The sequence below is a fragment of the Prunus mume genome, linkage group LG5 (genome assembly GCF_029339155.1).
Source record: "Prunus mume cultivar Tortuosa linkage group LG5, ASM2933915v1, whole genome shotgun sequence".
Lineage (NCBI taxonomy): Eukaryota > Viridiplantae > Streptophyta > Magnoliopsida > Rosales > Rosaceae > Prunus > Prunus mume.
In genome coordinates, this window is record NC_142702.1 from 12816727 (window position 1) to 12955130 (window position 138404).

The 138404-nt window shown below is 41.1% G+C and overlaps 5 protein-coding genes, 1 long non-coding RNA gene and 6 pseudogenes across 9 annotated transcripts; 4 read left to right on the plus strand and 8 right to left on the minus strand.

Moving 5' to 3' along the window:
* Window positions 1-9732: 9732 nt before the first annotated feature.
* Window positions 9733-14156, minus strand: LOC103331254 (LEAF RUST 10 DISEASE-RESISTANCE LOCUS RECEPTOR-LIKE PROTEIN KINASE-like 2.2). Of its 2 annotated transcripts, XM_008233873.3 has the most exons (6): window positions 13370-14156; window positions 11918-11950; window positions 11403-11432; window positions 11193-11225; window positions 11052-11081; window positions 9733-10889 (listed from the first exon to the last, which is right to left on the minus strand). In XM_008233873.3, the coding sequence occupies exons 1-6, from the start codon at window positions 14154-14156 to the stop codon at window positions 9772-9774; spliced, it is 2031 nt and encodes a 676-aa protein (XP_008232095.2). In that variant the 3' UTR covers window positions 9733-9771. The 2 variants fall into 2 exon arrangements, with proteins under 2 accessions (XP_008232095.2, XP_088908117.1); XM_089051991.1 differs by having other exon boundaries at window positions 11052-11225.
* Window positions 14157-14198: 42 nt separating this feature from the next.
* Window positions 14199-16671, plus strand: LOC103331255 (rust resistance kinase Lr10-like). The gene is made up of 3 exons (XM_008233874.2): window positions 14199-15119; window positions 15261-15287; window positions 15385-16671. The coding sequence occupies exons 1-3, from the start codon at window positions 14396-14398 to the stop codon at window positions 16488-16490; spliced, it is 1857 nt and encodes a 618-aa protein (XP_008232096.2). The 5' UTR covers window positions 14199-14395; the 3' UTR covers window positions 16491-16671.
* Window positions 16672-18695: 2024 nt separating this feature from the next.
* On the minus strand, window positions 18696-21834 carry LOC103331241 (rust resistance kinase Lr10-like). Of its 3 annotated transcripts, XM_089051995.1 has the most exons (6): window positions 21371-21511; window positions 21060-21299; window positions 20663-20698; window positions 20533-20559; window positions 20356-20400; window positions 18696-20082 (listed from the first exon to the last, which is right to left on the minus strand). In XM_089051995.1, the coding sequence occupies exons 2-6, from the start codon at window positions 21229-21231 to the stop codon at window positions 18965-18967; spliced, it is 1398 nt and encodes a 465-aa protein (XP_088908121.1). In that variant the 5' UTR covers window positions 21232-21299; window positions 21371-21511; the 3' UTR covers window positions 18696-18964. The 3 variants fall into 3 exon arrangements, with proteins under 3 accessions (XP_088908121.1, XP_088908119.1, XP_088908122.1); XM_089051993.1 differs by having other exon boundaries at window positions 18696-19890; window positions 21060-21834; XM_089051996.1 differs by lacking the exon at window positions 21371-21511 and having other exon boundaries at window positions 21060-21131.
* Window positions 21835-23537: 1703 nt separating this feature from the next.
* On the plus strand, window positions 23538-26106 carry LOC103331242 (rust resistance kinase Lr10-like). Its single transcript, XM_089051992.1, has 3 exons — window positions 23538-24281; window positions 24790-24816; window positions 24898-26106. Exons 1-3 carry the CDS (start codon window positions 23609-23611, stop codon window positions 26007-26009), a joined length of 1812 nt encoding a protein of 603 aa, XP_088908118.1. The 5' UTR covers window positions 23538-23608; the 3' UTR covers window positions 26010-26106.
* A 971-nt stretch (window positions 26107-27077) lies between these two features.
* LOC103331256 (rust resistance kinase Lr10-like) lies at window positions 27078-46931 on the minus strand (annotated as a pseudogene).
* A 1477-nt stretch (window positions 46932-48408) lies between these two features.
* Window positions 48409-51051, plus strand: LOC103331259 (rust resistance kinase Lr10-like; annotated as a pseudogene).
* Window positions 49429-54607, minus strand: LOC103331239 (uncharacterized; annotated as a pseudogene).
* Window positions 54608-69378: 14771 nt separating this feature from the next.
* On the minus strand, window positions 69379-79698 carry LOC148916969 (disease resistance protein RPV1-like). The gene is made up of 5 exons (XM_089052340.1): window positions 79510-79698; window positions 71737-72832; window positions 71277-71555; window positions 70266-71164; window positions 69379-70138 (listed from the first exon to the last, which is right to left on the minus strand). The coding sequence occupies exons 1-5, from the start codon at window positions 79683-79685 to the stop codon at window positions 69379-69381; spliced, it is 3210 nt and encodes a 1069-aa protein (XP_088908466.1). The 5' UTR covers window positions 79686-79698.
* A 36944-nt stretch (window positions 79699-116642) lies between these two features.
* On the plus strand, window positions 116643-119417 carry LOC148916970 (uncharacterized). The gene is made up of 2 exons (XR_016126616.1): window positions 116643-117252; window positions 119170-119417. It is a non-coding gene; the product is annotated as an uncharacterized LOC148916970 (long non-coding RNA).
* A 4691-nt stretch (window positions 119418-124108) lies between these two features.
* On the minus strand, window positions 124109-124763 carry LOC148916971 (rust resistance kinase Lr10 pseudogene; annotated as a pseudogene).
* Window positions 124764-126972: 2209 nt separating this feature from the next.
* Window positions 126973-127980, minus strand: LOC148916972 (uncharacterized; annotated as a pseudogene).
* A 427-nt stretch (window positions 127981-128407) lies between these two features.
* Window positions 128408-130958, minus strand: LOC148916973 (uncharacterized; annotated as a pseudogene).
* Window positions 130959-138404: the final 7446 nt, after the last annotated feature.

Sequence of the window (138404 nt, forward strand, 5' to 3'; positions counted from 1 at the left end):
CTTGAGGAAATAATTAATTTCCATTCATAAACATGCCAAGCTTGTGAGTGAGGAGAGAAACTAGCAACAGACCCATCACTGTCTTAAACGCATGTGAAGCAAGGCGTGGCAGGGACAAAAGCAAGACACCACACGAGATGCACAAACTCACTGATAAAAGAGGAGGCATACCATAGTCATGGTGAAAGATAAAAGGCACAAAATGAGTCTACCATCAAGAAGCAAAGGTGTGAAGTGAACTCTTTTCAATTAAGCACAAAGAATATGTCCACCGAAGACTGATCCCACCTAAGATAGCACATCCACTGAGTGCATAGTACGTATATGATGATCAATTTATTTGTGATTTGAATGTATTTTATTTTTATTTTGTGTACTTATTTGGTGGCTCACTTTACTGAGCTTTTGACATGATCCATGTGGCGGATGGTCAATCAGTGTGCTCAAGTCAAATGATTGTAAGGAACTAGGTGATGAGGCACCCTTGAGGAAATACTAATCCGAATCATGAAGGCTCTAAAGACAAGCAAGGACAGCAAACGATCACAGCCTGTTGACTCGAACCTCGATGTTGGTTAGACAAGAGGCCCGGTTACTAAGCAATGAGAAGTCACTACCTTTTTTTTTTATAAACAAATTAAGAGCTTATGTACAATAGTGTGATGGCAATCCAAAGAGAGACAAGTGCAAGAGAGGAGACATTCAAGGTACTTCAAAGAAACCAGTGTGTGTGTGCAATTGTAAAAAAACTAGATGCATAGATCATTTAATGAAGTCTATCATGCACCAAGACAATGGAAACCTGTGTGTGAAGCTGAGAGTGTGTGTTCTCAAGATAATGCAGTGCTAGAGCCAAATCTAAGATCATCAAATACGTTCAAAAGATTACAGGATTGATACGACTTAACATTCCTTGCACGAGCTGGACAGATTTATAGAAACAGAAAGTAATTTAAATATCATAAAACATGGAAGAGGCTTTGACATGCAGTAGACACCGAATTAATCTAGAGCACAGATACCGAAAAACTGTTTAAGGGTTTCAAACCGAAGATTGTCTAGAGGTTTGGTAAAAATATCAGCTAATTGTTTTTCAATAGAGATAAATTCAAGTGAGAGCACATTATCTTCCACTAATTCACGAATAAAATGGTGACGAATATCAATGTGTTTTGTGCGAGAGTGTTGAACTGGATTTTTAGAGATATTAATTGCACTCATGTTATCACAAAACGTTACCATTTTACCTTGCCAAATGCCATAGTCATTGAGCATTTGTTTCATCCATAACAACTATATACAACAACTTCCAGCAACTATGTACTCGGCTTCAGCAGTGGAAAGAGAGACGCAATTTTGCTTCTTGCTAGACCAGGAGACAAGGTTGTTGCCTATGTAAAAGCATCCTCCAATTGTGCTTTTCCTATCATCAATGTTTCCTACCTAATCTGCATCAGAATAACCTGTAAGTTCAACATGTGAGTTAAATGAGTAGCATACAGCAAAATTTGTAGTACCACTTACATAGCAAAGAATTCTCTTCACAACAAGTAGATGTGATTCTTTGGGATCGGATTGAAAGAGATGTCTGGTTTGTTAGCAGTCAAATATAACAAACTGCCAATCATGCTTCTGTATAATTTTTGGTATACACTTTTGCCATGGGAATCCTTAGAAAGTTTCGTGCTTGTGCTCATAGGATTTTGAATGGGCTTGGCAAATTCCAGACCAAATTTAGACACAAGGTTTTTGGCATACTTTGTTTGAGATATGAACATTCCTCCATTGAATTGTTGAACCTGCAAACCAAGGAAAAAATTTAGTTCACCAAACATACTCATCTCAAATTCGGTTTGTATTACCTCATGGAATTCTTTGACAAGAGTGTCGAAAGAAGATCCAAAAACAATGTTGTCCACATAAACTTGTGCAACCATTAAATCCCATTTGTTTATTTTGTCAATGCTACCAAGAGTGTACCATTTTTGAAGAAGATAGTGGACAGTCGATCATACCATGCTCTCGGGGCTTGATTGAGTCCATAGAGAGCCTTTTTCAGACAATATACATGATTGTGATGGATAGGATCTTGAAATCTTGTAGGTTGTTCCACATAGACTTCCTCTTGTAAAACACCATTTAGGAACGCACTCTTGACATCCATTTGATGTAGCTTAAACCGAAGATGGCATTCAATGGACAGCAACAACCGAACAGATTCTAAACGCACAACCGGAGCAAAAGTCTCATCAAAATCCAAACCTTCAATTTGAGTATAACCTTGGGCAACAAGTCTAGCCTTGTTGTGCATAATTTGCCCTTTCTCATCTGTCTTATTTTGAAAAATCCACTTAGTACCAATTACATTTGAGTCTTTAGGACATGGAACAAGATACCACACATAATTTCTTTTGAATTGATTTAACTCCTCTTGCATGGCCAATATCCAATCATTATCTGCAAGAGCATCTGTCACACTTTTAGGTTTGACTAAGGATACATAACATAAATTGGTTATACCTCAGCACAGACTTGTTTTTGAGTTCTCAATTTTTCATCAACATTTCTAATAATGTCAGAGAATGAGTGATCTTTTTGAACTTGTTTAGCACTAGGTCTGCGTATCACAGGATTGAAAGGCTGATTACAATCCTTGAAATCAATATCAATAACATCAACAAATTCATGAGTTTCTAGATCTGTATCTTCATGGCTTGTTTCAACCTGCAATATAGAGGAGTCATTTATTACCACATTAGCTGATTCCATTATTTTTTTAGTACGACTATTAAACACCCTATATGCTTTACTATTCATAGAATAACCAAGAAATATTCCAACATCACCTCTTACATCAAATTTTCCATGAGACTCCATGTCTTTGTGGATGTAGCATTTACTACCAAAAGTCCATAAGTGCTTGATATTTGGTTTCTTCCCTTTCCAAATTTCATAGGGAGTGCTCTTGGTATGTGGCCTGAAAAATACACAGTTAGATGTATAGCATGCAGTACTAATGGCTTCAGCCCAAAAATGATCTGTCAATTTGGCACTTTTCAACAAGACACGAGCCATGTCAAGAAGGACTCTATTTTTCCTTTTAACTAACCCATTTTGTTGAGGAGTGATTGGAGCAGAAAATTCATGTTTTATTCCTTTTCATAACAAAAATCAGAGAAAGCTTGATTTTCAAATTCCATTCCATGGTATGTCCTAAGTCTTGTGATGCAAGAATTAGTTTCATGTTTTTCATTCATGATCAGCTTGTATGAGACATAAAAGGAATTAAGGGCTTCTGTCTTATCATGCAAAAATATGACCCAAGTAAAACGTGAGAAATCATCCACTAAGACAAGAATATATTTCTTTCCTCCTAAACTAGTAACTTGAATTGGACCAACTAAATCCATGTGCATCAGTTCCAAAGTTTTAGAAGTAGAGATTGAGTTTGTAGCTTTGTGAGGGTTTTTGGTTTGCTTCCCTAGTTAGCACCCTTCACAAACACCCTCACGTTTACTTGAAAGATTAGGCACTCCTCTTACAGATTCACATTTTGACAATTTAATTAAGTCTTGATAGTTCATGTGTCCCAAACGTCGATGCCATAAATCAAGGTGATCTTACTTGTCACTAAAACAAACTTGAGAAACTTCTTTAGTGAAAAAACAATAGCAATTGTCAGGTGATATTTTTCCAATCATCACCTTTGATCTGTCTTTTATTTTTATTTTTGGTAAATACCACGAGGTGTTCCCACACCCGAAGGGTGGGATTAATCCCCGCTCAGGATTCGGCTTGCTCCTGGCTGCAAAGTGCTTCCAACGGGTTTCGAACCCCCGCCATTGAGGCACTAGATAGCTCGCCAGCTGAAGGTGGCAATTTGCCAACCGCACCACACCTTGTGGTTATGTTTATTATTGAAAATGCTTTGGGTTTTAGTAAAACTTACCTCACCTATTTCATCACAAAGTTGACTTACACTTATGTTTATTCCACTCACACATTCTGTAGTGATTTTTGAAAAAAAAAAAAAAAAAAAAAAAGAAAAACATGATTTGTAACCAGTCATGTGTCTCGAACACCCACTGTCAAAATATCAAGATTTAGATTCAGAGACAGAAAGAGCAGTAAGAGCAACAAAACATTTTTCACATCTAAGATTTTAGGAGCATTAGTTTGATGTGCATCACTTGAAAGCGATAGCAAGCAATTTTGATTGTCATTTCTCCTCCACACTAGATTTGAACTTGGTAAAGATAAGGAATGAGAGAGTTTTGACAACCTGCCTACCTCTTTCACAAGATATACAATCTTGTGTTGAATTCTTACCTGTCCCTCATTGGTGGATTTTTGACTTACTGAAATCTGTTGGAGCAGTTTGCATTTTGGTCGGATGTGTCCAAGAGCTCCACAATAGTGACACGTGGGGTATGAATCTTCAAGTTGTTTCTGAAGTTGGAGCACCAACAGGAAGTGATGGTTTGACAAACTTTGTGACGGATACAGTGAAAGACTTGTTGATTGAATCAAAACCTAGGCCACGTTTGTCTCCATCTCTTCGACCCATGCTACTAATTATGTCAACCTTTTATGCACCAATTGTCAAAGCAATAATCCTCTCCTTTGAACTTTTAAGCTCAATTTCAAGGGCTTGGTTGTCAGAGGTCAAAGAAACAATTAATTAATTTTGATCAACGCACTTTTTCTGTAATGTTTCCAATTTCTCGTACATACCTTCACCTATTATTTTTGGTATGGCAGCAGAGGATTGCAACGTCCTAGCAGTCCTACTGTTTTCAAGTTCCAGCAAGCAACTCTTTTTGTAAGCTCTCTATTATGTTTGTTGAGCTTCTGAGAGGCAGCCAATAGATCATCATACTTTTCCAGCACATGGTCAATATTTGGTTCTCCATCATTCATATTGTTTTGTTGTGCCTCATCCACGCTGACAGTGGTGATTAATGCAATGGTATTTTCTTCACTTTCCTATTCTGAATCCCTATCACTCTAGGTTACATTCAGCGATTTGGCTTTTCCATTTTGCTTCTTTTGTGTGTTGGCACATTCAGAGGCAATATGTCCATATCCTTCGCATCCATAGCACTTGACTCTCGCTTTAGTGTTTTTGTTCTCAGTGAACCTGTGAGATTTTAAATTACCATCAATATAGTCACCATGGTTAATTTTTGAATTTATACCTGATTGATTTCTTGAGTCGTGACTTCTGGAATTTTGATTTTTGAAAAACTTCTTGAATTGTCATGAAAGATAAGCAAATTCCTCTCCATTGAATTCTTCTGATTGGTGTTCAACATCTTCTTTGTCAACCACTTTGAGAGCAACGCTTTTATTCTTTTTAGGAGCTAGATACTTCATCTTGTAGGTTTGAAGAGACCCTATGAGTTCACGAACTTTCAAGGTGTTCAAGTCATGAATCTCTTCAATCGCTGTGATTTTTGGTAGAAAACGTTAAGGCAAGGACCTTAGAATATTTTTCACCACCCTATCTTCTGGAATTTTTTCACCTACATTTGAACATGCATTTACAATAATGCAGAGTTTAGCATAAAATTCAGAAAATGTTTCATTCGCATCCATCATGATTGTCTCAAACTGTAAAGTGTTCATTTGAAGCTTGGCACCCTTGACAATATCTGTTCCTTCATGAGTGACCTGCAAAATATCCCAAGCTTTCTTAGAAGTATCACAACTACATATATATTCAAATTGATCGGAAGAGACAGCTGTAAATATAACATTTATCCCCTTTTGATTATTAGTGTTGTGTGTGGCTTTTGTAGTGGTCTACTCCTCTCTAGTTTTGAGGACTGTGGTTTCTTCATCTCCTTTTATGATCTTCTTTGTGGGTTTAGGAAATCCATGAATCATTGCATTCCATACACGTTCATCTAGGGACTAAAGAAACGACTTCATTTTAGCCTTCCAAGCGCCATAGTTGTTGCCATCGAAGTACGGTGGATGTGCAACAGAACCCACTATACGATCTATCCTAAGGTATGTCAGATCTTGTTGAGTAAGTTCAGCAACCTGCTCTGAAGCCAATTGAAATTACCTGTAGGATGACCAAAAATTCCTAGAGGGGGTTTGAATAGGCTAATTCGAGATTTTCGAAGCAGGATTGATATGGCTTATCAATCCTGAAATGTGCAGAGCTTAAAGTAAAAGAACATGCACTTATTTATTTTACGTGGTAAAACCCCACTTTTGAGAAAAATCGACGGGACTCCTTATTCCAGAACAAATCCACTATAGAATCAGGATTACAAGAAATACTCACACACATATCCTAGACGCAATCTACATAAAGTTTACTGACTTCTTAGTAGCTCAACTTCTGTCACGAGATGATCTTCGACACTCCTTATGTTGAACGTAATATTGGTCGCGATTGTTTCAAGCTCGCCGGAGGATAAACTCCACAACAGTCTCGGTGCCCTCAACCGTATGAGTCACCAACATGCATATGAATGCAATATGAAAGATAAAAGGATTTGATAAATCACCAAGCAAACAAGGAACACTTGATGACTTATCTAAAAAATATGCACAGTAGCTTTCTTTTCAAAATTCAATATGCTAAAAAACCAATCGTTGAAAGCTCAAAAAGTTTGAAAGGGAAAACCTAACGTTTTATTCAAGGCAGGTTTTCTCTCAAAAGAGAGAAAACCAAGTGAACGCTAATTGTATCCAACTTTAACTTTCAAACCTGATCCAATGTGGTCTCTTCATTTAGACGCCAAACAGAAGGCACAATACTATCTAATTATGAATATGAATTGTGATTCAATATGGACTCTTTAGTGATGACACCAAATGGCCGCTTTTATGAAGATATAATCATCTCCTAAAACAAGTTAATTAGTAGATGAGCATGGTGCACGTCACTATAGGAAACGCTGACATTTTAACTTAAATCACAATGGCATTGAAAATAACTTCAATTATAAATCCTATTGTAAATGCATGATTATGTCATGATTTACCTGAAGTCAAGTTTCTCATATCAGTCAAGTCATGCCTCGGAAGTATGGGATTGATTGTGTTGTGCTAAAACGTCTAGTAAACAATTCTTCACACACTAGTTTCCAACCTATGCTAGAGTTTAGGAAATGCCAATACAATTTTTGTACTAACATATTCCCAGCCCAAGGCTGTTTCAGACCCAACTGAAAGAAGAGTTGACTCAAAATGATGGCCCATCGAATGATGACCGCAGTCAAGGTTTTCAAGCTCGAGGTCGAGCAGTCAACGGAGAGCAGATAATGACCACGGTCACAGTATTCTGAGAGTTCCGATTCTCCCAAGCTTTGCCTTAAAATCCTGATATACACGGGTCGCAGAGGCAGCACATTGGCGTAAACTATGGGAGGTTGTTGGCCCGAGTTTCAGTGCCCTTGGATCTAGCAGCGGCAACACCTAGGATGTCATGAGGCTATTGGGTTAGGTTTCGATGTCGTTGGATGTGGCAGGAATAGAGGCCAAGCCAGTGTGTGCACATCGGGTGGGTCTTCGTTGGGAAAAGGTCTTCAAGGGCGTGTTCTCTACCTAGACCCAAGTGGTTGGAGGGGGTCGGGATGGCAAAGCTTGTTAGAGGAAGGGATAGGAAGAGATGAGTCATAGATGCCTGCCCTAAACGGCTGGTAGGGGAGGGGGCGGCGGAGTTAGTTAGAGGAGCGCATGGGAGGAGGTGGGGCGTGATGCCTGCGAAGTGGTTTGTATGCGGGAGGGAGAGGGTAGTGAGTACAGAGAAAGAAAGAGGGAGAGAAAGAAGTAATTTTTTTTTTTTTTAAGAAACTATTTTATTGATTTTTTCCACACAGGGCACTTATGTATTCAACAAGGGGTAACGTGGGACGCAAAACACCGGTCAAAGGGGTAATTTTGGGTCACCTTAACTTTCAAGGGGTAAAGTGAGATTTGAGCATCAATAAAGTGGGTTACATGGAGCTTTGCAGAAAGTAGCTTCATAATTTTAGGTAAAACAAATTGTGATAGTATTGTGACAATTAATTACATGAGTATGCTTATTTAGCGTACATGAATAAAATGTTCCAAATATATTGAAGCATTCTTTCGTTGTCAATTGGACTGATTGAGTGTTTCTGATCTACAATGTGCAACCCAGTAAGATGACGATGAAGAAATGATGATAATGTGAACAAAAGGACGACCATAAACGCCTATCCCATACCAAAAAAATTAAAAATAATAAACATTAATAAACTTACTTTGCGAAAAAAAAGGTTCAATAATAATTTGAACCTCACAAAGAACGGAATGGAGTCATTGTTGGTTGCTGTGGAAAATAGTACTATTTTGTTTTTCAATTGTTGAAGAACCGTAATTAACCAACAAAATTGAACTCGTAATGAAACAACATGGTGAAGTCACCTTTTTTTTTTTTTTTTGGAATAAACATATATGAAATAAAAATGTTACTTTAACATAGCAAATATCTCATGCATAATTTCTGATTATTTAGTTCTCCAGTTCTAAAATAGAAGATGTAGGTGAAATTGTCATTTCACCACATCAATTTCAAACTTGTGTACTCTTTGCTAAAGCTCTAGGATTGTTCACATCGAGTTTGAACAAAAGAGTAGCATTGAAGAATATATCACAGTATGTTTTTTTCTTCAAACAAAAGATCATCGCAACAATCACCTATTACCATTCCACCTTCAAAAATACTTCCGCCAACTTCCCAACCGCAATTAATGGAGATATGTTTGCATTCAACCAAGGTCTCTGAATTTAATGACTTTGGTTTGGGAATTGCAACAGTAGGTGTGGGGGAAATTGTAATTTCAACACATTGGTCCCAAACTTGTGTACTCTCTGCTAAAGCTCTAGATTTGTCGACATTGGGTTTGGAGGCAAGAGTAGAGTTAAAGAATAGATCATGGCAAGTTTTTCTTGCAGACACAAGCTTATAGCAACAACCATGTGTTACACTCCCACTTTGGAAAATACTTCCACAAACCTCTCAAGCGCACTTAGTGGAAATATGATTTTTACATTCATCAATAGTGGAGATATGATTTTTACATTCATTAACTGTTTTCGATTTTGAAGCCCTTGAGTTTGGAATTGTGACAGAAGATGCAGGGGAGACTGCAATTCCAACACATCGATTCCAAACTTGTGTACTCTTTGCCAAAGCTCCAGATTTATCGACGTTGGGTTTAGACCCAAGAGCAAAGTTGAAGAATAAAGCAAGACAAATTTTTGCCTACAGACACAAGCTTATGGCAACAACCATCTTTATAGTCCCACCTTCGAAAATACTTCCACCAACTTCTTGAGCGCAGATAATGGCGATACATTTTTTACATTCCCCAAGATTTTCGAATTAGATGTCTTGAAAGTTGAAATTGAGAAAGTTGTGAAAATCATTCTTGATGGGCTAGCCAAAAGCAAAATGACCAACATTGGGTACATATTTAGTGCGGTCATAGTGCTTTTTGGTACAATTTTTTTTATTATAGGGAAATGCAAAGAATTCTTTGATGGAGCTGAATTTTAAGAGTTTCTTTATTTATGAGGGTTTGCAATGATCCAAGTTATTTGGAATCTAAAAACGCCTTAGTACCTCATAAATACATAAAAAATTTAATTCCTCTTGATTTTGAAGATGATAGTTTTTTCAACTTAGTATATTATTGCCCCTCTAGGAAAGGTCCTACACAAAAAAAAATAAAAAATAAAAATAAAAACAATAAATGATTGCATTTTCTAACAATTTGATGATCACCTAGCTGACAAAGTCCATGTTAACTCCCCGTTGGAACCTATTGACTTCAAATTTTCTTGAACATCAATTGCATGCATCTCCTGTGGATACAGAAAAGGTCTGATAGGTATCTTTAGGGATTCAACATCTCCTCCGAGCATTTCTATGACTTTGTTCATGGAAGGCCGATCACTTGGCTTCATTTGAATACACCACAATGCAGTTATAACCATCTTTTTTATGATTTTCTTTTCCTCCTCATTAAAATCTCCCATCTCCAAGTCATTTCCTTTGTTATATTGATCGTACGCCCACAACGGGAAGTAAGTTTGGCTTGAACGCTCTACCATTGAATTGAAATTCTTCCTTCTACTTGCCATTTCCATGAGCAACATTCCAAAACTATAGACATCAGCTTTGTAGGAAACACCTCCAATATTTTTGTAGAACAACTCAGGAGCAATATAGCCCATTGTTCCCCTTGCTGCTGTCAAAGAGACAATGCTATCATCTACGGAATATAATTTTGCAAGCCCGAAGTCAGAAATCTTTGCATTAAAGTTCTCATCAAGAAGAATATTATGAGGCTTGATATCAAAATGTAGAATTTGCATTTCACAACCTTGATGCAGATATTCAATCCCTCGAGCCACTCCGAGAGAAATCTCGTACTTGCAACTTAAGGGCATGCTTTTTTCTTTGGAATAAATATATTTATCGAGAGAGCTATTTGGCATGAAGTCATATACTAGAGCACGATTTGATCCCTCAACACAATAACCAATAAGTTGCACCACATTAACATGATGAATCCTTCCAATGGTAGCTACCTCACTTGTGAAGTCTTGCCCATTACCTTTGGGCTTGCCCAGAACTTTAATTGCTACAAAACGGCCGCTGCGTAACTTTCCTTTAAATACAGAGCCATAGCCGCCTTCACCCAGTTTATCCTTAAATTTATTAGTCATCTTCTTAATTTCTGAGTAAGAGTACCTTATTGGCAAGAAGTTGCTATCACTTTGTAGAAAATCTTCTATGACGCTATACATTGACAAATGTCGTCTTCCCCATTTATAGATTAGGAATGCAATCATACATGGAACCCCAAAAATGAGTCTTGCTGCAAAAAATGAACCTGCACAAGAGATGTATCACCAAAAGAACAATGAGAAAAGAACATTTAGATCAACTAATGCTTTTTCCTTCTTGTTTGCGAGACATTGTCTTCCTTTTGTTTGGAATCTATATATGTATTCTTTGATTTTGATGTCATTCAAGGGATTACACAAACCCTTACCCAAGCAAATGAGTGGCCCCCATCTACGCCCTGCAAGAAACATAGAAAAAGTGCGAACAAAATCAAAGACTTGACTACAATTTTTTTGAAAGGGAACAAAATCGAAGAACTGATTATATTGCATGAATGTCAAGATCTTACGGATGGATTGGAAGGCAAAGCATGGATGTCTAGCTGCAAGAAATACAACAACTAATGTAAGCAAAAACGAAGACTTGGACTAAGTTTGAATTGACATATTTTCTGTCACAAGTTCATTTCTCTCCACTTACTACAATTGTCGTGTAATTGACATAAAAAAAAAGAGGGGGGTGGGGGTTGGGGAAAGAAAAATGAAGAGAAAGTCCTTACCAACATACACGTCTCCACGAGAAAAGAAAACTACAGTGACAAAAGTAAGGGGAAAAAAAAAACAACATTAGCATATGGAGTCATTACAATTTGAAACCAAGTTTTGATACATACCTCTATTCCAGGCACAAACTAGCCCCTTGGCGCATTGATTTAAATCTAACTAGCCCCTTGGCAAATTGGTTTTCTTTTTATTTTAATTTTAATTTATGTTAGAATTAAAAAAGATAAAATGGACAGTTATCTTCCATAAATATGGATTTACTAAATATGTTTATTTCTTAATATTTTCTTTAACTAAGTACATTTTTTAGTATTTTAAATGTTTTACCATTCTATACTTTTCACTTTACATATATATATAGAAGATGAAGAAGAATTTATAACACATGTTTGGTGGAATCGTGATGTTTGGTGGAATCGTGATCTCTTGTCGTGTACTCAAAAGTTGTTATATGAGAGAGAGAGAGAGAGAGAGAGAGAGAGAGAGAGAGAGAGAGCACTTGCTAGCTTACCTTTAGTAACCTCCCATCGAAATCGAATTAAACCTGCAGTGAAAAGAAGAAGATAACATTAGCACACAAAGTAATTAAAGTTTAAAGTCAATTACATTTTTCACTCTCGTGGTTTGAGATTTGTAACAGTTTGACCCATGTCGTTTAAAAACTAACAAAAATAACCTTTAAGTTCTCAATTGGTACACCATTTGCCCATTCGTCTGTCTTTTTTTTTTTCTTTTTTTTTTTTTGTTGAAATTGCAATTCATTGCAAACCCTCAAAGGGGTAGAGAACAGTACAATCAAAGCCAAGCAAAAGTACCGGTCAGAAAACTAGAAAACAAACAGGAACAAATCTAACTAAAACCAGATACAGCATAGCATAAAGATCATGTTCCTTAGCCGAACTTAAAACGTCAAAAGCCAACAACAAGGCATTTAGCCCACATAAAGGCATATAGCCCACAAAGAGGTATTACACCCACATTTAGCAAAAAGCCCACATTAAACATAGAATACATAAAATGAAACACATAAAACCTAGCCGCCACAATCAAAGAGAAACTCCAAGCCGCCACCACCAGCAAAGAGAAACTCCCCGATTGTAGATGGACACACCGCCAGTCATCACCATGAAGACCCAAACACCCATAGCTCAGCAAACCAAGCCAAAAATCACCCAAAACATAAGCCACCCGAGATTCACAAACAGATCCAGCCCATTCGACTGTCTAACCATGAAGCTAGCTACGTTTTTCTTGACATGGCATCTAAGGACATCGTTTGGAAACAACTTTACTAAGGACATCGTTTCTATTTGATAGATTGATTGTGTTGAGGACCAGTCTTAATCAGGTGGTCAACTAAGGACTTTGACCGGGCCAAAGTCTGACAGGGGTCGGGGTAGACCCAAGCGTATGGGGCTCTTCTTCTGCTCTAAATGATTTGCACAACTTGGGGAACAAACAAGTCACCAAAAGGGTGCCTAAGTCTAATCCAAAATTTCTAGTCAATAAAATTATGAATTCCTAGTTTTATAGGAATAAGGGAACAAGATGAATTTTAAGACAATTAGAGAAACAAAAGGAAGAAGTTAAGTAAATACTTGGAGTTTTGCTTGTCTATTTCATTCATTAATTGGGGTTTATATACAAGTTCATCATCCTAAACTAGCAAACTAAAAATAGCAAGTACATTTTTGGACTGGAGTTTAAAGGGTAACATTCTCTCTTGCCAGATAGTCCCACACTATTAGATATATTGTCAATGTGTGAATCTGAATCATCTATCATATGTATTCTTTGCTTGAATGTTTAGTCGAGATCCAAAGATTAAAAACACATGTATTTTTCTGACAATTACAAGTCTGACAAGAGAACGTTACCGGAGTTTGAGTGCCCCTAACTTCCTTCTATGTATTCACAAAGTAAAAGTGCAACATTTACAAGCCATGGCCAAGAATTCACGTACCTAGGATGGTGCGTGGAAAACATTTAGAATTAGAAGTCCATTGGCCTGGGCACTTTTCGTAAGGCCAATATACTCTAAGCTCGAAGCCATACATGAGTGCACTGTGTATGGATTTATAAGAGGGCATGTAGTCCTTAGAGTAGTTCAAGAGCGCCGAAGCGTACTCTACACTGCAACCCCTGTTCAAATCCCCCACTACCATAGCCCCAGCCTTCACATAACTATACGTCTTTTGTTGGACCAAAGAAGTAGCACTTGTGTTCAAGCATGGAGCAGTTTCCACGTACAGAGAAGAATTCACTGGATTTGAACACATGATGTAAAATATAGGCGTTGAAAGCGGTGAACCCTTTGTATTGTCTATAGAATATGGATATCTTAACCCGGGAAGAAAATTTCGAGGCATGGAGGAGCAATTGTTGTTCTGAAGGCCAGGGTCTACGAGTCGGATTGTTTGGTTATGGTAGTTGATTGCCTGGACATAGTATCTTCCAGAAGAAGGTACGTCTACAAGTGTATTGTCGTTCTCACAAAACAGAGTATACTTTACATTGCCGCAGTGCTTTGGATCATGTTTTAGTCGGAAAGGATAGCTTATGTTGTGGATATTGCCACAGGAAGAGGTACACTTGGTGCTTTCATCCTTGGCGTTACAAGTTTCACCGGCTAAGCCAACAACAAGAAAGGCTACAATTAAAACCCACCTAGACAAGGCCAAGGACCTGCTTCCCATGGTGAGAGAGAGAGAGAGAGGGAGAGAGAGAGAGAGAGAGAGGTTGTTTGACATTCAAACTAGTTTAATATTTGGACAGTTCTTTATATGAGATGGTAATTGCGTGTAAGCTGTACGAGCACATCCAGAAGAATTGAATGGGTCGTTATAGGGCAATTGATGATTTAATAGTGCCATTTCAGCCTTATTTTTTTGACTTTAGTTGCTGATTAGGAGTTTCTTTCAGTCAATGGTTTGTATATTCATTTTATTTACTGAAAACCTTTATCATTCTTGACTTATTTTTCCAAATTATGTGCTTAGGGAAAAAATCCACATGCATTATTAGCTCAGAAATGCAGCAATTGTTCATGTCTTCCTTTTGCATATTGTTATGTGTTTTCTTCACGGCGGTTGGAGCAAGCCAAAATTGGTGTACAGAATCAACGTGCAGTAATGATCATGGCCTGGCTATCCATTTCCCATACCTCCTCGGAAATCATTGTGGCGATTCTGGGCTTGGATGCAATAATGGTAGACAGGAGGCTGTTCTTGAGCAGCAAGTAGCGCTAGTAAAATTCTTTGTCAAAAGCATAGATTACAAGCGTGGGCTAATATATAGCCAAGAAGGCTGCCTGCTGTTAAATCCCTTAGAAACCCCTAACATTCCAATCTCCCCCTTCTACTTATTAGACACCAAAATACGCAATGTTACCTTATTCCATTGTCCTACTCCTTTTGGAAGAGACATATATACATTTCAAGTCCCCTGCCTTGGCAGCGGCCCTGGCTACGAAGTTTATGGCGTTTCTTCTGTCGCTGATTTGTTTGACTACTTACCAAACCTACAGTCATGTACACGGATGTATGATGTTTTGTCAGTTCCATCTGGGACTTGGATGGGAGATGACACCTCTCTTCCTAGTTTCAAATGGTCTGAACCAAATTGTACAGAATGTGAAGCAGAGGGAAAGAGGTGCAGATTGAACAACAATGGCATCAAAAGTGAAGTTGAATGTGTTCACGTCAGCAAAGCAAGTAAGGATGATATAAATCTTTGTTTCACATAAATTCCGCTCAAGTTTTTACAGTTTTCAAAGTAAATCATATATGCATACATGATGATGAGTATAATCTGCTACCAACGTGACAATCTGATTTTGCAATTTTGTTTTACAGGCCAAACAACGAAATTTGTGGCAACAGGTGAGTTAATTAAAACTGGTATTTTTCGTTTGCTTTGTTTCATGTCTAGAGGACGATGGAAGATATGCGTTTGCTCAAGGATTGTATTTATTTTCAGGTGCAACCCTGGGTTCATCCCTTCTTTTAGTACTGGTCATTGCACTATATCGTGTCTATAGCGCTGATCGAAAGGAAAAAGAGAATCGATTAAAAATAGAAAGGTTTTTAGAGGATTACAAATCTCTCAAGCCAAGCAGATATTCCTACGCAGATATTAAGAGGATCACGAATGAATTCAAGGATAAGTTGGGCCAAGGAGCATATGGAACTGTTTATAAAGGAAAGCTTTCTTCTGAATTCTTTGTTGCTGTGAAAGTACTTAACAATTCTACGGGAAATGGGGAAGAGTTTGTAAATGAAGTAGGAACGATGGGCCACATTCACCACGTCAACGTAGTTCGTTTGGTTGGCTTTTGTGCTGATGGATTTAGACGGGCTCTTGTTTATGAGTTCTTCCCCAATGGTTCGCTGCAGGATTTCATTTCATCAGCGGACAGTAAGAACAATTTCCTTGGTTGGGAAAAGTTGCATGATATTGCTGTAGGCATAGCCAAAGGAATTGAATATCTTCACCAGGGATGTGATCAAAGAATCCTCCATTTTGATATCAAACCCCATAATGTTTTGCTAGACCACAACTTCACTCCAAAAATTTCTGATTTTGGTTTGGCCAAATTATGTTCCAAGGATCAAAGTATAGTGTCAATGACTACAGCTAGAGGCACCATGGGCTATATTGCACCTGAAGTGTTCTCTAGGAATTTCGGAAATGTATCTTACAAGTCGGATGTCTATAGTTTTGGAATGTTGCTGTTAGAGATGGTAGGAGGAAGGAAGAGTATTGGTACAACCACAAATAACACAAATGAAATTTACTACCCAGAATGGATCTATAATCTTCTAGAAGGAGGAGATGACCTACGAATCCATATTGGGGACGACGGAGATGGTAAAATTCCAAAGAAACTTGCAATTGTAGGGCTCCGGTGCATCCAGTGGCACCCAGTGGATCGTCCGTCTATGAAAACAGCTGTTCATATGTTAGAAGGAGTAGATAACTTGACCATGCCTCCTAATCCTTTTGCCTCTGGAGGTCCTACAACAACACATGCAAGCATCCCAGCAAGACGCCTAGAGTTAGAAGCAATTGCTGAATTAGAGTAAAATGTACAAGTATATGTATATGCACCAATGTAAGTAATATGAACTACACATGTGCTTGAACTTCATGAACATGTAATAATTCTAGCCTAAATTGAGGGAGTTTGGTATTAGAGACTTCATTCAAGGGACCTAAGTTATATTTTTTTATTGTTGAAAATTTGGGAATCCTATCCTTTGTAAATCAATTGGTATACAAATTGGTGTCCGTTGTCAATGAAAAAGAAAAACTTGGAATTTTGGAGTTTTCCTCTATGTCTTAGTTGAATGGGAATTGGGGACGCATGCGTTGAAATTTCAACAATGGGAAAAAAAAAATAATAAATGGAAATCTCAGCTCATAGATGCTAAGACTTTCGTTAGGGGAAAAACATGGAGTTTACTTTTCAAGTCTTCAGTGGGAAAGTTCAACTGGACTATTTGTCCATTTTCCATTTGCATCTAACAAGTTCATTATCCACCATTGGTTTGGTCCCATCTGTTAAATTCAATCCATCTGCATCTAGCTTGATGATATGTGGGGGTTGGTCTTGCATAACCGACTTAAGTCATCTCAATATCATTATTAAGGACGAGAGTTTTACCCAGAACATCTTCATCCCAACGCCATTTCCAATTTTAGAAATGGAAATACGACTTGGATGGATAGGGTCAGGTGAAATATTAATCCAGTCCATATATTAGGTGGAATAGCAGTCTACCTTTTGCATTGACTGAAAATTGGTGGAGCCCAATCACACAAGCCACTTGCTCTTATGTGCAAAGTCAGATTTGTTGACCCATTGGGTTAGCCAAACCTAAGGGCATGTGGATGTCATTAATATTGTCGTTGGAATTAGATGGCTACAATTCAATTTTGTTTTTGTTTTTGTTTTTGTTTTTTTTTCAAATTGTTCTGGCCAGGATTAATCCTTAACAAGTTAAATGGAAATAAAATAGATCCAATGGTCAAAAATCAAATCCAAAGGTTAAAAAAAAAAAAAAAATTATTATAAATCAGATGATACCCCAAAACTCATCCCAAACAGTATAAATACTCATCCATTTGTTAAATAACCCATGAAAATCATTTTTTTCCTTTCTCACTTTGATACTTATGTTCATTCTCCTTTCAATCCTTTTCAATATGACCCCAATACCTGTCGATCCTCTAACCTGCCTGTTTGGTTGGTTGATCAACCAGCCTAGTAGATTTTTTCACGGCAATTCGATCGTCATCTCAGAGCGTGTAGAGTTCCGCAGTCGCAAAGACCTCTGTCAGAATCTAACTGGAAGTTGGACGAAGGAGCCTAGGAATTATTTTTAAAGGAATGCTCCAAATCCCATAATGCTTGGGACCTCTGCTGAATCTTCCATTTTGATATCCAACCCCATAATGTTTTGCTAGAACACAACTTCACTCCAAAATTTTCTGATTTTGGTTTGGCCAAATTATGTTCCAAGGATCGAAGTATAGTGGCAATGACTACAGCTAGAGGCACCATGGGATACATTGCACCCGAAGTGTTCTCTAGGAATTTTGGAAATGTGTCTTACAAGTCAGATGTCTATAGTTATAGAATACTGTTGCTAGAGATGGGTAGGAGGAAGGAAGAATATTGGTTCAAGCACAAAGAACACAAATGAAATTTACTATCCATAATCTGCTAGGAGGAGATGACCTACTGTTGAAAAATAATGCATATTTGGTGGATATTTCTACAAGCTAGCAGAATTTTCTAGGATAATTTAGAATGCGAAGTCGGTAGATGTATTCCCTAAACACTAGTCACTTACTTAATTGAAGCTAGTAGAAAGTTCTAGTTGAAGCTACAATATGCGGCTGGAATTACAACACTACAAGAAAACTTAGCTATGGCGACAAAACTTAAGGCGACAAAGTAGCTACTGTCGGCGAAATGATACCAGGCGACGAGACAGTTTCTCTCCCCAGTATCATGAACGAACAGCGGGCTACTGTCCCACCGCTTTCAGGCGACGACGTGCTGCCAGGAAGTTTCACGCGACAAAACATTTCATCGGGTTAAGGACATAGATGGGGCGACGAATAGATATTTCATCGGGCGACCAGCGTATTGCGACAACCGTTCCCGACGCAACTGTTCATCGCCGGAATTCTGTGCCGACAAACAAAGACTCCTGATTCTCGTGAGTACGGGGTAACTGTTCCACCGCCCCTTATATTTCGTGGTTTTTTTTATTGACACATTAACACAGCAAGAGTTTTTTTATTTATCCATAAATGAGAAACTCCATGAAAAAGAAGCTCCGTACAAATAAGAACACGCTAAAATGCAGAAACTGAAACCAGACAGAGTACCCAAACTAATTTAGGCATCCAAGAAGACTAATCTAGTCGCCCAACCCTACTCTAGACACCCACATGAAAAGCCAACATCAGAACCCGGAAAACAAGCAGAGAGACGCTACACAAGTACTGGAGTGTTTGTAAAATTGCAAAAGTTGCTACCTCATCGTCACCTAGGTGACAGAGTACACGTCAACTCCATGTTAGAACACGTATGGTTCAAATTATCATGAATATCTACAGGCATCTCTTGAGGGCACAGAAAAGGCTTAGGAGGCATTTGTAGGCTTTCAACATCTCCTTCGAGCATCTTTATAACTTCGTTCATTGCCGGACGATCACTTGGCTTCATTTGAATACACCACAGGGCAGTTATAACCATCTTTTTTATGATTTTCTTTTCTTCCTCTGTTATATCCTCCATCTCCAACTCCTTTCCCTCCTTATACTGATCGTACACCCATGAGGGGAAGTAAATTTGGCTTGAATGCTCTGCACGTGCATTTAAATTCTTTCGTTTGCTTCCCATTTCCATCAACAGCATTCCAAAGCTATAGACATCAGCTTTGTATGAGACGCCACCAATATTTTTGTAGAACAACTCAGGAGCCATGTAACCCATTGTTCCCCTTGCTGCCGTTAACGAGACAATACTGTTAACCGTAGGATATAATTTCGCAAGCCCAAAGTCAGAAATCTTTGGAACAAAATTTTCATCAAGAAGGATGTTATGAGGCTTGATATCAAAATGTAAAATTTGCATGTCACAACCTTGATGTAGATATTCAATCCCTCGAGCTACTCCAAGTGAAATATCATACATTTTCTTGTAACTTAGCAAGTTATTCCCTTGTTTGGAATAAATGTATTTATCAAGAGATCCATTTTGCATGAACTCATATACTAAAGCGCGCTTTGAACCCTCAACACAATAACCAACAAGTTGCACCACATTAACATGGTGAATCCTTCCAATGGTAGCTACCTCACTAATGAAATCTTCCCCATTAGCTTTGGACTTGCTCAACATCTTAATTGCTCCAAAATGGCTGCTGCGTAATTTTCCTTTAAATACCATGCCAAAGCCTCCTTCACCTAACTTATTCTTGAATTCGTTAGACATCTTTTTAATGTCCAAGTAAGAGTACCTTATCGGCGGAAAATTGTTATCATCATGCAGAAAATTTTCGATCGTGCTATACATTGACGAATGTCTTTTCCGCCATGTATAGATAAAAAACGCAATCACAAATGGAGCCAGTATAAATTTTACCATGAGATGTAGTACTGCACAAGAGCATTACCAAAAAAAAATCATGAGAAAACTACAGAAACTGAATAGCTTTTTAATGCATTCTTTTTACACTTTATCAGATCCCTTATGTCTATTAAATAGCTATGTAAATTATTGTGCAGTTCATCATATTCATTTTTCCTAATCAATTCAGGGTGATGATTTTGGCATTCTATAATTGCTCGTAAATTACGTCATGGGCTCTTCATGTGTGAGTGGTAAAGGAGTGTAAAAAGTGAAATTGAATTGCTAAAACACGCTCTTACCGAAGATAATGGTTATTAGTAGCGTAATTCCTCGCCATGGATCACCTGCAAGCAATAAGACAAAAGCCAGACAAAATCAATCAAAGACTTCCGACTATATGTTTGGAAAAAGAATAAAGTAAAAATAAAATAAAATAAAATATAGTGTTGAATAATTAAAGAAATAGAAGCTGTTACCTGAGCCAAAGAATTGCGCCTCATAATCTGCAAAATACAACAAAAGTTAACAAAGACAAAAACAAAAGACTTTGCACCCTTTTTTTTAATACAAAAACAAAAACAAAACACTTTAAGAAACATTATTTACCGTAAATCAGCTTCCACAGATCCAAAACAAAGCTACCTACAATAACAAAGAAAAACAAATAACTTCGCCACATAACAACCGTAATATATACATATAGTACTAGAAAAATCACATTTATGTACCATGATAAAAATCGCATTTACGTGCTTCAAGAAAAATGATAATCATTAATTGAGTGGTTTAATGGTTTCAGATTCAAAAGATTCAAGTGATTTTTTGCTGAAAAAATCTTTGAAGGCATATATGAAAGATAGACCGTTTCAATTTTTGAAATATAATACAGAGTGTGAGCCCATAAAATGTATTTATGGGTAAGGGTATTCCTTATTTAAGAATCCCTTAATTGAAGCTTTCTATATATATATATATATATATATGACTAAAAATAAAGACGTACCTGGCTTACACTTGGAACCAAGTGGGATCCATTGGTGTGGGCCACATTCAACAAAGGCAACACCTGAGCTACGATAATAAAGCAAAAAGCCATCCGTCAAAGCGTTGTGTATGTTTATGTATCTGCGAGAAACGTTTTGGTAATTTTGGTCGTCCAAGGATTCACTCGCCATAGTCGTCCACTCTATACTGCACCCATCCTCCAGATCCGACGTCGTTGTATCGTGAATGTTGACATAACCTGTCCTACTCAGATTATTAGTGCATTGAGCAATCACTACGTTGAGAGATGAATTCACTGGATTTGCACACTTGAAAAAAGTTACAGACTGACTTGACGGATAATACAGATCCCCCAGACTGAAGTTAGAGTTGGCTAAAGGATAACGAGGAATGGAGGAGCAATTATTCTTTTCAAGGCCAGGATCTACGACTCGGATATATGTGTAATAGTAGTTGATGGCCAGCACCAAGTATTTTCCAGAATGTAGATGCAATACCGTAACGTTGTTGTCGCAGTGCAACGTATACCTCGAGTCCCCACAGTATTCTGGGTCACTGTTTAGTCGGAAAGGGTAGCTTATGTTGTGGATGTTGCCGCAGGAAGAAGGAGCACACCTGTAGATATCTTTAGCGCTACAAATTTCACGGGATAATAAGTTAATACCTAAGAAGGCTGCAACTAAGACCCATGAAGACAAGGTAAAGGGCCTTGTTCCACTTCCCATAGAGAGAGAGAGAGAGAGAGAGAGAGGGGTTTACAAGTTCTGGAGATATCTATCAGTTTTGTACCGTCCACGGGCAGGTAATGCCATTGTAAACCTTGGTCAGAAAGTCAGTCAACGGGCAGGTAATGCTAAGCCCACACGCATATTCTGGAGATATCTATCAAGGTCTGTACCGTCCGCTCAAATTGGTATTATTGATGTCAGAAAGTCAGTCAACGGACAGGTGTTTGGCTATTTTCATTCCGCGTCTTACAGTTTTCAATATCCTCCATTCCATTGGATCCATCTATTAAATTCTATTGGACCCATCTATTAAATTCACACTTAAACGTTGTTAGAGCATCTATAATGGACTTCCCAAACTATTTTTTTAGACGAATTTTGGAAATGAATCGTAAAAATGCAACTCCAACCATACTCCCTATCCACCTCCTACAATAGGAAGTCTTCAGGATCTCCTAAATCTGAGGAGAGAAAGGACTTCTAATGGCTCCTTATAATTTAATGTTACTTTATTTAATGAGTATTTCAAACCCTTATTTAATACTAACTATTTTTTATTTTATTTTTTAATAAAGATGGACCAATCAAAAAAGAGTTATAACATTTATGACTCTCCAAATTAAGGAGTATAGTTGGAGTTGAAATTTTTTAGAGAGCTCCTAAAATGGCTTTCTTATATTTTTAGCTAAATTTTAGCTAAGAAATAGATAGCATCATTGTGGATGCTCTTATAGCCATCTCATCTACTATGCACCTGTCCTCCAAGTACCAGCCAACCACAATAGAATAATGCAGGTCATCCCCTTGTAAGGTTGGTGCTGTGTGAAAACAAATGGTGAAGCGAGATCTTGTGAGTCGTGACTATGTTATCTTTAGTTTTGTGCTTACTGACTCATTTCAAACAGCAGCCTTGGAAGTTTCGCTGCATTCTTCGTTCCATGATAAAATAATTATAATAATGGTCAACGTAGACAAAGTAAACAAACGATTAAAGAAAGAGGAATACTAGCAACCTTCTCTCTAACCTTCTCTTTTGGACATTCTCTCTTATTTTCATGACAAGTGTCACTTTCCTTACATTTAAAACAATATCATTAATGCATCACACAAGATAGTTTTTGTTTTCTAAGTTTACCCTTATTAAATGTATTAGCTTTTATATTTCCTTCAACTTGCCCAAGTTTTGTTACAATTTCCTTAGCATATTGTTAAAAATTAAATAAGAAAAAAAAAGAAGAAAAAAAGTTTGTTTCATGACATTGTTATTATGAAAGTGATATTATCATTATTTTGTGTTTAACAAAACGTACGTCCTCTTTGAAAAAAATACAAAATAAAAACTTCAGTATTTATTTTCTTATTTAATTTTTTAACAAGGTGGTAAGAAAGTTGTAAAAAAATTAGCTTGTTATTAAAAAGAGTTAATACATTCAATAAGGGTAAATTTGGAAAACGAAAACTAGTTTGTCTGATGCATTAATGACGTTGTTTTAAGTGTAAGGAAAGTGACACTTGTCATGAAAAAAAGGAAGAAAATTAGAGAGAAGATTACTAGCATTCCTTTTAAAGAAATGCAACATTTGATTCAATCAAAAATGTCACATGTCGTGAGATCTCTAAGTCAACTGTTGACTTTTATAGTCTTTTCATCGCAAACAACGTATTTTTTTGTTCTTCTTTTCCTGGTAAGATCCCAAACATGATTGGGTTAATTAAATAATGAGAGGACATCTTATTGGAAATATGAGTCACAGAAAGATTTAGATACCATTTTCTTTTTCTGCAGCACAGAAGAAAGAAACGATTGGGTTAGTTAGATATGGTAAAAATTATCACCTCTTGCTTGTGCTTAATCTTTGTGGCTTTCTCCACGGTGCTTGGAGAACACCAAGATACCTGCAAAAAATTGAAGTGTGGAGATAAAGGCCCAGCTGTCCATTTCCCTTTTAGCCTCAAAGGCAGGCACCCAGATCACTGTGTCTTTCCTGGGTTTGTCCTGTCATGCAATGAGAAGCATGAAACAATTCTTGAGCTTCCAATTCCATTCAAATTCCCAGTCAAAAGCATAGATTATAAGGCTCAGGCAATCCAATTATATGACCCAGAAAGCTGTCTTCTGGTGAAGCTTTTGAAAGTCTTCAACAAGTCAATCTCTCCCTTCCACTTCTCAAAAAATTACATGACTGATCTTACCTTATTCAATTGCTCTTTAGCTGAGAGGCAATTAGATGAACCAGTCCCCTGCTTCAGTGGCCCTGGCTACCAAGTTTATTCTGTTGTTTCTTCCAAAAGCATTCGGGACTTGCCCCTACTGTCTTGTACAAAAATGTATAATTTGTCATCAGTTCCATATTTTTCATACGAGCCTGCCAATCTTTATTTGGAGTGGTCTGAACCAAATTGTGGACAGTGTGAGGCAAGGGGCAAGATGTGTAGATTGAAGAACAATGGAACCAAAAGTGAAATTGAATGTGTGGACTTCAGTAAAGCAGGTATGGCTAACATAAATTTTAGTTTGGTTCACATATATTTAACTTATTACAGATTCTTAATATTCTGCTATACTAGTCACTTTTTGCTTACTCACTTACTTGGAGGTTGAGAGCAGAGTAGCAGCATTATTTATTGGTTTTTTATCACAAAACGTTCCTGAGGTTGATGAATCTATCAAGTTGTATCCTTGTGGTATTTTTTATTTTATTTATTTATTTTTCTTTGTGTTCGTGGTCCTCGAGGTTAACTTGGCTAACATATATTTAATTGGGTCACATATATTTGAATTGTTACAGATTCTTAATATTCTGCTATTCTGGTCACTTGTCTGCAGATGCAAATAATACAATGCTTTCATGTAATGAGATATTATCATCTGCAATCCATGTTTTGCTTACTTATTTTTAAGTTTAGAGCAAAGTAGCAGCACTGTTTATTTAAAGGATATTTTCCAAGCAATAGCTCATTCTAATTACTTATTTGACAGTGTATTTTTTTTTTTTTCAGGTACGAAAAGAAAATGGGTGGCTACAGGTGAGTTGTTTAATTGGAGTTGCAGTTTGTTTCACTTGTATATACGAGATCGTGGTAATATTTACAAAGGTTAACTTGCAGGTGCATCTCTGGGTTCATTTGTTGTGTTACTCCTAGTTGTTGCAGCCTATCGTGTCTATAGTTCTGATAGAAAAGAAAAGGAGAATCAGTTAAAGATTGAAAGATTTTTAGACGATTACAGAGCTCTCAAACCTAGCAGATATGCATATGCAGATATTAAGAGGATTACAAATGACTTCAAGGACAAGTTAGGGGAAGGAGCCTATGGAACTGTATATAAAGGAATGCTTTCTTCTGAACTCTTTGTCGCTGTGAAAGTCCTCAATAGTTCTAAGGGAGATGGGGAAGAGTTCATCAAAGAAGTGGGAACACTGGGTCATATCCACCATGTCAATGTCATTCGCTTGGTTGGCTTTTGCGCTGATGGATTTAGACGAGCTCTTGTTTATGAGTTCTTTCCAAATGGTTCACTGCAGGATTTCATTTCATCACCAGACAATAAGAACAGTTTCCTTGGTTGGGATAAGATGCAAGATATTGCTCTAGCCATAGCCAAAGGAATTGAATATCTTCACCAAGGATGCGATCAGCGAATCCTCCATTTTGACATCAAACCTCATAACATTTTGCTAGACCACAACTTCACTCCAAAGATTTCTGATTTTGGTTTAGCCAAGTTATGTTCCAAGGATCAATGCATAGTGTCAATGACTGCAGCTAGGGGCACCATGGGCTACATTGCACCTGAAGTGTTCTCCAGTAACTTTGGAAATGTGTCCTATAAGTCACATGTGTATAGTTTTGGAATGTTACTGCTTGAGATGGTAGCAGGAAGGAAGAATGTCGGTTCAGCCACGGAGAACACAAATGAAATCTACTATCCCGAATGGATTTATAATCTTCTAGAAGAAGGAGATGACCTATGCATCTATATCGGTGAAGAAGGAGAAGGAAAAATTCCAAAGAAACTTGCAATTGTAGGGCTCTGGTGCATCCAATGGCATCCAGTGGATCGCCCTTCAATGAGAGCCGTGGTTCAGATGTTGGAAGGAGGAGAAAGCTTAACCGTGCCTCCCAATCCCTTTGCCTCTACAGGTGTTGCAGGAACCAATGGAAGTACGGCTGCAAGAAATCTAAACATTCAGTTAGAAGCAATTCCTGAGTTGGAGTAACATGTGTACTTACTTATACATTACATCATTACATGTAAACACACTTATGTATGCAATCAAGAATGATCATATAGTTCTTGATGTTTGTACTTGACCAGCACATGCCTCATGGTCCAGCACTACATAGAATTTAGAAATAGGGGCGTTTCAATGACCCTAACAGTGGACCTATTCCTGCCACACAAATTACTGGCTGCCAAATCCAATATTATGCATCACTTGTGCGCATAAACTATTGCGTAAGTATCTTGCTTCAAGTTTTAACATGACAGTCCTTCACCAGCTTCCATAAAATTGCCGTTGTCCTGCTTGCTTCATCATGTGATCTTTGAAGTTTCGAAGTTCCCCAAATAATGTGTCATGCAGAAATATTGTTCTTCTAGTATTTTAGAGAGTATCTTGCGTCGGAGATGGAAAGCTAACATACAAGAGTTTAAAAAATTTGGGCCCTCCCCCGCAACCCCAGTTGAGTGAGAGCTTAATTTCGAGAGGTTGGTGGGGTTGGGATGTTGAATCATCCGCGACTACTTTCTAAAATGCCTAGAAAGACAACCATTGAACCTTGTATTTGTTTATTATAATGAAATAGGGGGAAAGATTGAACTTTGTTTTTTGATTCCTCGTTTTGCAGTTCTCTAGCTTCCATGACCTTTGGCCTCTTCCTTAGAAAGATTTCATCAGGAAGGTCAATTAATAGGCACAATTTCAATTGAGTTGACCGTCGGAGAGTCTTTGATGAAAAACAGAAGCAACTGGTGAAGGTAAATTTTAAAATGGCTCACATCATTCTGGTTTGGGCGTGCACACACTGATTCATGTCTCTTCAAACTTGGAAAACAAAAAGTTATACCTCATTACTCTGACACTCTGAACACCATTTTGGGCTTTGTATGAAACAAGTCTATTAAAACTGTGGTCTACATATGTGAAACGCTCTGTTTCTTTTTTGTTCAAAACGGCAGATTCCATAGTAGTTGATCATCACCAAGCTAGTTAACAGAGTCTAGGGTTTCAAAAAGGTTACAAAAAAAATAAATAAAAATAAAAAAAAACAGAGTCCATGCTTGATCATGACCTAACTGAAAAGGTCCATGTTAGCTCCAAGTTAGAACATGCCAGATTTGGAATATTTTGATGATCGCTTATCGGCGTCTGTTGCGGACACATAAAAGGCTTGGGATTGGGAGGCATTATAGGTATTCAACAAGCCCTTCAAGCATCTCCATGACTTTTTTCATTGATGGACGATCACTTGGTTTCAATTGTATATACCATATGGCTCTTATGACCATTGTTTACACCATAATTAACCAAGCGTGATTGAACACCAAGGTAGACATGTCTTCCTCCCTGCCAAAGGGAGATGCTCTTCCGAGGGGACAACCACCTGCCGAAGCTCCGAACTGCCAAACCTAAAACACAGGAGACACGTGTCATCATCACAGCAACTTGCACAAAGTCCCACATCGGAACTTTGTGCAAACCTCCTACTTTTACTTCCCTATAAATGGGAACAGTAACCAAGAAAAAGGGGAACTTCTCTTCCACTATTACTTTACTTTGCAAAAGTCACTACACCTAGCTGACTCAGGCATCGGAGAGCCTTCGGCCGGCACCACACCGGTGTCCGAAGCTTAACGATTGCTTTTCCTGTCGTTGTCTTCTGCAGGCTAGCCCTCTACCGAAGGCCCATGCCCTTCTCTTGCTAAGGACAACCCCCTATCTCTAAGTCGACCCTCTCCGAAAAAGAGCATCAACAGTTTGGCGCCGTCTGTGGGAATCCAATACTTGAAACCCATTTTTCTCTACCAGCCCAGCTGGCTCCTTCACCTATCCGGCCCCGTCGCCTCTTCTTCACTCCACACTCACCATGCCTACGAGGATAGCCGCGATGCCCAGCGCAGGTATCCCTCGGAAGGTACCTCTCGAAGGGACCATCGCAGAGGTCAACCTCGGCCGAGGTGGAACTCCTCCGCGCCGGTGTCGTCAAGATGTCCGAGAGGTGTGACCATCTTCACTCCAGGAATGTTGAGTGGAACACGACTACTGCGTCTGAGCGAAACTAGGAACGGAACCAAGCCCGGGCTCCCAACGCAGCCTTACCGAACTGAGCGCACCCAGCCAAACCAGCCGGAGCATTCCCACCATGGCCCTCCAATCCAGCCTAGGCCCAGGCAAGGGTAAGGACCCCCTCCATCCGGAGACGACCAAGTCGCGCCTTCTCCGTATCTCCCCGCAGAGGAACCGGCCTCATGAACCAACGAAGGTCTACAGAGATTGCGAGGACCGTATCACGGACCGTCGACGGACCCTTCGATCCCGTTAATCTCCAAGACCCAAAGGTGACACACCTAGGCCCCCCACCAAAACCAACCCATGTGCCTACAGGAGAGGGTATGGGGACTCGGATGATTGGGATCATGATTACTCGAAGAGCACGAGCCTTATCACACCGAGGAGTTCGATGGACTGACCCTTATCGGCTCCGGCCACACACACACGGACCTCCGACAGCAGAGACTCTCCCTCATGCCGACCCGGCAATGAGACTTCTCTTTGAGAAGGTCCGCGTCTGGAGAATGAGCAGCAGCGCAACCACCAACCCCTGCGGGCAAAGCCACGACTGGGCCCTTTACTGAGCGCATCCTTAATTTCCACCGAGAAGGAAATCCAGCCCTCCGCGCCTTCTACACTGCACGGAGGATCCCTCACCCACATACATTCTTTCCGATCGCCATGGGATGCAAGGGCTTAACAAGCGAGGGCATGTGCCTCCTCTTCCCATCTACCTCGGCGGTGCGGCCACGAATTGGTTCTACAGGTGAGCCCCGCACCATCAATACGTTTGATGCAGGCGGGCTTTCTGGACCATTTCATGATCGATCGCCTCTACTCTGCGGACGACCTGTACATGCTTAGGCGGTGAGGATGAGGCCCTTTGGGAGTATGCAGCGAGTTCAGCCACGAGTACGCCGCTGCCCGAGAGACCGATGATCGTGCCGCCTTGGTGCTTTCAAGAGTGGCCTCAGAGTCTAACTTTCGGTACCTTGTCCACAAAGAACCCTTGGAACACGTATGCTGAATTAATGAAGCAGCCGCGGTGCATGCCAAGGCCGAGTATTTCAACTCCAAGCGTGGCCCGGCCACCCGGCACATCATCTTTTCGCTGATCCCCACCCTTGGCACCCACCTCAGCCCGCCTCAACATTCTACTCGCCAAGTACCTGTGGTACCCGGCACCCTAAGCGGAAGGATAACTACGGCATGGCTTCACAATAACAAGCAGGCGGACATAACAACCACCACCAGGGTCAACCCGACGGCAGCGATCGGCTCCACTTCCCTTCTCACCCAAGCCCAGGTTCGAGGTTTTCACCACCCCAACACCACCTACGAAAATGTCCTGGTGCACGAGGCACCTATAATACCCAAGCCTCCACCACGAGACCAGCAAGGCAAGCCCATGCCCAACACGGTGTCTTCGCCGCTTTCATCGCCTCGGTGGACACGATATCCGAATCTTGTGTTGCCTTGCGCAATATCATCGAAGGACTTATTCGCGATGGGAAATTGGATAAGTATGTGAACAATCTCCCACCCCCACCTAACCCTCACCAACGTCAGATCAACATGATCTCAACTATCAGTGGTGGTCCCACCCTGGCTGGAACCTCCAACAACTCCATCAAACATTATGTCCGCTCCACCTATGCGCACTGTGTCTTGCGAGGGACACTTGCCAAGACCCACAAATCAGGGGCTCCCATTACCTTCGCGAGGAGGAGGAGCGCGGTGTTATCCTCCCCACGATGACCCAATCATTATCCGCGCCGACATTTCTAACTTTGATGTGGGACGATCCTCGTGGACACCGGCACGGTCGGTGTGATGTTTGCCGAGGCCTTCAACGAGCTCCGTGTCCCATCTCACTGCTCGACAAGCATCACACCCCTAGTGAGCTTCTCTGGTGAAGTGGTCCAGCCCATTGGAAGCATTCATCTCCCCATTTCTATTGGATCGGCACCCCAGCGGAGGACAATCACCACTCCCTTCCTCATTATCGACGCCCCACAGACCTACAATGTCATCCTCGGCCGCCCCGCCATGGCCCAAATGAAGGTCTTCATCTCCACCCATATGCTGCTGCTCAAGTTTCCTACACCTCATGGCACAGGCGGTGCGTGGAGACCAACTTGGCGCCCGGCTGCTACGCCGGCAGAAGGTCCACCAACCGAAACATCGGGCGAGGCCTCGCAGATAACCCAGCTCCAACACCGGTTCAAGCCGCACCGAGCGCCGAGGACCCTAGGGAGGAATCTACCCCACAGCCGAACTGTGGAAGATCTTGAGCTGGTTACTCGATGAAAACATCCCGGACCGGCTGTCGATCGCACCTCTCTCTCACAGAGCTTCGCTCGATCTTGTCGCCTTCCTTCGCCTTAACTCGAGGTCTTCGCCGGTCGTACAATGACATGCCCGGCATATCACCGAGATCATATCCCACCGGCCAAAGGCATTAATCCCGCCGCTCGACCCGCTCGCGAAGCGTCGTGCTTATGACCCAGAGCGATACGAGGCCATGAGGGCAGAGGTGGACAAGCTAACTAGCATTGGATTTATCAAAGAGGTGGACTATCCCACCTGGCTGGCCAATGTGGTGATGGTCCGAAAGGGTACGAAGGGTTGGCGCATGTGTGTAGACTACACCAACCTCAATCGGGCCTCGCCAAGGATAGCTTCCCCTACCCCGCATCGACCCGGGCTTAGTTGATGCCACACCGCCACGCCTTCTCAGCTTCATGGATGCTTACTCGGGGTACAACCAGATTTTCATGCATCCTGAGGACCAGGCACATACCTCCTTCATCACGGATCGTGGCCTTTACTGCTATAAGGTCATGCCCTTCGGCCTCAAGAATGCCGGGGCCACATATCGCGTCTGGTGAACGGCATCTTCGCTCCCCTGATTGGCAACACCATGGAGGTTTATGTCGATGACATGCTCGTCAAGAGTCGCACTACTGACCAGCACATCCCCAACCTCTCAGCCATGTTCACCATTCTGAAGCAGTATAGGATGAGGCTCAACCCCACCAAGTGTGCATTTGGGGTGGCTTCAGGCAAATTCCTTGGCTTCATGATCAGCCAGAGGGGTATTGAGGCCAATCCAGAGAAGATCAAGGCCATCTGGACATGGCAATACCGGACGATCAAGGACATCCAGAGCCTTACGGGCGAGTCGCAGCCACTGATTCATCTCAAAGGCCACCGATCGCTGCGCCCCTTCTTTAAGGCACTTAAGGGTAGCAAGCGGAGTATTACCCGACGCTGAGTGCGACGGCTTTCAACGAGTGAAGATGTATATGGGCCGAGCCACTTTATTGTCAACACCGAGCCGAGACACCTCATGATCTATCTCTCCGCCTCTGCCATTCTGTGCTCATCGGACTAAGAACGGTCCGAGCACCCGATGCATTACGTCGCAAAGCGTTACAGACGCCGAGGTTCGATACCCGGACATCGAGAATTGGCATTCGCCACGGTGGTTTCGGCTCGGCGCCTCGGCCGACTTTCGTGCTCATACCGTTCATGTCTTAACCAATCAACCACTTTGGCAAGTATTGCGGCGGAGACTTCGGGAGGCTAGTCAAGTGGGCCATTGAGCTTGGCGAATTTGATATCCACTACAAACCCCGCCCGACCACGAAGGGCCGGCCATGGCTGACTTTATATCCGACCATCAACCCCATGCCGTGGCTACCCAGATCACGATGGAACCCACTCCCACCCCGAGCCAGTCCACGTCGCGGCAACGGCACCTAGACAGAGCACGCCCTTATGGACTTTGTATGTGGATGGCTCTTCCAACGCCTGTGGATGCGGAGTGGCCTTGTTCTCATCTCTCCGGACAAAGGTTGTCTGAGTACGCCTTCGCTTCCAATTCCACGCCCAACAATGAGGCCGAATCACGGCACTCTTAGCCGCCTCCGGTGCTAGCCAAGGAGATGGGCGCTAGGCAAATTCAGATTTTCAGCGACTCACGGCTCGTCGTGCACCAAGTCAACCAGGACTTCTGCCAAGGACGTGTCCATGACAGCCTACCTCCAACATACACGTCATCTGCTTGCAACCTTCAATGCTTATCTCATAAGCCAGGTACCACGCTCGGAGAATAGCCATGCGGATGCCCTAGCTAGACTAGCCTCAGCCATAGAGCAGGGTCTTGGCCGCAATATCCACATGGAAATCTTGGATCAGCCAAGCACACGGACACCACTCATCTGCGCCATCGATCACAGCCCAACATGGATGGACCCCATCCTCCAATTTTTGCAGAACTGACGCTACCGCGACCCTGAGGCGCGGCGTGTTCGCTTATCGCCCGCCGATACGATCATTAATGGCGATCTGTATAAGCGCGGATTCGCCTTACCCTACCTTCGATGCCCGACCCCAAAGGAAGGCCACTATGTCCTCCGGAAATTCACGGAGGCATCTGTAGTCATTCAGCGCCCGCCTTGCGCATAAGGCCATTAGGCAAGGATACTGCCTTCACTTCACACCGACGCCCAAGCCTTCACCTGGTGCGACAAGTGTCGCTAGCTTGCCAATATCCCGCAACTCCCAAATGAACCTTTAACAGCCATGGTCGGTCCTTGGCCATTCGCCATGGGGACTTGACCTCATTGGACCTATGCCCGAGGGCAAAGGCGTGTCACGCAGTGGTGGCCGCGACTACTTCACTAAGTGGGCTGAAGCCGAGGCCCTGCCACCATCATCGCGCTCGCATTGAGACGTTCGTTTGGCAAAATATCGTGTGCCGCTTCGGCATCCCTAACGCCATCGTCACGGACAACGGACGGCAATTTGACAACGCAAAATTTAGGCGTTTTGTTCCAACCTCAAGATAAAACTTTGCTTCGCTTCTCCAGCCCATCCTCGCCCAATGGCGGTCGGCCGTGGAACAAAATTATCAAGAAGATCCGAAGACCAAGCTTGACAAAGCCAAGGGTTGCCGGCCGAGCTACTCCCAGAGGTTCTTTGGGCTTACCGCACCACCTCAGTACCTCAACGGGAGAAACACCGTTTTCCCTTTCCTTTGGTACCGAAGCGGTGGCACCAGTGGAGATTGGCCAGCTAACATACCGAACCTCCACTTACGAGGCCGAGGCTAATAACGAGCAGCTGGCCCTCAACCTCGACTTCATCGATGAGCTTCGTGACCAGTCCAACATGCGCAACGTCGCATACAAGCAGCGTGTTGCCAAGTACTACAACTCCAGAGTTAAACCCCGAGCTTTCACAACTGGGGACTGGGTCATACGCAAAGTCTCCTTGGCCACTAAGAATCCTAATGAGGGTACCCTGGGCCATACGTGGGAAGGTCCATATGAGATCACCAAGGTTTGCCGCCCCGGGACTTATCGCTTCGGGATCCCAAGGGCAAAACGTTGCCTCACCCTTGGAACGCCGACCATCTCAAGTACTACTACAAGTAAACATACCTAGACCCTAGGACATTATGTTTTCTTATAACTCGGTCTCGAGCCTTGACTCAGGCCCACCATTGTACTTTCTGCCCTTCGGCACCTATCTAATAGAAACACCCAACTGGGCCCCATTTCTACTTCAGAACTTGGCAGAATGCTTAAAGTAAAAAGGTACCAAGCTATCATAAAATCAAAGTAACCCTGCCTTAGGGCAGGGAAATATCCATACATATCAAAAGACTGCGTCTGAAATAACTAGGTACCACATAGCAAAAATACAAGCAAGCCCTCAGGCATCAAGATGGTCGTCCGCCTCCTCCTCGGCACTGTGTCGGGATCCACGGTAGACTCCCCCGCTAGCCTCGGCAGATGGCGTGGCTGCAAACAATGACTCGACCGGAAGGAATGGGAGGAGGTACACCACTAGTGTCGAAGTTTATATCCAACTCGATTAAACCTCGCAACCGCCCCACCCATACCGCTCCTCGACCATCGTGATCGACAAGGCTCTTGAACCTGCTCTGAGCCACGATACTCCTCCACAGCCTCGCACGAGCCATGCTCACTCCTCGGTCCTCCTCCTCTCGACTCAAGCCTAGCCTCCTCCACCGCCTCCAGCCGCTGGTCGCTCCTTCAGCTCCCGCCCAACCTCCCCACCTTCACCAGAGCACATTCCTCTCGGATGATGCTGGGCCTCGGCGGTGGCAGCCTTGGCTGTCTCGGAATGGCGTCTAGCCAAGTCCACCTCTCTCTCTGCCCTGGCTAGGGTAAGGTACATATCCCCAAAAGCCTGCAAGAAAGGTATGTTCATAAGCACATCATAATTGCACTGATTAGAGAGTCAAAGGCACAAGAACACTTACATTGGCGGTAGAGAGCACCGTCTTCTGGATTCGATCGGAGAAGTCCGTGGCCTTGGTCCGAGCGAGCTCCCCGCATCAATCTTTACCCCAGGGAAGGCGTTGACAAGAGGCACTTCTGGCGATGCATGGCTGTGGTTACCTCATTCGCCTCCCGTCGAACCGAGGCAAAGTCTATATCCTCGGTACTGCAGGAATAGCTCCTCCATCTCGAGCGGCACTGGGTGGGGATCTAGGTCAAACGGCGGCAGACTGTCCCACCCATGACGTCATGGATCGAGGACTCAAGTCCTCCGCTTTCTCCGCCCGCCAACCGCCTCCTCCTCCGCTCGAGGTCGCTTTCCAGCAGCCCCGGCTGTCCCCTGCACCACGGGCGCCCTTTGCTGCTTCTTGGCCCTATTGGCCCTATCCTTCTCTCTTCTCTCTCGCAACTTTCGTTGCCTCTCCTCCTGATCCACCACTACCTTCGGTGACGTCTCAACCACGGTCACCACCTTCTTCGGTACCTCAACCACTGCAAAACAACACCGAAGCAAAGGTGAGAAGCTATACAACAACATACACATAACAAGGAGGGAGTGGGCCAATACTTACTTCCTTGAAGCAACCCCGACTGTAGAAGAAGAGTTAGTGTCACAATATTCTTCAGCTCACGCGCCTCCTGGGGCACCTGTCTCCTCACCAGCTCTATCTCTTCCTCTTCCTCCCGGACACCGGCCTACACTTCATGTAACCTGCACATGGACAAAGGCGTTAGTTCTCACAAGCCTCAGACAACAATACATATTCATACCAACACATTCAAACACAAAGACATGAGTGATGACCAAAGACCTATAGATTGAAAGTGGGTAGGCACATGTTTGCTGACAGTCGTCCCAGCCAGACTCCCAATCACCAAAGGCAAAGAACCAACGATTTCGCCACGTCTTCTGCGACGATGGTGGTTGCCCTATAAAGTATCCTCTCTCCTTCGCTTTCGGCAGCTTGACTGCACTCACCAAAATTGCCTGCTGTTCGGACACCGAGTACGGATGCATGAATCTGCCAAGGTGGGCTCCTCGCTTCGCCAACCACCATGCTATGTACACCCGCAAGATACACGTGGTTGGGATTATATCGCCGGGGCATAGCCCAATCTGGAAAGCATCATCTGCACCCAAGGATGCAATGGTAACCTCAACCCATATTTGTACATAGCTAAGAACACCATAACGCAACCCTCGGGAGGGTACCTAGCCGCTTCAGTAGGTATGGGCAACCTCAGCCCCACACAATCAGGTATCGCATAGTCTGCCTTCACGACTCTAGATCATACAAACTCATCATATTTTTCTTCGGTAGTGGCACCCCTATTGGGACACCCACATCAGCAGATGCTACTACCACCGTACCACACCTCGACGGCCCAGCCCGCCCACTTCCACTAGCCTCTGGTGCCTGGGTTATCCCCAACACCCGGTTTGCACAAGCTTCTAGGGCCACATAGTTCCTTTGCATCTCCCTATAAGCTTCCCCCCCAGAACTCCTTGACTGCTCTTCTCCCCCAACCTTATTTCCCTCCACTATCAGCCCTTCCACCACATGTTCAGACTCAAGTACTTTCCCCATCAGCACCCAAGTCTTCATTAAGGCTACCACTCTCAAACTCTTCCCCACTGAAGGCATGGGGACTTCGGGAGCTTTGACTTTCTCTTTCAGAATGATCAGACATCTACAAACACAAAAAGGGAAACTAAGGGGCATGCGAGGATTGAAAACAAGAGCCTAGGCATGTTCTTAATATGTTCATGGACGTTCATCTACGTTCATATCACATTCATGCAAAACTCAAACAAAAGAGGCATTTCAATCCAGAAGGGGAGAATGGGCACAAGGCATACCTTGTTATCTCCACCGTCCACGGTTGCCGGAAATCGCCTGGCTCACGAAGGTACCTTCTTAAGCCACGCTGAAATCGCTCCGCCTTCGCCGAAATCTCTCGGAAATCGCCCTTGCTCGTCTACTAAAATCTTCGAAAAATCAAAGTGCTCACTCCTTCAGCCCTCCACAATCTTTTAAAGGCATACGAGGGACCCTTCGATTCTTGCTCCAAGCACTAACTCATCATACCGTTGGGACGCCTCGATTTCCACGCTCGACGCTTTCTATACCACCGCCACATGGCATTCGTGGACGTCACACCTTTCCTTCGAAGGCTCCTTCCGAAGCTTGGAAGGACTCGCGACACGCGGTGACGCGTCACACCTTCCTTCGAAGGCATGATGACGCCACACCTTCCTTCGAAGGCTCCTTCCGGCTTGGAAGGACCCCTCGCGACACGCGGTGACGCGTCACACCTTCCTTCGGAAGGCATGATGACGCCACACCTTCCCTTCGGAAGGCTCCTTCCGGCTTGGAAGCGACCTCGCGATGACGCCACACCTTCCTTCGAAGGCATGATGACGCCACACCTTCCCTTCGGAAGGCTCCTTCCGGCTTGGAAGGATTCTCGCGATGACGCCACACCTTCCTTCGGAAGGCATGATGACGCCACACCTTCCTTCGAAGGCTCCTTCCGGCTTGGAAGGATTCTCGCGATGACGCGTCACACCTTCCTTCGGAAGGCATGATGACGCCACACCTTCCCTTCGGAAGACTCCTTCGAAGCTTGGAAAGACCTCGCGACACGCGGTGACGCGTCACACCTTCCTTCGGAAGGCATGGTGACGCCACACCTTCCTTCGGAAGGCTCCTTCCGGCTTGGAAGGACCTCGCGACACGCCGTGACGCGTCACACCTTCCTTCGGAAGGCATGATGACGCCACACCTTCCTTCGGAAGGCCCTTCCGGCTTGGAAGGATCACTTGCGATGACGTCACACCTTCCTTCGGAAGGCATGATGACGCGTCACACCTTCCTTCGGAAGGCTCCTTCCAAGCTTGGAAGGAGACCTCGCGATGACGCCACACCTTCCTTCGGAAGGTACCGTGACGCCATACCTACCTTCGAAGGCTATCTTGGCAGGCCACCTTCGCACCCTATGACCGAAAAAAAAAAAAAAAAAAAAAGGGTGTCTTCTAGTTTTCAAACTTGGGGACTAGGGAATACCTTCGCACCCGCCACTCTGACACGCTTGGTTGAATCACACAACCTCTTCACAAGTTCCCAAACCAGAAGCCACTTCTTGATTGACAACTTGGGGGACTACTGTTTACACCATAATTAACCAAGCGTGATTGAACACCAAGGTAGACATGTCTTCCTCCCTGCCAAAGGGAGATGCTCTTCCGAGGGGACAACCACCTGCCGAAGCTCCGAACTGCCAAACCTAAAACACAGAGAGACACGTGTCATCATCACAGCAACTTGCACAAAGTCCCACATCGGAACTTTGTGCAAACCTCCTACTTTTACTTCCCTATAAATGGGAACAGTAACCAAGAAAAAGGGGAACTTTTCTTCCACTATTATGTTACTTTGCAAAAGTCACTACACCTAGTGACTCGCATCGGAGAGCCTTCGGCCGCACCACACCGTGTCCGAAGCTTAACGATTGCTTTTCCTGTCGTTGTCTTCTGCAGGCTAGCCTCTACCAAGGCCCAGGCCCTTCTCTTGCTAAGGACAACCCCCTATCTCTAAGTTGACCCTCTCCGAAAAAGAGCATCAACAACCATCTTTCTAATTATTTTCATTTCATCTTCATTGACATCACCCATCTCCAAGTAAAGCCCTTGGTATATTGATCGAACAGCCAAGAAGGGAAGTAAATTTGGCTTGAATGCTCTGCCAAGGCATTCAAGTTCTTCCTTCTGCTTGCCATCTCCATCAACAACATTCCAAAACTGTAGAAATCGGCTTTGTACGAAACGCCTCCAAGATTTTTGTAGAACAACTCAGGAGCCATATATCCCATTGTTCCCCTAGCTGCCGTCATAGAGACAACGCTGTTATCTGTTGGATATAGTTTTTCTAGCCCCAAAAGTCAGAAATCTTTGGGTTGAAATTCTCGTCAAGAAGAATGTTGTGAGGCTTGATATCGAAATGCAGAATTAGCATATCACAACCTTCATGCAGATACTCAATCCCTTGAGCCACTCCAATAGAAATCGCATACATTTTATCGCAACTTAAAGGCATACTTCCTTCTTTTGAATAAATATATTTGTCAAGCGAACCATTGAGCATGAAATCGTTGACTAGAGAGCGCTTTGATCCCTCCACACAATAACCAACAAGTTGCACCACATTAACATGGTGAATCCTCCCAATTGTAGCTACCTCTCGCTTATGAAATCTTGCCCATTAGCTTTAGACTTGCCCAAAATCTTAAGGGAGTTTCACTAAAACACCCAAAATGGGGGTTGAAATTATAAAAAAACCCAAGCACTATTTAAACATATAAACACACCCAAAACCCATCATTACACACACTCAAAACCCATTTATAAACACACCCAAAAAGTTGACTTTGGGGTTGATTTTGGGTGTGTTTCTATGTTTAAATAGTGCTTGGGTTTTTTTATAAATACATGTCTAGGATTGAGTTTATTTATAAATTTGTAAAATCTTAATTGCTCCAAAACAACCACTGCGTAATTTTCCTTTAAATACAGTGCCAAAGCCACCTTCACCCAGTTTGTTCTTGAATCTACCACTCATCTTCTTAATGTCTGAGTAAGAGTACCTTATTGGGATGAAGTTGTTATCAGCCTGCAGAAAATCTTCTATGGTGCTATGCATTGACAATTTCCTTCTCCGCCATTTATAGATCAGGTGCCAAATCACAAATGGAGCCCCAAACTTAAATTTCAAAATAATAAGTCCTGCGCAGTAACATTACTAATTAATCATGAGTAAATAAACGTTTTTTTGGTGCTTTATATCCACAGATTTCAAAAGGCACACCGGATATATGCCTATATGCCCTTACTTATGTCAATAAAAGTGCAAAGTATCAATCTACCTCCTGCAAAAAATACAATAAAAGTGGACAGTATCAAGAGACCTGAGGACGTTTGAGAAGTGCAAAGCCCAAAGATAGTAAGATGATCAACTTCACACAGACTACCCGTTGGCCTTGCTTTTACTTTGTTAATTAGTTTGTCAGCTTGCTCTGAAATGAACAATGCTTGACCATTTGAGGTGGTTTATATCAGAATAGCAAAATCATACTTGCAGTACTAATTACTTGGCTGCCACACTGAACGAACCCCAGTCCGAAATTAGAAATTTAATCCGCAATTTTGCTTTCCTCATTCTTTCTCAGTTCTTTTGCGGTGAGCGATGTGTCTTTTTTATTTCAACTCATGATAATAGGTCAATTACATTTTGCATTGAGTTATTACATTGGCACCCCTTAAGGTTTGGGAAATTACATTGGCACTCCCTGATGTTTCAAATTATTTTCACAAAACTCCTTATGAAGGAAGTTGAGGTTCTACCTCAAAACCAATTGACAATGGGGAGAGTAGCCCAACTCCATATAGGCCCTTACTAGGTTTCTCAACTTTCCAATGTGGAACATTTTACCTTCACATTCTCACACATTCCATTAATTTTTCATGCAAAATTATTGATATAATTAAAAAGATTCTTCAAATTAAAAATTAATTAACCTCAAGGAGTTAATTACCCTGAAATGAAAAAATTATGTGCATCAAATTTTTGTATGAATTTTTATATATAGAGATTTTGTATGAAAAATTAAAACAAGGGGTTTTGTCAAAACATTTTGAAACCTTGGGGTTTGTGCAAAAACTCAAACCCTAAGAGGGTGTTAATGTGAATCTATATATAAAGGCAAAGGCCCCAAATGGTAAAATATTGAAAAAGCAAAAAATATCCTTAATAATTTAATATTATAATGGTAAAATGGTAAAATGCTTATCATTTAAGTCAAACTAAAAATATAAAACACAAAACCCACTCAGGATGTGACATTTACCTCCATATCTCAGCCTTTGTTGTTTTTTCGTTTGTTTAAATAATTAAAACTACAAATATAATACACATAAAGATTAAAAGAAAGAGTGTGTACCAAGCATAGCCTGAAATATCGATAATATCGACGAAATATTGAGAATATTTCGGTTTTTTCGAATCACGGATATTTCGGAACATATTCATATACATATCATATAAATATCGACAATATTGACGATAATATCGGAAAATATCGATGTTGATAATTTCGCTCACACTTCAGCAATATTTTGTCAAAATATTGGTGTAATATCACAAAAATATCAAAAATATCAAAAATATCGATGTAAAGGGGAAAAAAAAAGGAAAACAAAGGAAAAAAAAGGGAAAAAAAGGGAGAAAAAAAAACACAAAGGGGACTTAAACCCCTCCCATTTTACTCATCCGACACCTTAATCACCATATCACTTATGTTTTTGTGATAATATGCTAAAATATTTATATTTATATGGGTGACATGTTAACAATTACATACAAAACTAGTTTGGGGATTTATCATTTAATGACTACTCTTCACAATACACTTACTCTACACATAGAGATGATGAAGATAGTGAAAAATTTGAACCTCATAAGAACTGTATGTGGTACTAAGTCACTCATGTATCTTACCATGCAATGTATGAAGTATAAAATATTGTAGTAAATCATTATATATAAATGATTGTGGTGTGTTTAATCTTTTTTCATTAATTGCTACATATTTTCTGCACTCACAGTGTTTGCCAGCTTGCTATATAATCAACTTAAATCAGTTAAATCCATCATGCAATGCATTTTCTTCTAATTTTTTGTGATAAACTAATAGATAATTGACTAAATAAACGTTTTCCAAAGTTTCAATAAAAATTTCCAAGTTTTTCTTACAATTTCTGTGGGTTTTATTCAATTTTTATCGATATCGATAATATCCTAATATTTCCATTGAAATTTCTATGTTTTTGGACTACCGATATTTCCGATATCATCGATATTTTAGACCTTGGTACCAAGACACTAGTAATTCATTAAAACATTATAGAAAGAAGAAACTTTAGAAGAGAGATCACTTACGTGCAAACCTTGCATACGAATACGCATGAATACCTACAATGATAAAGGAAAAAATATATATATAGCACAGTTGGTCACTAAAATTCAAAATTTTCATTTTTTTTAAACTTCAATTCTTTTTCTTTTTCTTTTTCTTTTTTAACAAAAATTCAGAACTTCATTGGATAACTTCAATGATACAATTAAAGCATCAACAAGACATGTAAATCACCAAGCGAGAGAATGCAACAAAATTAACATGCTAAAGAAGCCGAATTAAAGCAAACATAACAATAACTACTATCCCGTATCACTACAATTAAGCATAATCTCAAATAAAGTTCACTAACCCAAAATAACAGAAACCCTAAAGCAACACATAAACCCTACTGCCACCACTTGAAGAAGAGAAAAATGTGCAATACCATGACCCACTCTGTTTGCAGTCGAGCAGATATGGGTAAAAACTTCTCAAGTGATTTGTGATAGCAAGCTCTTGGGTCCTTCATCACAAGACCAACAAAGGACATATCAATGAAGCGACTCTTAAGAGTTGAGACGATTTGAAGATGATCACTCTAAAAACTGCGTAACTTAAGCCTTTTTCCACCACCAAAGCTGCATCAGGCCTGGATGCCATTGCCTTCACCTAAAGGCCCGGAAAAACATGATCATAGTGTATTGTTCAACCTGCCACAAAATGCCCATCTGAATTGTGAACCACTATCTCCACTCCCCTTTATGTGCCACCTGACTTTCGAACCCCATCCATATTGATTTTGAGACTACCAAATGCAGTTTTGTTCCACAATTATGTCTTCAAATGGTGGAGAGCAGCACCTCTATCTATTGAGTTCGTTCGCCTAAACTTTTTTAATTGCACAACTCCATGACAAACAATAGCAGGGGTAATGTCCTTTTGCTAACTTATTTTACTATTCTGAGCATCCCAAGTGGCCAATCCAAGCGTAAGAAAGAGATCAAAATCTGATTGCTTGAGAGTTGTAGCTCGAGAAAGAACCCACTTGTTTGAGAATGCCACTTGATTTAATGCATCAAAATTGATTCCCAAATCATCAGTATAATCCTCAAAATTTAGGAATGAGAATGTGCATTACTGATGCGTGAATTTCGCATAAGCAATTAGGATGAAGTCACCCCCCGTCAATTCTCCCTTAAGAGTGTTCTTCAGCTGACTTGGGTGTTTGAAGATGTATTTTTAGTGTTACTTGGAGTGGCCAAGTAAGGGTGAGATTCCAGCTACCAAAAAGTGCAAGAAGACAAAGAATGGTCACTACAAAATGGTGGCGAGAGAGCCATTAACCACCCTCCAATGTCTAACTTGGCGCTTTCTTAAAAGAAGCTATGAAAAGTACTGCACTCAAAATGGAGGAAATTTATAGTACCTTTAAGGTTGAAAAGTACGCCTATTTTATACTTCAGAAGATGGCTTCTTTTCTTGTGTTGTTTCGATGTTGGAGTGAAGGTTCGTTAGTGACATGGCACCTTCTCGGTGATTGGTCAGTTGTAGGCAGACATGTGTCTCCTTTTTCAGAGGAATCAAACTTCAATGGAATATTCATGGGATAATTGGTCCTTTCAAGTAAGCAGCACGTGGACGTCTAGGTGAAGCACCAAAGTGCTCAGAGCACTAAGGACGATGTGGTCCATGAGTCGTTTTCCTTCGAGACCGACTGCATGAGTGAAATGGGCATGGTCAACCTTTTTACCATGTGCGCCTCCTTAAGCATGGATAAGGGCCTCTTTGTGCCTTGTTCTAGCCTTTTAGGCCTTGTCACTTTCATAAATGATGGGGGCTAGTTATTCGACTCTTTTGCGTAGGCCTTCTTTGTATTTGGTATATACACAAGACCCCCAAGTCCTTAAGTAGTCCCATTGATCGAGGACTTTTGCCACGTATAGAGAGGGGAGAAACAATATGTTGTTTGGCTGTGCAAGAGCAACTACTTTCATCATGATGGGATCATTTGAGGCTTCAATGTCCGAAGCATTCAACAATCACCTCAGTCTCCTTGTGTCCACTTGTCCAACTTTCATCAATGGGCACACCGTTTCACTTTTTTTGTATAAATAGAAACACTTAGGTAGAGAAACTTCATTTCCGCCTTTTGAATTTCTAAGCTAGAACCTCTTCTAAATTTCTCTACCGATTCTTACTTGTTGTCATTCGTGTCATTTCTCTGTTGTCAGTATTTTAAGTGAGTTATTTGATGTGACTTTCCATACGTGTTATTACTTGTGTCTTGTGTTTCTAGTTCTTTCTAGGTCTTCCACTAATGTTCCACTATTGTTTCTAGTCCGTTGGTGAGAGAATTGAGTATTGTGGTCAAGGAAATGGTGGCAGAGTAGAAGGCAAGTACATATTTTTAGTGTATCTGATGAAGCACTTAGGCGTTGGGCTCTCCGAGGGTGGTGAGGTCCACGCATGATCCTTTCGGATCTGACATCAGAAGTGAAATGGGTATGGTCGACCTTTTAAATCCTAAGGGGCTCTTTAGGCACGGAAAGTTGGATGTCTAAAGCATTCAACAATCACCTCAATCTCCTTGTGTCCACTTGTCCGACTTTCATCAATGGGTACACCATTCCACATTCTTGTGTATAAATAGAAACACTTAGGCAGAGAAACTTCATTTCTGCCTTCTGAATTTCTAAGCGAGAACCTCTTCTAAATTTCTCTACCGATTCTTACTTGTCGTCGTTCGTGTCATTTCTCCATCATTAGTATTTTAAGTGAGTTACTTGCCGTGACTTCCATGTGTGTTATTGCTTGTGTCTTGTGTTTTTGGTTATTTCTAGGTCTTCCATTGCAGTTCCACTATTGTTTCTAGTCCGTTGGTGAGAGAATTGAGTATTGTGGTCTAGAAAATGGTGGTAGAGTAGGCGAGTCCAAATTTTTAGTATATCGAACGAAGCACCTAGGCGCTGGGCGTTCCGAGGGCGGTGAGGTCTATGCATCATCCTTTTGGAATCGACATCATAAGTGAAATAGGCCTAGTCGGCCTTTTACATCCTAAGGGCCTCCTTAGGTGTGGAAAGTCGCAACTCTTTGGGCCTCCTTTGGTATTATCAAAAGCCCATTGGTCAAAGACTTCACTTGGTCGCGATAAAATCGGTTGTGCCAAAAATAGCTTATTCGGTTGAGCATGTCTTTCCTTCTTTCTTCTTCTTCCTTTTCTTGTTTTTTTGGCATGCACATCATGTAAGAGGCCCCACGTTCTTTGTTAGGGGAACTATCTTCCACTGAGGTCGCTTGCACAGGGGCAACCATGATTTGAAAAATGGCCGATCTTCAGCGAGGAGCACCTTTTAGTGGTTCAACAACATATAGAGGGGGAAAAACAATGCGTTGTTTGGATGCGCAAACACAACTGTTTCCATAATGATGGGGGCGTCTCATTTGAGGGTTGAATGTGTCAAGTGTCGTTTAATAATCAATAATTTGTTTTTCATCTTTTAATATGATTTGTATTTTTTATTTTAATATTTTAATATTATTTCTTAATTTTTAATTAATTTGAAAAACATTTATTCATATTTCATTAGACAAGCGAAAAAAAGTGGACCCACAAATGAAACGTCATCACCTAATTTCACTATGGAGATATCTTATTGTTAAAATTGAAAATGTAAAGACAAACATGTCCTAAACGTACAACTGCAGGGTACCAAATTGAAATTAATTCTAAAATAAGGTTTTGGCAGGTACCAATTTCTAGTAATAAGTTTTTTTATTTGAAGTTTGGTACATTATTTGCTGTCCATTTAGGTACAAGGTCACAGATCCTAAGTGTTTAAATTTAGGAGAATGTATTCAATCCATACTTATAAAGACTTTGGGTAATTAACTAAGTGACTTTCATAGAATTGACATATTCTTAAATACTTCCATAGAATTGATAAAAATCACTAGCAAATTAATAATTAGCCTTAAAAGTATACGAAAGTCATTCATTGACTAAGTTTTTTAAAAGTCATTAACTTTTTGGATACCACCAACTTTTAAACACTTTTTAACAGTCACAACTGGATATCACCAACTTTTAAATACTTTTAAAGTAATAATGTCAATATATTATTTGTTCAAAATATTTATCCTAACGAAATTGAAATTGAATCAATTACTCTTCCTAGACGATCCAATTTCTAGTTTTAAGGGTACAATACATGAATTTTAATATGGAGCCCACATATAATTATTTATTTCTTATCATTTGGTAAATGCAAGAAGTCAAGAATTTGAATAATTCTTATATTTGTTTCTAAACACTAGGAATTAAGGAATTAGGGTTAATCGTTGTATTAGTCCCTGAACTTAGACCCAATTTGCATTTGAGTCCCTCGAATTTCCAAAATCGTTCTCGTGGCCCTTCAACTTCAGTTTCGTTAGGACAAATGGTCATGCCGTCAATTTTGTTAATTTTTTTTGTTAAATGCAGTGGTAAAATGGTATTTTTGAATCAAATTGATTAAAATATGAATAAAAAATTTAAAATTTAAAATTAAACTTTCTCTCTCTTCCCCTCTATCCCGATATCTACACCCCCCAAACTTGATTTTTTTGGTTGGTTTTTTATTTGATTTTCTTTTATTGATATTTTAAAGATATGATTTTTTATTTTTTATTTTTTGTTTTAATACAAAACTACCATTTTGCCCCTGCATTTAACAGAAAAGTTAACAAAATTAACGGTAGGACCATTTGTCCTAACGAAACTAAAGTTAAAGGACCACATGAACGATTTTGAAAATTGAGGGACTCAAATGCAAATTGGGTTTAAGTTCAGGGACTAATAAAATGATTAACCCAAGGAATTTTAAAAATTCCAATACTCATTCCAAATAAGCTATACATGGCATGAGTGAGAATACTCATTTAGTAATCCATCTTGGGCCACCCACCACATTCATGTCCATGTGTCTCCTTCACTAAAGAGGGATGGGCCATCATCTTTACTATCAGGAATGGGTATTGGAATCACTTTAGTTTTTTTTTCCTGTCTATTTACTAGTACATGGGTATTAGAATCATTTCAATTACTAATTTTCACTGCATTTATTAACAATAAAAAAATTATGTAATTAAATTTATCATGTTAAAATCCATAATCAAATACCCTCAAGATTATAGAACCAAGTGGAGGTCATTCTATGCGAGAGTGAGTTGGATAAAGACTTGGTGTGTGTATTCACATACCTGTGCTGTACTGAAGCTCAAAGACGTACACTAGAGCATTGTGTATGCGACTATAAGAAGCGTTTCGGTGTTTTTCATTCAAGGAAGCCATAGCCGTCCTCCTTATACTGCACCCCTCCTCCAAATCCCATGCAACTGTTGGGCCCATGACGACGTAGCTATACGTTCTCGGTTGGGACAAAGAAGTAGCCCCCCCAGTAGTACTAGCCCTAGTAGTGCTATTCATGCATGGACCAGTGTCCACATAGATGAATTCACTGGATTCGCACACTTGTTGAAAGTTACAGCTCTTGAAATCCATATATGTGGACGAACAAGTCAAAACAGCGTTGAGAGAGCAAGCTATGAAGACCGGCATTAAAGTAGATGGTATTTTCTAATGAAGCTTTATTCAATTATTTGGATCTTAAATGGGGACTTAACCGTAATCAAAACGTTTTGAAGTTAAGTGCTTCACTACTTTTCAAGTCAAATTGTGGAATTAGTTGCGTCAATTATTTGGATCTTAAATACGTAATTCGCCATAAAGAAAATGTTTTCAAGTTAAGTGCTCCACTACTTTTCAAGTCAAAATGTGGAATTAGTTGCTTCAATAATGGGGACTTCCCCGTAAAGAAGACGTTTTGTAAGTTAAAGTGCTCCACTACTTTTCAAGTCAAAATGTGAAATTAGTTGCTTCAATTATTTATATCTTAAATGGGGACTTAGCCATAAAGAAATCGTTTTGAAGTTAAGTGCTCCACTACTTTTCAAGTCAAAATGTGGAATAGTTGCTTCAATTATTTAGATCTTAAATGGGGACTTAGCCGTAAAGATCTTAAATGGGGACTTAGCCATAAAGAAATCGTTTTGAAGTTAAGTTCCACTACTTTTCAAGTCAAAATGTGAAATTAGTTGCTTCAATTATTTAGATCTTAAATGGGAACTTCGCCGTTAAGAAAACGTTTTGAAGTTAAGTGATCCACTACTTTTCAAGTCAAAATGTGGAACTAGTTGCTTCAATTATTTAAATCTTAAATGTGGACTTCGCCGTAAAGAAAATGTTTGAAGTTAAGTTCCACTACTTTTCAAGTCAAAATGTGAAATTAGTTGCTTCAACTATTTAGATCTTAAATGGGGACTTCGCCGTAAAGAAAACGTTTTGAAGTTAAGTGCTCCACTACTTTTCAAGTCAAAATGTGGAATTAGTTGCTTCAATTATTTAGATCTTAAATGGGGACTTAGCCGTAAAGAAAACGTTTTGAAGTTAAGTGCTCCACTACTTTTTAAGTCAAAATATGGAATTAGTTACTTCAACTTGGTTTTGTTTCGGTCAAAGTGACTAATTGCTTCTTGATGGTTTAAATGCATTCATACTGTTTCTACATGTCGAAAGAATGAACAATCTTATAGAACCCAAGTGAATAGTGCAGTCCATCTATTAGGGTTATTAAATAATAAAATACGGATGCAGAACGACAAGTAATTATAGTATGGTATTAGAGTACAATCACATGATGTACCTCGTTTATGTGTTATGATATAAGTGGATATTTATTGATTAATATCAACCATATCAACCACCCACATTATAACACGTGAACGAATTATAGTATTATGTAACCGTATTCCAGTACCATACAATAATTTCTCATAACAAATAGGGAGGAGGTGTGAATAGCAGTAAATAGGGAATAATAATTAACAAAGCCATTCCAATAAGATTTAGAAGTGTCATATTATATAGCACCGTAACTTGATTGGTCAGTTGAAAAAAGGTCAGATTTATTGGCCAAACAATCCATCCAAACATATCAGATACAGTTACGACCCTTTTTTTTACACTTAACACCTCAGAAATGCAGCAAATGCTCATCGCTTCCTGTTGCATATTGTTAATGGCTTTCTCCAAAGTTCTTGGAGAAACATAAAATACCTGCAAAGAATTCAAGTGCGGGGATAAAGGCCCGCCTATCCATTTCCCATTCAGCCTCAAAGATAGGCAACCAGATCACTGTGGCTATCGTGGGTTTGCTGTGTCTTGCAATGAGAGACATCAGACGGTTCTTGAGCTGCCAATTCCAGTCAAACTCTCTGTCAAAAGCATAGATTATGAGCATCAGCAAATCTCTCTGTACGACCCAGATAATTGCCTGCTAGTAAAAGTTTCAGAAATCCTCAACATGTCAATCTTCCCTTTCCACTTTTCAAAAGAGTCCATGAACATTACCTTATTCAATTGTTCTTCTGTTCTTGAAAGACGGCCATATAATGATCAGGTTCTAAATGGCCCCTGCCACAGCAACCTTGGCAATCAAATCTATGCCGTTTATGATAACTACGAAATTGATAACCTCCAGTCTTGCACAAAGATGCATAATGTTTTATCAGTTCCAGTTTCAAATTCAGACAGATCTCTTAGTGTTTTGAGATGGTCTACACCAAATTGCACAGAATGTGAAGCAGGAGGCAAGAAGTGTATGCTGAAGAACAATGGCACCAGAGTTGAAATTGAATGTGTTGACTTGAAGAAAGCAAGTAAGGCAATAGTACATATTTTGCTTCACATATTTCCTGCTCAAATTTTTATACATCTTGTAAAGTGCCGACAATTATTCAGGGGATGTTGCCCAGGAGGCAATATGTATAAATGAATTTCACAAACATGACGATCTGAGTTGTGTCATTATCTTTTACAGGTGCAGCAACGAAATTAGCGGCTACCAGTGAGTCACCTAACTGATTATTTTGCTGTCATGTCTAGAAGACTGGGGATATATATTTACTTTTTAATGATTGTTTTGTAGGTGCAACCCTGGGTTCATTCGTCCTCTTACTACTGGTTGTTGCAGTCTATCAGGTCTATAGCTATGATATAAAGGAAAACGAGAATCGATTAAAAATTGAAAGATTTCTAGAGGATTACAAGGTCTTCAAACCAAGTATAGATATTCCATGGGGCAATGATTTCCCCACTCCTATTTTATCCATTTACACTCCTTTTTTAGTTATAAAAAAAGAGTGTAAATGGATAAAATAGGAGAAAAGGGAGTGGGGAAATCACCACTCTATTCCATGCAGATATTAAGAGGATTACAAATCAGTTCACGGACGAGTTAGGCGAAGGAGCCTACGGAACTGTTTATAAAGGAAAGCTTTCTTCTGAAATCTTCGTTGCTGTGAAGGTCCTCAATAGTTCTAACGGAAACGGGGAAGAGTTCATGAATGAAGTGGGAACAATGGGCCATATCCACCATGTCAACGTGGTTCGCTTGGTTGGCTTCTGTGCTGATGGATTTAGAAGAGCTCTTGTTTATGAGTTCTTCTCCAATGGTTCACTGCAAGATTACATTTCATCAGTGGGCAACAAGAATGGGTTCTGTGGTTGGGATAAGTTGCAAGATATTGCCATAGGCATAGCCAGAGGCATTGAATATCTTCACCAAGGATGTGATCGGCGAATTCTCCATTTTGATATCAAACCTTGTAATGTTTTGATAGACCACAACTTCACTCCAAAGATATCAGACTTTGGTTTGGCGAAGTTATGTTCCAAGGATCAAAGCAGTGTCAATGACTACAGCTAGGGGGACCATGGGCTACATTGCACCTGAAGTGTTCTCCAGGAACTTTGGAAATGTGTCCTATAAGTCAGATGTGTGTAGTTTTGGAATGCTACTGCTTGAGATAGTAGGAGGAAGGACGAATGTCAGTTCACCCACAGAGAACACAAATGAAATTTACTACCCTGAATGGATTTATAATCTTCTAGAAGAGGGAGATGACCTATCAATCCATATGGGTGAACAAGGAGATGGTAAAATTCCAAACAAACTTGCAATTGTAGGACTCTGGTGCATCCAATGGTATCCAGTCAATCGTCCTTCAATGAAAGCTGTGGTTCAGATGCTGGAAAAAGGAGAAAACCTAACCGTGCCTCCCAATCCTTTTGCCTCTACAGGTGCCACACAAACAAATGCGAGTAGGCCTGCAAGAAATCTTAACATTCAGTTAGAAGTGATTCCTGAGTTGGAGTAACATGTGTACTTATATATGTCTATGTACTTATGTATGTAAAATTCATAATTCCATTGGTTCTGTTTTCTACTCACGGGAAGTGTAACTATTCTTCCTCAACAATACGTGCCTGCAATGTCCTGGGATAATTAGAAACGAAAAACAAACAACAATCACAATAAGGCATGTGGTGCTATTTGATTGTATTCATGTTTGAGAACAGTTTTGTGAACGAGGTGTTCCTATGACCCTAGCACTACATTGAGTAATAGGAGTGCTCCTATGAACCCATGAACCTATGAACCTAACATAAACTTAGTGATAGGGATGCTCTTATGGTCCCGAGCATGTATGTAGTGCTCAGTGTGTTTCTGACTGAAGCATGTGCTTTGGCACTAGCCCAATACCCGGCATCCCATATGCCTCCAGCATATGCTCTCATTGAATATTGCTGCGGATCAGATAAAGAATGAATAGCTGTCCTAAAATCATGACAGAGAACGAACTGAGGCACGACATGATTTAAACTTACATACTGCCCAATCGAGGTATGAAGCTTTCTTCATCATGATCATGATCCTTGAAATTTTCAAGGTTCCAAGCTTCCCATTTTAAATTAGACCAGTTTTGTGAACTTTTTTCTTACAGTATTTGATTTTTAGTTGTTAGTTGTTACATGTTGACAGAAATAATGTCGGGAGGTAGTGGGGTTGGAAGGATGAAACATCAGCAACTTTCTAGAAAGCAAGAAATCGGTTTTAAGATGCTGGTTGCACTAATTGATATGAGCAAATAAATAACTAACTAGAAAGGTAACCAGTGAATTTTCGTCCAAGTCTTATATCACAGTTTTCTACCTTGCATGGGTTTGCCTCTTATCCTTTGCTTCAATATGTAAGTTGAATGGTTCAAGGGCTTCTGACCAAGTTATGATCTCCAACTGGGTTCAACTAGTGAACCTGCAAAGTGGTACCATCACTATCGATCCAAGTTTTCCCATTGAATGACAGAGAGTTCCCTGGTTACCCTTCCACGCTGGGAGACTGGAGAAAGCAAGACTAAAAATTACTGATCGAGAAAACACTGAAAGAAACTGCATTTATTATTTAAGGATTAAGGTGAGTATACAGCGAGACATAGACCTTGTGTCGCACATGGGAACAAGCTCTGAGAAACTACAACATCAAGGAACTGAAATGTCACTGTTAACAAAAGGAGGTCTTTATTTAACTGTTGCAGCAAATCAGAAAATTATAGAGGAAATGTCCAAACCACTTTATTTTAATACACTCGTGTAGCCAAGTATCTCCTGAATTTCCATTCTTTCTTCATCTAATTGGCTACCAACATTAGCTGAACTAAACCATCTCTAAGACTGTTGTAAGTTGGAACTTTACTAATTTTGGATATGCTATTAACAAAAAAATCTTAAGCCAATTATTGGAAAACTGAGTTGACTGGCCACCAAAATTTCTGAACTTAAATAGCCGCGAGCTATCAATCGAAGTCAGTCAACCTTTAAAATTTAGTTGGCCTTACTTTCTACATTGTAATGACATTGATGAAGTCACTTATCAATGCAGAGTACCAGACTTCCAGAATTCCCTTTTAAAAGAAAAAAAAAAAAAAAAAAGGCACAAATTCAATGTATGTATATCTAAACTTCTGATTATGTATGGAAATCTTTGAAATCACCAATAAACCTCTAAGTAGCAAGACCTCCTAAGACATAATACCCAAACTATTTTATGACCATCAGGCTTTGCACAGAAATGATGTTAAGATCATATGTGAACCATTCCTGTAGAAACGTGGAACTTGCAGTAAATCAATTGATTTAGATGAAAACTAAATTCAAAGAGTTCCCTCACCACTACAAGTGTCACTGGAGTAAAATATAACAAAGATAAAAGAGAGAAACAGTTCATTTCATTTACCTTGTAATCACTAGACAAGGAGAAAACAAGTCCAGTTGAGGTCATTTTCCTTAATCCAACTCTTTGCCAGGACGACATCCACATTCGATGCCACCAACTGTGGTGTTGCCCAAGTTTTCGTGGCAGCCTCACCACCACTAAACTCTTTGCCATTTCTGCAAAACCCCTCTCCAGCATGCTATCCCAATCTACCTCTTACCTGAAAAAGATTGAAAGATCAGATTTCCGCTAATATCTGAATCACTATTACGGTACATAATTATCATCACAATTACTCTTAAAGCAACAGCAAGCAGAAGATACTTCTACATTAACTAGATAAGTTAATTTCAATCTACAGTTTCAGAAGCCAGTCTTCCTTTTAAAGAATAAAATCCATGACTGAAATTACAAGTTTACTTGAATCATGTAAATATAGTTTTTTTTCCCCTTTCAGCCTAGTACCCATAAGAGGACCATAATTTCCAAACTACCTTTAAAGCTTACCTAAATTCTGGATACGAGGGCCCACAATTAAACTTCCCTGACCCATAGACCTTTACACTATGCTAAATGAGGGGAATGGAAAGTGGAAGGATGAACAGTACGCAGGTATGGTGGGGATTCTTCATCCCTTGAGTTGTTTGGTACAGTGGAAAGTTCAGATGCAAGCTATCCTAGAAAAGTTATTTTATTATTCTTATCATAATTCTAATTGGTTTGTGATAAAACAAATAGGTATAAAATTGAGAAGACAATGCTATCTTATGTTCGTATTCCCTCTCCCAATCCATCCAGAAGCGGGGTGATAAAAAACAGTTGGATCCCAAGGGGTTGATTATCCCACCTTCTCTTTGCACCCCATCTCAGATCTTCTTTATGGAATTCATGTATGCTCCTGATATAATCATTCTTAGTTTATTAAGGAAGCACTTCTCACAATCACTAGTAGAAGATGTAACAGGGGACACAAGAGCAATAAGAATAAATTTTTCCCCATTTCCAACATTGATTTCATATAACTCGTGGAAAACTTCTCTGAACTCCTGTATCAATGTTGTGTAAAATGATCTATTTGGAGGATAACATTTATACGAGGATCCCATTATCACAAAGAACTGATCTGGCAGCCAAAAGGACATGCTTCCTAACAAACTCAAATGGCAGAGCAATTATACCATCTCCAGCATCACTTGAATCTAAATCAACTAGCACTACATCAAATTTAGTATCAATGTCATTGCCATCACCCATCCCACAACCACCTTCTATCTCATGAGCACCAAAAGAACCCGAACTTTGTCCATTACCTCGACCCGCAAGTTTCTCAATAACTTTTACTGCATCTCCAACGCAAACATTGACATGCTCACCACCATCTTCCAGTCCAAAATACTTCGTAGCAACTCTTAAAACTTCCTTGTCCGCCTCCACACCCACAACCTGAAATCCCAGTTCGGCTTTTAAAAATCCAAGCAAAGCTCCACCTCCAACTCCTAAACACAAAGCTTTCGGCCTAAACCCACTTCGAATCCGTCCCTCAATATAAGAAGCAATCAACTGAAGACTTGCCAACATAGGAACCAAATAAGGGTGCACTAAAATACTATTATCCAGCCTAAACTCGACTTCTCCGATTTCCACATAATCAAAGCCAAAACCCGTGTTGGGAACAATACGTACCTCCGTTTGAACCAAATTGGGCACTCTTTTAAACCTCAAACGCCTCCTGAACTCCCTCTTTGAAGCCTCACCACCACTCTCAATCTCCACATCTTCCACCACCATTTCACCAACCAAAGACCCAACACACCTCTCCAAAACCACACTACAAATCACATTATCCTCATAACTCAAAATGGGTATCTCAAGAGTGCCATGTTTGAAGCAAGACTTAGGAGATAAAGCAAGGAAAAGAGGTCTCAAACTCACCCCGAGTTCGCCATCACACGACGAGTCGTTTCTAGCCGGACGGTGGTAAATTACCGGTGAACCACGGCTGGTTGCCAGTGAGGATTAGGCGGGAGATCCTGGGAGAACTGAGCAGGAGCTGGAGAGAAAACAGTTTGGCTTTTAGTAAACTTTTTGTTAAGAGTGTTGGTACTAATTCCCATATAATCATAATCGAGCGTTTCTTCGAAACTGATTGCCATATAATCAGAAAATGAAAACACTTCATTAGCTGCTTTTCCTTATAGCTTTCTCTCACACCAATTTTTTAAAATAGTGATTTTATCATAATTTACCAAACGGGCTGGGTTCTCAAATTTTTTTAAGAATTACTTATAACCCCAAATAAGCAATACCAAACGGGTACTAAGAGGTGAACAAAGTTGGAAAATCGACATGGGGATTTAAATAGAACAACCTTACTTTGGTATCAAATTCAATTTAAGAAATTGGTAACTGCTTTTTGCTTGCTCAAGTAAATTAAAAGGGAGATTTTATTGACACCTCATTATTTGCTCTACCTCATATTAATTTTAAACATGAATAGCCTATTCTACCCTTGTACATAATTACCATTTAGGACAAAAAAATTTAAAATTAAAATTAAAATTGCTCACTGCACCCCACATAGTACCTACAGAGTAGCAGCTACATCTTCAACCTCTGTGTCAACATTACTATCAAGAGTAGGAGCTACATCTTCAACCTCTGTTGTATCATCAAAGTGATCTTGGGGAGCCGCTCTCTATCTCCTTGATGAGGCTGTGGGACACTGTCTATCAGGTCGAGATGATGAAGCCTCAGTAGTACCTCTGTGAGTCCTCTTCATATCTAAAAATAATAATATTAAGAACACACTCAATAACGGATTCGGTAAATGATCACTGAAAAATGGAAACAAATTTGGTGGACTATCATTGAAGAAAGAAAACATATTCGGTGGAGTAACACTGAAAAATAAGCAAATACGAGGAGACAAGAAAAGAAGAATAGGCAAAAGCAAATACCCAACCAAGCTTTGTCTTTGGTTTATGAAACAAGAAGACAAATCGCTTTCTCAACAAACAAAGGAATCTCAAAGCTCTCAATATGGCCCATGGCAAGGCACCTCCTTAATCTGCATATCCAAAGAGAGAAGTCAGCCACATGGAAACAAAAAAAATTAAAATAGAAGAAAATGAAGAATATGGGTATGTGGGTTCCACAAGGGAAGAAACAATTTGTTGTTTCTTTTGATGATGCAGCAGATGTTTTGGGGAAGTCTACGAGCTGGTCTAGAAAAGGTGGGGTTTTACCACGTAATGACAGGACCTGCCCCGAATTCTTTGAAACCCGAGACGAATCCTGTGGAAATTCCGACATCACACCGATGCCGGACCCACTTAAAAAAGACCGAGGCTCAAATCCATGATCTGTGAATTCCTACACGATCCTAGGAATGTCTAAATTGACATATATTAAATTCAAGACTATCCAACGGTTCAAACTTATCGAACTCGGATAACGCACAAAAGGCGAAATCTGTTCGAGACTAAAACAGTATCCAAATTGAAATCCGAGCACACCTACGCACTCGTGAGGACCAGAAGATTACGTCGGGGCACAATGCCCTTTTTCTAAAGTGCCCACGCGCCGCCACACACGCCGGCAATGCGTGGGTGTCCAAAGCGATTACGCTTCGTCGGAAAATCTCAAAATCACGGCTTAGGACTTCTATCCTAGGTGTAACACCGTAATTGGAACTACTTTTGTTCTCGGACCTATCCCAAAAAGTGACCGGAAGTGGCCAAATCGCAATCCCAAAACTGGTCGAAATTCAATTTGAAAATCAAGCTACCTAGGCTCAGAATTGATGAAAACCTACCCAACCATCAGCTGGATCATGAAAAATAGGTGAGAAAACATACATCACTCACTAGAATTGATGGCCGGATGACGGAGAACAAAGTCGGAGAAATTCGAGCAAAAAATCAGCCGTTTCTATTCGATTTTTCGGCAAAATCACGGCGGCTGGCAGGGCTTGGCTGGGGTTGGAAGAGAATGGTGCCTCGGTCATTTTGGTACCAGCCCCGTTAACTTTGGTGGCCGGATGAGAGAATCGTCGGCCAAAAGCTGGCCAGCTGTGGTTGTTGTCGCGAGGAGAGGGAGAGGCTGCGCACGGAGAGAGAGAGAGAGAGAGAGAGAGAGAGAGAGAATCAGATTTTATCAAACCCTTTTCACAAAAACTATGATTATGCCATTGAGGGTATTTTGATAATATCTTTTTCGTTACAACTCCAATTCGGCCACACTACGTGTCTACGGACTCATCTCGCCTTGCTCTATGCAACAGTACAGTTGAAATTCCCAAATTCCTTCACAGTCAAAAAGTCGACTTTAAACCTAATAAAATATTTTAGGGGCAAAATGGTATTTTATCTTAATAAATTAATAATTACCAATTTATTTTGGACCGAATCGTTACACATAGAATAATTCGTTGCATGTTCCTTTATTTTATGCTCAACATGTTTCAAGATTGATATATCAATCATGTTACTGAAGTTTATTTTTATTTATTTATTATAATTTTAAATTGGCCTATTCAGCCCCCCTCTAGGCATTCTTAGTTATTCTACATGTAATTTCACCTAAAGAATCCCAAATTCAAAAGTACTTTAAAAATATTGTAATAAACATTTCGAGTAGTGATATGTTTTCTTCCAATATATGGTACTTGTCTTTCTCTAAGCATGATTACTAGGATTTGTGTATCATCAATTGCCCCTATGCAATATTTGTTTCATAAATATTTTTTCAGAATTGTATTTAAATAGATGTCTGCCAAAAACATAATATTAGAGTTACAAAAACAGGAAGAAAAAGAAAAACCATTTTCAACCTTTTCTAGCCTGCCAAGAATCTCGTCATGCTCACAGCCTCTTCTTGACTCTCGCATACACTGCAACATCTTGCAAATACTATAAATCGACCAAAATAAATAAATAAATAAATAAATGAGCACACAAAATCATACCAAATTTCTGAAATAAAATATACACATGCAAAGAGAAAATCAGCCACACAAAGACATGAACTACCATATTGATGAGCAGACTTGTGGTTCCTATACTGATTGCCCAAGTTCTTTTTCCTTCGATCTTCCTCCTTGTGACAACGAATGTAACATTCCACATCGACCAACGTAGAATGGGTGATGTGCCTTTTATGTACATGCCCACCTCCATCTAGCACGAGGCCTTTTGGGAGCTCACGGGCTTCGAGTCATGGGAACCGGTTGCGAGTTTGAGCTAGAGTAATCCCAAGATGGGTGACCCACTGGGAAGTTACTCACGAGTTTCCAGAAACAAAACCATGAGGGCAAGGGGCCCAAAACGGACAATATCGTGCTACGGCGCAGCTAATCCGGGATGTGACAGAATGGTAAGCCACTCTGCTGTGTGGTGTGAGTGTGCCGACAAGGACGTTAGGCTCCTAAGGATGGTGGATTGTAACATCTTACATCGACCAATGGAGAGGGGGTGATGTGCTTTATATGTACATTTGTGCCCACCTTCATTTAGCACGAGGCCTTTTGGGAGCTCATTGGCTTCGGAGTCATGGGAACTCTGAAGTTAAGCGAGATAGGCTAGAGCAATCCTAGGATAGGTAGCCCACTAGGAGGTTTCTCATGAGTTCCCAGAAACAAAACCGTAAAGGCAAGGGGCCCAAAGGATAATATCGTGCTACAGCGCAGCCGATTCGGGATGTGACAACAAACCATATGATTTACTTCTCAATTTTCGACATCACAAAGGAAGAAACGAACCTAGAAAAACAAAAGAAAACCTCAAACCTTTTTGTACGAAATACAGAACTGAATTAGTATAATCGATCAATGGAAGAGTGGATCCTCTTCCATTGTCTACAATTGGTGATGCTAAGTCTGTTTGCCCCCTTACTATTATGCAGTGAGTAGATGAGGATTATTACTCTACGAAACATGGGTGAGGGCTGAAGGAAATGCGTTCCAAGTTTGAGGGTCGTGGTGGGTTTTCAATCGTCTCAGTTTATTTTTTAAATCCTTAATCCTATTTCAATAGAACGTGCCAGAAGAAAAGGAAAGAAATGCTATTTTGGCATTTGAAAAAAAAAATATGGGTATTTTTGGCATTTTAAAAGTTTAATTAAAAGGAACTAAGTGCTTCCCTTGTTTTTGTCCTGCAGCACTTTTAAGAAGCAGCACCTCTCAAGTGCTTCCTCCAAAACCACTCAAGGTGCTTTTGGATCTCACCCAAAGCTCTTTTGCAATTTTTGCCAAACAACATTTTCAAAAGACAGAAGCACTTTCACCCATTTAGAAGCACTTTTCACTGCTCCAAAAGCTCTCCCAAACGAGCTCTAAGACCAATCTTTTCTTTTGCTTTCTTACTGTTGAGATCCAAAAAATTCATGATTGGGCCCGAATAAATTATCAGCCCGAAACGATAGTCCAATAAGAAAAAGCGTAAAGAAGAGTACACAAAAATCCATCACATGCGAATTATAGTTCATGTGCCATGCTAAATAAATAAATTCGCTAAGAGTTGAGATAAAATATACTGGGTCTACAAGCCCATGCCAAAATTAAATGACAGGACCCGTCCCGAATTTCCCAGAACCCAAGAAGAACCCTGCATGCAGACCTAGGCATCACACCCACGCCGGGTTCACTTCTAAGAACTATGTCCTCGTTTACCAAAGAGGATTAATGGCACGAGACTTTCTGCCAAAATTTCGACAGAGTTTCCCCTGTAAATTGAACATTTCCCCAAATTTCCACCTGCATAAAACACATTTTATAACCCAATCGGCCGCACGCACAATATAATCTCATGCAATTTACACAAATGGCCTCCGGCCTTCAAACGATTCTAGCAGAACTGCCCACAATGTTTTTAAAATAACTTAATGCATCAAATATGCATATAATGAATTCAAGATCTATTTATGTACACCTTCACTCACTTAGTCCCCAAGACGAGCATCAATTCAACCAAGTTTCGGGACCAACAATGAGGTCCGAACCAATCTCAATAAGACCACCTAAGTGGGGTCTAATCTGTGGCTGCACCTAGTAACTTCAGGCTGCCTACGTACCCTACTCGAGGGATCAAGCCACATGTAACTCTTTCGCATCTATCCTGGCCCCTAATATCAAATAAACCATTACCACCACACAAATACATACATTCTATGATTTATCCATCACAACTCACCAAACACAATCACAATATCACCCCTCATACGACGGGACGCACCCGGCCTCGTATGGGGTCCGCTAACACGCCGGCTAATCCAAAGACGCTGCGGCGACCTCAACATCGCGCCGACTACATTCTCACCAGCCCTCACACAATCATATCTCCTCATACGCCGGGACGCACCACCACATATGGGGTCTGCAACACGACGGCTAATCCAAAGACGCGCGGCGACCTCAACACTGGTCCGCTACATTCTCACTAGCCCGCACACAATCACATCTCCTCTCATACGCCGGACGCACTCGCCACGTATGGGGTCCGCCAACACCTCGGCTAATCCAAAGACGCGCGGCGACTCAACACCGGGCCTCGCTACATTCTCACCAGCCTCACACAATCATATTTCTTATACGCCGGGACACACCCGCCACGTATGAGGTCCGCCAACACGCCGCTAATCCAAAGACGCGCGGCGACTCAACACCGGGCCCGCTACATTCTCACCAGCCTCACACAATCATATCTCCTCATACGCCGACGCACCCGCCATGTATGGGGTCCGCTAACACGCCGACTAATCCAAAGACGCGCGGCGACTCAACACCGGGCCCGCCACATTCTCACCAGCCCTCACACAATCATATCTCCTCATACGCCGGACGCACCCCAAACACGCCGGCTAATCCAAAGACGCGCGGCGACTCAACACCGGGCCGCTACATTCTCACAAGCCCTCACACAATCACATCTCCTCATACGCCGGGACGCACCAGACACGATGGGGTCCGCCAACACGCCGGTTAATCCAAAGACGCGCGGCGACTCAACACCGGGCCCGCTACATTCTCACCAGCCTCACACAATCATATCTCCTCATACGCCGGACGCACCCCAAACACGCCGCTAATCCAAAGACGCGCGGCGACTCAACACCGGGCTCGCTACATTCTCACCACCTCACACAATCATATCTCTCTCATAAGTCGGACGCACCCGCCACGTATGGGGTCCGCCAACACGCCGCTAATCCAAAGACGCGCGGCGACTCAATATTGGGCCCGCTACATTCTCACCAGCCCGCACACAATCACATCTCCTCATACGCCGGACGCACTACCACGTATGGGGTCCGCCAACACGCCGCTAATCCAAAGACGCGCGGCGACTCAACACCGGGCTCGCTACATTCTCACCACCTCACACAATCACATCTCCTCATACGCCGACGCACCCGCCACGATGGGGTCCGCCAACACGCCGCTAATCCAAAGACGCGCGCGACTCAACACCGGGCTTGGCTACATTCTCACCACCTACACACAATCACATCTCCACTATACGCCGGACGCACCCGCCACGATGAGGTCCGCCAACACGCCCGCTAATCCAAAACGCGCGCGACTCAACACTAGGCCTGGCTACATTCTCACCAGCCATCACACTGTTCCCTTTGGGCCCGACTACATTCTCACCAGCCGCACGGGTTTAAAGGTCTCAACATAATCACAATATGGGGTACGTGGGGTAGTGCGTATAGCACTGTAAACTAACATTCGATCACTTTATTTAGCTGTATACATCCACACAATTAAATATATAATATATAATTTCTACTCCTACATAAACCTCAACCCTGATATAGCATCTGATAATTCCGCAATTTAAATCATATAATAATATCCTAAATTCGCATATAAACCATTTAACTCAACAACGCTCAAGACCTGTCACTAAGGTCATTCTAACCCTCCTGGGATGGTAGAACTACAACAAAAGTCTAGCGGTCAACCTAGGGTCAAACTACCCAAACTTGGTCAAACAGGCCCGCGGGGCTCATGACCTCCAAATTATGATCCGAAAGTTCCTATAGGTTCTACAAGGTCTAGGACACATGTCCTGTAAGTTTGGTCCAGATCGGACGGTCAGATCTCTCACGATCGCATGATCGGACGGTCACTAAAACCCTGACCCTAGGGTTGGTATTTTCGGAGTATCCGGGACTCCATTTTACGATCCGTCAAATCCTACGCGATCCTGGTAATACCTAGATCAACATATTATAATTTCAGGACCATCCAACGGTCCAAACCTAGCGAACCCGGAAAATACGCGATATGCGATATTCGTTCGGAACTCTAACAGTATCCAAAATGAGATCCGAGCACACCTACGCGCTCGTGACATTGAGAGGATCGCAGTGGGACAAAAATGCCCTCAACTACAATGCGCAGCTGCCACACGCGCCGGCAGCGCGTGGGTGTCCAAAGCGATATCGCATAGCCGGAAAACTTCCAAATCGAGAGCCAAGACTCCTACCCTAGGTAATACACCTAATTTGGAGCCACTTTTGTTCTTGAGCATACCCCAAAAACTGACCGGAAGTGGCCGGAATCGGAGGCCAAAAACCGGCCAAACTTCCCTCTCTTAATCGATCTCCAAAACGCAGAGATCTCCCGAATCTAACCCAACATGCATCAAGAACAGCTTGAGAGGTTCAAGATCCATACCTGGATCGTCGAAAATGGTGGCCGGATGACGACGAACGGAGCCGGCGGTTTCTTTCAAAACCGAGCGATTCCGAGCTTTTTCCGCGGATTCCGGTTGCCGTCGCCGGGATGGTCGGAAAGGTTGCTGGGTGGCGGCGGTTCGAACCCGATCGGTGGTCGGTGGTGCACCGTGGCGGCGGCGGCCAAAACGAGCCGCCGGTGAATAGTACCGGGGTGTCGCGCAAGGAAAAGACCGAGAGAGAGAGAGAGAGACGGGGGCAGTTCCGTCTTTTTATCAAAAATTCATTTTCCAAATATTTACGATCGTGCCATTGAGCTTCATTCGATCGTAACTCTCTCGTTACAACTCCGATTCGAGCCCACTACGTGTCCACTGACTCATCTCACCGTGCTCTACGCAACGGTACAACTGAAATTCCCAAATTCCTTCCGAATAAGAAAATGACTAAAATATCCTTCTTAATTTCACTCTAATTAATTAAAACATGAGATAAATTTGGGGTAGGGGTGTTACATTAAACATCGCAGGACAATAAATTAAAACATGTCAATCGACATGTCATGCCAAGCACGAAATCGTTATCTTACACCCAACCACGCTACAAGCCTAAGTGGGCCCAAGCCACTCAAACACCGGGGCTTGCTTGAGTGGGTTGTGGTATGGACGGTAATAAATCAACATGAGACCCATTAATGTGCCTGGAAATGGAAAGTCTCGGGTTGCTTGGGAGCCTCGAGACTCAAGCCCATTTCTTAGGGCCAAACATGTTTGTAAGAATAAGAGAGAAAATAGCCCTATAGCCCAAGCAAAGTAGCCTATTAATACAAACAAAAAGCCCAATGTTTAACAAAAAGCCCATTTGCTTAGGGAACCACCTTGGCCCATATAAAACTCCAAAAAATAACCCACAAAAGCCTCAGCCTTTTTGAAAAAATAGAAGCCACGTGAGGAAGGTTGGCAGATTCATTAGCAAAGTCTGGGAGGTTCCATCACATGCAGGGAGCAAGTTCCAAGCCGTAGACGCTCAAAGAACCAAGGAATACTAGCTTGTGCTATCAAGCACCCTTTGGACGGCATATATTTTCACTTCCTTTCCTTCATCGATTTGGCCAAAGAAGGGGAAGGAAAGAAGAAAAATAGTAGCCAAGAATGGAAGTTCCCACCAATAGCTGCGGGAAAGGGGGTATTGAGCTCCCAAATTTCCTGAATTCGTGCAAATAGACAGAGGCAATTTTTGCCAAGATAGGGAAGTCAAAGTAGAAGAGGAGAAAGGAGGAAAAAGCTTAGCCAAAATGGGTAGAAGCCATTAGGGTTTCTTGAAAAATGGTGGTTTCTAGCGGCTATAAATTGAGGCTTCTCCTACCTAACGAGGGCAACTCAGATTCAGAGAGCAGACCTTTTATCTAACTTGCAAAAACCTAGCAACCTCGTGCACTGTTCATCTCCTTCTCCATTTTGTTCTTCTAGCAGCTGCCAGAAGAACTCTACTCTTCATTTTCTCTTTCCTAGCCAAATCCCTCACAAAACATCTCCTTCCTTACCTTAATACTTTCTTTTCTCATAAAGCAAGCCTAAATTCTCTTTTAGTGCTAAACTCATGTTGATTTTACTCCCATGCCACATGCCACTCACGCTGAGCTAAAAGGATTATTTGTAAGCATGCCAAAACCATCTGTAAGTTACCATTATTCTGGTTGGTGAAGATAGCCAAAATATTTCCTAAGGCTTTGCTGCCCTTTCGAAGTATTCTTGGGGTTTAATTTTTGAACCCGAACAAAGGGGATACTTTCTCATCGCTTTACGGCAGCCCAGCCCATTGTAGTTGCAGGAAGAAAAAGTCCCCTACAGTTACATGTCTAGTCTAGAAGATATTGGAAGATATGTGTTTGCTCATGGATTGTATTTACTTGCAGGTGCAATGCTGGGTTCACCCATTTTTTTAGTATTGGTCATTGCAGTGCATGGTATCTATAGTGCTGATCAAAAGGAAAAAGAGAATCGATTAAAAATCGAAAAGTTTTTATAGGATTACAAAGCTTTCAAGCCAAGTAGATATTCCTACGTATATATTAAGAGGATCACAAATCAATCAAAGGACAAGTTGTAAGACAAATCTGTGTCTTAGTCTAAATTGTGGTCTTCTTCATATCTGGTTTGGAGGAGCTTTAATTGATCAGGAAGTATTAATCCTAATGCTAGTAGGATACTCAATCAAATAGTGAGTTTACATTGAGATAAGAGTATCTTAAGAATTCCTAATTCTATATGGACTAAAACATCCTATTCCTAAGCAAACGATATCTGTTTGAGTACTCCTTGATGGGTAAGGTACTGGAACAGATGCTTATAAATAAGGTCCCTTCCCTATTGGCGAAAACACACTCATAACAGAAAACTCACCCCATCCAGAGATAGAGATAAAGTGCTGAGTAGGAGAAGAAGATCCTTATTCACAATGACTGATCAATGTTATAGTGTTTGAGACTCAAAGACATGACAGAACTTACATGTGGTATTAGAGCACTAGGTCTTGCTCTCTAATCTATCCTACTGATTTATAAAAGATCGCTACTAAAATAAAATTTTGATCATTAGTCATGAAGCATGTAGACTTTAACCAATTGCATATCTTATGTGATAAGGTATGATCAAGGACATCAAGAATATTTGCTCGATCATGCTTGAAAGGATATTGGTCAAAGACTGTGAATTATTATTTCGTAAATTAAGTAAGCCACAGCTGCTTAATTGTTGCAAGAGTAATTTTCAATCGAAAGATTGATCTATACTTGCATCACAACTGGTAGCCTTTTGTGATTACTTCTATCCACAAATAGTAAGTACACATATTGATAATAGATGTGATGGTACAATACGGATGAAGGGACTGAACATACTAACAAGAAGACTTCTCAATCCACAAATGAGAAGTTCTACTTGTGTAGGAAGTTTATTCAAACTCAAAATCCAGTATTTAGGAACATGTTCAAATCACAACCCACAGGTGTACGTGAATTGATAATGTTTAAGTAAAGTTTAGTGGGGATAGTTATTTATTATTTGTTATATGTTTACAGTGAATCCTTCAAACTATCAATCCATTGAAATACTGACTGGATCGAACTACCAAAAATGGAAGCAAGATCTAGAGATTTCTTTAGGTTTTCTTGATTATGACTATGTGCTTAGAGGTCAAGAACTAGCTGCAGATGCTTCTGCAGCATTGAGAACCAAAATATGCCAAGTGGGAAAAGGCTAATCATATGAGTATGTTGATTATGCAAAGGTCAATGGCATCATCTGTGAGAGGTAGCATCCCCAAATTTGAGAATGCTAAACAATATTATGAAGCTATTGCACAGAGATTTAAGGAGTCTGAGAAAGCTGTCAAAAGTACCTTATAATAAATTAGTTGATTAATATGAGATATGATGGACAAGGATGTATGAGAGCTCATATCATGAATCTGATTGACATTGGAACTAAGTTGCAGGATTTGGAATTGAATGTAGATGAAGATATGATGGTTCATCTTGCTTTGAATTCGCTGCCTAAGGAGTTTACGTCTCTCGGAGATACCTACATTGCTCAAAAGGAAAGCTGGACATTGAATGATCTTATCACCAGATGCGTTCAATAAGAACACAATATAATAAGAGAAAGAGGTACCAAAATGGTGAATCTGGTGCAGTCAAAGAAAAATAAGGAATATAGGAACAAAGGCACTGCTGCTGGAAAAGAGAAAGAAAAGGAAAATAACAGTTCAAAAGATCTGAAACCAATGGGATTGAAATACTTCTTCTGTAAGAAAACTGGACATATGAAAAAGGAATGCAAAAGGTATAAGAAATAGTTGGACAAACAGAAAACTAAAGGTAAAAGCGATCAAGTTTTGGTTTGCTTTGAATCTAATTTAGTTGATTTTACTAATGATTCATGGTAGACAGTGGTGCATCTATTCATGTGACTAATTCTTCGCAGGGGTTCATAAAGAGGAGGTTGCCAAGCAACGATGAATTGAAGGTGTTCATAGGTACTGGAGAAAAAGTGCAAGTAGATAATATTGGAGTAGTTAGGATTAAGCTAGATTGTGGTTTTGTCTTTGATTTAGAAGGTGTGGTTTATGTTCCCTCAATGAGGAAGAATCTCATCTCAGTTACTAGGCTTGTAAAGTCAAAGTTCACTTTGAACTTTGATGATTTTGGTTGTTCTATTTTCAGAAATAAAAGTTTAATTGGAAAAGGAAGTATTGTGGATGGTATGTTTCGATTAAACTGCAAAGAAACTATGCAAATCAACTCAGTTCAATCCAAACCATGCAAAGAATTATCATTTAAACTGTAGTATAAGAGACTTGGACATATTTCAAAGGAAAGAATTAATCAATACACTATGCAAAAAATTAGTTCTACCACCATTGAATCATGATAATGCAGATGATATATGTATAGAATGCACAAAGGAAAAATTGACCAACCTAAGAAAGAAAGGTGCTGTGGGAAGTCAAAGTGTATTGGAATTAATCCGTGCAAACATATGTGGACCATTCCCAACTCCAACTCACTAAGGGTTTAACTATTTCATCACTTTTACAGATGACTACCCGAGATTTGGACATGTTTAACTGATCAAAGAAAAATCAAGTGCTTTGGATATGTTCAAAATTTATAAACTGAAGTGGAAAACCAACTAGACCAAAAGATAAAAGTTGTAAGGTCTGACAGTGGAGGGGAGTTTTATGGGAGATTCGATGAGACTAGGAGGAATCCTGGTCCTTTTGCAAGATTTCTACATCAAGAAGGAATCATTGCTCAATACACTAATCCAGGGACTCCACAGCAAAATGGAATTGCAGAAAGGAGAAACATAACTCTAAAAGATATGATAAGAAGCATGATGTCTTGCACAAACTTACCAATTTTTCTGTGGGTAGAAGTGTGAGAATCCTTATTCTTAAAAGTGTTAATATTTTATTTTGGTAAGTATTAAAATTATAAATTATAAATTATTTTATGGAAGTCTATGTTTTATTTGCTTCACTTAATGCAAATTTAATAATTTTAATTATATATATAGTTGTTTGACCATTTTAATAATTATATATATATATTATTATATTAAAAATGTAGAGAAGACACAAACGTCCTAGCTTGCTGCATGCATAGCTTGTTATAGTATATATTTTATTATATTAATTATATAGGAAGCATGAGGTGGATAACTTAAGCTTGAGGTGGCACCATTTCTTAGTTGCTTAAGGGACATGTAAACATATAAGATTGTTGCATTGCTATCCAAATGCTAGCTGGCTTTACTTCATCAAAATATCATCTCAAAACCAAATGTTAGCACTTATCTCCAACCTCCAAACATATCAACCAATGATATACTAATAGTTGCCGCCTTATTTCTAGTATAAATAGAGAGTTGCATGTACAAATGTTTACACATCTTGTAAAGGGCATGCATAGCTTGCTTAAGAAACGAGAAGACCATATTGGTAGAGAGAAAAAGAAAGAGAGAGAGAGAGAGTGGTAATATTTTTGGAGGAGTTAGAGGTCGGAGCTTGTGTTTTTCTTAACTTGGAGTTAGCTTTGGAAATAAGGTAGGGGTTTCTTGGGGGGCCTTTTTCAGAGATTGATTTAATTAAATTTCGTGAGCATAATATTATACATGGTACTGTTTGATTTACGTACTCTTAACTGTTTGAACAATGTGGGCATGATTATATGTACATTGGTGATATTTAAATGATTACATTGTTTTTATGAGATATGTGAACTATATAATGTCATGGAAATTATTTGGAGTTCTTGGGTAGAGAAAATAATGGTGGAAAAAGAGGGTAATGGGAATAGTCTTTTGTGTAGTTGAGTCTAACTCTTGGCAGGTACCAGTGTCTCAGGGATCCCACAGTGCACATGGTTTTTATTGGGTGATTCGGGACTGGCGAAAGGGAGTTAGACAAGATGACTAACAAAAGGGGAATTATGGGACAGTTGAAATGGGTGTTAGTTCATATAAATGGGCATTCGGGACCAAGTGGTAAAAGCATGGTATGGAACGTGCAGGTTTGCTTGTCCAGTTATATGAATTAACGGGATTAGATGAAGAGTATTCATGCATTGTTACTAATAATGTGAAATTTGGCTGCTTGATTATTTGTCACTTAATTTAATTATATCAATTTATAGTAAAAAGGTTTATGTCCCTACTGAGCTGTGGTTTCGCTCACCCCCTAATAGATTTTGCAGGTACCGAACCTGAAATCTAGAGCTTGTGATGATTTTTGGCATGTCTATAGAATGTAACATAGTTTGTGGTTGAATAATGAGCTACTCTTTAAGTGAACTCTCGAGTAGTTCTAACTTGTAAAATAATGTAAAAATTTTATGGTTTCAAACGTTATCGTTTCCGCGTTTCTGCTGAATATTTTATGTGAAATATCTATTTTATTTATTTAAATGTCTTCTTCACATTTTAGTTATAGTTTTTATTAAATTCTATAATTAAGGTGTGAATCACGTCGTAACCCAAGGTTTTGTAAATCCGAGGGTTGGGGTGTGACAAGAAGCTTTGAAAACAACAAATTACATACTCAATTGAGTACCAACCAAGAGTATCAACAATATCCCTTATGGAGTTTGGAATAAGAGAAAACCAAGCTTGAAACATTTGAAAATATGGGGATGCAAGGCAGACATCGGAGGTCAACGCTCTTTTGGCACATGTTAACAACTTAAGCATCGGCGATTATGTAAATAGCTAAGTCGTAAATAATCTTTAGCAACGGATAATATCCGAAGCGTATGACTATATCATATGCATCGGTTCCCAATACTTCAATTCTTAGGTACCTTTTGCAACATATATTATCTGAAGCTAAAAGTCAATTTTCGCAAACAAACAACAACGCTACTCTTCACAAAGGATGTCTTATTATTTACAAGCTCAACACAAGATGTTTATCCTTCAATCCAAGAGAAAGTTATTCCTCCAATTAATTTTGGAAACTAGGAGTATATTGCCGAATACTGCAACGCACATTCAGCTAATCCAAAAAGCAACACGAGCTTGAGAATGCCAGTTTATAAGAAGTGGCCTAAAACAACACCAAAAAAAAAAAAAAAAAAACTAAAATGAAAACTTGTGTTGAGAAAGACAAGTACTTAATTTGGCTGAAAGTAAATTACGTACCCATGTAAATAAATCATAGGTTGGGGTGTGAAGTGGATGCAATATCAAAATCAATATGCCTCCGCTTCCGAAGATTATTCCCGGGTTGATCCAAAGGCAAAGAATGCCATTGCTCTTGATCATCAACGTTGTCGTTAGTAGTAGACACTGCTCCATGAGGCCTCTTTCGAGGACTTGTTCGTCCAAAAGACAAGGAAAGCTCAGTATTGACGTTGGTATTATCATTGTCCTCACCACAATCATCATCAACCGTCATGACAGCTGAGGGTTCATGATCATCCACTTGAGTATCATCACCATTACCATCACCATCCTGAGGGTATAGTAGGTGGACCCCACAACTCAGGAATTTGACGCATTTGGACCTCCCAACCCAATCAAATGTGAATGTTACTTCACAGCAGCTCCCTCCATCCGGCTGTCCCCAGGATATATTCCACGGAGTGTAAGTGAACCACACATGAGTGGACTCCGTCATTGTCAAATAATGACCATGGGGAAATGATTCCACAAGTCTTCCATTGATCCTAACGTGCACATCGCACATCAAACGATATTCCCCACTCTCCGTAAATCTGTCATCCCTTTTGGTATACTCGAAAACAACACACACGACCAATCCTGCCTTCTCCCACACCAAGTTCCGAGGAATTTTAATAAACCGGGAAGAGGGGAACTCTAAAACAGGTTCATGCACTACACAACAACTGAACCAATTGGGGACTTCATTGCCAGGAAGTACAATTTCGAAACGAGAGCGCTTGAGATTCCTGCTGCATTTTTTGTAGTTAAGAATCTTGATTTGATAAGAATATAGGCATTAAACTTAACAATATTAATATATATATATATATATATATATAGAGAGAGAGAGAGAGAGAGAGAGAGAGAGAGAGCAACCTGATTTTGTAAAAAATTTCCAGCTTTGCCAGGTAATAATCACCCTTGTCCGCGCATAGTCTTTGGCAATTAGTCAAGTCTAGACCCTGAAGCTCCGGTAACTCATTATGTTCGAATATACTTGGCAGCTTTGAAAATTTTTCCAATGATTTGCAATCGGCAAGGTTGAGGTCGTTCAGTTTTTCTGGAAGCGCTTCTGGAATTTCTCGAAGCAGCTTGCAACCAAACAAGTAAATTCTATCCAAATTGACCAATTTGCTTATGCACACAGGAAGGGCAACAAAATTGTTTCCCGAAAGATTAAGACTCAGGAAGGGACCACTTTTGGAGAGATTACACTTGTCTTGTGAAATATTTGAGTTAGCTGAAAGTGGCATTGATCCAGATGAGGACGAAATTTCCGAGTTTATCATGTTTTGAAATGTGCCGAGTTTTGGGCACTCTCTGAGATCAATATCACTCAGATTTTGAAGATCATAAACACTAGATGATATATTTGTAAGGGATTCACAACCATATGCCCATAAACTTTCGAGTCCACTGAGATATGCAATTGATGAAGGTAATTCTCTTATGCCACTTTCTTGGATTTCCAATTCCCTAAGGGAATCCATCTTGTCTACAATTTCTGGGAAATTCTCAAGCCTTTTGCAACCGCTAAGAATCAACATCTCTAGAGATTTCAACCTAATCATTGGTGGAAAATTGACAAGGTTGGAGCATCTTGAGAGGTCCAATGTAGCAAGTTTATCAAGAAATCCTATAGAAGAATCGACCTCAATTAAACTCTTACATCCACTAAGGGTCAAGTATTTTAAGTTTTCCATTCCAGACAAGTCAGGGATTCTTGCTAGGAATTTACAGTCCGTTAAATTTAGGGACATCAGCTTGGCCAGATTCTGTGAGACCAAAAAACAAAAAGGAAATAATCAAATGATAAGGTTCCAAAATAAATAAATAATAAAAACTCTTTGAAATGATAATGGATGAAAAAAAAAAACTTCAAAGTACCTTACACCCGTCTCCAAGTTGTTTGATACGACTGCAAGGCATACTGAATAGGACAAGATCCTTTGGTCGGAAACTGGATGGCAAATATTGCAACTGACAGTTGCCCCAATGAATCACTCTCAACTTGTTGGAGAAATAATCAACGGTATCTCCAGAAAGGCTTGCATTATGGTTTATAAAAAATTCAAGGTTCTTCATGGCTGAGAAGCATTTTGCATTCAAAGGTATCTCATCGGGTTTGGGCAAATTTACTATGATGCCTTTAAGTGTATTTGTCCCCTGTACGTAGTATTGAAAAGCAATATTATTAACCAACCAAGCCCTTTTATCAAATAAAAATATGAGTACTGTTTCGAATTTTACTTTCTAGGAGATTTGATAAGAAAAATATAAGTTACTTGAAGCCTTTTCTCAACTGAATATAAGAATATGTGTGGATACATATGTATATTCTACTTACAGAATTGTCAGCTAGAACCTCGCGCACATCCTCATGAAACCACAATCTACTACGTTTTCCTGGCTCATTGGGAGATTCTTCATGAACAATATTCTTACCCATTTGTTCAAGTAAGTCGTGCATCAAAATCATATTGCATTCAAGAGTTATGATGGCATTCTCTACGAGCACCCGAATACAATTCTCAGGAAAGTTAAGCTTAGGGCCTTTAAGTACTTGTATCACATAGTCCACATCTTCACCCTTGAAGAAACATGCAATGTCCAGAAAAACTTGTTGCACATGATAATTCAATCCATCATAACTCGTTCGAAGTATTTTCTGAATATCTAAGTAAGGATCAGCTTCATAACTTCCTAATGTAGCATGCCAATACTCTAATTTTTGATTACGTAGATGTGAACCTAAAATTGTCAGAGCTAATGGAAGGTGTTGAGCATAGGCTATTGCACGCCTTGCAAGTGCCAAATAATCACCTTGAGGCTCCTTTCTTTTGAAGCAAATCATACTGAAAAGCTCAAGTGCATCTCGATGAGCTAATTTTTTGACCTCATATATTAACTCAATTCCATGACGAGCTAGCAATCCCCTATCTCTTGTTGTTACAATAACTCTACTTCCCTCACCAAACCAACCAGTTCCAGCTAACTTTTCTAACTGATCCAACTGATTCACATCGTCAAGAATTAAGAGAATCCTCTTACGGCTCAGCCGGTTCTTGATAACATTGATTCCTTTATCAAGACTGAACAATTGGAAGTTTATGCTTCCTAGGACTTGACAAAGAAGAGCCTCTTGTAATTTGATTAGTCCTCCATACATTGATTTATCTCTAACATCGGCCAGGAAACAGCTACCTTCAAACTTGTTTGCAATTGAATTATAAACAGCTTTCGCAATTGTTGTCTTGCCTATTCCAGGACTTCCCCATATACCAACCATGCAATGACCGTTTCCATCAACACTTAAAAGCTTATTGACATCTGTTACACAAGGCATTATTCCAACTGGGTATGCTGGCCCATCCAAATATGTGTTGTTGAGTACTTGAACTGAAATCTCCTCAACGACTTTATTGATAAATTTAGCTTCATACCTACCATTTTAAAAGCACATGATAGATTCAATGTGTATTCATATATTTATATTTTTATATTTATTATAAAGAAAACCGTATGAAAAGAATAGATATAAGTTGCTGGAATATATATATATACAGTCCCCTTCTATTAAGGGATCCCTCAAATAATTTTATTTGAGGGACGCCCTTTAGGGCACCCTACAATTTTTTTTCCAATAATCCAAACCATCTATTTTTTAGGTTTTCATTCATAGATCATCCTTACAAAAAATTAGACAAATCGGAAACCGTTTCAACATCCAATTGTGTCCTACAAAATCAATGAACACGGTGCTTCAAGAAATTACTAAAATTTCAATAACTCAATTGAATGGTCAAATGATATCGGATTCAAGTTATTTTTTGTAGAGATGATCTTTGAATGTGTATCTACAAAATAGACGGTTTGGATTAGTGAAATACAATCCGGAGTGGGCCCTACAAGGGGTATCCCTCAAATAAGCTTATTTGAGGGATCCCTCAATAGAAGCTCTCTGTATATATATATATATATATATTTATATATATATTAAAAGGCCAACGGAGCCAGGAATGTTAGATATATGCCTTAGAAGCCAATTTAAAATGGAATATTCTAAGAATATAATATAATGAATAATCAAAGGATATTACATTAATATACATAACATACACAAAGTAACATTTTCATGGATAAAGTCTAAAGAAGTTAGATTCAAGAGACCTTTCCATCATAGTAATATTGAATCGTAAACTGTTCTTGGTCATATGATCACCAATTGGACAATGGTAATCCGCAAGGACTAGTACTTACTATGTCTGCTCAATTGAAAGGATGACTAGTCTCAAGTCATTCGTCTAGAAGCACTGAGATAGGTGTGTAGGTGCTCTATAGAGATGGAGTTCATTGAACCTGATTAAATCAATAATTCTTGTATGGAAGACCTACTCAGAAGTATCAAACAAAGAATTCTAAGTTATGATAATGCAAATTAGTCCTTAGACCTGAGACATCACGGTTGTCTTATGGGTGAGTTGTTTGTTTTTTGAGAGCACAATACAGTCGTATCAAAAGGACGTGTGTAACACCCCGACTCCGTTTATTTTCCTATTTAATTTAATTAGGGGAAAATATTAAATTACTCCTGGGTTAAGGGTGATTTTGGTCACTTTCTTATCCGGGAAGATTTTGGGACCGTGAGTGGTGTGGTTGCGTAGGTGGTACTGAGACGAAACCGTAGACAAAGTGTAGGCCTGAATCGAGATTTAACGGCTTTGGCGATCAAAACTTGTTCGGTGGCGTAACTGTAATTATTTCAAGTCGCTTTGGGGTAAAATCAGATTTTCACATTTACCCTCACTTTCTCTCTCTCCTCCCGCGCTTCTTCTTCTCCTTGCGATTTTTCCTTCCCACATCAAGCACCGATCGGAAACCACCACACACCGCCACCTCCGACCACCCCGTCCGACGAGACCGTCCTGCTCGAACCGCAGCCTCTCCTCTCTCTTCCCGCCAAGATAGCCTCGAAACCCTGACTCGCTGAAAATGCATAATCGTGGCCGGAATCGACCGGAACTTCCAGCCGCTCGATCTCTCTCCTCCAGCCACCATTTCCGACGGGTAAGGTGAGGTTTCTCATCCATTTTGTGTGTTCTAGCTGGCTGTGGGATAGGTTTTGATAGATTTGCAGGCTAAATTCTCGAATTGGAAACCTAGGTTTTGGCCGGATTTCAATTTGAAATTCCGGCCACTTGCCGTCCGAATTGGACGTTGCCGTAGCTGAAAAAGTCGCTCCATTCTTCGAGTAGTATCTAGGATTGGAAGGGTGAACGTTGGTTTGAGATTTTCCGCCGCCGAAATCTTCTACACACCGCGCTGCCGCGCGTGGCGGCGCGTGGGCAAGGTGGGTGAAGTTGTTTTCCGTCCTGTTGAGATCCTTAGGTTGTCACGAGCGCGTAGGATTTCGCGGATCTCAATTTGGATATCGCTTGACTATCGAACGGATTTCGCATATTGTGCGCTATCCGGTTCGATAAGCTCGACCGCTGGATCGCTTCCAAATTGAAGTATGTTGATCTAGGTACTCTTAGAAACCTGTAGGAATTCGCGGATCGTGAATTGGAGCCCGGATGTTCCGATTCAATAATGTGAAGTTTAGGAAATCGCGCGTGCGATTGAAGCGAATCCCAATCAGAATCGACCTTAGGACGCCTTTGGACGGAGCGCACCGAACTTGGGGATTTAAGTATTTCCTTTCGTGAATTTCCGTTTTGGAAGTACGTGATGTTAATCAAGGATTTGTATCTTGGAATAGGTACTTCGTTGATCACTGCAGCAGAAAGCGGACTCACGGGGCCGGGCAGCTTGGGATTACTTGTGAGTGGACTTTGTTTTAAGCATATGCATGGTTTTTAATTATGAAAGTTTTGTGCATATACTTTAAATGATGGTGACTTTGATTTAATAAGCCTTTGGTTGATGATTTGAATATGTTTATATATCTTGGCTATATATTTGAGTATAGACATATATATTTGAGTACGATGATTATGTTGATATGGATTTTGGGATGGCTATCTATATTGTCTATGTATAGAGTATGAGAGGTTGTTGTGGTGAGATTGTGGAAAGATAGAAGTTGAGGGATGGTTGTGAGATGTATGAGTATGGTAGGTGAGTACCATTCCCTAGTTACTAGGCTTCCCACACACGTCGTTGGCAGTGCCGGTGGGGTGGGAAGGCCATGAGATTACGGGTCTCACACATGGCGCTGGCAGTGCGGTGTGTGAGACACTTTCCATACGTGCTGGCGGCCGGCGATGGGGAGAGTATGTATATTGCTTGAGTATCATCACACACATCGCTGGCAGGCCGGTGGGGTGATGATACCGTCTGCGCGCGTAGGACTTGTTATGAGATTTGTGAGCTACACGTGTCGCTGGCGTGCCGGCGTGTGAGCTATGGAGTTCCGTCCCCCGGTTGCTGACTACTCATCCCGGACGCCGGTTAGTGTTCGAAATCCTGCGCATCACCTAACAATCCCTGGTGGATTGTCTCCCCGGTACATTAGTTTGGAGAGGAGTATATTTTATATTAGAATCCTAGCTATATATATATATATTTATATATGGGTATTTACGGGTTGTTGAGAGTTGCATATATTTTGGGAAATGAGTTGTGGGCTTGAGATGTGGAGATGTTTTGGACTTGGGATTTTTGTGTTTGAGTTTTGGTTTCTGAATTGTGAAACTGCATGCTAGAGCATTATTTTTACATGGTGGGGTTACTATGTTGATTTAAAGTGAAACTTTATTTCTGTCCACTCACATCTTTCTGCTTTTGCGCCCCCCATGAGTTGCTCCTGAAGGCATTCGAGCAAGTCACGAGCCCGAACTTGTCGTCTGTTGATAGGGTCTGTATAAATTCTTTCTACTCCCCTATTTGTTGTAAACAAATTCTGTAGACGCTCTGTTATTGCCCATGTTAGGCTACTACTTGAGGCCGGAGGCCATTTTGTGTTAGATTGTAGTATGTAAAAGCATGCTGGCAGTTGGGTTGTGTTTTGATGTAAATTTTGCAGGTTGTTTATTGTTGGTTTGGGCATTTTACAGGGGAGACTCTGCCAAAATTTTGGTAGGATGTCTTGGGTTTTAGTAAGTGGGCCCGGCATCAGTATGATGTCGGCACTAAGACGGATCCGCCTGGTTGGGAAATTCGGCGGGTCCTCAACGTGACTTAAAGGTCTTCCTCAAGATACTCAGCATATGCACAGAGGCATGTAAATGTACAACAAGGAATCTATACTCTTAGTAAAAAGAGAGTATACTCTGAAGATATGATTCTTGAATCTTTGGCCAAAGTACAGGAAGAGAATTGAAACAAAAATGTTTGCAATTGCATCCAACTGAATTATATAACCTTGAGATGTCATGTTAGGGATTTGACACAAGTTAACTATATCCCAACAATAGGACATAGAGTATTGTAATAGAGAATGACCAAATTGCATTGTAATCACAAACGTACTAGGTTCCCTAAATGAATTTTATTTAGCTTGGGTAGCCATGGAAGCCTTGTATGTAACATCCCACATCGACCAACGGAGAGGGGGTGATGTGCCTTATATGTACATACTCGCCTCAATCTAACATGAGGCCTTTTAGGAGTTCACTGGCTTCGAGTCATGGGAACTCCGGTTAAGCGAGTTAGGGCTAGAGCAATCTCAAGATGGGTGACCCACCGGGAAGTTGCTTGTGAGTTCCCAGAAACAAAACCGTGAGGGCAGAGAGGGGGCCCAAAGCGAACAATATCGTGCTGCGGCTTGGTCAAAGTCAAAAGTCAAAGGTCAAATTGTTGACCTGAGACTTGATGTGGTCAACAAAAGGTTGACTAAGACTAATGTTTGTTAGACGAGTTAGTGATTTAATTAGTTAAGTAATTAAATCAATTAAACTAATTGGATTAGTTCAATGAATTAAATAAAGTTATGGAACTTTAGTTTTGGTCCTACATGACTTAAGCATTTATGGGAAAACAGACTTTATAGACTCAGGCAAAGTGGGACACATTGTAAGATTAATGTGGTAGACCAAAATAGCCCAAAAAAGCCAAGGAAGAGGAGGGTGCAGCAAATGGGTCTTTAGTGGCACATGTGTGACAATATGTCTGTATATAATCATACCCATTGCACAACACCTCGTTAAGGTTTCAAGTTAGACATTTAGGAAGAGAGGAAAACATCAAGCCTCCTCCCTAGTGTCCCTTGGCCGGCCACTATAGAAAAGAAAAGGCTAGCACCCATTTCTGCTCTTGGTTCCTCATTCTTCTATTCTTATTCTACCTTGGTGAAGATACTTTGGGGAAACATAACTTCATTGTGCCTATTTGGAGAACAAAGTGGAGAGTCAACAACTAAGGGACCATTCACTCTACTTGAACACCATCCTTGGTTTCAGGATTTGCTCAAAGGGTATATGTTCTTAACCTTCATACAATATTTGTATTAGAGAGTCATTGGTCATACTTTCATAAACTTATAAAGATTAGGACCTAAGATGAGACTTGTCTGAACCTCTAGTTATTTCCTTACTTTCGTTTTATTTGATTTCATATTAGATATGCATATGGTAGATGGTTTATTCTCTCATAGCTTCTTAGGATTTTAGAAATCCCTACAATAGAAATTCCCTTCAAGGAACCTGCCGGTCATACATTTGTGTAAAACACGTTCACTCAGCATAGCAAAGAATATGTTGGTCATACACTTGTGTGAAATAGGTCATCAACTTGTGTGAAAAAACATTCACACAAGCAGAGCGAAGATCTGATGGTCATACGCTTGTTTGAAATACATTCACAAAAGTAGGGCGAGAAATGTTTTAGCCATACACTTGTGTGAAATACATTCACAAAAGCAGAGGGAGGGATCTGCTTATCACACACTTGTATGAAACACATTCCCGCAAACTTTGAACTTACTAGAATTGCTGAATCGGGGAAGTATACTTAGTTCACTTCATAATTCCCCTCTTTAACATTTCAAAGCCTTTTCATAAATCCTCAGTGACCACTAAACACGCCAATAACCTTAAGAAAAGTACGTAACTAAACTCACTACATCCATATGGATCATCATTTGGCCTGCAGCCCACGTACCAAATTGCGGTAGCCCAAGGACCGATGGGCCAAAGCCTGGCCCAACCAGCTCTAACGTTAGGTTGAAATTGATTGAGTTTGAGGGTTGCTGCCAGTTTGGGTGTGGTCGGGTAATGGGAGAAGGAAGGATGGGGTTGGTTGGGTGGGGCGATGGGAAGATCGCCGACATGGTGATCATGGGAGAGATTTTATTGTTTTTCTTTTAATTTTTAATTATTTTCATTCTAAGTTCTGTCTTCTTTGGGGCTCACAGTCATAGTCGGAGAAAATGTGCCTCCATTTGGACTCAAACTAGTAGATGGATCAAATAACTCTCCATCTGAGATCATAGTAATTCAAGGAACAAAATTACAAGGTTTTAAATCAGTTGATGGAAGTGAAAACAAAGTAAACAAAGATACCCATCAGATTTTATGGAGAGAATTAAGAGGGTAGGGTGGGTCGGACATTTACACTAATTGAGGTTGAATGCGCCCCACATCATGACACCTTCGAAAACTGACTCGGGTTCTTAACGTCATATTTCCGATCCAAAAGTTGCACCAGGCCAAAATGAATCACAAAAGTGCATCCTATCAATTTGGCCATAATCCAACAGTCGAATCTTTATAGATCGCACGATCGGAACACGACAACGAGAATCGGACTCTGATTCTTGACTTGAAAGTTCATACACAATCCTAGAAAACACCCACAAGGGGATACTAAAAGTAGAAGACGGTCTAACGGTCCGATTTTTATTGATCACCAAATATAATGACCATCTGATCACATCACTGAGAATCATTGATTTGGGACCTACAAACGTCTGATTCTCGATCCATCAGTTTCTACACCCTCCTAGTACCACCAGCAACAAGATATCAATATTTAAAGTGGATCTAACTGTCCAATCATTGTTAATCAAACAGTCCATATTAGAAATTATGTCCTATATGTATATATATAACGGAATTATGTCATGCAATAATTATTATAACGGAATTATGTCATGCAATAATTATTAGAAATTATGTACCCGCCCTCCTTGAAATGCAACCCAGACAAATTTGCTGCTTCCGTAAGAGCTCTTCTCCATTCAAGTACTTTCTCCATGTCATCTTTGAATTTGCGTTCATGGTCAGCAAGTGCATCACCAAAACTACTTCTTTGATTTCGTACATCTGAGGGATCCACCTTGTAGAAAATTGGCATAACAAGTTGTTGCTTTGATTTTTTATATTCAAGGATCTTAACAAGTTCATCCAAGCACCAACTTGAAGATGCATAGTTTTCTGAAAATACAATGACAGAAATCTTTGACTCTTCGATTGCGTTCAGAAGTGCAGGTGATATTTCTTCTCCTCTTGGAAGCTCATCGTCAATGAAAGTGTGTATTCCTTGACGGTCCAAAGCAGTGTATAAGTGGTCGATAAAAGTTTTATGCGTGTATCTTCACCTCTATAACTCAAAAACACATCGTATGTCCATGATTGAGTGAAAGGAGAAGAAGAAGAAGAAGAAGAGGGAAAAGAAGGAGATGGAGGAGAAGAATGCTTTCTCATCATTCGACTGTAATAAAAGTTAGGATGGAGGAGAAATGTAAGGTTCTTAGCTTTACTTAAACGGAGATTCTTCAGTAATTTTGACTGTCACTTTATAAACTGAAAAAAAACATAAATAAATACTTTACTCATATATTATAATATGGTACAAAATAAGAATAAACGACGTCTTTGACGGAACGAGAGAGGAACGGAAGAAGACCAAGAAGAAGTTCGGTGAAGGAGCAAAAAGAATGAACATTCCAAACCTCACGCCAAAAAAGTAAACTAGAGTACCAAAAAAGAAAAAGAAAAAAAAAAGAACAAGTTATGGAAATAAAGTTGCTTAGCTTGGACTCCGGTTATTAGGCTCAATTCACCAAAAACAAATTACATAGGGGGTAAGTAGAAAAAAATTGAGTTAAAAGCGGAAAACTGAATGATTTTTTTTTAATGACTTTTGTTATTCATGAGAGGTCATTTTCTCCCGTTTGTTTCTTCCACGAGAAAATAAAGGCACCCTGCCAAGAAATTATGTGAAAATTGTATTGACACAGTCCACACGACAGAAAAATGATGGAAAAGATCGTTTGCAAGGCACTTATAATAACGACGCGGAAAATTTGCTTTGTGTTCAGATAGTCGACATGACTATTGGGCTTACATTTGTAGAATCGTTTTCCATAAAAATTCTATAACAAGGTTTCAAATTAGATTTTTCCGTGTTTGGGTGGTTAGAGCTGACATGCACCGGGTGGTGACGTGTGGATGGCCTTCTAACTAAGTTTTTCCTAGTTAGTTTTCTCTTTGTGTTAGTATCAAAATTGTATTGTCATTTTCTAAACTCTAGTATAGGTCAGGAATTAGGGTGTGAATATCTTTTATTGGAAGTTTTGATGCAACACATTCAATTCCGAATTTTCAAAGTGTGACTTGATCGATATGAGGAAACTGATTTCAAGTAAATCATGACATAATCATGCATTCATTATAGGATTCCTAGTTTGAGTTATTTTCAATCAAGTATTTTTATGTTAATAGATTTTATATCTTAAAATTACTTTCCTAGTTGGACTCTATTTTGATTTAAGTTAAAATATTCCTTTGTATCCCAAACTTGGAGTGCACGTCCTTGATGATTCATTGTTTGCATCGTGCTATAATTGGTTTCCTTATATTAAGAGATGGGATTGGAATAGGATTGGTAGGTAATTGAAGGCATGCATAAAACCTGGCGCAATTGATAGAATCAATTGGGTTTTATGCAATAATTAATCTTTTTAGGCTTTAAAGCAATTCCCTTGACATAAGGAGAAGATCTATATAAAGAGGGCATGCCTCTCCTTGGTTTTGATACAGCTTTCATATTTTGTTTGAGCATCTAAAATTCTTAAGAAAGCTGTTGTGCATATTTTTTAGATAAGTCATCAAGTGTTCCATATTTACTTGGTGATTTATCAAATCCTTTCATCATTAACATTGCATTCATATGCATGTCGGTGACTCATATGGTTGAGGGCACCAAGACCGTGGTGGCGATTTTCCTCCAGCGAGCTTGAAGCAATGGTAACCAATATTGCGTTCAACATAAGGAGTGTCGAAGATCATCCCATGACAGAAGTTGAGTTACGAAGAAGTAATGTGTCTAGGATAAGTGTGTGAGTACTTCTTGTGTAACACCTCGACTCCAAATTTATTTCCTGTTTTAATTAATTTGAGTGAAATTACGAATTTACCCTTAGGATAGGGGTATTTTGGTCATTTTCTTATTCGAAAGGAATTTGGGAATTCCAGCTGTACCATTACATAGGTCATACTGACGTAGAGACGTAGTGGACTCACATCGGAGTTATAACGAGAGAGTTATGATCGAATGAAACTCAGTGGCATAATCGTAATTATTAGGAAAAGGGATTTTTGGATAAAAGTCAGAAATTCCCTCCTTTTTCTCTTTCTCTCTCCCCGCATGTTCTCTCTCTCTCTCTCTCCTCGGCGATGGCTATAATAGCTGGCCACGTTTTGGCCGGCCGTGCTCTCCTCCGCCACCACAGTTGATGGGGCAGGTACCAAAATGACCGGTCACCGCCTCTTCCAACCCCACCAGTGCCCCACCGCCACCGCCGTGATTTCGCCGAAAACGAAGAGAAACGCCTTTCGCTCGAAACTTCGCCGGCTTCGTTCTCCATCGTCTTGCCGCCATTTTTGGCAATCCAGGTATAGAAATTCATCCTTTCTTCATGATCTAGCTGATGGTTGGGTATGATTTCATAAATTTTGAGCCTAGGTAGCTTGATCTACGAATTGAAATTCGGCCAGTTTTGGGATCGCAATTCGGCCACTTCCGGTCATTTTTTGGGGTATGCCCAAGAACAAAAGTGACTCCAAATAGGGTGTTACACCTAGGGTAGGAGTCTTGAGCCGTGATTTTGGGTTTTTCCGATGATGGGTTATCGCTTTGGACACTCACGTGCTGGCGGCCCGTGGGCACTGTAGAAAGGGGCATTATGTCCCAAGGTAATCTGCTGGTCCTCACGAGAGCGTAGGTGTGCTCATATTTAAATTTGGATAGCGTATGAGTCTCGAACAGATATCGCCTATTGCGCGTTATCTGGGTTCGTTTGGTTTGAACCGTTGGATAGTCTTGGATTTAATATATGTTGATTAAGGTATTTCTAGGATCGTATAGGAATTTACGGATAGTGAATCGGAGCCCCGGATGTTCCGATTTAACAACTTAAAGTTTGGATTTTATAGTAACTGTCCGATAGTGCGATCGTAAGCGATCCGACCGTCCGATCTGGACCAAACTTGCAGGACTTGTGTCCTAAGCCTTGTAGAACCTATGGAAACTTTCGGATCGAAATTTGGAGGTCGTGGGCCTCATGGGCCTGTTTGACCAGGTGTGGGTAGTTTGCTTGGGTCTTCCGAGGTAGTCTTACCTTCCTAGGAGGATTATAATGCCCTAGTGACAGGTTTTGAGCATTGTGGAGTTATGTGGATTATGTGGATTTAAGATATTAATTTATTGTCTTTAATTGGGGGATTATCGGATGCTACATTAGGGTTGAGCTTTATGCAATATTGGAAAGTATATATAAATATAGTATAAAGATATGAAGATGTTTAATTTTACTGTGTAAGTACCAACGTGTGATGATGAGGTCACACGTGTCGTAGGAGTAGCCGACGATTGATGCAGACCCCATACATGGCGTTGGTATATCCGGCATATGGGGAGATACGTGATATTGTGTTGAGGTTGCACGTGTCGTAGGAGTAGTCGGCGTGTTGACAGACCCCATATGTTACGTCGGTATATCCGGCGTATGGGGAGATATGTGGTATTGTGTTGAGGTCGCACGTGTCTTCGGAGTAGCCAGAGTGTTGACAGACTCCATACGTGGCATTGGTAGATCCGGCGTATGGGGAGATATGTGAGATTGTGATTTAAAGTAAAAGGGTTTTAGAAAGAACTACGTGTGGCTTGATCCCTCAGTAAGGGTACGTAGGCAGCCTAGGGTTACTAGGTGCAGCCGCGGGTTAAACCTGACCTTGTTGTTGGTCCTAAGACTTGGTTGAATTGAGGCTTGATCGGTGGACTAAGTGAGTGTGATTATTGTGTGATTGTGGTTCAGTTAGGTTTGAAATCCTTTTTGGAGTGTTGCACGGTTTAGGCTGAGGCCCTAAACTACTTGTGTTTGTGTTAGGAGGTTAAACCTCATATGTTAGATATTTTGGGGGAGTTAGATGATAGAGGATGCATGCTAAATTTGGGAAGTTAATTTATGTTATGTGAAGGCCGGAGGCCGATTATTTAAATTTCATGAAATTATATTGTGCATGCTTTTGGTTGGGTTATTAAAATGTGTTTTTTTGCAGGTGGAAATTTTGGGGAATATTTAATTTACAGGGGATACTCTGCTGAAATTTCGACAGAAAGTCTCGTGCCCCTACTCCTTTTGCAAAAGGAGGCTACATTTTTAGTGAGTGAGCCCGGCATGGGTGTGATGCCGAGGTTTCCACAGGATTCATCTCGGGTTTCGGGAAATTCGGGGCGGGTCCTGTGATCTTGTAATCATCGTTGTACAGTGGATTTGTATTGGGCTGAGGAGTCTCGTGGATTTTCCCTAGAGGTGGGGTTTTACCACGTAAAATAATTATCTGCGTGTTCCTTTATTTTATATTCAGCACTTTTCAGGATTGATAAGCCATATCAATCCTGCTACCCAAGTTTATTTTTTGTTTATTGATTATAATCTTTAATTGGTCTATTCCCCCTGTCACATCCCTAGATCGGCTCTGCCGTAGCATGATATTGTGTGCTTTGGGCCCCCCTCTCTACCCTCACGCTTTTATTTATGGGAACTCACGAGCAACTTCCCAGTAGGTCCCCAATCTTAGGATTGCTCTAGCCCCAACTCGCTTAACTTCAGAGTTCCCATGATTTTGAAGCCAGTGAGCTTCCAAAAGGCCTCGTGCTTAGATGGAGGTGGGCATGTACATATAAGGCATATCACCCTCTCTCCGTTGGTCGATATGGGATGTTACAATCGACCCTCCTTAGGGGCCCGACGTTCTTGTCGGCATACTCGCACCACACGGCAGAGTGGCTCTGATACCAAATTGTCACATCCCGGGATCGGCTCCGCCATAGCACGATATTGTCCGCTTTAGTCCCCCCCTCTCTACCCTCACAGTTTTGTTTCTAGGAAATTACGAGCAACTTCCCAGTGGATCACCCATCTTGGGATTGCTCTAGCCCCAACTCGCTTAATGTCGAAGTTCCCATAACTCCGAAGCCAGTGAGTTTCCAAAAGGCCTCGTCCTAGATGGAGATGGGCATATACATATAAGGCACATCACCTCTTCTCCGTTGGTTGATGTGGGATGCTACACAACATCTCTAGGCAGTCTTAGTCATCCTACAGGTAATTTCAATTGGCATCAAAGCAGGTCGCTATACACACTTAGCGAGGTCCAAAATATTGTAGGATGGATCATGCTACTTTGAGACAGCTCTAGAATTTTCTTAAGAATCGAAACTTTTAGTATCAAGACCCACGAAACAACTCTGGTATGAATTTTGAAAAATTAGAAATATTTATAATTTTGATTTTGTTTCTAAATCTTGCAGGTCAAATGACAAGAAAAATTCAAAAGGAAAAGTCAAATGCTTCAAATGTGGAGGTTATGGTCACATCTTCTAAATGTGATAACACTTTGAAGAAGTAAAAGGACGGGAAGAACAAAACATCGAATACAAGTGATAGTGAATCGGAATCAGAGAATGAAGAAAAGACGGTTGCACTCTGTTACCCTCTTTTCGGCCGGCGGAAGGAACTTTTGGTCCTTCTTCTTTTGGATGCGGGGCGTGCCACCACCAAGCCCCAAAATTGGGCTTGAATGGAATGAGAATAGATGGATGTGTTGCGCTTCTAACTTCTGAGCAAACGATTGATCGACCAAGCAAGGAACCTATTCTTGGTCTAGATTCTTTCACTTTCTCGGGCTCGAGAATGGTTAGGTTTCGTACGGATGTTTTTGTGATTTTTATGGTTTATGTAAAAATAATGCAATTAAACTAAATATGCGTATAAACGTAAAGACAAGAATTGAAATGCAATAAAATAAATCAAAGCGATAAATAAAGCGAGAACGAAATAAAAGCAATAAGAACAATAAGAACGAAAAGGAAATAAACTTGAAATTAAATTTAATCGAAGTGCGATAACAATTAAATGTAAAGGAATTGAAATAAACTTGAATTGAAATGACAAGAAATATAAATTGAAACAAGAATTTAAACGACACGGAAAATATAAACTTACACTAGCAAAATGAAGAACTCACTACACTAGGTGCTTGAAAAATAAAATCCTAAGTCTAGGAAAAGAAAAGTGCGAGACGAAAGATAGGTTTGTTTGTCTGATGTTGTGTGTCTGATGCCTTCGTCGAGCAAGGTTTATATAGGGCACTCGTCAGCCCATGGGCTGGCCATTGAATGACCAAATGTCAACTCTTCTTTAAAATCTTTCCTTTCGAAGCCCTCCTAAATCCGTGAGATTGCATTGATATTCTGACATGCTTGATTTTTCCTTGTTTTGGAACACTCGGAGTTACTATAAAAAGAATCCTTTGATTTCTTTCCTCGTGAGGCCTCCATCACGTGCACATAATCTTCCGAAAATCTGAGCGTGAATGGATGACTTAAATTTGGGCATCCGTCTGCGTGCATGCCATTCACTCAACTATCTATATATATATACTTGCATGTAGTTTCTAAAGTAGCCCATTTAAAACAGCCCCAAGACAGCTTGCCCATATAAACATTTTGCCCAACCGCCATTATTCATCTATATATATTATATATATAGATATATAATGTAAGACAAAAAACCTTCAGCCCCAGTTTGCAAAACAATCAACTTTGGCCGCCACATTCATCTATATTATATATATATTAAGACCAAGTGGACTACAGGACCCATTCTGCCCATTTTTTCCAAAGAGACAAACCAACCGCACGAACCCTCCAATCTAAAAACACTCGGCCGCCAACCTTCCTTTTGAAAATAAACCCAGCTATATTTTCGGCCGCTCTCCAGCCCTTCTAGTTCCATCCGGCCGCATAAATCCATTCCGAGCCCGGCCGCATTTAAACCTTTCCAGATCTGCCCAGCTGCCAAGGCCTTCCAGATGTGCCCTACGCTTCAAGGCCTTCCAGATGTGCCCGGCCGCACCTTCAGCTCCAGCCTCCAAAACCCGGCCAACAATTTCATTTGGCCGTAGCCTTGGAAGAAAGGATCCGGCCGAACTCAATCTCTATCTAAACTATCCGCCCACGTCTCGTAGGCCCAACTTTTCCCGATCGTGCCCAGCCGTTTCGTAAGCCCACCGCCCTATTCATCACGCCTGGTCGCACCAAATTGTGCCTAGTTACATTCGGGCCTCACTCGAACAAATCTCGGCCGCCAACACTCCAAGCAGAACCCGGCCACTCTCTCAACCACGCAAGCATCCGGCCGTGCTCTCGCAAGCCCCTTCCTCCAATGGTTGCCCAACTTCATTCCGCCCAACTCCGTAGTTGAGAAGCCCCGCCGCTCTTCTTCTTTTGTCCGGTTAATTCTCGTGCCCGGGTTAGGTGGGTTTCTATCACCCCCAAACATTGCCCCCTCGACTTGCTTAGCTCGGAATTGGTGCAGAGGTAAGCAAATCGAAACCCAAGACCTTTCAATTTCTGAAATTTGAGATTTTTTTTTCTTTTTTGCTTGCCTTGCACGTTATTAAATTTTGAATCGGGTAGGAATTTAGGAAGAGACCAATTAAATTGGCGGGACCTTTGAACTTCCTATCCGTTAAAAACCCTAGATATTACAAACATTCAAGAGGTCCCTTTCATTCTCACATAAGCACTTCCACCATAGCTATAGGCTTTTAGAAGGTTTTCTCAAAACCCATATCCTCTTCATCTTCACATTCATCATTTCACACACCAAATCCACCCGAATCAACGTCAAACTTGAAATTTGCAAGCTTCTAGGTACGTTGTACTAATTCTTGATTGATTTTGGTATGATTTTGATGCATCTATAGCCTTCAAAAGTTTAGACTTGAAACTTTGAGTATGTGAATAGTGCCATGATGTTCTTCGTGTTCTTGATTCGAATCTTGTTTGCTTCACTATATTTTTCTTTGATTCGATTTTACACCATGTTTGTAGGATGGAATCCATTCCAAGTGATAGTGGCCAATTCTTTGAAGATATGAAAGTGGCCATGGAAAAAGACTTGGGCAAACAAGTATTTGCCTATTTTCTCAATGCCTTTCCCAACTCCGCCCAATATATTCTTGGCCCATTTTTCTCCGCCTATCCGGAGGAGGTGGCCAAAGTGTGGGTGACGCAACCAAGAAGTGGCCCAACCTATTTTTCAGACTTCACATGGGCATCCGTTTGGGAGAGCGCCAAGCCATTTAAAGGTTGGCCAACGGGAACCCCCCTCAAATCGGATCCCGCCGCAACAAAGGAGGCCCCATCAAAGAAAGCATCATCCGCCGCCGGGAAGCCCGATCACTCAAGCTCGGCGGATGGCAAGTTTGATTGGTATCATTGGTTCAAGGCATTGGAACCAAAATTGAAAGGCCATTGGAATAAAATTGGGATTTATGATACATTGCTCCTATGTGCGGGAGCCCATTTCCTTGCGACCGATCTCTCATCATTGCGGCCCTATGCTTTTGGTCTTCCTCCACCAATTGCATGAGGCTCCGTTTTGGGATGATGACGCCCAACTTGCTAGACTTGGCCGCTATTGCCGGCCTCCGCCCTCATGGAGAGGATTTCTCGGCCGCCAACCTTCCGGATGGCAAAGTGGGCTTAGATTTTCACAAGTCAAACAAGAACTCCGGGAGCTGGGTGAAGACATATCTTGGCCATGGCGGAGATCCCACCGACCCTCCTTCCATCAATGGCGTATCCTACACTGAGCATGTGGCTTTCCTTGTGATGTGGTTGTGCAAGTTCTTGGCATGCCCAAAATCCGGCGGGATCACAAAGGAATTTCAAGCCTTGGCGGAGGTACTTGCGGATGGCCATCAAGTGGCCATGGGCCCAATCTTTCTTGCCTATCTTTATAGAGGGCTCCGTGAGGTAACCACTAAACCCATGGATTATCATGCTTCTGGCCCTATATGGATTTTTCAATTATGGCTCCAGTTATATTTTCCGGAATTAAGTCCCACCACCGTTTGCCCAAACGATAAAGCACTTTTGGGTCCGCCTTTGCTCAACGCCCCACGGCGGAAGCATTTTGTGGAGGATTGCTTCCGCTTTTTCTATGAGTGCCAGGAGAGGACTAGGGAGCATCTCTCCATTTGCCTTGATCACCGTTTCCCGGATTATCTAGCCCTGGATCTTTCCTCATATCCCACGGCGGAGACGAAAGATGAGAGACATAATATGTGGGCGAGCATCCTTATCAGCCGAGATCTTCCATATGGCCTAATGGTGAACAAAGGAAGCAATTATCATTGTGGTGGTGAGCTTTATTATCCCGCCGCCGCCGGCTACCAGCTTGGCTTTATACAGAGCATTCCTATACCACCCATGGATTCCGTCAACCTGCTCTCCTCTTGGCGGGTGGAATTTAAAGATGCGAAAGAAGTCACCACCTTGACGGATTTCAACCAAGACTTGGTGAAATCCTTCAGTATTCCGATTAGAGATCCTCGGTTTGGTGATTCTAACATCTTTATCCATTGGTGGAAAGAAATGTCGGCCGGTTGGTTTTCTCAACCATGCTCAGAGATTGAGGATAGGATCCTTAAGCATTGCCCATGCTCATTGGCCTTTCAACAAGAGAAAGAGAAGAAGAAGGCCCAAGCAAAAGGTAAAATATTTGCACTTTCTTCCTATTTTAATTTTTTGGCTATCTTTCTTTTTCCTAACCCTTCAAATCTCATAGTTGACACCGCCGAGAAGGAAAACCCTCCCGCCAAGGTTATTGAGAGAGAGAGCTTGGCCAAATCCGCCAATGCAAATTCTGGGCGGGGCGAGAAAAGGCCCACCGCCCCCATCCAAGGTAAGCCATCCTCCATGATTATTTTTGCCCTTTTTAAATATTTGCACCTCTAGCCTTCTGAATTCTTGATGGGCACATTTAAAAGCTTAAAACTCCAACTTTTTAGGAGATAGCCCCGCCGGAAATATTTTGCCTTTTCAAACATTCCTTCGGCCCAGAAAAGTTCGGAACCTTTCACCCCAAGGTTTGGCCGCACTTTTTTTTTTTTTTTTTTCAAGGACTAAAATAGATAAGCTTGTTGCAGGTTCCCCAAGGCCGGCGGATCCTCCTTCCTCTTCTCATTCGGTCGGGGCCGTGCAATCGGCCACCACTTCATCCGCCGCTCCGGTAAGCCTATATCTCTACATTCTTTCATTCATTTAATTTTGAAGGGCAAAAACTCACCCTTATGCCCAAAAATGTAGGAAACTCAACCTCCTACACTTGAGAAGGGAATTGGGGCGCAAGTCATGACTTCGGTGGGCGAGGATGAGGTAAATCCATCTCCTTAGCCGTTTGAGTTTTCTTTTACTTCTTTTGTGCTTACTAAATTTTCGAACTTAGTCGGCCGAGATCACTACCACGGAGCACCCGGAGGATGTTTCCATGGGGTCACACGAGATTACTCCCATGCCCGATGATCACGCCCATGAGCACGTGGCCGAGCTGACCGAGGAAGACTTCCCACATGTTCCGAATTCTCAGGTTCATTGAAATTTCATACTTTTAAAATTTCTTATACACTTGCCCCCAATTTCTTATTTTCAATGTTTGCACATGTTAGCAGGCCATTTTTGGCCCCAACCTTTCTTCGGCCGATGCCATGGCCACTGAGGCCGAATTTCAGCCCCTCTCTGCCATAAGTTCGGGCTTTACCTTGACCCGCCTTTCTCGAGGCGCCTAAGTGGCCCAACTTTTCAGGTGATCTTACTCTCCTTAAATGTTTTTTTTTTTTTTTTTCAAAGCTTTATGTTTGTTAGAGAGCTCACACCCTCCTTTTTTAGGCGGATGTGGTGGAGCCTACCGCCATTACGGTCGGCCATGCGATCGTCGCCAATGGTGTGCCTCCCACTATTCCCACCGACGAAAGTGCACCACCTGAGCCCGTCCTTATGTCGACCTTGGGAGCTCCTACCTTGGTTGTCGATGCTATTCTGTCTGAACTCCAACTTGAGGTATGCCCCGAATTTTCTTGTTTATTTCAAATAAATGGGCCATTATTGTAATCCTTATATCGTTTTGCTAGATTGGTGAGTCTTCATCCTTTGTGCCCGCCGAGATTACTATGGATCCATCGGCGGAGGATGGAGGAAACTTGGCCACGGTCCCCCATGAAGAGGCCCCTCTACCATCCCCTGATCAGGTATGAAACAAGAAATACATACATATGCACATATGCAATTTATTTCCCTTTCTTGAAATATAATGCCCATTTTTCTTGCAGCCATCTAGTGACATTTTTGACTTCCTAGATCAATGGGATGCATCTATATCCTCCGCGGAGGCTTCCACTCGCCTTGCCACTTCTTCTACATCGACCGGGGCCCTACCAGATTCCGGGGCTGAGGCCATACTTCGGTCATACAGAGATGGAGACCTCATGTCCTTGGAGGACAAAGATGAGAGAAGCAAGCTCAAGGCCGCCATTGAGACTTTGGCGAGTTCTGGCTTTTTCCCTGATCCACGCTCGGCGGCTATGATTACTCATCTCTTTGGTCAGGTGGAGAGATTTGCCCCCCGCCGTCCTTTTCTGGAGGAGCAAAGGATAGGCCAAGACTTGGAGCAGCGGATTACCTCATGTGGTGCCATCATGAGGAGGGAGATCGAGATCGCCCGCCAAATGCAGCAGGAGGCTGCGGATATCGATGAGCAGGTGAGGCAGCTCCAAGAAAGGAAGGCTGGCATTGTTGCCAAAGTCTCCGAGATTGTCCGGAGCAATAGGCCTCTCGAGGCTCAACTTCGACAGGATGCAGCAGCGGCGGGAGCATATCGAGAGAGGAAGTTGATGATTCAGTCTACCTTGTCCGCCGGAGATACCGCGATGGAGAGCTTTAGGGCTGCCCTCCGCACCCTTTTCCTCGATGCTTAGGTTCATACTTGGCCATTGGTTGGCCCATTTTGTACTTAGCTAGTTTCCTTTTCTTTGGTCACCATATGTGGTAGAACTAGCTTAGTTATTATTTCTTGAACCTTTGGTGGATATCTAGGCCATTACTTGGCCCCATTTTGTTGTAGACTTTTGCCCACCTATATATATATATGATATCTTTTCTTCATGGCAGATTATCTCTCCGCCATTTCCCAAACTGTTGGGTAATATTTTTCAAAAATCGACCATTGATCGGCGCATCATGGACCCGACCATTTTGGTCACTTAACTTGTACGCCCCCTTTCCTAACACTTGGTGGACGAGAAATGGGCCTTCCCAAGTTGGAGACCACTTGCCAAATTTTGGATCCTTTGATCCCACCGGAAGAATGGTCTTCCATACTAAATCTCCGACCCCAAAACTCTTGGCCTTGGTCTTTTTATCGTATGCTCGAGCCACGGCCTCTTTTTGGGCCTTCAATCTATCTAAAGAGCCCAATCTGACCTCGTCAAGGTCATCTAACTCTTGTGCCATGGCTTGCCCGTATTCGTCCTCACTCCATTCGGCATGGCGAACCACTCTTAAGGACTTAACCGAAATCTCAAGTGGCAAGACGGCATCATGGCCATAGGTGAGGGCGAATGGCGTTGTTTGCGTGGCGGACCTTTTCGAGGTTCTATACGCCCATAGAGAGTTGGAAAGGAGAGAGTGCCATTCCTTGGGATTTTTATCAATCATTTTTTCCAAAATCCCTTTTATCACCTTATTACTAGCCTCCGCTTGGCCATTTGATTGGGGATTGTATGGGGTGGATTGAACCATCCTAATTCCCCAATTTCTCGCGGCGGCTTGAACAGCCTCGCCCATGAACGCCGTGCCTCGGTCAGTCATGATGGACTCGGGCAAGCCAAATCGATGGATGATATTCTTCTCAATGAATTCTATCACCTCAACTTGAGTAACTTGCTTGAGTGGGACAGCCTCCACCCACTTTGTGAAAAAATCGGTGGCCACTAATATATACTTATGGCCCTTAGATGACTTTGGGTATATTTGGCCAATCACATCCATTGCCCAACCTTTGAAAGGCCAAGCCTTGACAATGGGATTCATTGGTCTGGCCGGGACATGTTGGATCGGCCCATGCCTTTGACAGTCTTTGCAACCCTTGGCATATTCAATGCAATCTTTGAGGATAGTCGGCCAATAATAACCGTGCCTTCTTAAAAGCCACCTCATCTTGATGCCAGCTTGATGAGCACCGCATATCCCCTCGTGGACCTCAGTCATTGCTACGAGTTGTTCCTTTTTTCCCAAACATCTCATGAGCAAGTCATCGGAACCTATGCGGAACAATACTTCATCCCTTATCACATAATATTGGGCCCTCCGCCGAATTTGTTGGCTATATGACCCATTTGGATTTTTCAAATACTGCACGATGTCGTGCCTCCAATCCTCCGGTGCTATGGTTAACACCATAACTTCTACTGGAACCCCTCTTTCAAAGACGGAGGGGAGAGACCTCCTCTCAACTTTAAAAAGCTCCTCAGAGAGCCCTTCGGAGATCTCCACTCCGGATGCTAATTGGGCCATGGCGTTGGCCTGAGTGTTATATTCTCTCGGTAAGTGGGCGAGTCTCACATCATCGAAATCTTCCATCAATTGGCTGGCCAACGCATGATATCCAAGCAAAGCTTGGCTAGTCACCTTGTAGTCGCCAGACAATTGTTTTAAGACCAACATTGAGTCTCCCATGACCGCCACACTTTTTACCCCAAGCTCTTTCAAAATTTCCAACCCTATGATAAGGGCCTCGTATTCGGCCTGATTGTTGGTACAATCAAAGTCCAATTGAAAAGAATAACGAGTTCGGAATCCATTGGGCGTTTCGATGACACCTGCCCCGCCCATGTTAAATGTTCGAGACCCGTCAAAATAAAGGCGCCATGGAAATAAACTCAATGTGCCCACCTCGAGGAAATCCATCTCCTCCATTTCAACACAAGGGTGGGCCGCCAAGAAATCGGCCAAAGCTTGCCCCTTAACGGCCTCTGGGGCACATATCGGAAAGTGAATTCCGCCAATGCCATTGTCCATTTTCCTATTCGCCCTCTAATGATTGGGCGAGTGAGCATATATTTTATCAAATCAGTCTTGGCGATTATATGCACCACGGAGGGCAACATGTAATGCCTTAACTTGGTCGCAGTAAAATACAGGGCCAAGCAAAGTTTCTCCACCGGAGAATATTTTCTCTCGGTGGCCGTTAGAATTCGGCTGAGGTAGTATACCGCTTGCTCTTTCTTCTCATCATTGTCTTGGGCTAGTAAACTTCCGATGGAGTTTTCCGCGGCCGAAATATATAGTTTCAAGGGTCGGCCACGCTTTGGTGGAATGAGCACCGGAGGCTTGGCCAAATATTCTTTAATGGCGTCAAATGCCCTTTGGTGAATCTCTTCCCACCGAAATTTCTCTTCATCTTTGAGTTTTAGCAAAGATGAGAAAGGCTCAACTTTCCCTGCGGAGTTGGCTATAAACCTTCGAAGGAAGTTAATTTGGCCCAATAAACTTTGCACTCCTTTCTTGTTTTTTGGAGGGGGCGCATCAATGATAGCCTTCGCCTTATTTTTATCAATCTCAATCCCCCTTTGGTGCACCAAGAATCCTAAGAAATTTCCGGCGGATACCCCAAAAGCACACTTTTTTGGGTTCATTTTCAATTGATGCCGCCGCATTCTTTCAAAGGCCGACCGGAGGTCATCCAAGTGGCCTAGTCTAGACTCCGATTTTATAACAACATCGTCGATGTAAACTTCTAAATTTCGACCGATCATGTCATGGAAAATAGCGTTCATTGCCCGCTGATATGTGGCCCCGGCATTTTTCAGGCCGAAGGGCATCACCACATACTCAAAAGTTCCAATGGATCCGGGGCACCTGAAGGCTGTCTTGTGGACATCCTCCTCGGCTATAAAAATTTGGTTATAGCCGGAGTGCCCATCCATGAATGATAAAATTTCATGTTTGGCCGCCCCATCGACTAAGAGGTCGGCCATGGGCATGGGATATTCATCTTTGGGAGTTGCAAGATTAAGATTGCGAAAATCAACACATATTCTTATTGCTCCCGTTTTTTTCTTTACAGGTACAATATTTGAAAGCCATTCTACGTATCTAGCTGGCCTAATAAATTTGGCTTTTACAAGCCTTACAATTTCTTCCTTAACTGTAATTTACTCCGACATCCGCGGGCGGCGCTTGAAGGGCTTGAAATCTTCCACCATTGGTGCGATGCTCGACTAAGTCACGACTCAATCCGCATCTCGGTATAATCCTGCAAGCGAAGCAATCCTTGAATTCTCTCAAAAGCTCTTCCATCTTGGCCCGAAGTTCTAGCTCCATTAGACCACTGATGTAGATTGGTCGATGGTTGTCTTCCGTCCCCAAGTTGATTTCTAACAAAGGGTCTTGGACTTCCACCTTCGAATCATCCATCTCGCTTGGTGCCAACTCTACCTCTTCGAGCTCAAGTGCATCATCCTCCGGGCCTTCATGAAGAAATTCCACCAAGTTGGCGGTGGACCCATGCTCGGCCGCTCTTTCGCCCAAAAACCATATAGCCGTCTCAAAGTGTCCTCCACCGCGGCCCTCTTCTCTTCCTCTATGTTTGTATCACTCATTGAGGGAGAAAAAATCAGCTATAGTGGGACGCTCCCCATCCGCTTGGGCATCATGTGCCCCCAAGTCTATCAACTTTTGGGCCGAGACTCCCGTAGGCCGGCCGTTCTTATCCGACCCCGTAAAATAAAGGGGCCCAATGTCATCTTCATAAAACTTTGCCTCTACCGCATTGGCGGAGGCCATAAAGGGCCGTACATCGGCCTGAACAATCTCTACACTTCCATCCTCATGCCAAAATTGTAAAAATTGATGAAGTGAAGAGGGCACGCACATGCTTCCATGGATCCAATCTCGGCCCAACAAAGCATTGAAATGGGCCGTTGTCTCCACCACAAAGAAGGCAGTCATTCTAACTTTTTGCCCCACTCTAACTTGGAGTGGGAGAATTCCCTTTGAAGTCGTGGTGTCTCCCACGAACCCGCTGACCGTTGTCTCGGTCGGGATTAACTCATCTGAGCCTTTCTTTAATTTCCTCATGATTGAGGCTGGTAGGATGTTGACCGTAGCCCCCATATCCACAAGGACTTTACTCACCGGAACTCCATCGAAATGAGCTCCCACATACAAGGGCTTAAGGTGGGAGGACATTTTCTTGGTGGGCATGTCATAGCACACCTTCTCGGGCACTTTTTCCTCCTTTTCGGGCACCATGATGCAAGGTTGGGCACTCCCTTCCTTTGGAGTTTCTCGGGCCATCTCAATTTCTTTGGCCCCTTCCATTTGGACCATGGACTCAACCTCATCGAACACATCCCCGTCCATAAAATTAGGTTGATCCGGCCGAGCTTCGAAAAATAGTGGAAGTGTAACAACCATGGCATTTACCTCGTCAAAGTCTCCAAACTTTACTTTGGCCTTGCCCACTTTTAGCTCATTCTCAAACTTGGCCATCTCTTCCCTCCGTTCTTTCTCTAAGTGTTCTATAGCTTCCTCCGACAGATCTTCTAAGTATTCTTCGTCCGCATACTCCTCATCCTCCCCATATATCTCTTCGTCTTCGGCCGCCGAACCTTCGAGATTTTCCAATGGCTCCTTAGCTTCTTCCTCGGCCGTGTGCTCGGCCTCTTCTTCTACCATATTAATTTCAGCGTCGACCATAACTTGGTCTTCTTCTGCCCTAGACTCACTTACTATTTTATGGGGCACATCCCCAACTTCTTGGACCATGTTTTGGTCATTTTCTTCCTTACTCTCAACCTTGGTGGGTTGAGCCACTTTGGTCATGGCCGGGGCCTTGGCGACCGGAGGCTTGGCTTTTGGTGGAGCCGCCCTTGCCTTTTGAACCTTGAGAGGTTTATCTCCTCTCCTCTTAGTCGGTTCACTAGCTTCCACTTTAGAGTTATTTGCCTCGAAAGCCCCAGTCAAATGGGCCTCCAATTCCGAGATTGGCTCTTCTGGGGCCGTTACCACAACTCGGCCATTCACCCATTCTCGACGTATTTTCATCTCCTCGGCCGCGGCTGCCTCCAAAGAAGCGACGGCATCGGCCTTGGCCAACTCCAACTCCTCCAATCGAAGTTTTTCGCGAAGCTCGACCAATCGGTCAAGTTGAGCTTGCCTTTTATCCGCCCAATCTAACTCCGCCTTGCAAGTAGTGGCATATTGTCTTTGAGCCCTTCTAGTTTGAGTTTTGCTCAGAGGTACCGGTGGAAGTTTTGGGCCTCTACTTCTATACCATTGGCCCGCCTTTGTGTTTGGCACCTTGAAAGTTGAGACACCATTACCGTCCGCGGGGCGGGGTCTTGATACATATGCCACATCTCGGCTTTTGCCTTCTCCCACCGAAATCCACATGCTTCGATTTTGGCTTGAATTGGGCGAATCAATGTCTTCATATCTTAGAGGAGCAGGTTGATTTCTCCTCTTCGGCTGATATCTCGGCCTCTCATACCTATCTTGGTACTCATGCAATGGCCGCTTGTTCGACCTTACTTCCATTTTGCCCCTTGGGCTATGTGGGCCGTAATTCTCGGCCGGACTTGTTATCATCTTCTTTTCAACACTCCTAGATCTGCCCACTTGGACTTGATCCTTGGTTTGCTCCTTAATCAGCCCCTTGATGGGTTCCTTGGTTGGCCCCTTGGGCTTTGACGAAACATTTCGAGAGTCACCTCACATTGGCATCGACTACATAGCACAATGGCCTTTGGAGGTTCTTCCTGGTCAAAACTTTTGTCTCGGGAACCTTGGCCACCTCAGGGTACATTTTAGCCTTGCCCTTCAACTTAGGATCCGCCGGAATTTCCCTTGCCCTTCTTTCTGCCGCAGCCCTTGCTGAGCCACCCAAGTCCAACCTAGGCCTAGGTTGGTCTGGCCTTGGGAAGTTAGCATTCACCATGTTGACTTGAGCATTTGGGAAAGGATTCTGATCGACGCCCATTGTAGCTTTCTCCGGAAACTTCAAGATCTTCCGATCGATGAGATCCTGCACGGCATTCCGAAAAACCAAACAATTGTTAGTCGTATGAGACCACACATTGTGAAACTTGCAATAAGTTTTATTTCTAAGTTCGTTAGCCGACGGAATATCATGATCATTAGATAATTTTATGATCTTTTCTTTCAAAAGTTGGTCGAAAATTTGTTCGGCTTTAGAAATATCAAATGTGTAGGACTTAGTCACGACCGCCTTTTGGGAGGTTCCACTAAACTTGGACATTTGGGCCGTGGTCGGCCTTTGATCCTTAGAGGCTTTAGACAAAGCCTTGCACACATATGGCCCTTTGGCCACAATCTCGGCCAAGTTTACCTCGGCCGACTGTTCTTCCTCCTCTAAGTAAACTTCATCACCTCTTTCTTCTGAGTCTATATCTCCAATGTCTACAGCGTGGACCGCCGTGGTCCTAGACCCGGAAGGTTTGGTTGAATCCCTATAAAATGTCGGCCGGGTGCCGCCGCCCTTTTTGTTGCTCCTCCTTTAGAAGGGCTTCGTATCGATCCACCCGAAGTAAGAGATCATAAATGTCGCGGAACTCAATTCCTTCGAATTTCTTTCGGAGGTCAAGCAACAATCCTCCTTGGGCCAATTTTGCAAACTCGTGCTCCGGCATATTGACCGTACACCTAGCCCTTGCTTCTCTAAACCGCCCCAAATATTCTTGGACCGACTCACTTGGCTTCTGACTTATCTTTGCCAAGTCGGCCATTGAGACTTCCGGCTCCGGTCGATAAAATTGCTCGTGAAAGACTTGCTCCATAACTTGCCAATTCGAGGACGGAATTTTGTGGAAGCTTAACATACCATGAAAAAGCTGCCCCCGTAAGGGTACTCGGAAATAGCCTTAGTTTCAAGGCCTCGCGATGCCCAATCTCCGCGCATTGGGCCGTGAATCGCCAATGTGCTCAACGGTCGACGGAGCCCATCTCCCGAAAATAGTGCGAAATCCGAACCTTGAAGCCCTCGGAAATTCTTCTTGATCAAAATGCTCCGGATATGGCCTTCGGTAGACTGGCCTACCAATCCTCCTAGCATGGGGCACCATATCTTGAATCATTTGTTCGACCGCACCTCGGTCGATTGCTTGATTCCCTAGCAATGGGTTGTTAGCATTCCCGCCGGGGTTATTCCAACCACCAACTCCGAATTGGTTGATATGAGGCCCAGCGAAATTGGCCCCAGCCGCTTGGTGAGCTTGTGGGCGGAATTGATTATATGGCGGGAACACTTGAAATTGGTTGACCGCCGCATATGGGTTGTTGCCCATCGGCGAATATTAACCATCGGGCTTGGTTGCCCCCAGCTGGTGGATTAAGTTGGGGCAGATTTACTCCAAAACCATTTGGTTGGGCCTCCACTTGTGGCCCAACCGCTGGTGCTCCAATAGGCGCCCCTTGGTTTCCATTTTGGCCATTTTGCTGGCCTAACCATCGATCAAATCTCTCGTTGATCTGAGCACTTTGAGTGGCCATCGTTTGGGCCATTGTCTCCATGACACGCATGAGTTGTTGGAGTTCCAATGAAGTGGCCGGATTCGGCCTCAATACTGGTCCCCCGGCGACTTCCGTAATATCCTCAACCACCACGTGATCGTGGCCAACGGCCGTGTTTCGGCCGGGGCCATTTTGCTCTTGAGTGGCCGGAACATTTTGTGGCTGAGTATTCAAAGGGAGTGAACCAGCCATGCTTGTCTCTGATTCCGACCGAAGTCTAGACTCTTCAAATTCTTGATCTCTTCTAGGATTCCTCCTAGTGTTTACGACCATACAAAACCTAGTGGTCCCACTGGGCGTGCCAAATTATGTTACCCTCTTTTCGGCCGGGCGGCCGACGGAAGGAACTTTTGGTCCTTCTTCTTTTGGATGCGGGGCGTGCCACCACCAAGCCCCAAAATTGGGCTTGAATGGAATGAGAATAGATGGATGTGTTGCGCTTCTAACTTCTGAGCAAACGATTGATCGACCAAGCAAGGAACCTATTCTTGGTCTAGATTCTTTCACTTTCTCAGGGCTCGAGAATGGTTAGGTTTCGTACGGATGTTTTTGTGATTTTTATGGTTTATGTAAAAATAATGCAATTAAACTAAATATGCGTATAAACGTAAAGACAAGAATTGAAATGCAATAAAATAAATCAAAGCGATAAATAAAGCGAGAACGAAATAAAAGCAATAAGAACAATAAGAACGAAAAGGAAATAAACTTGAAATTAAATTTAATCGAAGTGCGATAACAATTAAATGTAAAGGAATTGAAATAAACTTGAATTGAAATGACAAGAAATATAAATTGAAACAAGAATTTAAACGACACGGAAAATATAAACTTACACTAGCAAAATGAAGAACTCACTACACTAGGTGCTTGAAAAATAAAATCCTAAGTCTAGGAAAAGAAAAGTGCGAGACGAAAGATAGGTTTGTTTGTCTGATGTTGTGTGTCTGATGCCTTCGTCGAGCAAGGTTTATATAGGGCACTCGTCAGCCCATGGGCTGGCCATTGAATGACCAAATGTCAACTCTTCTTTAAAATCTTTCCTTTCGAAGCCCTCCTAAATCCGTGAGATTGCATTGATATTCTGACATGCTTGATTTTTCCTTGTTTTGGAACACTCGGAGTTACTATAAAAAGAATCCTTTGATTTCTTTCCTCGTGAGGCCTCCATCACGTGCACATAATCTTCCGAAAATCTGAGCGTGAATGGATGACTTAAATTTGGGCATCCGTCTGCGTGCATGCCATTCACTCAACTATCTATATATATATACTTGCATGTAGTTTCTAAAGTAGCCCATTTAAAACAGCCCCAAGACAGCTTGCCCATATAAACATTTTGCCCAACCGCCATTATTCATCTATATATATTATATATATAGATATATAATGTAAGACAAAAAACCTTCAGCCCCAGTTTGCAAAACAATCAACTTTGGCCGCCACATTCATCTATATTATATATATATTAAGACCAAGTGGACTACAGGACCCATTCTGCCCATTTTTTCCAAAGAGACAAACCAACCGCACGAACCCTCCAATCTAAAAACACTCGGCCGCCAACCTTCCTTTTGAAAATAAACCCAGCTATATTTTCGGCCGCTCTCCACCCTTCTAGTTCCATCCGGCCGCATAAATCCATTCCGAGCCCGGCCGCATTTAAACCTTTCCAGATCTGCCTTAGCTGCTTTCAAGGCCTTCCAGATGTGCCCGGCTGCTTAAGGCCTTCCAGATGTGCCCGGCCGCACCTTCAGCTCCAGCCCTCCAAAACCCGGCCAACAATTTCATTTGGCCGTAGCCTTGGAAGAAAGGATCCGGCCGAACTCAATCTCTATCTAAACTATCCGCCCACGTCTCGTAGGCCCAACTTTTCCCGATCGTGCCCAGCCGTTTCGTAAGCCCAGCTGCCTATTCATCACGCCTGGTCGCACCAAATTGTGCCTAGTTACATTCGGGCCTCACTCGAACAAATCTCGGCCGCCAACACTCCAAGCAGAACCCGGCCACTCTCTCAACCACGCAAGCATCCGGCCGTGCTCTCGCAAGCCCCTTCCTCCAATGGTTGCCCAACTTCATTCCGCCCAACTCCGTAGTTGAGAAGCCCCGCCGCTCTTCTTCTTTTGTCCGGTTAATTCTCGTGCCCGGGTTAGGTGGGTTTCTATCACCCCCAAACACACTCATAACCACAATTAGCTTGGATGAATCACATGAGGATGATGATTGTGAAGATATGAAAATTGAGTTTATCATGAAGAAGTAGGATGACTTGCTCCCTGCGTCACAAAAACTCAATAAACAAAATGTCAAGTTCGTCAAATCTGTTGTTGAGTTGAAGTTGGAAAATAGCAAGACTGCAAACGAGGTTCAATCCCTTGAAGCAGATTCCGAAAAGGTAAGTACAGGTATGAACGAAAAAATGATGTTTTTACACAAAAAATTGACTGATCAGAATAAATTAATTGCAATCTAGTTTATATGCACATGTGATTACTTGAATATATGTGGGTGGCATAGCATGCGTTTAAGGTGGCCAAGAGAGGATTGTATTAATGACAGTTTGTTTTTTGGTTATGCAAATTGAGACCTTGGTAGTCATTTATAGGGACAGAGGAATTAGATGACCTTTGTTTAAAGCACTTTCAGTAAGGTCATTTACATTCTATAGTTTTAATCTTGATCGAAGACTTATGTGGTGTTGAAGAGTTTTAAGTGTGATTATAAAGACTTTGATAATTGTATGATCAATAAATCTCGATAGTCTCCTATACTTTCATAAGGCCTTAAAGTGATCAATACGAGTTTTCCTTAGTGATTATTTGACTAAGTGGGAGACTGTAAGACAAATCCGTGTCTTAGTCTAAATTGTGGTCCTATAATCATATCTAGTTTGGAGGAGCTCTAATTGATCAGGGAGTATTAATCCTAATACCAGTAGGATACTCAATCAAATAGTGTGTTTACATTGAGATAGGAATATCTTAAGAATTCCTAATTCTATATATGGATTAAAATATCAAATTCCTAAGCAAACAGAATCTGTCCGAGTACTCCTTGATGGGTAAGGTACTGGAACAGGTCCTTATAAATAAGGTCCCTTCCCTATCAGCAAAAACACTCATAATAGAAAACTCACCCCATCCAGAGATAGAGATAAAGTGCCAAGTAGGAGAAGAAGATCTTTATTCACAATGTCTGATCAAGGTTAATATTTGAGATTCAAAGACATGATAGAACTTAGACAAGTTGGAACAAGGAGCCTAGGAACTATTTTTAAAGGAAAGCTTTCTTCTGAATTCTTTGTTGTTGTGGAAGTACATAAAAATTCTAAGGGAAATGGGGAAGAGTTCGTAGACGTAGTTTGCTTGGTTGGCTTTTGTGCTGATGGATTTAGACGAGCTCTTGTTTATGAGTTCTTGCCCAATGGTTCGCTATAGGATTTCGTTTCATCAGCAGATAGTAAGCCATTTCCTTGGTTGGGAAATGTTGCATGACATTGCAATAAGCATAGCCAAAGGAATTGAAAATCTTCACCAGGAATGTGATCAACGAATCCTCCATTTTGATATTAAACCCCATAATGTTTTGCCAGACCACAACTTCACTCCAAAAATTTATGATTTTGGTTTGGCCAAATTATGTTCCAAGGGTCAGACTACAGTGTCAATGACTACAGTTAGAGGCACCATGGGATACATTGCACCCGAAGTGTTCTCTAGGAATTTTAAGAAGGAAGAATATTGGTTCAAGCACAAAGATCACAAATGAAATTTACTACCCAGATCTATAATCTTCTAGAAGGAGGAGATGACCTACGAATCCATATTGCGGACAACAGAGATGGTAAAATTCCAAAGAAACGTAATTGTAGGGGTCTGGTACATCGAATGGTTCCCGGTCCTAAATTCCTAATCCTTTTGGGCCTGTTTGGTGGGCTGGACTGGACAAGACTTTTTCAATTAAAATGGATTACAATCTTGTCCGTCGTTTGGTGAGCTTAAATGCACAACAAGACTGGTTAGGACTCATATTTCCTATCGGATAACAATCCAGCAAACCCTAGTATTGTAAACCTGAGGGGAACCACGTGTTTAGAACGACATCACCTCCTTTCTATTGAGAATTAAGCTGCATACTCAGCTTAAATCAACCTGCAGATGACAATCCTGCAGATTGGAATTGAAGAGATGAGGAATTAGTTTTTTTTTAAATAGCCGTTAGTTTAAATATGTAACAGCTTTATTTCTATTTTTAGAAACCAGCACAGCTGTTATTTTTGTCCTATTTGGTTTGTATCTGGGTCATCCGATCTTTCTCCAAGTGGAAAGATCGTAGCCTCCTATGGTCCGAATGGCTGGAGATGAGTACTTGCTCCCTAAAAACTAGGGTCTGTTTTTTGACCGAGATAGGAATATAGTCATGTAATACCTCTGCTTTTCTGATAGAGATATATACCAAACATTCAAATCCTCTGCTTCTATCCTTCTTTCTCTCGAGGTGAAACGACCACCCAATTCCACTTTGAAATCCGGGCCAATCCAGCTTTAAAACGACACTGCAAACGTGGGTCGTAAGCGACCAAAATGCCTCAAAATAGTAACATAAACCCCGAGCCCTAACTCGTGGCTGCGCCGATAATCTGTAGGCTGCCTACGCACTTTCTCGAGGGATCAAGCCACACGTAGTTCTTTCCTCTGTACCTGACCTATAACTAGTTTGTTTTATTATAAACCTCACTCTAGGGCTGACATTTATGGAGTAACTGGGACTTCGTTTTACGATCTGTCAACTACTATATGATCCTGGAACTGTCTAGATCAACATACTTGGAATTAACTACGATCCAACGGTTCAAACGTATTGAATCCGGAAATCGCACAGTAGGCGAGATCCGTTCGGGTTCAAACGGTATCCAAATTAAGATCCGCGAAATCCTACGTGCTCGTGAGGACTAAGAGATCATTCTAGGACTAACTCTGGTCCCCACCCTGCTGTCCACATGCCGCCACAAGCGCCGACAGCGCGTGGTGCCTAAAGCGATAACACTCCGGCGGAAAAACTCTAAACCACGGCTCAAGACTCCTACCCTAGGTATAACACCCTATTTGGAGCGACTTTTGTTCTTGGACCTACCCAAAAAAACTGGCCAAAAGTGGTTGGAATCTCAACCCGAAATTCGGCTAAACTTTGGATCCAAGATCGAGTTATCTACGCTAGAAATTTCTGAAATCCTACCCAACCAGCAGCTAGGGCTCGAGAAATAGATGAGTTTCCATACTTGGATCACCGGAAATGGTGGCCGGATGATGGAGAACGAGCCGTCGAAAGTGTATGAAAAACTGCCTAACACCGCTCGCTTATTGGCTCGTTTCCGGCTACCACGGAGGCGAATCGGGCAGCAAAAGGTGGGTCCGGAAGAGGGAAGTGTGGTAGTTCTAACGAAACTGGTCTTCCTTGAATTGGGGGCCGGAGTTGAAAGAAAACACCTCCGTAAGTCGGCTGCCTCCCGAAATGCACTGGGTTTATAAAATCTGAACTTCAAAATATTTACTGCTATGACATCAACTTCTTTTGATCGTAACTCCTTCGTTACAACTCCGATTTGAGTCCACTACATGTCTACGGACTCATCTCGCTGCGCTCTACGCAACGGTATAACTGAAATCCCAAAATTCCTTCCCGGTGAAAATTCAACTTTTAAACTAATAAAATATTCTAGAGGTATAATGGTCTTTTACTAGAATAAATTAATAATTAAATATTAATTAAGGACCGGGTTGTTACATGAGGTGTATTTCTCCTAAAGGTTTCAGCTTCCGTTTTCAACCTAAAGTATTAAGCTTAATACTAATTGAACATGGTATCAAAGCTCCTGGTTTGATTCCGGAGAAGGGCGTGAGCTGTGAGAGAGAGGTCTTTCCTGAAATTCCTAAAAGGGATAAAGGTTGCTCTTTTATTGTGTGGTTCACTGTGACTCACATAAAAATGGTGGGATCAGGTTCTTCAGGTGGAGATTTACGAACTCCATAGTTTGATGGTGCAAACTATGATTTTTGGGCAGTCAAAATGGAAACTATTCTCATAGCATATGATCTATGGGATGCAGTAGAGGTTGGAGTACAATCACAACCGATTCTTGAGGAGGAAGAAGGCTTTGGAGGTGAAGTAAGTGAGGTTGAGCAAGTTCCAGTGGAAGCACCTACTATCTCCAGAGAAGATTAGATCAAAAATGCCAACGCATTGAGTCTTATTCAAGGAGCGCTAACAGATGAGCTCTTTCCTCGCATTAGAAATGAGAAGACTGCAAAAGGAGCTTGGGATACTCTGAGAGGAGAGTATAGAGGAGATAAAAAGGTAAGAGCTGTAAAACTTCAAGCAATTAGCGCAGATTTTGAGTATATAAGAATGACATATGGTGAAGCCTAGATAGCTATTTGTCTAAGTGTTTTGGAACTGTGAATAATTTGAAATCACTTGGTGAAGATGTGTCTGAAACAAGAATTGTGCAAAAACTCTTAATGAGCCTAGGTAGAAAATATAAGTCCATTATGTCTATCATTGAAGAAACTTGAGATCTTGATGTTCTTAGAGTTGAAGAAGTTATTGCATCTGTCAAGGTTTATGATAAAAGGGAAGACTTGCATGATGAAAGGGATAAATTGATAGGAACTGAGAAAGCTTTCAGTAGCCTCAAGGTTTTGGAAATAACCAAGTTCATGGTACTCATAAGGGCTCACAAAGTAGACCAAATCCAAAGTGGCAGGGACAAGACAAAAAGGGATTAAATTGGTCTCAAAATGGAAGCTTGAACAACAATAATGGCTCAAGCTGGAATAATAGTGCTGGAGGAAATTGGAACAATAGCTTCAATTCACAGAACAAGCAAGGTAGTAGCAGTCAAGGAAGTGTGAAACCACAGTGCCAAGTATGTCAGAAGTATCATTTTGGTATGTGCAGGCACAAAGGCAAACCTAGATTTGGAAAATGCAATAGGTTTGGTCATACTGCAAAGGACTGTGAAGGTCATAGTCACAAACAAGTAGCCAACTATGCAAAGGAAGAAGAAGTAACCTATGCTTGTCACTCTGCAAGTTTGCAAGATAAAAGTGTATGGTTTGTGCTGACAGGACCTGTCCCCGAATTTCCGGAACCCGAGATTTAACCTCATGGAGACCCCGCATCACCCCATGCCGGGTTCACTCCTTAAATTTATGTCCTCGCTACTGAGAGGATTAGGGCACGAGACTTCCTGCCAAATTTCGCAGAGTCTCCCATGTAAATTGAACATTTCCCCAAGATTTCCACCTGCATAAAACACATTTATAACCCAACTGGCAGCATGCACAATAAAATCTCATGCAATTTACATAAATGGCCTCCGGCCTTCAAATGATTCTAGCAGAACTGCCCACAATGCTTTTAAAATAACTTAATGCATCAAACATGCATATACCAAATTCAAAATCTATTTATGCACACCTTCACTTGCTCAGTCCACAGGACGAGTCTCAATTCAACCAAGTTTCGGGACCATCAACGAGGTCCAAACCAATCTCAATAAGACCACCTAAGTGGGGTCTAATCTGTGGCTGCACCTAGTAACTTCAGGCTGCCTACGTACCCTGCTAAGGGATCAAGCCACACGTAGCTCTTCCGTATCGATCCTGGCTCCTAATATCAAATAAACCATTACACCACACAATTACATACATTCAAATATTTATCCATCACAACCCATCAAACACAATCACAGTATCACCCCTCATACGACGGACGACCCGACGGCCTCGCTAACACGCCGGCTAATCCAAAGACGCGTGCGACCTCACCGGGTCGGCTACATTCTCACCAGCCCGGATGGCTACATTCTCACCAGCCATCACATAATCACATATCCTCATACGCCGGACGCACCCGCCACGATGGGGTCCGCCAACACGCCGGCTAATCCAAAGACGCGCGGCGACCACACCGGGCTCGCTACATTCTCACCACCGCTCGGATACATTCTCACCAGCCATCACACAATCACATATCCCCTCATACGCCGGACGCACCCGCCACGTATGGGGTGTGCCAACACGCCGCTAATCCAAAGACGCTGCGGCGACTCACACGGGCACGCTACATTCTCACCACCGCCCGCTACATTCTCACCAGCCATCACATAATCACATCTCCTCATACGCGGGGCGGACGCACCGCCACGTATGGGGTCCGCCAACACGCCGGCTAATCCAAAGACGCTGCGGCGACCTCACACCGGGCTCGCTACATTCTCACCACGCTTGGCTACATTCTCACCACCATCACATAATCACATCTCCTCATACGCCGACGCACCCGCCACGATGGGGTCCGCCAACACGCCGCTAATCCAAAGACGCGTGCGACCACACCGGGCCCGCTACATTCTCACCACCGCCCGCTACATTCTCACCACCATCACACAATCACATATCCTCATACGCCGGACGCACCCGCCACGTGGGGTCCGCCAACACGCCGCTAATCCAAAGACGCTGCGTGCGACTCACACCGGGCTCGCTACATTCTCACCACCCTCAACATGATCACAATATGGGGTACGGGGTAGTGCGTATAGCACTGTAAGCTAACATTCAAACGCTTTATTTACCTTTGTACATCCACACAATTAATTATAGAAAATATAATTTCTAATCTTATATAAGTCTCAACAAATAAAGCATTCCATAAACTCCCCCATTTAAATTCACTAATTTATATCTTAAGCTCACGGTCTCCGTTTCACTCAACAACGCTCGAGACCTGCCACTAAGGTCATTCTAGCCCTCCTGGGATGGTAGAACTACAAGGAAAGTCTAGCGGTCAACCCAGGGTCAAACTACCCAAACTTGGTCAAACGGGCCCGCGGGGCCCACGACCTCCAAATTTCGATCCGAAAGTTCCTATAGGTTCTACAAGGTCTAGGACACACGTCCTGCAAGTTTGGTCCAGATCGGACGGTCGGATCACTCACGATCGCACGATCGGACGGTTACTAAAACCCTAAACCTAGGGTTAGCATTTCTGGAGTATCCGGGACTCCATTTTACGATCCGTCGAATCCTACATGATCCTGGAAATACCCAGATCAACATATTATAATTTCAGGACCATCCAACGGTCCAAACCTAGCGAACCCGGAAAATACGCGATATGCGATATCCGTTCGGAACTCTAACGGTATCCAAAATGAGATCCGAGCATACCTACGCGCTCGTGACATCGAGAGGATTGCATTGGGACAAAAATGCCCCTCAACTACGGTGCCCAAGCGCCGCCACACGGCCGGCATGGGTGTCTAAAGCGATATCGATCGCCGAAATCCTCCAAATCGTGAGCCAAGACTCCTACTCTAGGTAATACACCTAATTTGGAGTCACTTTTGTTCTTGGACATACCCCAAAAACTGACCGGAAGTGGCCGGAATCGCGATCGCAAAACCGCCGAATCTCAATTCGTAGATCGAGCTACTTAGCCTCAAAATTTATGAAATCCTACCCAACCATCAGCTAGATCATGCAGAAGGGATGAATTTTCATACCTTGATTGCCAAAAATGGCGGCCGGACGACGGAGAACGGCCGGCGGTTTCAAAACCGGCGCTTTCTCCTCGCTTTCCGCGAAAACACGGCGGTCAAGGCGAGACCGTGGGTAGGAAGAGGACGGCGGCCGGTCATTTTGGTACCGCCTCGACTTTGGTGGTCGGACGAGAGCACGGCCGCCAAACGTGGCCGGCCTCCATTGCTCGCGAACCAGCGGAGGGAGAGAGGGACGCGCGAGAGAGAGAGAGAGACAGACGGGGGCATTTCCGTCTTTTAACCAAAAATCCATTTTCCAAATATTTACGATTATGCCACTGAGCTTCATTTGACCATATCTCTCTCGTTACAACTCCGATTCGAGCCCACTACGTGTCTACGGACTCATCTCACCGTGCTCTACGCAACGGTACAACCGGAATTCCCAAATTCCTTCCGGGTAAGAAAATGACCAAAATACCCTTATCCCACGGGTAAATTCTTAATTCCACTTAAATAAATTAAACATGGGACAAATTTGGGGTCGGGGTGTTACATACTACCCCCCTTATAAAAATTTCGTCCCCGAAATTTCATACCTGTCATTCCAAAAGGTGTGGGTACTGGGCCCGCATCTACTACTCGGGTTCCCATGCTTCATCCTCCACAACCAGGTTGACAGCCAAGCCATTAGCTCTATCCAAACAAGCAGAGGAAGAGAAGTCTCTTTCTTCCACTAGGAACATCCTTTAATAGCTGCTGTAATGCTTAATCTTCCTCTGAAAGCTAAACGCTTCCATTTGTGATTTGATTCTCTTCCATCTCTCCCATGAAAAGAATCCAAACTCTTTGACTTGTTAATATCTTCCTTTTTTCTTTAGAATCGATAAGCAATATTGCCAACACGATTCTTTGAAAGGGATGTCAGAAAGGGTCATTTTTACCGAATTGTAATCATCATCTTCCTCTCTCTACCAAGACCCATTTCTGATTCCGATGAAAGATTTCTGCTCAAACGTGCTCACTGCACACAATCGAGAATTAGCAACATGTTCAGGCAATGGAGGATCTCTAGAAACGAGTTTATCAACTCCATGCCCTCCTGCCCATAAGAACTCAACAACCTCTGTCTGTGGTAAAGCTCTAGCTCTACTTCTGCCTCAACGGCCTTTGTACCCTTCTTCTTTCTCTTTCCCCTATTGGTTCCCTTTCCGAGGGGTAGACAGATAATCCAAGTCGCTGGTCAAACTCCCAATGACCGGACTTCCAAGAAATTTTGGAATTCAAATTCTCTGCGTGAAGAGAGCAAGGAAAAAGAACCTTGAGGTTCCACTCCTGTCAATTGCGACATTCAAGCCCACGCGAGTGAGATGATACTCCACCCAACACTACTACTTCTCACTTTAATATGTCACGACCCTCCTTGGTCGGACTCACAACCCTTCACTCCCTTGTAACTTGTCTATCACCTTTCTCTGACGATTTCATCTCGTCTCAGCGGATTCAATACTTTCAGCCCTTCCATTTTCCTTATACATAGGATATTGAGATATGACAATTTGGATAGACACGTTTCTAGGAACGTGACACCCTTCAGTGTACTCATCAATATCCTAAATCCATCCATATCCAACAGTCCTCCGCGTCAGAATGATGACGCCCCGTGACGGAACCCATCATAATCCCACAACTTAAGGATGCACACACATGGTGCGGGTTCCACAAGAAATTGAACCTAAGCTCGATACCAAGCGACAGGACCCGTCCCCAATTTCCTAACTCGAGATTTAACCTGCGGAGACCCCGCATCACCCCATGCCGGGTTCACTCCTTAAATCTATGTCCTCGCTACTGTAGAGGATTAGGGCACGAGACTTCTGCCAAATTTCGCATAGTCTCCCCTGTAAATTGAACATTTCCCCAAGATTTCCACCTGCATAAAACACATTTATAACCCAACCGGCAGCATGCACAATAAAATCTCATGCAATTTACATAAATGGCCTCCGGCCTTCAAATGATTCTAGCAGAACTGCCCACAATGCTTTTAAAATAACTTAATGCATCAAACATGCATATACCAAATTCAAAATCTATTTATGCACACCTTCACTTGCTCAGTCCACAGGACGAATCTCAATTCAACCAAGTTTCGGGACCATCAACGAGGTCCAAACCAATCTCAATAAGACCACCTAAGTGGGGTCTAATCTGTGGCTGCACCTAGTAACTTCAGCGCCTACGTACCTCGCTAAGGGATCAAGCCACACGTAGCTCTTCCGTATCGATCCTGGCTCCTAATATCAAATAAACCATTACACCACACAATTACATACATTCAAATAGTTATCCATCACAACCTATCAAACACAATCACAGTATCACCCCTCATACGACGGGACGCACCCGGCCTCGTGGGGCCTGCCAACACGCCGGCTAATCCAAAGACGCGTGCGACCACACCGGGCTCGACTACATTCTCACCAGCCCGCACGGCTACATTCTCACCAGCCATCACATAATCACATATCCTCATACGCCGGACGCACCCGCCACGTATGGGAGTGCATCAACACGCCGGCTAATCCAAAGACGCGTGCGACCTCACACCGGGCTCGCTACATTCTCACCAGCCGGCTACATTCTCACCACCATCACATAATCACATCTCCTCATACGCGGACGCACCCGCCACGTATGGGAGTCCGCCAACACGCCGCTAATCCAAAGACGCGCGGCGACCTCACACCGGGCTCGCTACATTCTCACCACCGCCCGCTACATTCTCACCACCATCACATAATCACATCTCCTTCATACGCCGGACGCACCCGCCACGTATGGGTCCGCCAACACGCCGCTAATCCAAAGACGCGTGCGACCTCACACTAGGCCTCGCTACATTCTCACCAGCCCTAGCCGCTACATTCTCACCACCATCACATAATCACATCTCCTCATACGCCAGACGCACCCGCCACGTATGGGGTCCGCCAACACGCCGCTAATCCAAAGACGCGTGCGACCTCACACCGGGCTCGCTACATTCTCACCACCGGCCGCTACATTCTCACCACCATCACACAATCACATATCCCCATACGTCCGGGACGCACCCGCCACGTGTGGGGTCTGCAACACGCCGGCTAATCCAAAGACGCGTGCGACCTCACAGGGCTTGGCTACATTCTCACCAGCCCTCAACATGATCACAATATGGGGTACGTGGGGTAGTGCGTATAGCACTGTAAGCTAACATTCAAACGCTTTATTTACCTTTATACATCCACACAATTAATTATAGAAAATATAATTTCTAATCTTATATAAGTCTCAACAAATAAAGCATTCCATAAACTCCCCCATTTAAATTCACTAATTTATATCTTAAGCTCACGGTCTCCGTTTCACTCAACAACGCTCGAGACCTGCCACTAAGGTCATTCTAGCCCTCCTGGGATGGTAGAACTACAAGGAAAGTCTAGCGGTCAACCCAGGGTCAAACTACCCAAACTTGGTCAAACGGGCCCGCGGGGCCCACGACCTCCAAATTTCGATCCGAAAGTTCCTATAGGTTCTACAAGGTCTAGGACACACGTCCTGCAAGTTTGGTCCAGATCGGACGGTCGGATCACTCACGATCGCACGATCGGACGGTTACTAAAACCCTAAACCTAGGGTTAGCATTTCTGGAGTATCCGGGACTCCATTTTACGATCCGTCGAATCCTACATGATCCTGGAAATACCCAGATCAACATATTATAATTTCAGGACCATCCAACGGTCCAAACCTAGCGAACCCGGAAAATACGCGATATGCGATATCCGTTCGGAACTCTAACGGTATCCAAAATGAGATCCGAGCATACCTACGCGCTCGTGACATCGAGAGGATTGCAATGGGACAAAAATGCCCCTCAACTACGGTGCCCAAGCGCCGCCACACGGGCCGGCAGCGCGTGGGTGTCTAAAGCGATATCGCATTGCCGGAAATCCTCCAAATTGTGAGCCAAGACTCCTACCCAAGGTAATACACCTAATTTGGAGTCACTTTTGTTCTTGGACATACCCCAAAAACTGACCGGAAGTGGCCGGAATCGCGATCGCAAAACCGGCCGAATCTCAATCGTAGATCGAGCTACTTAGCCTCAAAATTTATGAAATCCTACCCAACCATCAGCTAGATCATGCAGAAGGGATGAATTTCCATACCTTGATTGCCAAAAATGGCGGCCGGACGACGGAGAACGGCCGCGGTTTCTGTCAAAACCGGCGCTTTCTCCTCGTTTTCCGCGAAAACACGGGTGGCGGCGAGACCCGGGGTAGGAAGAGGACGGCGGTCATTTTGGTACCGCCCGTCGACTTTGGTGGTCGGACGAGCACGGCCGGCCAAAACGTGGCGGCCTCCATTGCTGCGCGAACCAGCGGAGGGAGAGAGGGACGCGCGGAGAGAGAGAGAGAGAGAGACAGACGGGGGCATTTCCATCTTTTAACCAAAAATCCATTTTCCAAATATTTACGATTATGCCACTGAGCTTCATTTGACCATATCTCTCTCGTTACAACTCCGATTCGAGCCAACTACGTGTCTACGGACTCATCTCACCGTGCTCTATGCAACGGTACAACCGGAATTCCCAAATTCCTTCCGGGTAAGAAAATGACCAAAATACCCTTATCCTACGGGTAAATTCTTAATTCCACTTAAATAAATTAAACATGGGACAAATTTGGGGTCGGGGTGTTACATTGTGGACAGCGCCTGCAGCAACCACATGACCTCTCAAGAGTCTGTGTTAATAAATATTGACAGAATCGTGGCTTGTAAAGTTAAAATGGGCACTGGAGATCTTGTACAAGCAACTGGAAAGGGCACTCTAGTGGTTGAAACTCAGCATGGGAGAAGGTATATACATCCGGGCTTGGATGAGAATCTATTGAGTGTAGGCCAAATGATGGAGCATGGTTACTATGTCCTATTTGGGGGTAACATTGCAGTTATCTTTGATGATGGCAGCCTCAACAATGTTGTAGCAAAAGTGGTCATGGGAGGAAATCGATGTTTCCCTCTTTCACTAGAATCTATGACACCTGCAGCAAGAAAAACATAAGTGATTGAAGACTCTTGGATCTGGCATAGAAGACTTGGACATTTGAATTTTGTTAGCATGAAAAAGATGCAACAGGTGGAAATGGTGACTGGACTACCTGTGTTAACCGAAATGAAGGATGTGTGTGAAGGTTGTGTTTTAGGAAAACATCACAGAGAGAAATTTGATAAAGAGGAAGCATGGAGAGCAAGCTGTCCACTGGAATTAGTGCACACAGACTTGTGTGGACCAATGCAAAATGAGTCAACTGGTGGAAATAGGTACTTCATCACATTCATTGATGACTTTTCAAGAATGTGTTGGGTATACTTCCTTAGAAATAAATATGATAGCTTTAATGTGTTCAAGAAATTCAAAGCTTTTGTTGAATTGCAAAGTGGATTTAGTTTGAAAAAGCTAAGGAGTGATAGAGGAGGTGAATGTACCTCACATGAATTCCAAGATTTCTGTGCAAGCATAGGAATGGAGAGGCAACTAACCATTGCCTACTCTCCTCAGCAAAATGGAGTTGCTGAGAGGAGAAATAGAACAATCTGTGAGATGGCAAGATCCATGATGACAGAGAAAGGAATTCCAGTGGTTTTTTTGGCAGAAGCTGTAAGTACAGTTGTATATCTCCAAAACAGATGTTTTACAACATCTGTGTCAAGAAAAACACCATTTGAAGCATTCACAGGTAGAAAACCAGGAATCAAGCATCTGAAAGTTTTCGGTTGCATCTATTACACTCATGTTCCATCACCCTTGAGGCAGAAATTTGATGACAAGGCTAGAAAGAGAGTTTTTATGGGATATGGAAGCTGTGAAAAGGGTTATAGGGTGTATGATTTGCAATCTAAGAAGATTGTACTATCAAGGAGTGTAATTTTCAGTGAGGACAAGTCATGGAATTGGAAGAGTGATCAAGAGGAATCTATTCCAATACCTTTCAATCTTGAAGGGGATGAAATTGAAGATGAAAATAATGAAATACAATCTTATGGAACTCAGTTTGATGATGGTGAAAGTTCTCATCTAAACTCCACAGTTGGTGATTTAGTTGAGAATGTTAGTGGTAATGGCAGTCCAAACTCCACACCTAGTTCCACTCCAGTCAAATTAAAAACTCTGGAAGATATATATGCAAGGTGTCACATTTGGATCATAGAACCAGAGAATTATCAAGAAGCAGCTGGTGATTTAGCTTGGCAAGAAGCCATGAATGTAGAGTTGGAGATGATAGAGAAGAATAATACTTGGGAATTGGTTGAGAGACCAGCTGATAAACCTGTTATAGGTGTGAAATGGGTGTTTAAAATTAAGCTTAACTTGGATGGAACTGTTCAGAAACACAAAGCTAGGCTTGTAGCAAAAGGGTATTCACAAAAACCTGGGATTGACTACAACGAAACCTCCGCACCAGTGGCAAGGTTAGATACAATTCGAACTCTTATTGCACTTGCAGTACAAAAGGGTTGGAAACTATTTCAGCTGGATGTCAAGTCAGCATTCCTAAATGGTATGCTCGATGAGGAAGTATATGTAGAACAACCTGAAGCTTTTGAACTGAAAAATGCAAGTCACAAGGTTTACAAGTTGAGAAAAGCCTTGTATGGACTTAAGCAGGCTCCTAGAGCCTGGTACAGTGAGATTAATGCATATTTATCTATGTGCAAGTTCAAAAGAAGAATTAGTGAAGCGACTTTGTACACTAGATCTAATAATGAAGGAGGTTTGATCATTGTCTCAATCTATGTTGATGACATTGTTTATACTGGAAATAGTGAGAGGATGCTTGCTGAGTTTAAAAGGGAGATGATGCAAAGATATGAAATGTCAGCTCTTGGACTCCTTCATCACTTCTTTGGCATGGGAATACTACAAACTGATCAAGGAGTTTTCATTCATCAAAGCAAGTATGCCAAATCCTTGCTTGTGAAGTTTGGGCTTGAAGACTGCAAACCTGTCTCAATTCCTTTGCCTACTGGTGAGAAACTAAAAAAAGTGGATGGGAGTGAGTTAGCTGATAAAGGGCTCTACAGGAAAATAGTAGGAAGCCTACTATATTTAACTGCAACTAGACCTGATCTAATGTATGCTGCTAGCTATAAAGGTTTATGAATAGTCCTACAAAAAGGCATATGGGAGTTGCAAGAAGGGTTCTAAGATATGTGCAAGGGACTCTTAGCTATGACATTGAATACGTTGGATTCTGTGATGCAGACTAGGCAGGCAGTGAGGATGATAGCAGGAGCACTTCTGGCTATGGATTTAGTTTTGGAAGTGGAGCATTCTCTTGGGCCTCTGTGAAACTAAACACAGTGGCACTATCAACAGCAGAAGCTAAGTATGTCTCAGCATCTGAGGCAACAACACATGCCATTTGGTTAAGATTTGTTCTTGATGATTTTGGTGAAATGCAATCTGAGGCAACACCCTTGTTCTGTGACAATATTTCAGCAATTTCGATGTCCAAGAATCCAGTTTTTCATCAAAGAACTAGACACATAAACAGAAGGTATCATTTTATGAGAGAAGCTTTGCAAGAAGGTGTGATCAACATGCAATTCTGCAGAAGTGAAGAATAGCTCGCAGATATTTTTACTAAAGCACTACCCAAAGACAAATTCAAGCATCTAAGGTCGAAACTTAGAGTTAAGCCAGTAAGCAGCTTAGGAAAGGCTATTGAGAATTAAGCTGCATACTCAGCTTAAATCAACCTGCAGATGACAATCCTGCATATTGGAATTGAAGAGATGAAGAATTAGTTTTTTTTTAAATAGCCGTTAGTTTAAATATGTAACAGCTTTATTTCTGTTTTTAGAAACCAGCACAGCTGTTATTTTTGTCCTATTTAGTTTGTACTGGGTCATCCGATCTTTCTCCAAGTGGAAAGATCGTAGCCTCCTATGGTCTGAATAGCTGGAGACGAGTCCTTCCTCCCTAAAAACTAGGGTCTGTTTTTTGACTGAGATAGGAATATAGTCTTGTAATACCTCTGCGTTTTCTGATAGAGATATATACTGAAACATTCAAATCCTCTGTTTTCTTCTATCATTCTTTCTCTGAGGTGTATTTCTCCTAAAGGTTTCAGCTTCTGTTTTCAACCTAAAGTATTAAGCTTGATGCTAATTGAACACTCTCCTTTCTCCTTCGATTGTCTACGGCCTACGCTTCCTCCCTCCTTCGTTCTTCTACTCCCCTGCCTCCGTCTCTGCTCTTTCGATTGTCTGCGCTTCTTCCTCCTCCTTCTCCTCCTCTTCCTCCTCCTTGGCTTTTCTCCTCGGCTATCGGCTATTTCATACCCAGAAGTGTTGGATCCTGAGTGAAAGAGCTATCTGGTAATCTAATGACTAATACTATTAGTTGGATATGCTGTGTATGTTTTCTCTTCAAAATTCCAGATTTAGTAGGGTTGGCATACACTATCATGGCCTGATATATTTTCAGAGTGTTTTAATTACTGGCTAATAGGGTGTAGTTTGAAACTTTGACTGATGGGTAGGGGAGCCTGGACTTGGAGTTTTCTTGTTTTTGTGAAATGGGTTTTGGGGGATTAGGGTTTTTAGGGGAGTGTGTGAGTTTGCTGTTTTGGTGGAAGATATATGCAGAAGAGTTTGCTGTTTTGTGGTTTTCTTGTTTTTGTTAATTCTTTTGTTTGTTGGAAGAAGAATGAGATATTGTGGATGGTTGGGGTTTTGCAGGGTGGGTTTTGAGAAATATCTGGTGTAGAATTTATGATTGTTTGTTTGTGTCCACAAATCTTCTAGCGTTTAGTGTTGGACCAACAAGTCTGAATTTTGGGTTCATACTTGCATTTTGAATGTGCCAGCAAAGATGGTATGTTAGCTATTTTTTTGGGTGATTAATTGGAGATTATGAACATCAGTTTCAAGTGCTGGTCCTTATTGCTATCAGTTTAAAATATTTTAATTTTGAAAAGTTTTTATGTCAGTTGCTTGATCTGCTGTTTTATGTAGTTTTTCAAAGGCATATAGTTCTTTGTCCAGTTCATAAACCCTTTCAACCAGAGAAAGCTTAGTTAAAAAAGGAGTAAAGAAAGATAGGATTAGCAGGTTTTATTTGAAGTTCCTGTTAGTAAAGCTATAAAGAACAGAATGGCATTTCTTTTATTATTTGCTCTTTATTACATGCTTCAATGTAACATTCAGGTTAGGTTATTGTGTGTTTAGCCTTATGCTCAAATTGATTTGTTAGCTTGATTTATGAGACGTGTTTAGCCTTATATGTGCTAACCTACTAGCCTGTGTGTGAAGCTTAATGGAATTCTGAACTTGTCTTGTTTACCTGGATTGGAAGAATCTGAATGCAAATATTGCACCTTGGTATGAACATAGTAATTGTAGGCTTATTCTTATAGACATCTGTATTAGTTTTCTGGACAAATCTTTGACTATAACCCTTTATTGATCCTGCCTGCATGCCAAAAACTTTCACTGCTTGGAAAACTATGGTGACATTCAGTTAACTAGAGCATTGGCTTTCTAAGTTGATCTCATCTTTGTTAATGTTGCATTACTGAAATAAGTGTATGAACACAGGCTGCTCATGTCAGGCAATGACAAATCTAGTCTTTGTTAAGACATTTGATGAGCAATAGTGCTTATTTCCAATTGTACTGTCTTTAAAAGAAAAATTGAAAATCTGTAAAAAAAAACAATAGTGCTTGTGGCTGGAATTCATGCATGTGCTGCAGATACAAAGTGTTTGTGTGTTTGGTTTTTGTATGATAAGGCCATGCCAAGAGAGGGCAATGCCTTGTCAATGCCGTAAACTGTAAACTAGATTTCTCTCTCTCTCTCTCTCTCTCTCTCTCTGTCTCTGTGCTGGTTTTAATTTCTCCTACCTTACGAGTCATATGACTGTCCCACTCATATTTCTTATGTTTTAATTTTCTCTTACTCAATCTTTCTTGTTTTAGTCACCTTCTGAATTTGATCGTTTTCTTTTCTTAAACTTGTAACTACCTTCTCTAATCTAACATGATCTAGACTTCTTATCTGCTTTTAAGGTTGCTTTAGTTCAGCTGATATCTGTGTGATTAATGCAATATTTTTCTAGACAAGCATATGTCTGAAACTGTTGGCGCTGATGAACTTATTTCTATTAGGCCTGTTCCTCTTACCTTGAACTTATATTGCCTAGTAAGAACATGCTTACCTAATCTCCCTATGTTTGAGTATAAAAAAGAAAGTCACAGATTATGATTTTGTTCTTGCCAATATTGTTAATGGCAGGGTAGACATGGATCGAAAGAGAAAGAGGAAGATTGAGAACAATGTAGATCATGCCACTATTGATACCATTGCCGCATCAGACGAATGGTCTACATGGAGGGATAATTTGGCTACTGAGATGTTTAATGAGTGGATGGCAAATTGAGCAACATAACATAAGTATTTGTTGATCATTTGAATGTACTTAAAAGAATTTTGGTGTTATTATTAAAAATAAATTTTAAAAATAAATTTTTTTTGAAGTCCAATGCTGTCCAGTCCATACTTGTACCAAACAATGGACTAGACTTTAGTTCAGTGCAGCATAATGCAACTTAATATGTCAAACAACTTATTAAAGTCCAACCCAATCCAAGCCAAACCAGTCCAACACTTAAAGCCCAATCCTAACTAGTCCAATCCAGCCCACCAAATAAGGCCTTTGTCTCTGCAGGTCTTACAACAACAACACATGCAAGCATCCATGGAAGACGCCTAGGGCATGTTTGTTACACCTTGCAAGCTTGGACTGGCTTGGCTAAAGTTTTATCCCATGTTTGTTTCACCATGTTCTAATTTTAAGTGGGATTAACTAATACTAGGCCCACCAAAAACACCTCCTTAGGTGTTCTTAGCTAAACCCATCTGGAGAGGAGGGACTAACAGTCCCGACGACCCAATCAACTAGCAACCACACCCAATCGCCCCACAACCAACGACCCACCAAGCAGCAGCCACAACCACCATCCCCAACCATCCGCCACGACCACCATCCCCAACCACCAAATACGACCATCCGCCACGACCACCAGTCACAGCCACCAACCACAGCCACCTAAGAAGGAGATGACAGAATAGAAAAGGAAGAGGAGAGAACAGAAAATTTTCTAAAAATAAAATAGAGAAGAGGAGAGAAAATGGAGAAGAAGAGATGAGAGAAATTTTTTTAAAAAAATAGAGAAGAAGGAGGAAAATGGAGGAGAAGAGGAAAGAAAATTTTAGAAAAAAACAGAGAAGATGGGAGAAAATTTTTGAAAATAGAAGAAAAGAAAAGAAAAGTAGACAAAAGAAGAGGAGAGAAAATGGAGAAGAAGAAGATAAAAGAGATGTAGAGGGGAAGAAGAAAGAGATGTAGAAAGGGTCGTCCAAAAATGAAAAAACGAGATGCAAAGAGGAAGAAAGACACTACAAAAAAAAAACAGTAATTTACAACAAACTTTTTCCGAGGGGGCCCAAATGTCGTTGAAAAATGTGCTTTTTCCGACTAAAAAACGTGGACCGTCGGAAGCATGTCACTAGGATGCATTTTATTTCCGACAGTGATAGTACCCTTGGAAAAAGTCTCAAAGTATGTCGGAAGTACACTTTTTTTTGGCAAGAAGCTTTGGCGCTCGTTGTATCACCAACAAAAGTCATTGTCGTCGGAAATGCCACGGTTATTTCTGAGGGGTTGATTTTGCCCTTGGAAATAGTCAGTTATTTCCGATGGAAAGTAATTCTCCTCGGTAATAATCAACTAGTTTCGAGGGCATTTTGGTATTGTCGGAATTGCACTCAGTATATTTCCGACGAGCTACTCTTTGTCGGAAGTAGTTGTCTATTTCCGACAAAAGGTCATGGTCGGGAGTAAATTTTTTTTTTTTTTCGGAAAGCAAATAAAAAATATCACCAAGAGTATGAATGTTGTCTCCGAGCATGTTGTATTAATACAATAATAAAATATCATTAAAAAAATAAATATTTAAATATTATTGACACAAATGAGTAATTGTCACATATATTACATGTAGCATAAATGTTTTGAATCATTAAACAAGTCGATCACATATATTACATGTTCCCATATTTAACTACTATAACACAACCATCAATTACTTAATAAACTCATCAATTACTCAGTTAAAATGACATAACTAAGTAATTGATGCCATGAAATTTTAACTTGTTATTTTCTTATCCAATAAAATCACCTTAGCTCATATTTCATTTATTTATTTGTTGATACAAGCAAATATTGGGGGAGGGGACTTAGTTAGAACCTTTGGTGCAAGGGTAAATACCCTTAATCACTTGAGTTACAAGTCCCTTGCATTACAATTATATTTTTTTATTACACATATGTCATCTATTTGACCGAAGGCATATAAGGGAGAACTAATGCTTAAGAGTTGGACTAGTATATTGTGGAATTACAATAATTGTCAAAAAGATTTCATTATCAACCATTCATTTGATCACAACAATTGGAATACTAGTACTTTAAGAATCTAAATCAACCATTCATTTGATCAAAATTGGACTCCTACTACAAGATGCCTTGCATAACACAACTTTCACTATATATTTCTAAAGGTTTCTTTGGATGACTTGTAAAATGGCAAACCAAAGAAATTCAAAGGTTATTCCTCTATTTGTCACTCTGTTTACTTGTATTTAACTTCTATTTGTCACTCTGTTTATTTGTATTTAACTTTAGGCAGTGGCTTACAGTGATGTGGTGCTCTTTACTGGTTTTTTGTTCAATCTAATTGCTACTCACAACAGCTACATTGTATTAGTATTAGTTCTGTATGGGAAATCAAGCAGAATATGGTTGACATGGCTGCTGATCTATGTCAGTTTCAACAACATTGTGAAAAATACCAGAAAGTTATATTCACATAGAGCAATTGACAGGCTAAGGTTCATTCATCCAACTTCTCCATTAGGTTAATTTCTAAATGCAGGCTGCTATAGAGTAATATGATTCATTTATTTACTTTTTGGAATAATTCTTAGTATTGTTGGAGCACAATCCAAAGATTTGTATTACTGTTGGAGTCATTACATAAATATTAATTGCAAGATTTGTATTGGGCTATGAGCTGTTTGTTTGGTGCTACTTGGTATTGAGCAAGATCATTGTATTGTTAACTTCTTAATTATGAAGAGTTATGTTAAATGACATAGAATAATCTCTATTATTGATGATCGGTGTTCTATACCAGTACCTTAATTTCGAATTGCTTAGTGTTTTCTTCTTCTTTGCTTAATTTCATTTTGTCTTTTATCTTATATTATGTGATGGTTTCTTATATGGTGTTACTAGCAAGTGAATCATAATGAGTTGGTTTATTTTGCAGTTAGACTCTTGGATTTTGGATGTTCCGGTTTGAAGATGACTAAACAGCCAAATTAGTTATGTTTGTTTCTGCAGTGCCTATCCATCACCGTAATATGAGGCAGCCAAATAAATGAGCTATTGTGTGTAGGCAGCCTTGTCATTGTCACATATATGTATTGCACAATGAAATTTTATTTATTTATGAAGATATTTAGTGTTTTCAATTGTTTTGCTTTTATATAGCATTTAACAAGGTTTTTCACAGTGAATTGACATTGTCATAAATACATTTTTTGGTTGAACTTGAATATAATGTTTCCGACAACATTTGTTTGTCCAAAAGCATTGTCAGAAAAAACAAATGTTCATGGTTTAAGAAACATTTCCGGCAAAATTGCAAATCACAAATACTAAAATGTCTGCATTTTGATTTTTTTTTTCTGACGATATTTGCGACGGCTATTACTTGTCGGAATTTTTTGTGACGGCTCGTCGGAAATAGACCTTTTCCGATGATTGTCGTTTGAGAAACATTTCCGACGAACTTCAAAGTATTTTCGACAACGTTTGAAAATTGGAAATACTAAATTGTCCTCGTTTGCAAAATTAGTTTCCGACAATGTCACATTATTTACGACACACATTACCTGTCGGAAATACAATTTTTTCCGATAGCTTGTCGGAAATTCACCTTTTCCGACGGCTTGTCGGAAATTCACCTTTTCCGATGATCGCTTTTCCAACGCATTCCGATGGCCAGTTGACCTCAAAAAAACGCATTTGTGACGGAAAATTGGTATTTCCGACATCTTTCTGCCTTCGAAAAAAGGATTTTTTTTGTAGTGAGAGATGGAGAGAGAAGAAAAGTAAAAAAAAATATAAAAAAAATCTTACTTTAAAAAAAAAAAATATAGTCCTAGTCCAATCAAACATACACCAAACGCTGTACAAGTGTTATCCAGTTTATGCCAGGCCAAGCCAATCCAAGACAGTACCAATACTTAATCCAGTTCATGACAGTCCCCCGTACCAAACGACCCCCTAGAGTTTGAAGCAATTGCTGACTTAGAGTAAAATGTATATGTATATTTAGAATTTTCTACAGTAATTGTCAAACAACATATACAGTTAGAATTTTTTTTTTTTAATCAAAGTGAGCTTTCATTAAGAAGAGAACAAACCGTACAACAAAACATAGCTTCCGGAAAGGAAAACCACATGAGCACAAACACTTGCAACCCAAACAGTAAAGCTAAAAACACAAAGAACCAGAACTACAAGGAGAAAGGCCAAACAGACGTTGCACTGCATGCCATTCACGTCGCACCCTTATCCCCCCACACATTAATTTCGAGGAGGACATGGGAGGCCATCATTGTTTAAGACAAAAACCAAGGAGGATGGTGGTCTATCAATCCAGACCTCTTTAGACATCCTCCTTTTTCCTCGAGCTGCCCACCCATCAGCTACAATGTTTACCCTCCTGGGAATCCACCTCCAGGAAACCTCACGAAACTGGAGACAAAGACTCCTGATTCTCGTAAGTATGGGGTTGAAACTGTGAGATTACTCGGGCAAGTTTGGGATTTCAAAGGTTTTTTTTATTGATACATGAACACAGCAAGAGTTTTTTTATTTATCCATAAATGAGAAACCGTAAGAACATGCTAAAATGCAGAAACTGAAACAAGACAGAGTACCCAAACTAATTTAGGCACCCAAGAAAGTAATCTAGGAGCCGAACCCTACTCTAGACACCCACCCAAAAAGCCAACATCAGAACCCGGAAAACAAGTAGAGAGACGCTACACAAGTGCTGGAGTGTTTGAATAAATTACAAAAGTTGCTACCTCATCATCACCTAGGTGACAGAATACATGTCACCTCCATGTTAGAAAATGTTTGGTTCAAATTATCATGAATATCTACAGGCATCATTTGAGGGCATAGAAAAGGCTTGGGAGGCATTTGTAGGCTTTCAACATCTCCTTCGAGCATCTTTATAACTTCGTTCATTGCCGGACTATCACTTGACTTCATTTGAATACACCACAAGGCTGTTATATCCATCTTTTTTACAATTTTCATTTCTTCCTCTGTTATATCCTCCTTCTCCAACTCCTTTCCCGCCTTATACTGATCGTACACCCATGAGGGGAAGTAAATTTGGCTTGAATGCTCTACACTTGCATTTACATTATTCCGTTTGCTTCCCATTTCCATCAACAGCATTCCAAAGCTATAGACATCAGCTTTGTATGAGACGCCACCAATATTTTTGTAGACCCTAGAACAACTCAGGAGCCATGTAACCCATTGTCCCCCTTGCTGCCATTAACGAGACAATACTATTATCCGTCGGATATAATTTCGCAGGCCCAAAATCAGAAATCTTTGAAAAGAAATTTTGGTCCAGAAGGATGTTATGAGGCTTGATATCAAAATGTAAAATTTGCATGTCACAACCTTGGTATAGATATTCAATCCCTACTCCAAGCGAAATATCATACATTTTCTTGTAACTTAGCAAGTTACTCCCTTCTTTGGAATAAATGTATTTATCAAGAGATCCATTTTACATGAACTCATATACTAAAGTGCGCTCCGAACCCTCAACACAATAACCAACAAGTTGCACCACATTAAGATGGTGAATCCTTCCAATGGTAGCTACCTCACTAATGAAATCTTCCCCATTAGATTTGGACTTGCCCAACATCTTAATTGCTCCAAAACAGCCACTTCGTAATTTTCCTTTAAATACCATGCCAAAGCCTCCTTAACCTACACTACTACAAAAATCGAAATAGACGACGGGAAACTACCGTCGTGTAGAAGGTTTTCCAACTATCGTGAAATCAACCGCCATCTATTGTACAAAAAAACGACGACGGTTAATACCCGACGTCGTTAAGGCATTCAACGTCCAGATTTATTACTAACCGACGTGTAATTACTATATAATTAGCCTAAAATGAAATCTCCGACAACATTAGACGACAGTTTTATGAAAACCGAGACGTCTAAAGAGTGTTACATGTCAAGATCAAAAGAAGAACCGACGTACAGGTAATTATCCACGTTAAATGAAGGAAAAAAGACTTGGATAAGCTAGCAACCGTCGTGGTTAATTTATACTACGTTAAACAAAAAAACCAACCGACGTCTAAAACATAAATGACAACGTTCACACAAACCCACAGACGTTTAAAGAGTATTACATGTCATTTGTCTTTCAATAACTGCAGTAACATGACATAACCACATCTTGCACCAGACATCACCGACACTTAAGTAGTTATCCACATCTCGAACTATAATTAAAACCGACGTGTTAACTTTTTTCCACGTCCGTTTCTTGCGAGACTTGTCGTTTAAATTGTACAAAGAAGGCCCTTTGACAGAGTTAGATGTCACTTTTTCTAAATAACTGACGTCTAAAATGTTTAAAATGACATAATATTACTCAATATCGATGTACAAAATTGTCCCCCACGTCGGTTTTTGTCAAAGGATGATGTTATAAATAGTATTGAAGGCGTGGATAGGAAAACAACCGATGTAGATTATTTATTCAACGACCGTTGTATTTTAATAAAGGACGTGGTTATTTATTTTACTACATCTAGAGATCCAGCTGCTTGACATTGTAATTTCTTACCACGTCGGTTTTGATTACATAATGATGTGGTTGTCCTTTTAAAAGTCGCTTGTTTAACCCGCGCCTTGATGTATGTATGCGCGGAGACGTCGTTGGTTTAGACTAGCTGACGTGCAAACATCTGTCACGACAGTTAATGGAATTTAACAGCCTTTATTTCTCTCTTTAGACGATGGTTTATTTTAAGCAAACCATCTTGATTTCTTTTTCAAATGTCTAGTGTTTGTTTTACGGTCTTTTGCCTTTTTAAAACCCGATGTTGTTTTTATCTTAGACGTCTGTGTTTCCAATTTTTTTACCGGACCGTCGAACTTTACAGTTTTAACCCAACTTTTTTAATTTTTGATTTGTCATGCCCAAAGCCTGCATAATGAAAATGTGATTAGAATTAAAATGTTGTACATAATCATTAATTAATGTCATAAAATTAACTGAATAACTAATGTCATACATTACAACAATCAATCAATCCATATATCTTCACACCCATCTCTAATATTTTCATTCCCAAACTCACTCACTAGGTCATCAAATGTGTCAACATTTGGTATTCCTCTAGTAAATGGGTCACACTCAATTCTAGTATCACCTAGCACATCATCACCAATAACATCATTATATTCTCTATTAGGCATTGATAATATTACCGACCAACCACGATGCATTGGGTCGTCAACATAAAATACTTGTTTGACTTAAGAAGCCATAACAAATTGGTCATTCCTATGTCCAATTTTACTCAGATCTACATGGGTAAATCCAAGTTCGTCAACTACAAGGCTCGAAGTGTTATCTATCCAATCACACCTCAAGACTGGGATTCTAAACTTTTGGTAGTCAAGGTCCCAAATTTCTTGAATAACACCATAAAAACCCATATTGGAGACAATAGGGTTTTCATCCTTGGCACTAGCAACTTGCATAGTATGTGCAAGTAAATAAACTCCACTATTTTAGATAGTTCACACATCATCTTGTGCCTTGGTGTTAAATTTAATACCATTAATAAGATAGCTTCTATATGATGGCACTGCCATGCTTGGACCAGTTGCTAGCCACCTCAAATGTTTTGATACGCCATTATGCTCTTCCCCATTAAGTTCACTTTGAACCTGCAAATTAATCATATATATCTTAATTCAATCTAAAATATAGAATGGAAGAAAATTAAAAGTTGAATATGCATGTCATTCAATAACATATATATACCTTAAAGTGGAGCCATTGAGTGAAAGTGCTATTGTGCTTATCTTGCAGCCATTTTGTTCTCTTTCTAAATTTTGGATAAGTGGTGTTGATGTGGATCATATGTTCCCTACATTGACACGAAAAAATCAATCATTGTGGTTCCTTGTATATAAGATTAACATAAGGAATAATAATATTTAAAATGGCTCCATGTGAAAAATAAAAGTCATACGTACTCGATATAAGGTAGGACTTCCTCCTTATTCTCCAAGGCATATAAATGTGTTTGGTTTAACAAGTTTCGATCAACTAAGCTTACTGTGCAACCTGATAATGGCTTCGAAACTCCCGTCATTTGGCTTGAAGGCACTCTAATTGTATTAACATCAGATAAATGCTCAGTGCAAAACTCTATAGCCTCTTCAGCTACATACCGCTCAGCAATGCAACCTTTTGGACGAGTACGGTTCCAAACATACCCTTTTAGCACTTTTATATACCTTTCAAACGGATACATCCATTTAAAATATACTGGGCCACAAAGACGAACTTCTCTGACAAGATGTACTACTAGATGAACCATGATATCAAAGAATGAAGGGGGAAAGTACTACTCAAGTAAATACAAAGTAACTATTACATCTTCTTCCAACTTATCTAGCTTGGAAACATCTACTGTCTTTGCACATATAGCATTGAAGAAGAAGCACAATCGAGTTATTGCATACCTTGCAGGCTTCTCCAAAACAGAACGAATTGCCACAAAGAGCAATTGTTGCATCAAGGTATGACAATCATGAGATTTAAGTCCAAGAATTCTTGAATCTTTTAAAGATACAAGATTTTTTATATTTGAACAATAACCTTCAGGGACCTTCATATCATAGAAAGAATTGCAAACCACCCTATTCTCTGCTCTTGACAAATTCCAAGGCCCTGTAGGCAAGCGAGTACGTCTTTGTCCATACTTGGGTTGCAAATCAGTTTTGACCCCCATGTTCAATAAATCTAACCAAGCAGCACTCTCATCTTTATTTTTTCCAGGGATTTCCAGCAATGTATCAATGATACTATCGCAAACATTCTTCTCAATATGCATAACATCTAAGACATGCCTTACATGAAGGTATTTTCAATACTCGAGATCAAATAATTTTGATTTCTTCTCCCAACAAACTCCATCACCATCATTCTCACTAACACTTCCCTCATTTTTCGAGCCCCATATGTAATTAATATCTTCAACAATGTGCAACACTTCTTCTCCGTTTAATGGCTCGAGAGGCGTGCCATATTCAGGTTTCCCATTAAAAGCTGCACGCTGTCTCCGATATGGATGATTGATTGGTAACCCTTTTTCTATGCCTAATGTAACAAATTTTGTGGCCATTTTTCAACCTGTGACTAGGTGTATCATTGCCATATATTGGACAAGATTTATATCCTTTAACGACACAACCAGATAAGTTCCCATAGGCAGGAAAATCATTAACTATCCACAATAATACACCTCTGAGTGTAAAGTATTATCCTATATGTACATCATACACTCCTCTAATTCCATCTCACATAGATTTTAAATCATCAATCAAAGGCTCTAAGTAGATGTTTATATCATTTCCAGGCTATTTAGGACCGGAAATCAATAAGGTCAACATCATGAACTTTCGTTTCATGCATAGCCATGGTGGGAGATTATATGTAACTAAGATAACTGGCCAACAACTATAGCTACTACTTAAAGTACTGTGGGGATTGAATCCATTAGATGAGAGAGCCAATTTCAAGTTTCTCTGCTCTTTACCAAACTCGGGTCATTTATCATCAACAAGTTTTTGTGAAACCCCATATTTTTTTAATATGTATACTAATATTTCATGGAAATTAAATATTTAAAATTAATATTTTTAATACTATATATATATATATATATATAAGTTGCATGGCAAGCCACGTGAAAACTTTTGCTATAACCTATCAAATCTATTATATGGTTTTAACTATGCCAATTCACTTCAATCTTATTTAATATTTATACACAAGCTTTTAGAAAAGCTTTTTATTGCTTACTAACGTTTCTCCTAAGTTTGACGTGTTGCTTTTTAGAGTCCTCAAAAACCACAATAAGCATGAGGTGGTGAATATTAGCATGAGGTGTAAGAATAATAAGTAGTCTTGTATATATAAATGTAATTGGAAAGTGCTTACTAAGCACTCTCCAGAAGCCAACACCTAAGACTAAATAGGGTGGCAGTTTTATCTTCAAGCCACCCATGTAGTCTATAAATCCTAGGATGTAATCTAGAAATCCTTAGGTTAGTTGTGTGGCACAATTTTAAGCTTCATCCATATTTTCTTTACCGACTCTAACCTACTACAAATAGCTCTATCTAATAGTTATTGGATCATAAGTTCTTCAAGTTATAGTAGTTTCCTAAAAATATCGTGGACAAAAGAAAATAAGAGAACTAAGTGTGGTGAGGTTTTGAAGGAGCTCAAAGTATTTGAACTTACAACTGGGAGTTTTACAATAGCTTTGGATTTGAGGTAGGGGTTTTTCTTGGGGAAGTTTTGCATACATTGATTTAATTAAATATTGTAAATACTAGATTATGCTTGGTAATATTATTTGATTATTATTGTAAATTCTATATTATTTGGTTATATTGTTTGATTGTTATCCTTGATATTGGATGTATACGTGTTGTCAATTATCATTATAATTTGATTAATTTTGACATATTCATATGTTTTCAGTGGTGGTTGGAATTTTTGGGTTGATAAAAAAATTATGGAAAAGAGGATAATGGGAAGAATCTTTTGTGTAGTTGAGTCTAACCATTGTAGGGACCAAGCTCAAGCGAGCCCGTGTGCACATTAGATTAGGAAATCGGTGGTATAATTGTCGATTGGGTGATTTGGGCTTGGAGATCAATGGTCTAGACAAGATGACTAGCAAAAGGGGAATTACGGGATGATTGAAATGGGTGTTAGTTTATATAATGGGGCATTCGGAATCACAGTGGTAAAATGCATGGTATGGGACATGCAGATTTGCTTGCTCTATTATATAGATTAACGGGTTGGGTAGAAATGAAGTTCATTCATGCATTGCATAAAATGTACATTATAAATCTCACATAAGACATAGGACCCCTACTGAGCATGTAATGCTCACCCCTTATTGAATCTATTGCAGGCTTTGAATCTAAAGTTTAGTTTTTGCTGAGGAAATAAGAAGAACGGGTTATGGATAGGTTTGAGTGTTTTGTTGAAAGTTTGTTACTTTCTTGTTACTTTGCTTGTAATAGTACAATGTAAATTACTTTGAGTTAAATAGAAGTTTATGTTCAATTTTCATGTTTCTTGATATTTTAATTTTTAATTTTAGTTTTTTTTCTTTTACCTCACATCCCCCCCCTCCCCCCCAAAAAAAAAAAATTTGGGGTGTGACAGTTTCCAAGATGGAGAATCCGCTGGATGAGACATTTGACCATCAACTGATTTTCTAGTAGCATGCCAAGTCAAACTCTTAGCTGTCTTATATGAATGAAACATCATTTTAAACCTTGGAATTGGAGGAAAATATCACACCACCTTCGCTGGCACACCCACTTTCAAGATTGAATCTTTGCCTTCCTTCTACCTTGAGACACCATAAGTAGGACAATTAGTTGAATCTTCATAATCCTTCCTATACAAGATGCTGTCATTAGGAAATGCGTGGATTTTCTCATAACTCATCCCTAAAGCAGACAATGTCTTTTTTGCCTCGTACATAAAGGAAGGTAGTGTCTTTCCTTATGGAAGCAAATCTCCTTGAAGTATCAATAATTCTGTAAAACAAACATCACTCATCACATGTTTTGCTTTCAAATTATATAATTTCACCAAAGCCGACAACATCGTGTACTTACTGCTACCACGTACAAGGGTTGATCTCCATCCCCAATCACATTGGCAAACTCATAAGGATCAAATCCAATATCACCTAAATCATTGTCATCCATCCCTACTTCTTCAGAAACAAAATTGAACCCACATTGCTCATCTTCTTCCACATTTCTACTAGCATTAGTAGTCCATTCCCAAGGTTTTTCGTGCCATGTCCAAATCTTATAGCTTTGGTCAATTCCATTAAAGTATAAGTGGTCTCTTATAATTCCAACTCCAAACAATCGAATATTCCCACATTTAACACATGGACAACGAATATGACTTGTATTTACAAGATTTTCTACAGCAAAATTCAAAAATCCTTCCACACCTAACTCGTATGCCTTTTAAAAAGCCAACGTATAATAAAAATTTCGACGACAGTTGGTGGAAACCAACCGTCGTTGTGGTTTACAAAAAACCAAAGCCTAATTCTTCCATCCCCATTCCATTTCAAAGAACCCTTATAACAGAATGCAAACATCAAAACATAAAAGAACCCATATATAGCTCCCAATCAAGAACCCATAGCTCCCAAAACATAAAAGAATATTTAGAGAGATCTAAGAGAATATACAAACTAAGAGAATATTGAGAGAGTGCTGAGAGAATATATACAAACAAGTAAGAGAATATTGAGAGAGAGCTGAGAGAATATATTTACATGGATATTGAGAGAGAGCTGAGAGAAAATATCAAATGCTTTAGAGCTTAGAGAATATATCCAATGCTTTGAGAGCGAAAACTTTAAGACAGAGAAAACTTTAAGACAAATTTACGTTGAAGAGAGAGAAGGAAATACTTTAGGGTTAAATGAAAATTCTAGAAAATTTAGATCCCAGTCAAAAGTTTCAAAGGACCATGTTTATTAAAGACGACGGTAAATACAACCCAGTAGTCGTTTAATTTCAGATTTACAACAATCGTTATGTTACATTTACGACGTGATAAAGTGTTTTGACGTCACCCATACAAAAACCAACGTCTAAAATATTAAATAATTAGCTTTGGTATGCGTTTCCTGGGATTCGAACACGCTTATTGACCAAAAAAAGCGAAAGCAAACCGGTGTCGTTTCAATAAAACCTAAACCCTAAACCCTAAACCCTAAATTTTACAATAATTATTAAAAAAAATACACAAGTATGAGAAAAATGAACCGAAAATTGCTACAGACTCCTTACAACAATGGCTTCTATATTAGTAGGCTAAAATCTATATTAAAGAATTTTTAATTTTATGACCACCAATGGATCACATAAAGCTTAGGGTTATGTTATGAAAAGTATAATGACTATTTTGCTTTGTCTCTAAATCTTTTTTACTTTTATTATCACTTCTAATTTTGAAATCTAAAATTAAAGTTTTCAGGCATGTAGGGGGTAGATATTGTCTCAATGAGCGCATAGAATTTGTCGGTTTATTTTTCGGATTTTTTAAATATATTATGAATATTAGTAATTAAATACAAATAAAAATATTTTGAACATTAAATTTTTTAAAGATTAAGGGGAAATAAAATCTTTCAATGAGTGCATAGTAGTTGTCCGTTTATTTTATGGAATTTGTTTTGAAATTATTATGAATAAAATATAAAAGTCATACAAAAATTAAATGACAAATGTACATAACCAACGTTGTATCAGTTTACAACGACGTTAAATAACACATGACATCGTCGTATAGGACATTAGACGTCGCAATTTACTCACCGATGTGGTTATGAGTTACAACGTCAACCTTTTTTGAATAACCGACGTGGGTATAATTTACATCGTCGATTATTTTGTTGATGACGACATTGTTTATAAATACAACGTCATATTTTAACTTGTAACAGACGTTGTATATCTCTACAAAAATTTCGTAGATTTCAGCTTTATAAATTAACCGACATGTATATCAACCTTAAATGACATTTTTGATAAATGTCATCGATGTTTTCTTTCCCGCTCAAATAAGACGGCGGTTGTTTATATGTATGAATGGGAAATCGGTTTTTGGAAATTAATTTAAATTTTTATGATTTATTTTAATTTTATTTCATTCAACGACATAAATATTTTATACAAAAAAAAAAACTAGAAACAAAAAATATATTTCATTTGATTTTTTTGATGAATGTTCAATTAATTACCAAAAATATGTTTATATACATTATCAAAAAAATTAAAATAAACCTAAACGTTTTTAAAATAAATTATATCACTTATTGTTCTGAAATTACTTGTTCACTAATTCTGCCCATTCCAGTTTGACTTCATCAATATGTTCTTGAGTATACACAACTAGATCATTTTTCTTGTCAAACTACAAATAAAGAACAAAAACCGACATGTTACAAGTAATAAAACGACAATTATGAAAGAACACGTCGTGGTATTAAAATAAAGAAATAATATCTTAAATTTTACCTTATTCTCAAATGCAAGGCCTGGATCATGAATTATATATCTCGTGAAACGCATCACGTAATAGCCAGACTCTACATTTGTTGGTTATCTAGGAGTGCCTTGTAGATTTTTCCATATGGGTGATTTACGTGATGATTGTTTGCCTGTGTGGGAGTTATACATTTTGATTGAACTGTTCCAAGAAAACAAAAAGTGTTAATGATAAAACTAAAAATCAGCATCAAAACCATTAACCGTTGTGATAAATAAGTGAAGACGACGGTTTTGTAAAACAAATGACGTCGTATTTTATTTCAAACGTCGGAAAATAAGAACTGTCATTGTGTATCATTCTAACGTCGGTGACAAAGAAAACCAACTTATAACCAAAGTTGTTTTTAAATGAAAGTTGAACAGAAAAAATTAAAACGTCCTAAAATGAAAAACACAAACGACGTGGTATTTAAATGAAGAAGACGGCTTCAAGAAAATACTGATGTTGTAAATGATTTCAAACATCGGTTATAATATACCGTCGTTGTGTTTTTACTACAACATCGGTATTTGAAAATGTCGTCGAATCATTCAAATGCATAAATAAAAAATCTTAGGTTTTCATTAATAAACTTACGTATTCACTATATTTCTCATGTCCTCGTCAACAGAGCGGTTTGGCAATGAATCCATGTAATAGACAGTCTCCTTAGCTGGTCTCATAATTATACCCTACACAAAATGATCCATATATATATATATTAAATATACTACAAAAAAATATATATATTACAAGGGACCAAGTATAAAAGGGGACTAACCCTGGATTATAAGGCACCAAGTAAAATTGTTCCCTATTCGCCTTTTTCAGGCGTTCTGAGAGATGTTTTGAACGATGAGATAATGTTCCAGATTGAGAGCTTACTTGTCCAGGGTCTATGAGGCCAACAAGGTTTACCATATTTGCCATTTTTAAATAGTCAAATAGGTACCTAATTAAATATATGAAATTCAATTAAATGAGATTTTAATTTAAAAGAAAGGAAATGTAAAAAAAACAAAATTGGATTTCTAGAATTACCTCATGTATACTGAGATCACTGTGGATCCAATCTCAACCATGGAAGCAAACTGTAATATGTCTTCACTCAAGAGCCAGGTATCATGATCAGCCAAATATTTCCTCTGGCATGTGAATTCTAATTGTCTTGTTAGTAGGCTTCAACTTGGTCTAGACATATTGGCATAGGGCTAACAGAGGAGCTGGCATGTCAAGCTTTGAGAGATCCTGTAACAAGAAATAAATAAAGAAATAAAAGATGGTTTGTACATGAAGTAAAATAAACAACTACAACAAATCAATAAAACCGATGTGGTATATAATATCAATGACGGTTTCTAGAACATACTGACAGGGTAAAGGTTATAGACGACAGTAAATACATATCAGTCATTGTGTAAATGTTAAAATGTCGCTACACAATAGAAAGGTCGTCTAGGTTAAACTAGACGACGGGTTGAAAAATAAAACCTCACATCTATTTAAAATTCAAAAAAAAAATCAAATGTCAGAGATTTTATTATTTCATCTTGACAGTTTTCAGCAGCATCATCATTAGCATCATTTTAGGGACTGTCTTCATCCAATTCAAGGGCTCTCACATTAGAGTAGCTTGCTTTGTCAGACATTGGATTTTTTGGGCTTTGCTTTTGAGGAATTGGAGTAATTGGTGTAGTTGGAATTTTACGGAGCAAGTTGGGATCAAAGTTGGGAATTAGTTAACTGAATTGTTTAAAGAAAATTTCCTTCTCTCGCTTTGACTATCTCCATAACACTTTCCTTTGCCCTGGCCTCAATCTTTTTGGTTTTCGCTCTCACTGCTTCCATAACACTTTCCTTCAATTTGTCAGCAAATTTTACTCTCTGCTGTCTCGACAAATTGAAGAATTGAGTTGGGGAAACCCCAGCTCCAACACCTCTGACCCTCCCACCATGCTCACGGGTTCCCAAAGCCAAGGTCAAAACATCGTTGCTCCTAGAGACAGTCAGAGTGCCCTTGGAGACTTGTTTTTTCAAATCATCCTAAAAGTGAGAGAGAGAGAATATTAGCGAGTGAACAGATAGTAAAATTGTTAAATAAATTAATTAATAAAAATATTAACCAACGTGGTAAAGTTGTTATGACGACGGTTTATTTAAAAAACAGACGCAGAAAATTATTTAATACGTCGTCCCAAAACTACCGTCGATTAAAACGTCAGTCAATGAAACAACCGTAGTTTATTTGACATCAGAGATAAAAACACTTAACCAAAATATTCATTAATCTAGAAATAGTGTACAAACCAATTGCAAAGAAATATAGAGGGAGAGAGAGAGTGTGTGTGTGTGTGTTGGCTGCGCAAATCTCACGGCCTGGTGCTCCAGGCCAAGGGAATGTGCGTTGACACGTGACGTCCTTCTCTTGCATGCAGTGCGGTTGTACGCTGAGTGTGCCAGCACGGTCTACCGTAAGCGTCGAGATGGTGATGAGGTTTGGGTAGAAGATGGTTAAATGATGCGCCTGTTTTGAGTTCGACTCCTAATCAAACGATTGTGGCGAGAGAGGAATTGATCTCAGCCGTCAGGTTCACGGCCTGAGCTACAAGGCCGTTTAGTGGTGGTGTTGGTGGCGGGTTTTAGGCGATGCTCCGGCGCGTTGCTCGGAGAGCGACGGTCGTATGATATATGGGGTGAATGAGATGATAACAGAGATAGTGCTCCGGCACCTTGAAAATCAAGGGTCGTATGATATATTGATGAATGGATTTTCCTTACAATCTACCACTACTCCTAGGAAAGCAAATAAAGGTATTGAAAGTGCATTACAGGAAAATATAATTTGCTCTGTGGGAGGCTTTTGGTTTGGTGTTTGAACCTTTGAATGTAGTCTTGAGTTAAGTATCTATAGGGGAGTCCTGAGGGACAATCGAGGCTGAAAAGACTCGCGTAGTGGAGCCTAATCGGGGCAAGTGGGTAGTCAAATCAGCATTTGGGATCGTGAAGCATGGTGGTGTGACCCCCATAAATCCCGACAAATCTCGGCCATCGCCCTGATCGTGGGTTCTACCCCCTTGGCGTGGGGAACGATTTAATACCCTCCCGGTCTGGTGGTTGGTGATCTGACCTCAAGTTGTAAGAACACTTGTGAGAATGTTTGTGCCTAACCACTCTGATTTCCATTACCAAATCCTGACTTCAGTCACTTCCCTTCTTCCCTCATGCATTAAATGCTTGTGACTAGTGGGTTTGCTGCGATAGTCGAGGCATTACTTCATTAAATGGGGCGTGGGACCCGAGGCCATGTGGTGATTTAACTAAAGTATCTTCGGGTCAGTCTTTATGGCCTTCGCCGTGTTCTTTACCCGGCTTCGGGCGACAATACAGGGTCGCGAGGCCGAGAGGATTCCGCTTGCGGCTTTTCTTTGTTTTTAGGAAGGCGAATGCCTAACGAAACGTGGCCGCTTCTTCATGAGTAGGCGGTAGGCCGAGAGGAAGTCCCGCTAGTCGCTTTATGACCATGATTTATTAGGCACAAACATTGCCCCCACATCCTTGGATTCTTCGGTCGCGGCCTAGGCAGAGGCCAAATGGATTCCAAGGGACGGACCATTTTCATTCCTCCCAGTGATTGACAATTTGCGCTTTAAATGCGTAGATCGTCGGCGCATTAAATGTGCAAGCACGTCTTGCAGGCCATCATTGCCCGACTTGCGCGAGCCATCGCTTTCGCTCACAAATGAAGTGACGGCCCATGGCTCGACACGCCATCGCACTCCTTGAGCACGCTGTCGCCGTAATCACGTCTCTCGAGAGGACCATGCCCTTTCGTTTTGAATTCGAGCGCCAATATAAAAGCCTATCCTTCTTCATTCCTTCCTTACGCTTGCAGAATTTTCAGACGCCCAAACTCGCCAAACTCTTCTCTCAATTCTTCAACCCTTTTGAACTTCACATTTCAGCACTCCACCTCTTTCTCGCCAAGTTATCCCTTTGTTAGTAACCAACGACTTCCAGCTTCTTCGCATTTCTCAGAAAACTCACGAACTCTTCGTCCCTTTTATGAGGCTCGCCTCCCGGGTGCTTCTGTGTTCATCACCCTTTCTTCGACTTTTTCCCTTTACATACCCTACTAATCTGCTTCAATGTCCTCCAAAGACTACATCCGCTGAAGCTTGGCCCCAAGTCTTCCAAACTGAGTTTGAAGACATTTGCCTCGAAATCCTGTGGCTCGGTCACCTTAACATCGCCACGCCGATGATGATGACGGCGCACGCCACCGATTCTCGCGCCCGCCCTCTCAGATGGCGGGATGCTGTGAGAGGCTGGTGGCTCATTTGAAGAACAATCTGTGTTCCTTTCGCCTTTGACGGGGACTTTCAAGATTGGAATGTCGCCAGCTGCAACCCCAATGGCCAACCTTGACTTCCGGATCGGGAAAAAATGGTTGCCGAGGATGGAGCACTTCTTCTCGGCGAGCAATGGAAGGATTAAGGCATCTACCACTGATCAAGCCGCTTTAGATTGGCCGCTCGCTATGGACCGATCACGGCCGCAGCCCTATGCTTCGGTCGCCGCCACAATACTATGAACCTCCGGTTTGGCATAACGACGCCGACTCTCTAGACATGGCCGCTTTATTCGCCTCTCCTCTTGGCGTGGAAGTAAACGCCGCCTGTCACCCCGAGGTCGAACGAAGTTTTAAGGCTACATGGCCTACGGTCACAAGCTTGCCGTAGTGAGGCGAAGAACATATCAACTTCCAGAATTTCAAGCACCGGCGTGAGGACAAATATGATGATTCCATCATCGCCCTTGCGCAGGTCCATATCACGTCTTGCCGCGTGATCGTTTGGCGCAAGTTCGCGGTTTGCACCCGTGCCGTAACAAAGTCACCTTGAGTTCGCCATCTGGCCGACATTCGCGCAAGTAGATGGTCGC

Coding starts and splice junctions, on each gene's coding strand:
- LOC103331254 (XM_089051991.1), bottom strand. CDS start 14,156: ATGTCAAACAACCTCTCTCTCTCTCTCTCTCTCCCTCTCTCTCTCTCT. Junction 11,951..13,369: donor TTTTCCACGCACCATCCTAG/GTACGTGAATTC, acceptor TTTTCACTGCAG/GTTTAATTCGATTTCGATGG. Junction 10,890..11,051: donor GGGGCCACTCATTTGCTTGG/GTAAGGGTTTGT, acceptor TCTCTTGTGCAG/GTTCATTTTTTGCAGCAAGA.
- LOC103331255 (XM_008233874.2), top strand. CDS start 14,396: ATGTGCTTAGGGAAAAAATCCACATGCATTATTAGCTCAGAAATGCAG. Junction 15,120..15,260: donor TGTTCACGTCAGCAAAGCAA/GTAAGGATGATA, acceptor TTTGTTTTACAG/GCCAAACAACGAAATTTGTG. Junction 15,288..15,384: donor AACGAAATTTGTGGCAACAG/GTGAGTTAATTA, acceptor ATTTATTTTCAG/GTGCAACCCTGGGTTCATCC.
- LOC103331241 (XM_089051993.1), bottom strand. CDS start 21,786: ATGGGAAGTGGAACAAGGCCCTTTACCTTGTCTTCATGGGTCTTAGTT. Junction 20,560..20,662: donor TCTGTGGAAGCTGATTTACG/GTAAATAATGTT, acceptor TGTATTTTGCAG/ATTATGAGGCGCAATTCTTT. Junction 19,891..20,355: donor ACTAATAACCATTATCTTCG/GTAAGAGCGTGT, acceptor AGAATAAGTTAG/GTGAAGGAGGCTTTGGCATG.
- LOC103331242 (XM_089051992.1), top strand. CDS start 23,609: ATGGTAAAAATTATCACCTCTTGCTTGTGCTTAATCTTTGTGGCTTTC. Junction 24,282..24,789: donor TGTGGACTTCAGTAAAGCAG/GTATGGCTAACA, acceptor TTTTTTTTTCAG/GTACGAAAAGAAAATGGGTG. Junction 24,817..24,897: donor AAGAAAATGGGTGGCTACAG/GTGAGTTGTTTA, acceptor GTTAACTTGCAG/GTGCATCTCTGGGTTCATTT.
- LOC148916969 (XM_089052340.1), bottom strand. CDS start 79,685: ATGCCAATTTTCTACAAGGTGGATCCCTCAGATGTACGAAATCAAAGA. Junction 71,165..71,276: donor AACTTGGAGACGGGTGTAAG/GTACTTTGAAGT, acceptor TTGGTCTCACAG/AATCTGGCCAAGCTGATGTC. Junction 70,139..70,265: donor GAAATTTTTTACAAAATCAG/GTTGCTCTCTCT, acceptor CAAAAAATGCAG/CAGGAATCTCAAGCGCTCTC.